Source organism: Trichosurus vulpecula, chromosome 1, assembly GCF_011100635.1.
Source record: "Trichosurus vulpecula isolate mTriVul1 chromosome 1, mTriVul1.pri, whole genome shotgun sequence".
Lineage (NCBI taxonomy): Eukaryota > Metazoa > Chordata > Mammalia > Diprotodontia > Phalangeridae > Trichosurus > Trichosurus vulpecula.
The window spans coordinates 301,009,971-301,147,852 of NC_050573.1; the positions used below are offsets into that span (position 1 = coordinate 301,009,971).

General features: G+C 38.3%; 3 protein-coding genes across 4 annotated transcripts in view; 1 reads left to right on the forward strand and 2 right to left on the reverse strand.

Moving 5' to 3' along the window:
• Positions 1 to 487, reverse strand: part of SLC10A5 (solute carrier family 10 member 5) — a 1,414-nt gene extending 927 nt beyond the window's left edge. Inside the window, exon 1 of the mRNA XM_036734886.1 lies at positions 1 to 487. This exon is cut by the window's left edge and continues 927 nt beyond it. Within this exon, the coding sequence (XP_036590781.1) occupies positions 1 to 415 (415 nt within the window). The 5' untranslated portion in view covers positions 416 to 487.
• A 10,643-nt stretch (positions 488 to 11,130) lies between these two features.
• ZFAND1 (zinc finger AN1-type containing 1) lies at positions 11,131 to 30,747 on the reverse strand. The gene is made up of 8 exons (XM_036742014.1): positions 30,535 to 30,747; positions 23,684 to 23,726; positions 22,059 to 22,098; positions 19,387 to 19,514; positions 19,204 to 19,295; positions 16,857 to 16,978; positions 15,468 to 15,623; positions 11,131 to 15,369 (listed from the first exon to the last, which is right to left on the reverse strand). The coding sequence occupies exons 1-8, from the start codon at positions 30,587 to 30,589 to the stop codon at positions 15,199 to 15,201; spliced, it is 807 nt and encodes a 268-aa protein (XP_036597909.1). The 5' UTR covers positions 30,590 to 30,747; the 3' UTR covers positions 11,131 to 15,198.
• Positions 30,748 to 48,528: 17,781 nt separating this feature from the next.
• On the forward strand, positions 48,529 to 99,768 carry CHMP4C (charged multivesicular body protein 4C). 2 transcript variants are annotated; one of them, XM_036739889.1, is made up of 5 exons: positions 48,529 to 48,839; positions 91,913 to 92,090; positions 94,049 to 94,163; positions 98,450 to 98,603; positions 98,919 to 99,768. In XM_036739889.1, the coding sequence occupies exons 1-5, from the start codon at positions 48,650 to 48,652 to the stop codon at positions 98,978 to 98,980; spliced, it is 699 nt and encodes a 232-aa protein (XP_036595784.1). In that variant the 5' UTR covers positions 48,529 to 48,649; the 3' UTR covers positions 98,981 to 99,768. The 2 variants fall into 2 exon arrangements, with proteins under 2 accessions (XP_036595784.1, XP_036595793.1); XM_036739898.1 differs by having other exon boundaries at positions 98,450 to 98,562; positions 98,929 to 99,768.
• Positions 99,769 to 137,882: the final 38,114 nt, after the last annotated feature.

Below are 137,882 nucleotides of genomic sequence, written 5' to 3' on the forward strand. Positions count from 1 at the left end.
CCTGTAGGAGAGTCTCAGTTTTCTTTTTGAAGATCACCTTGGTTCGAATATCTTTTATCTCTTCAATGAGTTTATCTTGCCCATGTACAGAATCCCATAGCTGAATGGTTAAACTTGTCTCACCTGCTTTCTTTGTCAGTAGGTTTATTTTAAAGTTTGTAACCCCCGAGGACATCTTGGTCACGTTTACGACTTGTGCCACTTCCAGGTCTTTTGAATATACAGAAAGATAGCTCCTGTTTGGCTCATTGCTCTTGTAGCTTGATCTCACAATTAATTCTTCTTCTGTCTTCGCGTAAAGCAGGACTTCCGTCTTGTCTAGATTCAGAAAACGAACAAATGGTTTCTGTACTTCACCCAACGATATACTCAAGATTTGTAAAACTAAAAGTTCTATAATCATTTTAGAAAACATAATCTCTGTAGCTTTCCGATGAAGAAAAGTGGCTCAGATTTTAGAAAGGATTTAGTCTTTTCCAGTATTCCAGTTCCTGGTTGCTTTAAGTTGAGGTAAATAATTAATTGTTTTTGCTAGACCAAAGTTCAGCACATGGGAGGATAATAAGCTCCTGGGCTCTTTAAGTAAACATAAAGATATCTAGTGACATAACCTGTTCAACCTGAAGTCATTCGTTAAAAGAAGCAGTGTTTTAGCAATTCTTGTTTTTTTTACGTAACATAATTTTAGTAAATATAACTACCTTAAAAACCTTACAGATAAAACAGAAATATTGAACATATTTTATTGACCACAACAAAATAAAAATTATATTCAATAAGTGACTATTGAAGAAAGGATTAAAATTTAATTAGAAACGAAAAAATTTAATCCTAAAGATTTTGTGGGTCAAAGAACAAACCACAGAAACAATAGAAAATTTAACCTACGAAAATTACAACAGAAAAATAATATACCAAAACTTTTTGAGGTACATACCAATGCATATCCTTAGAGGAAAATGTAGACCTCTAAATATGTTCATCAACAAAAGAGAGGAGGAATAGATAAAAAAAATTAGGCATGCAACTAAAAAACTAGAAAACCAGCATTATTGGCTAATTTTAGCAATTTTTCATTAAGACATATGCTTCACCCCTGGTGAGAATCCTGATCAGGTCCATCGCAACAGAAAGCATTTCAAACATAGGCAGGCAGTCCTGACCAGGCACACACATACCTTAGAATTGCCTCTTAAAAATTTAGCCAGGTATTCATATAAATGGCTACCCCTGCTTAGGATTTATATTCAAAAATGACACATGAAATGGCCATAGGATGCCCTCTTGCCTTCTCACTATTACTTCCAGTAGGAATCACCTTCTCTGTTCACTCACCATTGCTAACGTGTATTATTGAAAACTTCATCATCATCTTTCACACAATGACCCTGTCTTGCCACTTTCTCCTATGCCATCCCAGTACTAAAGAATCACAATTACCTCCTCCACCTTTCATTCTCTCTCCTAAGCTATCCTTTATCCTACAGCAAGTGCATCCCCTGCTGTGCTAGAGTCCTTGCCCTTGTCAGGAGAGAAATCATCAATAACTTCAAGGCTCCTACCTTCAAGACTTAGAGTTGGAAGACATTTTAGAGGTCATTTAGTTTAACCTCCTGATTTGTAAAAAATTGTAAGGAAACTGAGGCCTAGAAAGATAAAGTGGTTAGGTCAGGTTGGGGTCAGACAGAGAGTAGTAAGTAGCAAAGTCAAAATTTGAACCCAGGCCTTATGATTCTAGATTCAGCAAGCACTGTGCCTTTTCCAGAAAGGACCCTTTTCTCTTCTAGGAAAAAAAGGGGGGGGGGACCCTTTTTTAGCAGTGGCTTAGATAAAGATATATATTAAATTCACAACTGACACATTGTAGTTCTCCAGACTATGTCACTATGCCTTGTCACTTTTAGGGAAGGGACCTTATTCTGGAGCTATAGCTAAACTTTCATTTAAAGATTTCCCCAGAGTCCTCCAGACAAAAGGCAAGTCAGAAAGTGAAAAAAGTACATTCATTCCCCTGGACCTCAAGTCTTACCTACCAATTTGGGATGAATCTGAATCCATGAAGGCCCAAAGACCCTTCCTCTATAAGCAGGGTCCCCTAGGCCTCACTCAGACTGTATTTTCTTTTTTTCATTTTATTTTATTTTTAATTTATGGAATAAAACAAGCATTTCCCTAACAGAGTAAAATTAAAAAAAAAAAGATGATTGCACATGAAACTGCTGTAATATTAATTAAGTTGGAACTTTTTTTTTTTTTTTTTACTGTTTTCCATTTTGGAACACTGAAATAATCAAGTGTCTTTGTTTCTTTGACTAAATCCAGGAGTTTTTGAAGACCTGCTTAAGAAACAAGAAAGCCTAACTCACATAGGTTTGAGTTGCATGATTGTGAAGCCCTTTGACCTTGAACGGGATATATAAATTCAGAGGTTAGTGTTTTGTTTGGCGCTATCACTCACTGGGAGAGTGCTGGTGTGGAGACTCTGGGTTGCTGTTGTTAAGAGCCCCCTGGCTTTGGAAAACCCAGATGTTGGTGCTTCTCTTTTTGGTAACTATGTATGTGATGTCTTGATCAGACAAAGCCTGTCTGTTGAATTATGTTATTTGTTCTGCTTATATTTTCTCTGTGTGTGATTCCTTTAAAATATATAGTAAAGTTAACATGTAAATTTCTTTTTTCCCTTCCCCACCACCCTAGAGATGGCTATTAGAAACAAATATGTGTATATATGCATCTTCCTTCATATGTCCTTTGTCATTAATTTGGGTATTTATAAGAGTCAAAATTATTTATTCACTCAAAGTTGGTCTTAAAACAGTATTGCTTTTACTATAAACAATGTTCTTCTGGTTCTGCTCATTTCACTCCTCATTGTTTCATTCAAGTCTATCCATTTTTTTCTAAGATCATCAAGCTCATTATTTCTTACAGCACACTTGTATTCCATCACAATCATACACCACAACTTGTTCAGCTATTCCCCAATTGATGGGCATCCCTGAAATTTCCTGTTCCTAGCTACCACAAAGAGAGCTGTTATACGTATTTTAGAACAGATAGATTTTGTTTCCTTTTTCACTAATCACTTTTGAATATAGACATAGTAGTGATATCACCAGGTCAAAGGGTATAGGCAGTTTAATAACTCTTTGGGCGTAATTCCAGATTGCTCTCCAAAATAATTGGATCAGTTCACAATTCCACCAACAATGAACATTTTCCACCTCCCCCCCAACATTTGTTGCTTTCCCCTTCAATTATTTTAGCCAATCTGATAGACGTAAAGTGATATCTCAAAGTTGTTTTAACTTGCATTTCTCCAATCAATGATGGTTTAGAGCAGGGCTGTCCAACCTTAGGTTATCTTAGGGCCGCATTAAAATAAAACAATTATTCAAGGGCTTCACTCAGAATAAAAAATACAGTTCACTACTATAAAGTAGGAGAACGCACATCATCAATACGACAGGGGAAGGCACAAAGCATGAAAGCAAACACAAAACAAAAAAGCGACAACACAACAGGATAAAGGTAGGTGCATACTGACTAGTCTGCATCCTGCAGACAGAACACATCCCACAGATTGATTGAAAATTCTGTGTGATATGTTCTATCTGTAATACTGCTTAAAAACACCACAGAAAATTTACATCAACAAAATTATTTATTAGTGATAGAAATTAAAAAAATCTAATACTCATTCCATGCAAATTATTATTTTATTTTTTCACTTGTGAAAATTAAAACCCACAGGCAGGCCGCATAAAATCACACTGTGGGCTGCTTGTGGCCTGTAGGCCATATTTTGGACAGCCCTGGTTTAGAGTATGAAGTAATTTTTTCTCTTAATTTTCCCATTTGAAAAAGTGCCTTGAAGTTTAAGAGAAAAAATAAGACATATAATTAGAAGAATAAAGTACATTTGAGGCTTTGCCTCATTCTTATTCCTGATCAGCATCTAGCACAGTGCCTGGCACATAGTTTGAGCTATATAAATGTTTGCTATTATTGTTAATATTGGTATTAGTATTAGCTTTTCCTCTCACATTGTGGTACTTGGATTAGACTGGCAATACTTCATTACATGAAACTTGAATCTTCTCATTAAGTTGCGTCTTTGTCTTAACAGGTAGCATGGTGATAATGGTAGGAAGGCCCATTTTAGATGCCTTTTTTATTTTTGTAAAGCTCTTGCTATAGAGTATCAGGGGCAGAGCCAAGGTGGTGGCTGGAAAGCAGGGATGTGCCTAAAGCTCTCCCCCAGGTCTCTCCAAGCACCTATAAAAAATGACTCTGAACAAATTCTAGAACTGCAGAACCCACAAAATAGCAGAGGGAAGCAGGGCTCCAGCCCAGGACAGCCTGGATGGTCGCAGGGTAAGGTCTATCCCACAGAGCTGGGAGCAGAGCGTAGCAGAGCCCAGTGTGGGCTGCGCCTGGACCAACCAGACTGGGAGCCAGGCGGAACAGGCCCTAGCGCCCTGAAGCATTGAGCTGTGGCAGTTACCAGACTTCTCAATCCACAAACACCAAAGACAACAGAGAAGGTTAGTGGAAAAAAAACTGCGGGGACAGAGTGAAAGGGGTTTGCTGTTCGGCCACCACCCCAGGGGCAGCAGAGGTGGTGCAGCTACAGAACTAGAGCTGCAGTTGCTTCTGGCCCCAGGCGCACCTGGTGGGAGGAATTAAGTGGCAGATCAGAGCAGGAGTGCAGAGCCTGCTGAAGATTTGCATCAGGTCCGGGTTGGTGGTGCTTGAGGAAGGAGGAGTGCTGGTGTGGCAGAGCTGGCTGTATAGAAATAGCTCTGAAATCAACGGTGCATCCCCTCAAGCTTGGAACAAAGTACTCTTTGCTCTACAAGCAGTCATTCTCCGACGAAAAACTCAAGGATCAAGTAAGTTGGCTGGGAACATGGCCAGGCAGTGAAAACATGCCCAGATTCAGTCTCAGACTTTGGAATCCTTCTTTGGTGAAAAAGAAGACCAAAATGTACAGCCAGAAGAAGTCAACAAAGTGCAAGAGCCTGCACCAAAAGCCTCCAAGAAAAACATGAACTGGTCTCAGGCCATGGAAGAGCTCAAAAAAGATTTGAAAAAGCAAGTTAGAGAAGTAGAGGAAAAATTGGGAAGAGAAATGAGAATGATGCAAGAAAACCATGAAAAACAAGTCAATGACCTGCTAAAGGAGACCCCAAAAAATACTGAAAAAAATATTAAAGAAAACAACACTTTAAAAAATAGACTAACTCAAATGGCAAAAGAGCTCCAAAAAGCCAATGAGGAGAAGAATGCCTTGAAAAGCAGAATTAGTCAAATGGAAAAGGAGGTCCAAAAGACCACTGAAGAAAATACTACCTTAAAAATGAGATTGGAGCAAGTAGAAGCTAGTGACTTTATGAGAAATCAAGATATAATAAAACAGAACCAAAGGAATGAAAAAATGGAAGACAATGTCAAATATCTCATTGGAAAAACCACTGACCTGGAAAATAGATCCAGGAGAGATAATTTAAACATTATTGGACTACCTGAAAGCCACGATCAAAAAAAGAGCCTAGATATCATCTTTCAAGAAATTATCAAGGAGAACTGCCCTGATATTCTAGAGCTAGAGGGTAAAATAGAAATTGAAAGAATCCACAGATTGCCTCCTCAAATAGATCCCAAAAAAAAAACTCCTAGGAACATTGTCGCCAAATTCCAGAGCTCCCAGGTCAAGGAGAAAATACTGCAAGCATCCAGAAAGAAACAATTTGAATACTGTGGAAAAACAATCAGGATAACACAGGATCTGGCAGCTTCCATATTAAGGGACCGAAGGGCTTGGAATACGATATTCCAGAGGTCAATGGAGCTAGGATTTAAGCCAAGAATCACCTACCCAGCAAAACTGAGTTTTATGCTCCAAGGTAAAATATGGACTTTCAATAAAATAGAGGACTTTCAAGCTTTCTCAGTGAAAAGACCAGAGCTGAATAGAAAATTTGACTTTCAAACACAACAATCAAGAGAAGCATGAAAAGGTAAACAAGAAAGAGAAATCATAAGGGACTTACTAAAGTTGAACTGTTTTGTTTACATTCCTATATAGAAAGATGATGTGTATGATTCATGAGACCTCAATATCATAGTAGCTGAAAGGAATATTCATATACATATACACACACACACACACACACACAGACACATATATATGTATATAAATACATATGTATATATATACATATATGTGTGTGTGTAAACATATATACACATATGTGTGTGTCTATGTGTGTATATATGTAGGTATATATACATATATATGTATATATGTGTGTATATATATGTATATATACATATGTATATATATGTATATATACGTATGTATATATATATACATATATATATACACACACACACACACAAAGGGCACAGGGTGAGTTGAATATAAAGGGATGATATCTAAAAAAATAAAATCAATTTAAGGGATAAGAGAGGAATATATTGAGAGAGGGAGAAAAGGAGAGATAGAATGGGGTAAATTATCTCACCTAAAAGTTGCAAGAAAAAGTGGTTCTGTAGGAAGGGAAGAGGGGGCAGGTGAGGGGGAAAGAGTAAATCTTGCTCTCATCAGATTTGACCTGAGGATGGAATACCATATATACTCAATTGGGTATCTTACCCCACAGGAAAGAAGGAGAAAGAAGATAAAAAAGGGGGGATGATAGAAGGGAGGGCAGACAGGGGGAGGAGGTAATAAAAAACAAACATTTTCGAAAAGGGACAGGGTCAAGGGAGAAAATTCAATAAAGGGGGATAGGTTAGGAAGGAGCAAAACATAGTTAATCTTTCACAACATGAGTATTGTGGTAGGGTTTTACAGAATGATATGCATGTGGCCTATGTTGAATTGCTTGCCTTCTTAGGGAGGGTGGGTGGGGAGGGAAGAGGGGAGAGAATTTGGAACTCAAAGTTTTAAAAACAGACATTCAAAAACAACAACAACAAAAAGTTTTTGGGTGCAACTAGGAAATAAGATACACAGGCAATGGGTCATAGAAATTTATCTTGTCCTACAAGAGAAGAAGGGAAAAGGGGATGGGAGGGGAGTGGGGTGACAGATGGGAGGGCAGACTGGGGAATGGGGCAACCAGAATATATGCCATCTTGGAGTGGGGGGAGGGTAGAAATGGAGAGAAATTTGCAATTCAAACTCTTGTGAAAATCAATGCTGAAAACTAAAAATATTAAATAAATACATAAAAAAGAGAGTATCAGTAGTCTTCACACTGACTCATTTTGATCTTTCAGCTTATAGTCTCATTCATTATTTTAATTTGTAATAGCTTCAGAGACTAATTGACTGTATTACCCGTGATGAAACAGGGCACACCTTTATAGCTACTTGTCATCTCTGATCTTTTCCCATCAATCTCATTTCTTTGACCATTTTCTTTTGGGGTCTTTTCTCTGCCCACTCTCTGAAGGTAGTATCGGCTCCTTTACCGGATATTCCCTGCCTCCAGGAAACCGTCCTATAAGATTGAAGACTCATTACTGTAAGAATGGACATGGTATCTTGGAGAGCAATCCGGAGTTATGCCCAAAGAGTTATTAAACTGCCTAAACTCTGACCTGTCAACTTGAAATAAAGAATGCTACCAAAGCCTCCCTCAAGGAGAGAAAATAGTCCTTAAAAAAGATGGTGAACAACATCCCCAGGACTAAAAGGGAGCCAACTTTAAGAAGGTCCACCAAGGGGGAAATCAGCAAAGGTTTTTAACTATGAGAGTCACCATGATGGGAATAGTGTGAGGGGAAAAGGAAAAGAGAATAACTGAAGCATTGACAAGAGCCACTGGAGTGCCTCCTTTAGCGAGCATCCTCACAAAGAACAATGATGCATGGGGAGGAGGGGAAGGGTAACTCACTCCTACTATCCATTTCATCAGCTCATCATATCTTAGGGCCCAAACGTCTCCTGTAGCTGTCTGGTTTCTGAGAACATCTACTGCAGTCATCTGGAGCTTGAAATCACCAGTGAAGGGTTGGGCTATCCACTCATGAGTTGGGGCCCTCTTTAGATGAGACAGTGGTAAAGTTTATTGTAATGCCAATTGGAGAGGGCAGGATTCCTAGCGAACCTGCTCAAACTGTATTTTTAACTGTTCAATGTCTGTAAGAATTTGATCTCAGCACAAATTTTAATGGATATCTAGAACATATTTCAAAGACCTATGATTTCACCAATGTGGAGACTTCTCTCCATAAACACAGATGTTGTTGTTCAGTCACTTCAACTGTGTCCAACTCTTCACGACCTCATTAGGGTTTTCTTGGCCAATATAGTGCAGTGGTTTGCCATTTCCTTCTTAAACTCATTTTATGTATGAGAAAACTAAGGCAAACAGGGTTAAATGACTTAACCAGGGTCAGACAGCAAGTAATTTGAACTCAGGTCTTCCTGACTCCAGGCCTGGTGCTCTATCCACTGTACCACCTAGCTGCCCATGAACACAGACAGAAACCTCTTTAAACCTTAGTAGCTGGTTTTCATTTAATTGCTGTGGCCAAAAAAATCCCCATCACTATGTATTCAACTGTTTGGAAATGAGCCCATTCAAACTTAGCTGGGCTAGTCCTTAGTCATCAGACATCATCTGTCCAATCCTTTCCAGCTTGATAGTACCTGTTGAAGCATATACTCGGCTGTCACTGGCCCTTCTCAGCAGTAGCTCAGATGAAGGCATACGTGGCATGGTTATTAAGTTCACAATCAACACCCTGCAGTACTCCAGACTATACCACTGTGCCTCCGCTGCTTCTTGACTTTGTTCCTACAGGTCACTTCTCCCATTTTTTAGTTCTTCCCTGAACTTCCATTTTGCGGGAAGGGCCCAGACCAGCTATCCCTCATTCTCCATACTTGGCTACCATGTCCCTGCCCCAGGTATATTCTTCCCACCTGTAAGGGCAACCATACTGGCATACCCAGGATGGCTGCTAGTACAGGTTATTTTATTTGCTTTACTAAGGAAGGATAGCTGTTTCAGGGATCAATAATCTTTCTTTTTTAATTATAAAAAATACAAACACAGGAAATACATAGAAGAGAAATAGAGACCAACAGACAGGGCTCTACTGCCTGAACCAAAGCTTTACATCCACCACTGAATCGAGAGAGAGCTTTTACCTCTGAGACACTGGGAAGCTCTGAACATATGGCCACTCAGAGTCTCCACCAGGGAAGCACATCTTTCTCATACACGAGCCTCCAAAGCAAAAGCTCATCTCTCACAATATATATTCTTTCAGCTAATAGGCTCAGAGCTAGAAGGCATCACAACCTGACTCATTGACTTATTAGCTTATTAACAAAAGGTTTGCAAGCCTTCATTCCAAGCAAGCAAGCTTTCCTTAATGGGCTCCACATGAGCCCTATTAATGGGTGGGGAAGATCTTACATCCCTGCCCCCTCCAATTAACATTATACCACCTACCCTGCTTCCCTTCTCACCTCCCCTTTTATGTGTTGTCTTCCCCTATTAGAATATAAGGCCCTCAAAGAAAGGGATTGTCTTTCTTATTATATTTTTTACTCCTAGCATTTAACACAGTGCCTGGCACACATAAGAATAAATGCTTGCTGGCTTAACACAAGTAGACATGAATCTAGGAAACACATATGATTACAGCAAAGATCCAAAAAGATCTAGGTAGGAATGATGGTCTGTTTTAACGATTTGGCTAGCAGCTTCTGTGGGGGTATAAGATCCACCCACAGCCAGCACCCAGAAAGCTGCCAACAGCACAGGTTCTTCTGATCTGCTTGATTAAGGAATGTAAGGTGAAGGGGTTGACAAGCTTACTTTTAATTCAGCATTCAAATATCATTCAGTTAGTTCAGGGGAAAAATCCAGCACCCTGAACTTCCAAACAAAATGCAAACAAATTACAAACATCAACAGACAAACTTTGTCTGATTCAAATCCCAACACATAGTTACCAGAGTTCAACAAAGTCTCAGCATCCGGATTTACAAGCTGGAGGGCTCCTTAGCTACAGCTGCCCAGAGTCTGCTCATCAACACCATCTCCAGAGCCCCACACAAATGGCTCTGTCCTCCCTTCTTATAGGGCTTCAGACATCATCAAACATCATCTGAATCACCAGAGCTCAGGCTCTGGTGATTGGTTCTTGAGTTGGCCCCTCCCCTTAGGACCCTAGGAGGTTCACATCCACATGGATTATGTTAACACCTAATGGGGTTTGGGCCTGGGGCTTAGCACCTAGTAAAGCTCACTGGGATAAATTGAGTCACTCAAAGAAAACAAAGGCCATTCTGGTTACATGGTCCAAATTTACTATGGCAAAATATAAGAAGAACAAATGTAAAGACCTATCCTTGGGTTAGAAAAAATGAAATTTCACCAGTACGAGATGTAACACAAATATTTTAGTGTACTGAAAACTTAATGTAAGTCAACAGTGTGACATGACTGCCAGAAAAGCTAATGGGATCTAAAAAGCAATGTGGTGTGAAGGAAAGGTCACTGGACTCAAGAAAGACTTGGGTTAGAGTTCCACCACCAACCTTTGCTGGCTGTGTGAATAGGAGCAAGGCACATACCCTTTCTAAGTCTTATCTGTAAACAGGGGATAATAATACTTTTAGAACCCACCTCCTAAGTTTGTTGTGAGGATCACAAATTATCTTTAACCCCAAGAAAGTGCCACGAGTTTGGAAGACTGAACAGGTAACCTGGGTATGCTAGGAGAAGTTGTGCTCATCTAGGAGACTGGGAAGCTTGCTTGATGTTCTCATAATTGACTGCTTTCTCTTTTTAGAGACTATCTCAACCATAGGGTATTAATATGTGGAAAGAAATAGCTGGATAATCAGAGTAAGGGCGGGTCACTTGGTTCTCTATCAACCCTAACTACTTTCGCATTGTTTTTTTGGGTGTTCTCAACCCTAAGGCAGTAGTATAGGTCTAAAGCATTGTTTAAGTCCTCGGGGAAAGTAGAGGCCCAATTGAGGATAGATAGTTGTTTTGACCATTTATTCAATATTCAGTTGTTAGGCTGAATGGTCACTTGGGATCATAGGACCATAGATTTAGAGCTAAAAGAGATGCAAAGTCAATCAGTCAATTATCTAGCATTTAATAAGCACCTACAATGTGCCAGACACTGTTTTGAGCACTGGAGATGCAAATAGAAAAGTCAGATAGTTCTGCTCTCAAGGAGCTCACAGTCTAACAAAGAGATAACATGCAAACAATTATGTACAAACAAGATAGGTGCAGGATAGATCAAAAGGAAGATATTAAGATCTGGGAAAGGCTTCTTGCAGAAGATGGGACTTTAACTGGGTATTGAAGGAAGCCAGGAGGTAGAGTAGGGAGAGCACGAGGGACATCAAGTCCAACTCATTTTATTGGTGAGGAAACTGAGGCACAGGGTCACATAGATGGTGTCTGTAACAAGATTTGAATTCAGGTCTTCCTGATTCCAAGTCTGGTGCACTATCCACTGTATCAGTTAGGAAGCTGGAAGCTGCCAGCCTTTCTTGTTTGTTGTAGAAGTCTAGATGCAAGCCAGGGGAAACTCTGGATAGAGGCAAAACGAGCAAAATTTTATCTCAGACCACCAGTGGTTCTGAGATTCTGCGTTAAGAAGTGATTCTCAAGGAATAAGCTGATTTCAGACACTGATCTAAAGCCTGCTTCTTTCTAAAGTCTAATGCTGAATATTCTGAAAACTCCAGTGGGTCCTACACTTTCTTCCAGTAGGCCCTTCCTGCTCACCTTCAAAATAAATTTTTTTTTAAAGGCATATGCAGCAAATCTTATTTACAAATTTCTGGAATGAAGCTCCCCCAAATTTATGTACATTTTCCACACAATGACAGCAGCAGAATCATGAAATTTTTGAGTATAAGGTTTTAAAGGTCATTTAGCCCAATCTCATTTTCTAGATGAGAAAACAGAAGCTTAAGAGTTGTGATTTGCCCCAAATCGATTTGCTAGTTTATGACAGAGACAAAAGCCACAAATTGCAGTCTTAGAACATGTGGGAAGGAGGAACAAGCATTTACATAGTGCCTACTCCGTGCCGAGCACTCTAAGTGCTTTCCAAATATTATCTCATATGATCCTCACAGTCCTGGGAGGTAGGTGCTATTATCATCATCCCCATTTGATAATTGAGGAAACTGAGGCAACAGAGGTTAAATAACTTACTCAGGGTTAGACAGCTATTAAGTATCTAAGGTTGGATCTGAACTCAAGTCTTCCTGCTGCCAGCTCTCTGGGTCCCTCTGACTCATAAGGAAGCTGCCCAGCAACTCCTCCCCAAGGTCAACTTCACTGAGACAGTAGCTTAGCTCTCAAATGAGGCACAGATATCAGGGGCTCTGAAGTTTTATACTCAAGTAGATAAAGGGCAATGGTGCTTCCTACAAATGTACCAGACTGGAATTAGCAGATAGAGCTAAATGAAGGAGATGGGAGACCTCCTTTAGAGGCGCTATCAATTACCTATGAATTCTCCCTCATCTTCTCGAGTGAAGGGATCATTTAACTTCTGAATGTTATCTCCCCTACTTTGCACCCTCTAAGCTGATCCCCTCACTTACAAATACCATACACTCAATCCTGGCTCTATACTTTCGTTCATAGTTCCTCTGACCTTGATTCCTTTCAGGGACCAGCTGAAGTCCCCTATCCTACATAAAGACTTCCCAACAACTTCAGGTTCCATTGGTTTTCCTCTCTGAACTCCTATAACATTCATAGCCTATACCTCTAAATTTATGATAGTCTTCATAAGCTAGCTAACCCTTTCCCAAATAAACTGAGTTCTTTGGGAGAAAGGACATACTGCATTTCACCACATAATCATTACACCCTGTGGTTTAAATCCAAAAAATTGGTTTATATCTTTCATCACATAATTGACATGCTATTTGTCGGGTTGCTTAAAAGGTAGACAAAGCAGCAGTGTATTTACCAGTGGCATATGGATGTGCATTTATCTCTCGTGCATTGCAAGCCTAGAATTCTCAGTGCATCCACGTTGTCAGTATATTTTCTAGGAAGCTTTGTTGTCTGATGTTGCAGATTGGGCACTGCTACAACCTGGCTTTGTGGTCTTGGGCGAAGCTGTCTGGTTCAAACTCTACTGAACGCGTTAATTCCATCTGCTTTTGACAAGTGGACATTCAACCTACATTTGAATACTATTACTGACAGGTAACTCAATAGTTAATATACATTTATTAAGTGACTGCTGTATGTGCTAAGCACCATCCTAAGCACTGGGTATACTAATAAGATAGTCCCTGAACTTGAGGAGCTTATAATCTAATAGAGGAAAACAATACACAAAAAGCAGCTCAAAAGGAAGGGAGAGGAAGGGGTCCACAAGCAGGTACCTGGTGCTGGGATATGAGGTCCATTGAGTTAAAATCAAACTAAGAGCAGCTGGTAGAAAAGGATGCTACATGGAAAAGTCTGAGTCCATTATAAAGCAAGGTCTTGGGAACTCACTGCTCTATCCTCTAGTCACCAGGGGAGAAGCAACTGAAGGTGCTGAGGAAGAAGTAAGCATCAAAGCTCAGTCAATGACCACTGTAAAAACCCTCTGATGCTTTATTTGATTTTCAAAAAAACCTGCCTTCTAAGATCCTTAAAAGGACTTGAACTGTTTTATTTTTGTATTTGTTGCCGCAGCACTAAGCACTATTCCTGGCACAATGTTTGCTGAATTGAACCGATATTGTAGAAAGGATTTCTATTGGAGTATGAACTGCATGAGATAAACTGAGGTCCCTTCGAGATTGTGTTTGACTGTTGTCCCTGAACGTACACATCTCATTAAATCCTTCAGGATGACTTGGTTGCAAAGAGTTTGGGAAATAAAATGAATAATCTTCCTCTTCCCCAACAAGATGACCTCATAACCACCTGGGGCATTGTACTAAAGCTGCCATAGATAGTGCTAATGTTGCCTTTAAAGTGCTAGAGCTGGAAACAGGGCTAAGGGATCATTTGGTTCAATCTCCTCATTCTAAAAATTAGTAAAGTAAGACCTACAAGTAAATAATCCTCTAAGACCACATGGCTTGGTAGTGAGGCATCTGTGCTTCCTGAATCCAAGCCTGGCTCACCATCCCCTGTACCATGTAGCCTCAGCTTATGCAACATTCTGTGTTAAAAATAACTCTTTCTACTATTTCACTGGATCCTTAAAATGGTACGGGGCAGAGGGCAATCCCATTTTATAGATGAGAAAAATGAATCTCATGACTGAATAATTTGCCCAAGGTTGCAGAGATAGCAATTACTCGAGTGCTGAAGTGGACACATTTTCATACCAGTGTTCTTTTGACTAAATGCCTAGCTTTTTGGAAACAGGTAGGTACATCAAGGAATGTGCATGTAAAAGCAGATTTTTGATAAATCAATCTTTTTACATTGAATTTAATAAAAACTATTAAGCTCTTGTCACAAATTTCTTCTGAAACCCAACCTCTGTCTTAGCACAGATTTAAATATTGGAAGGTTCTCTTCCTCTATACCTTTCCCTTCTGTTCCCTCTCCTCTTGGAATACTAAATTGTAATTCCTACCTCTTCTCTTCCCAGCCTTTAACCTTATCCCACAACCCCCTTCCCTCCTTCAAGACTATTGTCATTCAGTTTCTGGCACATTGAAATTTAATATTTAGTGATGATTTCGTACAGGAACATCTTCCCTACCCCCAATATTTGGCATTCCTACCACCCCCAGCCTGACCCAACAGGGCTATAATAAGGCTCAAATGAAGTAATATATCTTAAAGCACTTTGCAAACTTTCAAACAGTTATTACTATTATTCCTATGTCTTTTATTATCACTTCTTGTGATGAAGTTTTAGACAAAGAACTACTATCCACCACAGAACGTGACCTATGTGCTATCTCTGTGTACATGTATACAGTGATGCTTAAAACCTGAATTTGGTGATACTTGGTTTTCAGCCCAAATTTACTTTCATCATAATTTTCAGCATAATTAAAAAAGTTTATATAAAAACTCATTAAACAATGTATCATTGTGACAGTGGAACTAAGTTTAAAAGCACCTTTCTTTGAAGAGTATATAGTGTTAATATTTAATAAATTAATTTCAAAATGTATTGTTTTCCTAATGATTGTGGGTTGTCCTTGCATGGCTACTTTAAGTAAGAATCAGCATTTTCCAAAAATTGATCTTCATTATTAAGATATTCTAAGATAATATTTCCACCATTATATAAAGGGCAATCTTCTTTAGTAATCCATATGTCCAAAGACTGATCTGAAGGTAAGGCTTCTCCTGTTGCAATATTACACAATCTTAATTTCTGTAAAAAGACAACAGGACTGCAATTAGTTATTGCACTTTGAAGAAAGTAATCTACCAATTTTCACACGACAATTACTACAAATTAGTTAATACTACCTTGGCCGTTGCTTTGTTGTTCTCATTTTTAAGGTTGGCCAACGAAGCTGCAAAATCCACCACCTTGCCAATACTCCATTTACAACAAAAGAACATGGGCTTGCTTTTCTCCTTGCTCCCCTTAGGTAAGAATACCTGAAAGTAAATTCTTTCTGTCTGCAAAAATAAAATTAAAAAAAAAATACACATTATGCATTTCTCTTGGCCAAGAGAATCCTTCTTTTTAAGTAAGAGGCAATAGTGGTCTAGAGCCAAGAAGAGGGGGAAAAAAGAGACAGTATAAAAACTTGGTGAACACCAATACAAATGATAAGGGGAAGGTGATAATTAACCTATGATGGGTTTTTGTTAGTGATTATCAACTGTTGAACAGAGAAATAATGGTAATCAAGGTGCCTTTCCTCTAGACTTTTAATGACTTATTAAAGTTACTCTGAAAAAAAAGGTGACATCTCTCTTTCCAGAGCAAGAGCAAAAAAGAAAATCTAAGCCAACAACTTTCATTTCATTCAATGAATAATGATTTATGTTAGAACTCATCTTTGATTCTATAAAGGATATCAGAGCATAAGTAGGGTTCGCTTTATAAAAATTCATTTTGTAACTAGCTCTGTGGGAATGTACCTACACCTAAGGGAAAGAACAGAGAGCCATAGAATATTAGTGCTGAAAAGAACCTTAGAAGTCAAAATACAGCCCCTACTTTTTTTAGTGGGGTAAATGAAGTCTAGAGAAGTTTCATGATCTGCCCAAATATAGAGAGAATTAAGAGCAAAACTCAGATTCAAACTTTTTTTCTTTTTTTTTTTTTTGAGGAGGGAAGGCAAAACAATTGAGGTTAAGTGATTTGCCCAAGGTCACACAGTGTGTCAAGCGTCTGAAGCTACATTTGAACTCTGGTCCTCCTGACTCCAGGGCCAGTGCTTTACTCACTGCACCACCTAGCTGCCCCTCAGACTCAAACTCTTGATTCCCAGGCCACCTATACACCCCTGCTGGCTCCTTCATCTACAGTAGGTATTACAAATGGAACCCAGGTCTCATGACTTCTAATCATACTGCTAGATAATTCAACTTAGATTAAAAAGAAAACAACTTTACATTAAAGAAACGTCTATATATATAATTAATTACTGCTACAACAAAAATCCATTTAACAAAGAAGTTCCAAGTCCTAGAAATGGGACCATTTAGTTTAAACAACAGATAAATTAAAATTCCAATGTGGTTAAATATGAACACCTTCTCCCTTCATTGCCCACACACATATGTACACACACACACACACACACACACACACACATACACACACACAGCATTGAAGTTTAATAAGATTAAAAGATTTGCTATAACGGAGTAACACGCATTTTTAAAACACCTAAGCCCAACCTGTGGCAAAGATTTATCTCCATCAGCATGCATTTTTAATTTCATCAGTGCAACTTTTGCTGCAGTTTCGCTGTTCTTTGCACCTCTGCGACCTTTGCTCACTGCTGTTCCTTTCTTAGAATCTGAAAAACAGGAAAATTGGCCCCTGATGAAATTATCATAGGCTACATTTTCTAGTTTCATTACAAGTGCTTAATGATAAATTAAAAAACTAAGAACCATCCACAAATACAGTCCATAATACCTTTTTAAAGAATAAAGATTCTGCACTTACTGGGCAAGGTGGTGAGGCCATTAACCCAACACTGAAGAAAATTTCTACTGAAGTCTTCTCTCTCTTGCCCAAGAATAACTGGAGAGTTTGTAAAAAGCAGAGACTTTGCATTTCTGCATAATCTCCTATAGTGGCAAGTCCAATGGATTTGGAGCCTTAGGAACGGGGTTCAAACTCTGACTTGACTAATTTACTGCCCATCTGCTTTTGGGAAAATTACTTGATCTCTTTGAGTCTCAGTTTCCTTACTCATAAAATGAGGGGGCTGAACGAACCCTAATGTGTCTTTTTTCATTTCTAAAAAGTATGATCCATTTTCAGCAAAATGAGAAATATAAAAAAAATACATACTTTACTTAATGAACAAAGAAAATATATACTATGCCTTTGCAGTATATATAAAGTTCTAGACCTGGAGTCAGGAAGACCCGAGTTCAAATATGGCCTCAGACACTTATTAGCTGTGTGACCTTGGGTCCATCACTTAACCTCACTTTGTCTCAGTTTCCTCACCTGAAAAATGGACATAATAATAGCACTTACCTCCCAGGATTATTGTGAAGGTAAAATGAAATAATATTTTTAAAGTGTTTTGCAAACTTTAAAGCACAATGTAAATGCTAACTATTATGATGATTATCATCATCATTATCCTCAAGGACAGGTTACATTGACTCATCCATACTTCTCACCTACTTCCATTTCTGAGCAATAGATTCTAGAAGGCATCTGGTGAGTCAGGGTTCTATGGTCTTCAGAATGGCATCCCAAAATATAGATGACATGATTATATGTTTAGAACTGGGACAAACCTCAAAGGTCATCTATTCTAACCCTCTCATTTCAGCAATGAAGAAATGAGGCTCTTGGAGGCTAAATGACTTACCCAAGGTCACACAGGACCTAAATGGCAGAGCTGGGATTTGAAGCCTGGTTTTCTGATTCTAAATCCGGTCTTTTTCCACAATACCATCTCTAAGCCCCATTTAACATGACTTGAGAGCTGTAAGGAACTTCAGCAGCCATCTAATACACTGAGATCCTGCCAACTCTCAAATTCTGTGACTGTGAAATTTTAACCAGACTTAGCGGCTCATGAAGGGTAACAGAAGTCCCACTTCTAGGAAGCACCCATAAATCAACAAGCATTTAATTAAGCACCCACTAAGTGCCAGGTATTTCACTAGATGATGGGGATACAAAAAAGACAGCTTAACAGGAAGCTCCCATTATAGCTGGAGTCATGCACATATATAGGTATATATAAAAACGATACAAGCAACCTCAAAGGAAAGGTACTAGCAAATGAAATGACCAGGAAAGGGCTCAGGCAGGTGGCATTTGAGCCAAATCTCTCATATATACCCCCTTCTCTCCTATGACACAGCTGTTACCCTTGTGTAGTAAGCTCTTACCACTTCCCACTTGGATTACTAAAATAGCAGGCTGGTTGGTCCCCCTGCCTCCTGTCTCTGCACTCTAGTTCATCCTCCATTCAGATGCCAGTTATCCTCATAAAGCACACGTGTGCATCACCTATTCAGTAAACTCTAGAAGCTCCCTAGTACCTCTAGGATCAGATACAAACACCTCTGGCTTGTAAAGCCTTCCATGACCTAGTCCCTTCCCACTTTCTAGTCTTCCTACACCCTCCCCCCCATCTCCTTGCTGTTCCTTAAACAAGACACTTCATTTCCCAACTCAGTACATTTTCACTGGGTTCCCCTATGCCTAGAGCTCTCTCCCTCTTCATCTCTGCCTCCTGGCTTCCTTTGTACAAGACTTGGCTCAAATTCCACCTTCGGCAGCAGGCCTTCCCCAGTCCCTCTCCTCCTGAAATCATCTTCCACTTATAATGTATATCCTGTTTATACCTAATTTATTTTCATGCTGTTTTCCACACTAGAATGTTAGCTCCATGACAGTATGAACCATGTTTCTGCTTTTCTGCCAGTGCTTAACAAAAGTTTTTTGACTAACTGTGAGCAGGTTCAGGAAGCAGGCAAGAGCTTTGGAACTAGCAGAGTGTACAAAGTAAATGAAATTGGCATAACCAAATACTTTAGACCTTACCTATGATATCTTTAACAAGCTGCTGTGTGGCAGCCATCCGAGCCTGAGGAACTTCCAGTTTTTCACATTCATGGTCTGACTGGTGCCGGTGTCTACACAGAACAGAAGAGTAGACACTGGTTGGTTCACAAACTTGCACAGAATCTAAAAATACCTACAATCTTTGAATGGTCCAATCATCACCTCAGGCAAAAATTCTTCTCACAGAAGGGACATAACACTGGCACAAGCTCTCTTTCATTGCAGTCCTTGTACGAACATGGGTAAGATGAATGGTCATCGGTCTTTAATTTCTCACTTTTTATGTTCACCTAGAAATACAGAGAGGGAAAAATGTCCTTGTAATTCACAATGATAGGAAATTAGACTTTAAATCTATTTTGAAGAAATAATTTTAATACTGCATTAATTAGAGCAATGGCTTTATTATTTTCATAAATGTCTTTTTGTCAGCATTATACCTGTATGCTTATTTCACATTTTAGATTTCAGTTCTTGGAAGGCAGATACTATATCTTTTTAGATCTAATAAGCTAAATTACTGCACACCCAACAGATGCTTAATAAACTTCTACTAAATCGAAGCAACCAGGAGAATGTTTTTGAAGAGACACTCCATACATGTTTGTGTAATGAATGACTAACTAGCTTGGTACACCAAACTTTTTCAAGTTCTCTCAACAAAAACTAAAATAAGTATATGATAACCAGCTACTGTATATGTATATATACAATAATGAAGCTAAACAAAATATTCAGTTCAATTTTATATTACCTTCTCTTTTGTTTTGTGATATACTCACTCATTGGGAGCTACTCCCAAGGGATTCAAAGATTATGGTCAGATGATATCCCTTCAGTCTCAAAAATAGGAACACCAAATAAGAAATTAGCTATACTGGTTTGTTCTCCTCCACCCAGATTAAACCTAGTGTCTATTTTTTTTAATTACATAATTTTTTAAAGATTACATAATTATATGAAACATAAAAAATTAAAAGACCACTATAAAACTCTACTACATTGTATAATGAACTTAATATAACATCCTATATATTAGGCTATCCCGTCATAGAAATACAAGGGGTTATAAGACACAAGAAGCACCCTCCTGCCCTGGCTCAAAACTAGGCAACTGGTCAGGTCTCTAAAACGAATTCAGGAAAACACTGGCTGAAAAAGTGAATAACCAAAGAGCCTTTTTCCATCTCAATGCTTCCACCTTGTGCTCTGGACTTCTTAACATTCTTCCATGGTGGTTCTACCAACATATATGCTGCTTTCATTACTGAATATTTGGATTCACAGAGTCTATAGTTATAGATATTAAGTTATGTGAGGGAAAACAGATCAACATGGAATGATTTATAAGCTGCTTAGGAAATATATATGAATTGTATTCTTCCCACATTGAATACTCTTAAATGTATTTAATAAAGTGATGTTTTATTTTTATTTTTAAAATGTTTTAAAATTCTAAATGAATATCATTCCTGTGAAAACTTCGTGACTGCAGTAAATGAGCTAATGCTTATATTCCATAGAAAGAGCTACCCCTAAACTTTTAAGGGTCAAATTTTGACCTATCTATCCTTTATTTTATATAAATGAAGTCCATATGTGATACATATTGTTGCACCTTTACTGTCTAAATAATGCTACACATTCAAAGAAAAACACTTATTCATATAGGATTTTGCTGGCTATACCATTCACTTAGCATTTGTGAAAGTGTTTTGTCTTCTTACAGTTTTTTTTGGTATGTACATAATACATACTAACTCAGTCACCTTGTTCTGGACATCCTGTTCTGCTTTTCCTCCAGTGGACCTGAAAGAATCCTGTGTCAGGTCCTTGAGTCTGTGGGATCCCTCATCTGCCTACACTGTTGCTGTTTCCTCTTATGAAAAAGAACTTGTCTTTTCTTCTCCACTAGACTATAAGTTTCTTGCAGGTAAGAACTAAAACCTTAGACTTTTTGGTACTGCCCAGAACATCTAGCATGCTGTTTTGTACATAGAAGGCCTCAATATATATCTGTTGAGAGACAGATTATACAGTGAAAACCTCAATCAAATATATGGATGTTTCTAAAATCTGTACTCATGTGGTATTATATACACACAGAATATCCAGATCAAAAATTTTATTTGTCATTGTTTATCTGTTTTCATATTGTGCTATACAAAGACTAAATCAGTTTCTAAAAATTTACTTATGTGTACTTTCTCACAGTATCCTGCTGTTGGGCTCCAGTGAAAAAAAATAAATCTGTATAGATCAGGGTCAATAAAAAGCCATTTGCTTCACTGTGGACCTTGTCAAAGGTAAACAGAGGGCCCAAATCTTTAAGTAGACATGCAGCATGGTCCTGAAGAAAGTCTGATGACCTGGGTTCTGATCAACTCTGCCACTATGTGACCTTGGCTAAGTCAAGTCACCTAAGCCTCAGTTTCCTCATCTGAAAATGATGGGTTTCACTAGATGGTATCTAAGGTTCTTTCCAACTTTGATCCTATAATTTCAAGGTTTGACTCCTTAATTTGTACATGCATAAAAAGCACAACCACAAAAAAAAAAAACTATGTACATGCCAACATATGAACGATTAACTTTTCTTAAAATGAACCTCAGTGCAAAAAAAAATAAATGGGTGAGAAAATCAGTTTTTCACATATTTCTTTATCTGGCCAAATTTTATCTGGTGTTAGGGAAAAAAAGAAACTACAATTCCTAATTTCTATTACTCAGCCTCTTTATAAAAGAGAAAGACAGTGATAATCATACCTTAAATAGAAACACAAAAGAATGTTTTTAAATGATTATGGGAAAAGAGTTAACATACTTATTCATACCTCAGAACAGCCATGAGACTCCCTGCTTCTGTGCTCAAGACTTAAAACAAAAACAAAACAAAATCAGAAAATGAAACAAAATTTTAACCATTTAATACAATATTATTTTTAGATATTTTGCATTTTGCTCTTTTATCATGTAAAGTAGTGTCAAACTCAAATAGAAACAATTCCTTACATCTGCATAATGACTTAGAAAACCACAAATGAACATTATTTATGTTGTATTTTTATTTATTTTGTTAAACATTTATCAATTATATTTTAATCTGGTTTGGCCCCATTTTGGATTTTTGCTGGTGCAAGTTTGCTACCTCTGATGTATAGTATTCTCGGGGCTATGATGATTATATAATTCATATTGCATAATTTATAATAACTTTCTAAATGAAATATATTCTCTATTATATAATTAAATGTCAGTTAATAGAGGTCCAATTCTCCTGATTTGTCTATATTTTTAAATTGAGAACAATACTACCTTAACAGGGCTGGGGACTGGACCTATGACTTTACTAAGAAACAGAACACCCTCTGACTAATGCAGACCAGTACCTTCCTTGCAACTTCTAGTCTTTTAGAATTATTGAGAGCATTAAGAGGTTAAGTGGTTTGCCCAGGGTCACAAAGCCAGTACATGTTAGAGGCAGGATTTGACCTCAGATGCTCCAGGCTTCAAAGTCAGCACCATGCCTCTCAATATTAACAGCAAAAACTGACCACTGAATGTCACTTTTTAGCTTTATGCCTTACAGTATTTTACTTTGGGAGTCTGAACTTTGTAAATATCCTCTTGTATTGGTTCCACTAGCACATACTCTGCTTTACATTTTAATACTTTGATCCAAAAATCTAAAATATAATCACAGAGAGAAAGTTGCATGGGGGTAAAAGAACATTCATACCACTCAATAGGTAAGAATGGTTTACAGTTATCAGAAAGCTTCTAACTCCTGTCATTCTGCAAAGAGCACTGATAGAAGAATATCAAACTCACTAGTTACTAAAGCATTTGCCAAGGTATGCTACTTATATACTGATGCCAATCTCAGATTAAGGAAATTTCATCAGTAAACAGTTTGTCCACCAAATTGGTTTTTGCTTTCTAATAATCCTTTCTGAATTTCCTGAAAACTAAGTTCTTTCAAGGTCTTACTCAGTATTATTAAATGCTACATAATGTGACAACGTAACTGGAAAATATTTTCCAAAATATTCAGTCAATTTGTACCCCAAAATATGTTCTTGATACCACTTGAGAGATTAGATACTCCAGGTTTTGTTTTGATCTTAATAAGCAATCATCACAAACTGCCCATCTTTGGCTATCTGTCCTGTACAATGTAAGGACTATTAATTATCACTGACTCTGTGTGTGACTGCAATTCACACATTTAACCAGTGTTTTAACCTCGTATGTGGAGGACAAGGAATTTTAATGTGTTGTACACATCCATGAGTAAGTTTTATTCCAGTGAATAGTCTAATAAATATTAAATAATAGCCACAGAGTATAACTAGTGTATAAAACAAGAATCGTCTCCATTTTCTCCATAAGAAATAGCCTGGTAGAGACCTTGATACTAATACTCCATTTTATATACAATATTGCTAATATGCCTTACCAGAATATTCCTGAACAGCCATCACACACAAACGGAAGAAAATCTAAAATTAAAACAAAAGATATTTACTTCTCAGAATGTGATTTTACTTTTTCTTAAGAAAACTTTTTTAAAAGTACTATTTCTTTGCAGGTACACCATGCCACATATAACACAATCATATGAAACTGTGAGAGGAGGATAATGGAATTGGAACTATTAGGAATTAAGTGTCTTTTGTGCTAAGAAGGATGAATGAGAAGTCAGATGTTCTAAGTTTTATTTCCTGATCTGCTTTTCTTTATATTCAATAAAATACTACAAGCCTCAATTATAAAATGGAAATAATAATTATGGATCTCTTACACACTTCACAGAGACACTGTTATGATAAACTAAGATGTAGAGGGAGAAAAAATCTGAAAAAGTTAAAGCAAGGGCAGGTAAGAGACAGAACACAAAAGCATGGCCTAGTCCATGGGGAATGGCACTAGGAATGCTGAAGCTCAGTATGAGTGGCAGATGAGGAGAATTGCTAAGGATAATAAAAAGCTTTTTTGTTTTGTTTTGAGCTACATTAGGGAAAAGAGAGCTAGTGAAGGGCTAGGACTGCTGTTTTGTAGGCTGAGATGATTAGCACACTAGAGACAAGGATGAACTACTTGACTCTTCTTTTTTCTCTGCCAAGGGAAATAGCCTTTGGACTGAAAACAAACAGTAACCTTTCCAAGATTAGAAGAGAAAAAGTGATGAGCACAGAGTCTGCAAGTTATAGGTCAGGATTCTTAACTTTTATTCTTGGCAAAATTACAAAAAGTATCATCAAACATATTTTATCAAGTAGCACAACACTAAGAAACAAGAGGCCAAGAGTTTAGAGACTACTTGGAAGTCTCTCCCTCATCTCCCTCTCCTGGCTTCCTAGAAACCTCAGCTAAAGTCCTATTTTCTGTAAGAAGCCTTTCCCAGTCATCCATATCCTTAGGGCCTTTCCTCTGAAATTATCTTCAACTTATTTTTATATGCCATGTTTGGACATAGTTATTTTCATGTTGTCTCCCACATGAGACCGTGAGCTTTTTGAACGTAGGGACTTTTTTTTACTTTCCCTGTATCCCTATCACCTAGTACAATGCCTACAATATAGTAGGTGATTAATAAATGCTAACTGATTTGTTTCATGAATACCTTCATGAAAGGAATAGGTACCACATAACATCACAAAAAGAAAAATGGATTTTTTCTTAGGGAACTGATTTCTAAGATTGGTAGTAATTTCTTAATGAGCTATCAGGTAGAGAAACAGTATCAACTTGCTGCAGCAAAGGTCAAAACTACAAACGTATAATCATAAAAAATTATAAAAATGGAAATGAAAAGATATGGCATGCAATTTAAACAAAGAGAAAAATCTGAAGGCCTCTAGATGACAATTAAATTGATAATACCATTGAGAGAGATGAAGTAAACCTCAAATGAAATGTTGCTAAATGATGGCGGTAGGAAACAGTCTAGAAATGGCAATGAGGAACAGGGAGTATATCTATTTCAGGTTCAGTGTGGGGGGAAAAGGAAAACATATATATATATATATTCAGCACTGGAAAGGATAGGTCAGGAATGCAGTGCCCTCTAGAGGGAGCCAGTTTTCCATGAGTGCAAGCAGATGGAAAGAATGTGAAAAGAGGTGGTTAGGATACAGGAAATATTTTAACTGATAGATGTTCCAAAGGGTACAATGTAAGGAGAGTGAAGAATATTAAAGGCAGATCTGGAGATGAAAGAGTGGAGTGGCAGAGGAAGAGTAGGGCTTGCCTTGGCTGATAGATGAGGAAGAAGTAAAAATTTGCTAGTCATAGGACAGGGGCAGTGCCAGTTGACTGGGGCTTCCATATCCATGAAATCCATGATGTCTGAGGCTGCCATCTATCTGCTCTCTCCTTATAAAGAGTGAAGAAGGAACTATAGTGACCATGGGACCTGGATAAGGACAAGAGATGCCCCTGGCTTGCCTCGTGAGGGTGGAATCAGCCTGTAAACCAGGCAGTAGATTAAAGGGCAAATAAGCCTCCAAATACAGTTCATCAGGTTGAGTGCAGAAGCCTCACCATCTCAGCAAGTACAGCGATGGAGAGTCCAGAGAGAAGCAGGTAAAGGACAAGAACACCGGAGTCAACAAAGGCCCACACCTGCCTGAGCTAGGAGTTGTAATACAAGGCTCTGATACTGCTGTGGTGGCTAAAGTTAGTTGGTATAGCTGCTGGGTGACGTTGTTGGTTCCAGGACAGAAGATTCTAAGCAAGAAGGGCTTCAGATTCTGTCCCTCAATAGGGCAGAGGCTGGGATAATCACTCTTACAAGCAAAAACAATGAAAACTTTGATCCCACTTTGGCTCCTAGTAAGGAGAATGGCAGGGCCCCGAAGCAGCCATGCTTCTCTGCCTATTGTCAGACGATGATATGTAGCTGGATGGGCAGTCTATAGAGCTGATTCTTAGACATATATTTTAGACACATATTACACCTTTTCTTGACACTGAGAACTACTTCATGATCTGAGATATGAGGTGAAGTTTTGTAATTCCATACAAGTGTCTATTCCGAGATTATGCAATGGACAATTAATGATGTAATTCCTTTAAATACTTTTCCTGTGCCTCATATTTAATTAGGATTATGACAAATAATTTCGGATATATTCACAAAAGGAATGTACTTCTGTACTTCATTTGAGAAGCAGAATAAGTTACAACTTATTTGAAAGGACTTCATCCAGGTAGGCAGGGCCAATATAGTAAAAATGACAATTTTACAAAATTAATCTATAAATTTAATGTCATCCTAATTAAATTACCAAAAAAAATTATTCAACGGAGCTAGAAAAAATAACAAAATTCATCTAGAACATCAAAAGGTCAAGAATATCAAAGGAACTAATGAAAAAAATGTAAAGGAAGAAGGTTTAGCAGTACCAGATCTTAAACTAAATTATAAGGCAGTAATTATCAAAACTATCTGGTACTAGGAAACAGAAAGGTAGCTCAGTGAAACACAGTAGACATATGATCTAAAGCAGCAAATGGATATAGTTAGCCAGTGTTTGACAAGTGTAAAGACTTAAGCTTTTGGGATAGGAACTCATTAACTGAAATAAATTGTTGGGAAAGTTGGAAAGCAGTATGGCAGAAATTGGGCACAGACCAACATCTTACACCATTTACCAAGAAAAGGTCATAATGGATACATGACCCAGATATAAAAAGAGATATTACAAGAAAATTTGAAGAACATGGAGCATATTACTTATCAGACTAATGGATAGGTGAACAATTTATGAACAAACAAGAGATAGAGTGTTGAGAGATGTAAAATGGATAATTTTGATTATATTAAATTAAAAGCTTTTGTACAAATAAAACCAATGTAGCCAAGATCAGGAGGAAAGCAGAAAACTGGGAAAAAATATTTATAGACAGTTCCTCAGATAAAGGTCTCATATCTCAAATACATAAAGAACTTTGATAAATCTATAAAAATGTGAGTCATTCCCCGAATGATAAATGGTGAAAGGATATGAACAGGCAGTTTTCCAATGAAGAAATCAAAATAATTTATAGTCATATGAAAAAATGGTCTAAATCATTACTGATTAGAGAAATGCAAATTAAAACAACTTTGAGATATCATATTATACCTATCAGACTAACCAAAATGATAGAAGGGGAAAGTGACAAATGTTGGAAAGGATGTAGAAAAACTGGCACCTTAACTCACTGTTGTTGAATCTGTGAGCTGATCCAACTATTTGGAGAGAGAGTTGGAATTATGCTCAAAGAGTTATTAAACTGCCGATACCCTCTCACCCAGCCATACCACCATCAGGTTTGTTTCCCAAGAGGATCAGGGAAAATGGAAAAGAATCTACATACTCAAAAATATTTATAGCAGCTGTTTGTGTTGGCAAAGAACTGGAAATTATGAGGATCCTGTCAATTAATGGCTAAACAAATTGTGGTATAGGTTCATGCCATAAGAAATGATGAGCTCAATGATTTTAGAAAAGCATGGAGGGACATTTACAAAATAATGAATAGCAAGACGAGCAGAATGAAGATAACACTGTATACAGTAAAGCAGTATTGTTTTAAAAAGAACTTTGAGTAACCAAGTCATTATTATTATAATAATATTGACTATTATAAATACCTAAATTAATCTCAAAAATCCTATGAATGAAGATAATATTTGAATCCAGAAAGGAATATTGCTGTAGTGTAGGAAATGATGAGCTGGTTGATTTAGAAAAACATGAAAAGACTTAGACTCATGAAGGAAGATGCTATCCACCTTCAGAGAAATAGATGATAGGAGGAAATAAGCATAGTATGGTCTTACATATATGTGTATGAATGTATATGTGCCTATGTGTTAATAGATATTTATGTGTGTGTGTACACACACACACACACACCTCCACGCTTAATTGTAGCCTTCTTTAGGGTGGGGGGAGAAGGGAAGGGAAAAAAATAAAGTAAAAAGTGCACAGTAGAGAACAAAAGAAAACTGACAAGGAAGCAAAGAAAAGCTGGGCAAGTTTGAAAACAATGTGTAATATTTATTATATGGGTTTCTTAAAATGGAAATTTATTGTTTTATACTAAATCTTCTCTTATGGTCTGCTGTGTATATGGCAATGGTCTTTTTTCTCATTTTGTATGTAACTGTGAAATAAAGAAATTTACCCAAAAAAGGACCTCATCCTACAGTGTAGTCAACAGATTAAAAAGTAGAGTACTGATTACCACGTGGTCAAAAAATCAATGAACAGAAATCAATATTCACATATTTAGCCAAATTAGTCTTTTTCAAGGAACTGTCCCATAAAGAGAACAAAATCAAAACTTAGGTGAAATAGTTTTTATGTAAAATGGAAATGGGAACAGGAGTAGATTGGATTTAAATGCTATTGTTGCCTGTAGTTGTAGGCTAATAGTTATCATTATGTCAAATAGGGAGAAGTGATATAAAGGTCCTATGCTACCGTGGAAAGAGCAGTAAATTCCAAAGATCTGGATTTATAGTCCCAGCTCTCCCACTTACTAGCTGTACCTTAGGTACTTCACTTCTCCAGGCTTCAGATTCCTCACCTGGAAAATGAGGGGGTTGGGCCACATGATCTCTAAGGTCCCTTCCATTTTTAACATCCTGTGATTCTTTGAAGAATCTCCTAGGAAAGACAGGAAAAGGTATACTCAAAAACAGTGTTACTTTAAGATTAATCTATAGATTAGATTTTAGATTAACCTATGGAATAAATAAGAGACATAGACATGCCTACAACCAGGGAAAAAAACCTGGGACCTAGTTCTTCATAAATGTGATTTCCCCAAAGATCAAAGGAGGGTTGTAGCTTGCAAAAATATCATGTAGCTCTTTGTAACTTTGATGCTCCCATCATTTGAGATCAATACAAGTTCTAATTCCTAGAACAAAACTTTTCATTATGCCACTTCACTTAGCCCTCTTCATTATAATGCAATGGGAAGACTTCAGCATTAGTCAGTTGTGTATCTTCTCCTAAATCTATCCCTCAGCAGGCAGTGTTGTGATGATGAAATTTTAATATGTAACATATTTAGGTCACTAGCTCTTCTAGACCAAAAGCTGCTTGAGCTACGGTAATTTTAAAGGGATAAAGCTATGTAACCCTGGACAAGTCACCTAACCTTGTCTGCCTCAATTTCCTCATCTGTAAAATGGGGATAATTAGCACCTACCTCTCAGGGTTGCTGTGAAGATAAAATGAAATTGTATTTTCAAAGTGCTTTTTAAAACTTTAAAGCAGTAACTACAGAAACACTAGATATTATTAAAATAGATAAATATACTACAACAATGTATCTGTTATTCAAATTGCTCATCACATGCTGTGAACCATGGTCTCATAAAGCTAGCGCTACTACTTCCAAGTACTAAAGCTCTACAAATGTCCAGCAGGTCCCATGCACAGACACAAAGAATGTGACTTAGAAGAACCCTAGAGATCATCTAGCCCAGGACTCTTAACCTAAGGTATGGAATTTTTAAAATATGCATATTTTGATAAAAGTATTTCAATATAAATGGTTTCCTTTGTAATGTTACGTATTTTGTTCTATGCACTTAAATCATGATTCTGAGAAGTCCATATGCTCCACCAGGCTGTTGAAGGGGTCCCTCACACAAATAGGGTTAAGGACCCTCACCAGGCCAACCTTCAACTTTACACATGTGGAAACTGAAGCCCAGAGAGGGGAGGAAGTGACTTATCCAAGCTCAAACAACTAGTCTGTGTCACAACTGGCGTCCTAACCCAAAAATGGTAACTTGCTGGCCACTGTTCTTTTCGCTACACCACGGTGCCCATGTCGGCCGGACTGAAGAAAAGATAGGAACAACGTAACGTAACCCAGCAGTCAGCTTACACAGAGAAACGCCTACTGGTAAGGACAAGGGCAGTTTGCTTTGACACGCCTCCAAGAAGCCTGCAGCCTTCTTCGAAGTACGGAGCCCTACGATATTAGCTTTGGGGGACCACCTCCACAGGCTTCGCGGAGTCTCAAGAGCCCAGGCGGAGCGTCGCGTCGCGTCCCGTCCCCTCCCCTCCAGCCCCGCCCATAAGGCAGCTTAGCCCCACACCTCCGGCACGGTCCCGCCCACAAGGCTGTTTAGCCCCTCCCCTCCGGCCAGGCCCCACCCTCTCCAGAGGCCCTGCCCCATCCGCCCAGCTCGGCCTTCCTAGCTCTCCGACCGCCTCCCTTCTCTTCCCTTCCAACTACTTTGGGTCCCCAAGAGGCGGCGTCCGCTGCTTCCTAAAACCCCTTCCGGATCACCTTTCTGCCGGCAGTGCTCCACCTGGCAGTGCTTTCCAATGTCCAACTCGGCCATCGTTGTGCTCTAGGCTGCCTGCTAAGCTCAACGGACTGAGAGGAAGGCCGGAAGTGCTGAGGCGCGCGGTGCTCTCTGGGATTGTGACATTTTCCGGCGGTCGTAGCTGGAAGAACTTGAGAGATTGTTGTGGGAGGTGGGTAGGGAATGGGTGAAGGGAGGGCGGGCTTCCGGGGTTGGAAGTAGAAGGGAGTGGCTCCTTAATCTAGGCGATGCGCATGTGCGGGACGGCCTGGCGCTGTCGGAGGACGCCCCCTTCCGGCGGACGTTGGGGTTGTGGAAGCCTGGGTTTGCACCCGCCTTTAATCTGACGTCATACCATGAAGGGACTCTTATTGCGTGTCACCCATCCTGCCTGAAACCTACGGACCTTGCCCTCCTTCACTACAAACAAATGGGGTGGGGACCATCACCTGCGGTACAGAGGAAAAAGAGCACTGGCTTTAGAGTCAGATCGACCCAGGACCTGGGTTCTAATGCCACCTCATCCTTAAAACGAACGACACAGACTAGGTAGCTTTGCGTGGTCCTGTCCAGCTGTAAATCTGTGATCAGCCATTTAAGCTACTTCCCCTGCTCCAGCTGTGCATACATAGACTCCGACCTTAAAAGGTTTGCAGTCCTGTCTAGGAAGCAGACAAATGGAATTCCAGAGTTGGAAGGAATAGGGTTAGGATTGTTTTACAATCCTTGACCTCAAGGAGCTTATAATCTAATGGGGGGAGACAACACACAAAAGGAAGCTGAAAGGAGGGAGAGGGAGGAGACAGGCAGATACTCGAGGCGTGGTGGAGAAGTTAGGGAAGTCCTAAAGTAAAGCAGCCAGGTTCGAACAGAGCTTCCTCCTTAAGGGTTTGGAGTATATGGCCCCAGGGACCTCTAGTCGGGTGTAGGGATGAGTTGGGGCTACCAAGGCTGATGGGATCTTGCAGGATGGTGAGCTAATGAGGAGCAAAGAATGGAGTAACTACGGTAGTGGTCCAGGAATATTTGAGGAGAGAGACAGACCCTTCAGAAGCAGACAGGAACCCCAGGAAGAAGGCACCAACCTTCTTGATGATTCACATTTTCTGTCAGCTGTTTCTCCTGCAACCAGAATTACAGTTTTAACCAAAACCTCAAATAACCATCAAACCTCAAATAATAGTAATGTGAATAGGATGAAAGGTGAGGACCAGAGACAGGGGAACTCAAGCTATTCTGTACATCAAAGGGGAAGAATTAAAGGGTGTTCAAATTTGAGGTCCCTTATGGTGTTTCAGGAAAATGATCATGATTTCTTCTGATTCTAATTCATTTAAGCCTTAAGTCTTGTGTTTAGTCTTTAAGGCTAAACATCTTCAGTTCTTTCAAATGGCTTTTGGAACCCTCATCATAATCCTCTTCCTCTTTATATCATCTCTGACACATATTGGCTGTTCGACTTCAGGCTAGTCATGTAAGCTTTTAGTGCAGGAAACAATTCTAAGTTACAGGGAAGGTGTTGACCTGTACTGGTAAAGGGAATTTCCTCATTTGGAAGTTCCCTTGAAATAACAGTTTCAGTCCCTATCCTTACCTCTCTGTATGGTATGTCAATATCCTTCCTAAAATGTGGGCACCTTAATCTAAACACAAAACCCAAGGCAGATGTGTTCTTACCAGGGCAGAGTACAGCAGGACTATGATCTCTCATTACGGACATTAGATATTACTGCAGAACCCTAAGATGGTCATTTTGGGGCTACCAAATGAATTCACAGAATTGATTCTTATGAGCTTTCAGTACATTAAACCCCCTAGTCCTCACATGACTACTGTCTAGCTACATCTCAATTCTGTAGTTGTGTAGTTGATTTTTTGAGCCTAAGTGTGGGCCTTTGCATTTATACCCATAACTTTTCATCCATTTAGAGTTGTCTTAATTCAAGTCTGCTTTGGATGCTGATTTTGTAATTTAAGCTAAATAATCAGTAAAATAAATCAGTAATAAATCAGTAAAATAAATAAATCCGTAAATATGTTTAAATGTGATCCTTTTTTGGGGGGGCAAAATGACATAGATAAGTAGGAAATATGAGATTGTTTCTTGATTTGTGCCTTTCACTGTATTTCACTGTCCAGTTCAATTAGATGAAAGGTATAAAGAAACCCTAGGTGGTACAGTGGATACAGCACTGGGCCTAGAGTCAGAAAGACCAGAGTTCAAATATGACTTCAGACACTTTCTTGCTGTGTGACCCTGGGCAAGTCACTTAATCTCTTCCTACATAAAACTGGAGAAGGAAATGGGAAACCACTTGGGTATCTTTGCCAAGAAAACTCTATGGACGGTTGGTCCACAAGGTCACAAAGAACTGGATGTGATTGAATGAACAACAACAACATAAAGAAACCAAGCTGGGTATTTTAGAGGATGTTTAATAAATGTAACTACAGCCAGTGCCAAGTTTTTCAACCAAGTGAAATTATCGAAAATCACCATTTGTTGGTCACAGAATATGTGTTGATTGACAGATTGATTTGATCTAACCCAGAACGACAACAACAAAAAACCCCCACTATAGCAGACCCAGCCGGTGGTCGTCCAGTCTTTGAAGACCACCAGTGAGAGGGAAACAACTACATCCTAAGTTCTATTTTTGGATGGCTCTCATTGTTAGGAAATTTTTTCATACATTAAACCTAAATTTACTTCTTTCCAATTTCTTCTAATTGCTTCTAGGTCTGCTCTCTGAGGCCAAACAGATCAAATCTAGTATCTCACATGACCTGCTTTCAAGAGAGTGTTATTTCCCTCCTTCACTTCAGGTCTCTCTTCTCTAGGTTCCTTTACAACCTAAAATTCTCATATGGCATGGAGCTAAGGGTCTTTATCATCCTCATTGTCCTCCTCTAGACACTCTACAGTTTATCAATGTTCTTTCTAAAGTGTGATGCCCAGAGCTGAAAATAATTAGCCAGATGTGGTCTGACCAAGGCCAAGGACAACAAGACTATCATCTGCTTATTCCCTTAGTGCCTGAGTAGTTAGTCTTTGTGACATTCTTTTAACCAGTCAATCAATAAACATTTATTAAGTGCCATCTATGTCCTAAGCAATGTGCTATGTGATGGAGATACAAAAGAGGCAAAAGAGTTCCTGCCCTCAAGGAGCTTAGAATCTAATGGGGAAGAGAAAATGCAAACAAATATATACAAAGCAAGCTACATCTAGGATAAATAGGAAATAATTAAAAAGGAAGGCCGTAGAAGTAAGAAAGGTTGGGGAAGTCTTCCAGGTAAAAGATAAGATTTTAGTTGGGACTTAAAGAAAGACAGAGAGGTCAGTAGTCAGGAGAGAGAGCATTCCAAGCATGGAGGACAGCCGGAGAAAATGCCAGGAGCTAAGACATATAGTGTTTTGTTCATGGAACAACAAGGAAGCCTCTTGTCACTGAAGTGTAAATAGACTAAAAAGGCAGGGGGGGTTAGGTTGTGAAGAGCCAAATCGAGCATATTGGTTTTGATGCTGGAGGCAATAGGAAGCCATTGGAGTATTGAGTAGAGAATTAACATGATCAGATCTGTGCTTTAGGTAAAAAAACAAACAAAAAATCACATGGTGACCTACTTTTTGGAGATGAGCCTCTCAGAACTTAATTAGGCGGATCCACACATAAAAGATCCCCAGTCTATCACCAAGACTTTGGAGTCTTTTAAAGACTGTGCTTCTTTGACAAAATCTCCAAGTTGTTCTGAAGTTTTCCTTTATGTAATTATTCGTAGTTTGCAAAATCTTCTGGATATTAGTGTTCAATAAATGTTGCTAAATCCATGAGCATCTTCCAGTTAGCCATTTAATATGGGAATATTCTATCTTCTGATCATGATTATTTGATTGTAATTTTTTTTCCAAAGTCAAGCATAAAAATATCTTAACCTGTTTTGGTACGTTTCATAGTAATGTTAATGCATAACATCATAATTGTGATTTTTAGATTCTAAATTGGTTCAGCAACACCAATTATAGAAATTTCAGTGAAATTGAGATAATGGCAGGTATTATATGCAGTACATTTACAGACTTTACATCTCTCTGATTTCAAAATTGGTGCTAAATGAAGTGTTGGGAAATATAGATAAAACAAGAAATACCAATTGTGTAGCTGAATCTATTTACTATTCTATCTCATGAGATTCAGGTTTTTTTTAATAGAAGAGCAAGATAAATTAATAAACATTTATAGAACATATTTTTTAAAAAGACAGAGAATGCTCTAATTCATAAGATAATTAGTGCAAATCACTCGTCTCTTAAGGTGAAAATACTGTTTTTCTGATTAAATTATCTAAAACTTTAAAATTCATACCATGACTTGAATTGCAATGTAGGAGGCTACATTTGTAGCCATTTAATGGTTTCTAATGGCCTCCAAAGTTTTGAGGTTATTCAAAAAGATTTAAAAGAGGGTATTAGGGTGTCTAGGGTGTGGAAGAAACAGATTCAGGTTACTCTAGGTGATTTCAGCTGCCTGATCCAATTAAATAACTCTCTCTTGGCATTCAAGTTCACATACAGTTACTATTGGAAACTGAACAGAATAGTTAAATCCTCAAACTATGCAGCTGGCCCCACCAACTAAAGACAGCAGCATCTATACAATTAGGCTTTGCTAAGGGACAAGTAATGTAAACTGTATAAAAGACTCCTGTGCCAAGCTCCTAGTACTTCCCAAGCCTTGATGTAACCTCATCTTAGGTAAGCAACTCTGTTGGGGTCCAAGATGCATGTATCTCTGTGGAGCCAAAGGCGCTCTGAAGTTGCATCTCAACAAGACTCTGAGAAGCTGCTAGGAGTACCTCTATACAAAAAGCATCTTTGAGTTAATTATGTATCTTTGTTTGAATAAACTGCAGCTCTAGAAAGAAAAAGTGTCAAGTGTAATTCATTATTTTGTATTCTAAAAAGAGCACAACACACTGGTTGATGGATGAAAAGATAGTATTATATAACAAAGAGATCCATCCCAAGACTTCATGAATACATGTCAGTAGTTTAGTTGCAGTCCATAGGGACACTATGTTGATAATTCTTATTACTAGAGACATTGTTTTCATTTCTAAGCTCTGTGTTCTAGGCAAGAAAGAGTAGAGGATCTATCCTTTTGATGGGAACTTAATTCCCATACTAGTCTGGGTGGAAGTCATTCATGTAGAGAAAGAATGGAGAGCAACTTAAGTTCTCTCTTTACCTTGAGCCTCTGAATAATTCAAGTAATTCAGGTCAATATGGCTCTTTCTCATAGAGTTCCCTGTGTGACTTGGGGCACATCCCTTAAGCACTCTGGGCTTCAGTTTCTTCAGTCATAAAATGGAGCTAATCTACATGACCCTTCAGGTCCCTTCCAAGTTAAACATTCCATAGATGAGGCCACTTGAGCCCTGCGCAGCCAATAAAGTCTAGTCCTCTGCACAAGAGGCAAATAAAAAGAGTCATTTTTTTGGATAAGCTTATACTTGAGAAAGCTGAGGGAAGCAATCAGATACTTAGAATATGGGTGTCTCTTGATCAGAAACATTTTTTTCCTTCATCCTGCTTCCATTTTCAGCTCTCATCCCACATCTTTCCTTCCCTTTTGAAGTGAAAGATTTTGCTGGAATTGAAGTCAGACAACCTTGCTAAAATTCACACTCTGCCATTTTTTAGCTTTGTGACATTGGGCAAGTTACATAGTCTGTCTGGGCCCCAGTTTCTTCATTTATAAAAAGAGTTGTAATATATGATCTGTAATATCCTTTCCAGCTCTAAATCTATCCAAAAATTTATAGTAGTCTAGACTCTGCTTCTATTTCCTCACCATTCACTCATTCCTCAATCTCCTGTAACTTGACTTCTATTCCTATCACTACTAAACTACTATGTTCAAGGTCACTAATGACTTTCATTTTCAAATCTGATAGGTTCTCCTGAACTCCTCTTCTCCTTGACCTTTCTGCAGCACCATTTGTCACCATTCCTTAAATCTGTGACATTCCTTTACCTTTACCTCTCCAAATTATCTGTCATAATCTTCTTCAACATTTCCTATTCTGCTGGTGTGCATGGTCTTTTTTCTTTTTTCTCCCTGTCCCGTGGCACCCTTAACCATTCTCTTTGCTTAAAGTATGATTTTATGAAGAAGACTTCCAAATCTTTATCCTTTGCACCAACCTCTGCTCTGATCTCTAGTTCCAAATTTCCAACTGCCTGATGGACACTTTTACCTATATGTCCTGTTGATACCTCAAACTCAACATTACCACACATTCTACTTGGGATTTTAGGTTTAAAGCTAGAAGGGTCCTTAGAATCTGTCTAGCTCAACCCCTTCATTTTATAGACAAGTAAACTAAGGTATAAAGAGAGTCAGTGGCTTGTTCAAGTAGTAGAGCTGGCATTTGAATTCAGACCCTCTGATTTCTAAGACACAGCTAAGTGGCAAAGATAGATCACTGAACTTGGAGTCAGGAAAACCTGAATTCAAATCTGGCCTCAAACCCTTACTAGCTGTGTGACCTTGGGCAAGTCACTTGATGTCTGCTTGCCTCAGTTTCCTCAGCTATAAAATGGGAATAATTATAGCGCCTATCTCAAAGGATTGTTGTAAGGATCAATTAAATGAGATATTTGTAAAGTGCTTAGCATAGTACCTGACATATAGTAGGCGCTATATAAATGTTCATTTCCTTCCTTTTCTTCCCTTCTAATACTTGGCTCTTTCCCTTGTTGTACTTCCTGGCTCTTCTAGTTTCCCTGTTTCTGATGTTGACACCACTATCTTCCCAGTCACTCAGGCTCAAAAGAGCAAAGTCATCATTATTCTTTCTTTCTAAATCTGTTTCCAGAACGTCTCTCCTATCTTTCTCCTCCTTTCCATTCTGATTGCCGTTACTGTAGTTCAGAACCTCATCACTTTTCACCTAGATACTTGGAATAGCCGGTCAGACCTCATCAGAAACATTACATTCAGTAAGGTACCATTTTTAGAGGAGGAATATTGCAAAGTTTAGTCTAGAAAAGATTTAGGAAGGGATCATAGACTTAGAATGGGTACAGATTATATAGCTAATCTAATCCAACTCCCCTCAAATCACATGTGAGGAAATTGAGGCCTGGATATGTTAAATGACTTTTCCAAGAGTATAAGGGGCAATGCTGAGATTCGAATATGGGTCTGCTAATTCAAAATACAGTACTTTTTCACTGCACCAATCGATTAAACAATCAACAAGCATTTATTAAGTATCTACTATGTGCTAGATTGGAGGCAGCTAGGTGGCTCAGTGGATAGAGCACTGGAATAGGGACGATCTGAGTTCAAAGTTGGCCTCAGACACTTACTAGCTGTGTGACCCTAGGCAAGTCACTTAACCTCTGTTTGACTTAATACACTGGAGAAGGAAATGGAAAACCATTCTAGTATCTTTGCCAACAAAATCCCATGGATGCTATTGGAGTGCATGGGGTCACAAAGAGTCAAATACAACTGAACAGCAACATATGCCAAATACTATGCTAAGCCTTGCTTTTGTGTCACATGAAAATCAAATAATGAACAGAGGTTATTTAGCCTGGAACTGAGAATACTTAGAATGGACAGGATAACTACATACAAGTATTTGAAGGACTCTCACATGGAAGAATTTGATTTTTTTTGTTTAGTCCCAGAGACCAGTGTAAAGAAATTGCTGTTATGGTTTCTTTTGCTGTAAGGAAAAGCTTTCTAACAATTAGGGTTATCCAAATATAGAATGTAGGCAGTAAAGTAGTTCAATGGATAGAGTGCCAGGCTTGGAGTTAGGAGGACATCTTCATGATTTCAAATCTGGACTCAAACAGTTAATAGATATGTGACCCTGGGCAAGTCACTTAACCCTAGAATTTCCTCAGTTCCACATTGAGAAAATGAACTGGAGAAGGAAAAGGCAAACCACTCCAGTATCTTTGCCAAGAAAACCTCAAATGGGGTCACAAAGAGTCGAACAGGACTGAAAAACAACGAAGTGACAGAGACAAGTACTTAGTATTATTTTCACTGATAGTAGATTCTTTGACTTTTTAAGCTTACATGAAAAAACATGATGGACACTCGGATGTATGTTAAATATTTCTTCATTATGGGTCAAAGTGATGGATGCTATTTTTTCAATTTGAAAAATAATTTTAATCTGTCATACTTGGTTGCTATAAAGTTATTTTTTTCCAAAATTGTTGCTTCTTCCCTCATTATGGTGATCAATTATGTGAATGCCATGGAGGTTTGGTTTAGACTGAAAAATGCGTGCCTGAAGAATGTGCCCATACATGTTTAGCTGCTTGATAAATCACTATTAGATGACAATCCTGTGGCATGCTTAAAGAATGATTCTTCTTCACTTGGTTAGAGTTCATTTGACATTCTAAAAATGGATGCAATTTCAAAGGGCAGCATAAATGTATCAATTAGTCTGACTTTTGTTGTCTCTTATTAGATCTATAATTTTCCAATTTCCCTGCCATCTTAACTATGCTAAATCAAACCAAGAATGATCATTCTTCTAAACAATAGCCTCCTTATTAGCTGAGATCAATTGAGATTAGAAATTGAAAAATATACTGGTTGCTGAGAACTCTTTATGAAACCACATTTGTGGTTTATACTATTCAATGAAGATTAATGGGACATTTTCAGTCTGTAAATCACTTGATTTAAAAAAAAAAGTTTATTTTCTACACCTCCATTACTGGAATAGCAATGAAATATATTTCATTTGTTTGCTGACTTCCAAGTATGGTCTTTTGTCTGTTGATGCTTATGTGTGAGAAGGCTGGGGTTGAATTTTTTTCACTCATTTTAATTTCATAGACCTTTTAAATATTCATTTACAATTGTTCTTCAAGTGGCAAACTTTTAATGCTTTAACTTTTATTTACTCTGGCCCTGCTCTGTCTCCCATAATGATCTATACAGATATACTTGAATTACTAATACAGTTCCTTTTAAAATCTAACCTGTCCGTGAATCCATGATTTTTTTTTTAATGGCCCTAGCAAGGTTATCTCATAACCACTCCTGAAATACTCAATCCAACAAGTATCAAGTGCCTCCTTTGTGTCTAGTGAGGCAGCAGTTTGGGACAAGGATAGAGAAATATAGAAGTAAATGACAGTCTCTGCTCTCAAGGAGCTTACAATCTAGTTGAGAAGACAAGATATAAGAAACAAATTTTTTTTACAAATTATTTATTTTTAGTTTTCAACATTCACTTTTATAAAATTTTGAGTTATAATTCCCCCCCCTTTATTCCTCTCTCCTCAAGACAGCATGCAATCTGATATAGGCTATACATGTATGATCATATTAAATATATTTCCACATTAGTCATGTTGTGAAAGAAGAATCAAAACAAAAGGGAAAAACCATGAGAAAGAAAAAACAAAACAGCAACAAAAAAAGAGAAAATAGTATGTTTCTAACTACATTCAGACTCCATAGTTCTTTCTCTGGATGTGGATAGCATTTTCCATCATGAGTCTTTTGGGATTGTCTTAAATCATTGCATTGCTCAGAAGAGCTAAATCTAACAAAGTCCATTGTTGCACAGTGTTTCTGTTACTGTGTACACTCTTCTCCTGGTTCTGCTCACTTTATTCCGCATCAGTTCATGCAAGTCTTTCCAAGTTTTTCTGAAGTCCACCTGCTCACTATTTCTTATGGAACAGTAGTATTCCATTACATTCATATTGCATTGGTAACTAAGGTGGGACTGTCTTACTGTTTTAGAATGATAAATTAATTAAGTCTCTTTGATTGAGTCTTACTAGGTACTAAACCCCAGACCCATACCCTTTTACTACTAGGTACAAAGTCCCAGGCCCAAACCCCTAATTACTAGGTGCTAAGCCTATGTGGGCATGAAGCCCTCAGGGTTCTAAGGGGAATTGCTAAGACCAGAGCCAATAGTAGGTGCCCAAGTTCTGGTCGCTCAGATGATGTTTGATGATGTCCAAAGACTATGAAAGAAAGAACAGAGCTATTTGCTTGGAGGCTCTCACTCTTGGAGTGTTGATGTGGAGACTCTGGGCAGCTGTAGTTAATAGCCCTCCAGCTTGTGAATCCAGATGTTGATGGATTCTTGGTAACTATGAATTGTATTTGGTCTGTTTATAATGTATGTTTGTAATTTGTTTGTATTTGTTCTGAAGTTCAGGGTGCTGGCTTTTTCACCTGAACTAAGTGAATGATATTTGTATGTTGGATTGAAATAAGATTGTCAACCCCTTAATGTTACTTTCTTTAGTAAAGAAGATAAAAAGAACCTGTGCTGGCAGCATTCTTGTTCTTGGGCTATCAAGTTGGTCTTTCACCTCCAAAACAGGTGCTAGCCAAATTGTTGCAACACATATACCACAACTTGTTTAGCCATTTCCCAATCGATGGGCATCCTCTCAATTTCAAATTCTTTGTCATCACAAAAAGACAGCTATAAATATTTTTGTATATGTGGGTCCTTTTCCTTTTTTTATGATCTCTTTGGGATACAGACCTAGAAGTGGTATTACTGGGCCAAAGGGTATGCACAGTTTTATAGCCCTTTGGGCATAGTTCCAAATTGTTTTCCATTGTGGTTGGATCGGTTCACAACTCCACCAACAATGCATTAGTGTTCCAATTTTCCCATATCTTCTCCCACATTTATCATTTTCCTGTTATGTTAGCCAATCTGATAGGTGTGTTGTGGTATCTCAGAGTTGTTTTAATTTGCATTTCTCTAATCAATAATGATTTAGAGTATTTTTTCATATGACTACAAACAGCTTTAATTTCTTCATCTGAAAACTGCCTATTCATATCCTTGGACCAAAAAGTATAAATTTTTTAGAAAATAATACAAGGCAGTATACTCAAATTCTAAATTAAATTCTCTAGGTGGTCAAGAAGAACTGAATTCAATTCAATATGCTTTTATTTCAATGTCTTGTATGTGTCAGTCACTCTACTAGGAATTGGGGCTACAAAGACTATTTGTATTTGAGGCTATCCATACCCACATTGTCATATAGATGAAAAAGAACCGGATTTGGAGTCAGAGGGTCTGGATTCAAAGCAATGACCTAGTATTTACTACATATGTGACCTTGGGAATGTGACAACTTCCATGGGCCTCAGTTTCCTCATCTCTAAAATTAAGGGTTTGGATGAGATGCTTGCCATGTTTCCTTATGATTCTAACCCCTGTGGTTCAATGTTTAAAAATGCATAAATCTGTAGAGGGCCAGCTCTGAGAAAGTCCATTCTGGGATATAGATACAGTCAAGGTTTTCCCTGAGGCCTGTTCTTGCCCTTGGGCTGATAACTCGGCAGGTGGACTCTCCAAACCCCACCTAGGCATACACATGCTGTTTAGGATGAAGGCTCTCCAAGCCTCCTCGATATACACGTGCTCCCTCCAAGGCTCCCATGGTACCATGTGCTAAACACCGCCTGTGGGCTATTAAGACAATATTGTTTATGGCAAAAGGGGAACAAAAGCACAAGGAAATCATGCAAAGGGGAACTAAGCATGAGGAAGTCATGCATTATAACAAATACCTTGCATGCGGACTTGTTGATTCTGCTTGCCTAAAAGGTATATAAGCCCTTTCCCTCTGCATAATAAATGGAGCTGTTCTTTACTCTTCCACCTGGCCATGTTTTCCTTTCACTGTCCGCAGCCATCTCCGGCCATTTCAGCACCACAGCCACTGGCGGCGTAAATCCAACAATTTATTTAATTGTAAAAGCATTTATGCAGTGCCTAGCCTATACAAAGCACCATGCTAGACAATGGTATTCAAGATAGATATTCCTCCAAAATCCTTATCCCAAGGGGCCTCCAATTCAAATGGGATAAAGTCTTATAAATAAATAACTGTGACATAAGGGAGAATAGTATAAGTGCAAAAAGAGTGATCCAGGGTAAATATTCTGAAAATTTTAAGAAGAGATATTAATGGAAGAGGGAAAAGCAGAAAAGGTAATGGAGTAAAGACCAATTTGACTGAAATGTAGAAAGCCTTAAATGCCAGGATCTAGAGATTATACTTTTTCTGATTAATCCTATTGCTTAGCAATGAGAAATCAATTAAAGTTTTTGCTTAGTGGAATGATATGATCAGAAAAATGTGTTGGTGAGATTACTTAAACGTCAATGTGGAGGACATAGAAGATAGAATGGAGTGAGAAAGAATACTTAGTAGGCTATTACAGTAGACTAGGTAAGAAGAGATAAGGGCCTAACATTGCTGTATTAGGAGTGGAGAGAAGAACATAAATGCAAGAAATATTGAAGAGGTTAAATCAACAGAATTTAGAATCTGATTAACTACATGTATGGCTCACAGAAGTTCTAAGGCAGCAGAGTGCTTAGCACTAAATATTTGTTGGTCTGACTTGTTGACTTATCTCACTCTAAATCCTTTTGATTAGTCAAGTCCCCAGAGCTTGGCTATATCTCCCACCTGGGGTTCTAGGCATACCCTCTGAAGGGAAATGGGGTGACTTTCTCTATTGCCACTGGCTTGAGCCCTTTCTGGTGTCTCCCCTCCAATATTATGAACCAAGAATCATTTTAACTAACCAGTTTTAATTAGCATTTTCAGCATTGATTTTCATAAGAGTTTGAATTACCAATTTTTTCCCCATTTCTACCCTCCCCCCCACTCCAAGATGGCGTATATTCTGGTTGCCCTGTTCCCCAGTCAGCCCTCCCTTCTGTCACCCCACTCCCCTCCCATCACCTCTTCCCTTCCTTTCTTGTAGGGCAAGATAAATTCCTACACCCCATTGTCTGTGTATCATATTTTCTAGTTGCATGCAAAAACATTTTTGTTTGTTTTTGAACATCTGTTTTTAAAACTTTGAGTTCCAAATTCTCTCCCCTCTTCCCTTCTCACCCACCCTCCCTAAGAAGTCAAGCAATTCAACATAGGCCACATGTGCATCATTATATATAATCCTTCCAAAATACTCATGTTGTGAAAGACTAACTATATTTTGCTCCTTCCCAACCCATCCCCCTTTATTGAATTTTCTCCCTTGACCCTGTCCCCTTTCGATAGTGTTTGTTTTTGACGACCTCCACACCCATCAGCCCTCCCCTCCATCATCCCCCCCATTTTTTTTTCTTCTTCCCTCTTCTTTCCTGTGGGGTAAGATTCCCAATTGGGTATGTATGGTATTCCCTCCTTAGGCCAAATCTGATGAGAGCAATGTTCACTCATTCCCCCGTCATCTGCCCTCTCCCCTCCTGCCACAGAACTGCTTCCTCTTGCCACCCTTATTCGAGATAATCCACCCCATTCTATCTCTCCTTATCTCCCTCTCTCAGTATGTTCCTCTCTCATCCCTTAATTTGATTTTATTTCTTTTAGATATCTTCCCTTCATCTTCAACTCACCCTGTGTCCTCTCTCTCTCTCTCTCTCTCTCTCTCTCTCTCTCTCTGTCTCTCTCTCTCTCTCTCTCTCTCTCTCTCTCTCTCTCTCTCTCTCTCTCTATATATATATATATATACACACACACACACATAGATATATACATACATACACATTCACCCATATATAGACATAAACATTTATGTATGCATATTCCCTTCAGCTACCCTAATACTGAGGTCTCATGAATCATACACATCATCTTTCCATGTAGGAATGTCAACAAAACAGTTCACCTTTAGTAAGTCCCTTGCAATTTCTTTTTCTTGTTCTCTTTCTTGTTTACCTTTACATGCTTCTCTTGATTCTTGTGTTTGAAAGTCAAATTTTCTATTCAGTTCTGGTTTTTTCACTGAGAAAGCTTGAAAGTCCTCTATTTTATTGAAAATCCATATTTTGCCTTGGAGCATGATACTCAGTTTGGCTGGGTAGGTGATTCTAGGTTTTAATCCTAGCTCCATTGACCTCCGGAATATCATATTCCAAGCCCTTCGATCTCTTAATGTAGAGGCTGCCAGATCTTGGGTTATTCTGACTGGGTTTCCACAATACTCAAATTGTTTCTTTCTGGCTGCTTGCAGTATTTTCTCCTTGATCTGGGAGCTCTGGAATTTGGCAACAATATTCCTGGGAGATTTCTTTTTGGGATCTATTTGAGGAGGTGATTGATGGATTCTTTCAATTTCTATTTTGCCCTGTGGCTCTAGAATATCAGGGCAGTTCTCCTTGATAATTTCTTGAAAGATGATATCTAGGCTCTTTTTTTGATCATGGCTTTCAGGTATTCCAATAATTTTAAAATTGTCTCTCCTGGATCTATTTTCCAGGTCAGTGGTTTTTCCAAGGAGATATTTCACATTGTCTTCCATTTTTTCATTCCTTTGGTTCTGTTTTATAATATCTTGATTTCTCATCAAGTCACTAGCTTCCACTTGCTTCAATCTCATTTTTAAAGTAGTATTTTCTTCAGTGGTCTTTTGGACCTCCTTTTCCATTTGGCTAATTCTGCCTTTCAAGGCATTCTTCTCCTCATTGGCTTTTTGGAGCTCTTTTGCCATTTGAGTTAGTCTGTTTTTTAAGGTGTTGTTTTCTTCAGTGTATTTTTCAGTATTTTTTTGGGTCTCCTTTAGCAAGTCATTGACTTGTTTTTCATGGTTTTCTCGCATCCTTCTCATTTCTCTTCCCAATTTTTCCTCTACTTCTCTAACTTGCTTTTCCAAATCCTTTTTGAGCTCTTCCATGGCCTGGGACCAGTTCATGTTTTTCTTGGAGGCTTTTGATGTAGGCTCTTGCACTTTATTGACTTCTTTAGGCTGTATGTTTTGGTCTTCTTTGTCAGCAAAGAAAGAATGCAAAGTCTGAGACTGAATCTCGGTGCGTTTTCGCTGCCTGGCCATATTCCCAGCCAACTAACTTGACCTTTGAGTTTTTCAGTGGGGTATGACTGCTTGTAGACTAAAGAGTTCTATGTTCCATGTTTGGGGGGGAGGTGCCGGCTCTGCCACACCAGCACTGCTCCTTCCCCAACCCCCAACCCGGACTGGGCTTAGATCTTCAGCAGGCTGTGCACTCCTGCTCTGATCCGCCACTTAATTCCTCTCACCAGGTGGGCCTGGAGCCGGAAGCAGCAACAGCTGTAGCTGCCCCACCTCCGCTGCCCCCGGGGCTGGAAGCCGAACTGAGAAATCCTTCTACTCCCGCAGCTTTTCCCACTAACCTTCTCAGCAGTGTTTGGTGTTTGTGAGTTAAGAAGTCTCGTAACTGCCGCAGCTCACTGATTCAAGGCGCTAGGGCATGCTCTGCCCGGTTGCTGGTCTTGTTGGTCCACGCTGCTCAGGCTGGGCTCTGCTCCACTCTGTTCCCAGCTCCCAGCTCCATGTGGGATATACCTCACCCAGAGACCATCTAGGCTGTCCTGGGCTGGAGCCCTGCTTCCCTCTGCTGTTTTGTGGGTTCTGCCGTTCTAGAATTGGTTCAGAGCCATTTTTTATAGGTTTTCGGAGGGACTCGGTACGGAGCTCATGCTAGCCCCTGCTTACCAGCCGCCATCTTGGCTCCGCCCCCCTTTAATTAGCATTTAAGGAGGGGTATTTACCAAGGTTGTATAGTAATAACAGTTAATACAAAATATCCTTCCCCCCCCAAAAAAAAAATGAGTTACAAACTCTTCCATAAATACTTTCAGAGTCCAGGGCAAAGTGGGCTTAAGCTTAGCGTGTATGATGGGGTAACTCATAGCCCCTGGTTGCTGTAACTTCTTCTCTCTCATTTGTGGGGTGTTCAAGAAGTTCCCCTCAAATATGATGAATCTGTATCTATCTGCCCTTGGTCCCTAATGTAGACATTGCCCCTAGTTGATCTGGGATTCTGCTAGGCCACCAATGAAAAAATAGGAAGTCCCAAAACTTTCAGACCTTTTAAGGCTTACAAGGTACCACTTGGTCCAAAGTGGGTGAAATGGGAAGGAGACCTGGTCAAGGAAGCCACATGCTCCAGTTTCTGGAAATCTACTAGACAGATAATCTGTAGATGATCCCTGGGATATGGCCAAATTTTCTTGGTCTCTCTGAACATGTTTGCTTCCATTTTTGTTTGAAGGTCTTTTTTGTTTTTAGCATGTAGTTTAAGGCCTATGTCATTGATTGAGACATGTTCTCCCCTATTTAAAATATCGAGGCTAAAATGGGAAGAGTGATTTCGACTCTACTCTCACACATATAGTGAGGTATAGTGAAGAGTCAAAAATGGCCCTGAGGACATGAGCCCAGGTGACTGGGAACACGGGTGTTCTCAACAGAAATGGAAATGCTGGTCAAAGAACTGGCGGAGGATGAGCAGGGGAAGAGGTGATGAGTTCAGTTTTGGAAATGTTGCACGTGAAGTTCTTGCAGGACATTGATTCCTGACAGCTGTGATTGTTTCATAGTCAACATAGTATACTGGATAAAGAGAAGACTTGGGTTTGAGGAGGCAGCAGGAAGAAGAATGCAGTGGCTAGCGCACTTACTCGAGAGTCAGACAGAGGATTTGGGTCCAAATCCCACGTCTCACATTTACTGTCTAGGTGACCTTGGGCAAATCACTTAACCTCCCAGGGCCTCAGTTTCCTTATCTTAAAAATGAAGAAGTTGTAGTAAATGGTCTCTCAGGATCCTTTTTGTGCTACGCCTACGATTCTATGAATCTCAGATCATATACTGCTTAGTTCTGTGACAATGGGCAAGTCACTTAACTTTTCTGAGACACTTCCTTGTCTGTAAATAATATCAATTTGCCTTTCATGTTACCAAACATTGCTTGTGGCTCTGATGATGGGAATCAGATAGTAAGAGCAAAATAATATTTCTCTCTTCCTAGGATTTTCTATCCCTTCTTAATACTTGCATGTATATAATAGATGGAAAATAGACCCAACTTCAGCTAGCAAGAAAATTGCAGCCTTTTTAAGATAGGATGACATAGAAAGTTTAAGAATTCTTATGAACTCGACTAGACATTTCCCAAAGTTCTGCCACCAGGAAAAACAGCTTGCCATACAATTCTAAATCCATATTGGTAAGAGTTTTCTTACAGACCCATTCATGCTTCTGAGGCAAGGCAGAACATCACAATACATACAGAGAGAGTAAGCCACTTACACACACACACACACACACACACACACACACACACACATGCCCTTGAGCTTTCATAAATATACAGAAACTCCTGCATCTGCATACATAGGTGGGATCATAGATATGGAATTAGAAGCACCTCAGAAGACATCTAGCCAAACTCCCTCATTTTGTAGTTAAGGGAAACTGAGATCTAGAAAGGTTAAATGAGTTGCCCCAGGTCACAACACAATGGTCAGAGATATATTTTGAAACCAGATCCTCTGACTCCTAATTCAGTGATCTTTGCAATTTGAAGTCAGGAAGGGGTCACAGTCAGTCAGTCAACAAGCACCTATTGTTTACTATTTGCAAAACAGTGAGGATACAAAGAAAGAGGGGTGGGAGCTCTTAGGGAGCAAACAGTCTAATGAGGAGACAACATACAGCTTGTGTATACGTAAGTCATTCATAGTGTAAATAAGAGGTCATCTTAGAAAGAAGGTACAACTATACATATACGCCCAAGCATCGATGGTGTATATCTGCACTACTCTTTCGATGCCTTCTTAATTCATTCCCAGTTCCTGGGATGTGCCTCTAAGGGAGGGATCTCAGGGTTCCCAGTGTGAGGCTTCCCTACCTCCCCCCCCCCACCCCCCGGCGCCTTTCGGGGCTTTTCAACACCTGTTTTCCTTCGGAGGAGCAAACGGAAGAGCCAGCGCTGGCTTCCCAAACTCTCCTCCCTCGCCCTTCCCACTCCCTAAACCCGGCACAGGTAGCCTGCACCGCAGGACTGCCGGGGCGGGGCTCGGGACCCGATGGTCAGGAAGTGCCCGAGAGTGTGTGTCACTCCTTGTCCTGACACCTTGTTGATTTCTAGGAGCTTAGACTGCACCGAGTGCCCGAGAGAGAACTTATCTTACTCACCTGTCCTCCAGGTGTGGCTCGGGGAGCTGCCGGGTCTCCCCGCCTCCTTCGGTGCCTTGGGGTCCCCAAAGACGCCACCATGAGCAAGTTGGGCAAGTTTTTCAAAGGGGGAAACTCCTCCAAGGCCAAGGCCTCTCCCAGCCCCCAGGAGGCCTTGGCCCGGCTCCGGGAGACGGAGGAAATGCTGGGCAAGAAACAAGAGTACTTGGAAGCCAGGATCCAGAGGGAACTCTCCCTGGCCAAGAAGCACGGGACGCACAATAAGCGAGGTAGGGCTCGGTTCCCATCCCTCCGTGGCAGCTACCTGCCCTCATTTCTGACCAGCTCTTTACCCCTGGATTTCAAGCCCCAAGGGCCGGGGGGCCGGAGCTCAGGATCCGAGGGCAGAGCAAGCCACAACTTCATTTAAACCCTCTCTCTAGGTACTTTTGACTACCCTAATAATAAAAACAATTTTCTGCTAAGGAGAATGTATAATATATGCAATTGTGTACATGCTTGTATGTCTGTTGTACCATAGATGGAATTGTATACAAACACGTAAAGCATGTGGCATATATTTTAGTGAGATCTGTATGTGCCGCTTTCATCCACCTTTCATCTTTGAGCCCTTTAGCCAACTTTTCTGTAGTTGAGATCTTATCAAGAAGTGGTGGATTTCAAATGGCTATGCCTGCTTGGCCTTTATAATTTGTAGGGAATTCTGAATCTATAAAGTCCTAGGATGCCTATCACATTCTGAGTTCTTTGTGTTTTGCAAACCTCCATTGGACTGTTTCACTTCTTTCCTGGTATTCCAAGTACCTAGCAAGTGCCTGGCACAGAGTAGGTGCTTAACAAATGCTTTGTGATAAAGAAGTCTAAACCACGCCCATAGAACATTGGTATACCCTAGGAATAAGTAAAAGATTCACAGAGAGGTGCAAGTGATTTTTGCCTTTTCTCTGCAAGTGGTATGTTCATGATTTCTACACAAAGATGTTTTCCATTCCTATTGCACATTTTTTAAAATGCATGATTTTATGTGACTGACTCATAATTATGCTATGACTTTTACAAAAATACATGTTCTTTAATATAATTTTGTATCTAACACTGTAGCAAAGCACATAAATTAAACTGTTTATAAGGGGCAGGGACAGTGGATTTTATGAGTCTTTATGTAAATACTGGTTTTTAAAACTTCTTTTTTTATTCTTCTTAAGATGTGGCAAACTAGCACAGAAAAAAATAAATTACTTGACCCATATACTAACCTAACTTTATATATTGAGACAGCTAGAACTACTAGATTCCTGTTCTTTGGCACTGGCAGGCCTGGAAACCGAGCTGGTGATACATAATTCTGTTCTATTAATGTTTGCATCCCCATGCTTACATCCCTTAGTCATATACAAGTGTTGTTGTTGGGGGAAGGGCTGGGGGATAACAAGTCTTTCCCCATAGGACCAGACCTGAAAACACTGCACCTTCTCATTGGAATGTGCTAATCACACCAGAAGTTTCTGTGTAACTATTACCCAGTCCTGTACAGCAATAAGAACTGGAACGTGCACTAAGGTCAAACTTCATTTCTTCTATGATATGCTATTTTCACTCTCCCATGCTGTCACAATATTATGGTGCATATTTAGCACTTGTAACATTGGCTTCTATTTTATTTTTGTGTGTGACAATATTTACTGAAAGGCATTAAAGCAGTAAATTCAAAAGGAAGAGTTCCATTTTAGCTTACTGGGAAAAAAAACTTAATAAATCAGTATTAACTGATGATGACTATATCAAGGATTATTGCTTTACTCTGCATTCTCTTGGTTCTGACATGCTATTTGTATATATTACTATCTTAATATTAATAATTAATAACTATATTAATATGTTATTCAGTCCTGTCTTATTTTTTTGTGACCCCATTTGGCATTTCTTTGGCAAAGATACTGGAGTAGTTTGCCATTTCCTTCTCTAACTCATTTTACAGATAAGGAAACTGAGGCAAACAGGGTTGAGTGACTTGCCCAGGGTCGCACAGCTAGTAAGTGTCTGAAGGCCAGATTTGAACCCAGGAAGATGAGTCTTTCTGACTCCAGGTCTGGCACTCTATCCACTGTGCCATCTAGCAGCCCTGTATTAATACAAATACTGCTTTTATGTGTTCTTAAAATTCCCCAGTGTCCCCTATCCCTTATGCATACACACAGTTGTCTGTCTCTTTACAGATCTCTGACCACTTAAATTATTGAAAAGATCTTTATGTTGAAGAGGCAAGGGATCTCTCTTGGATTGTAGGGCCTTCAAAAGCAAATACTGTGGGTTTTGAGACCACTTCTAGTGCTTACTGTATAGTAGGCGCTCTTCTCTTTTTCAAATACCCCAAATTCTTTCAACTAATCTTCATAAGACATAAATTCCTGAGCTGTCACCATCTTGGCCATTTTTCCTGGACATATTCTCTCTTAAAGCATTACTCTCAGAAGTATACAGAATATTCATATGTGATATGACAAATGCAAAGTATGGCGAGATTATATATATGTATTTATATACGTGCGTGTATATATTCACATATCCTAAAATTATTATTCTTTTTTGATATTTATCAAAATTTTCTTTTGCTTCTTCAAGTAGTAAGTTGCAGGCTTACGTTTTAAAGCCAAAAATTAGAGAAAACTCATCCTAGTCTTCTCCAGTTGTTGTAGGATCATAGCTCTAGAGCTGAAAGAGACCTTAGAGGCCATCTAGTTCACCCCTCATTTTATGGAGGAGAAAACAGGGTCTGGGAGATTAAATGATTTGAGTAAGGTCATACAGACAATAAGTATCAGAGGTAGAATTTGAATCCAGGTCCTCTAATCCAGAGACAGCACTCTTTTCATTGTACCACACTGCCTCCAATGCCCCATATCTATGCCCCACATCCAATGCCCCATATCCATGCAAAGGATCTTCACAGCAGCATCCTCAAATCAGGGGAGCTTTAACTCCATGTGTTACTATGACTAGCAGGTGAGTGACTTTGCAAGACCGTCTACTAGAAGAAGATGGTAAGGGAAGAAATGGATCATTGGGAATAGCTAAAATGCATTCTTTATTACAGAAGCTGAAACCTGAGGAGGCACTTGAATTCAGAGTCTGTTGAAATAAAGAAAGGTCTGGCTTGGAGTGAGCTTATTACCAGGCCAAAATATGGAAATGATTGTTGTTCATGACTGATTTTTTTTGTCAGCAATAAATGCTCATATATAAAGCAACAATTGTGATCATCAGCATCATTAAAAGGGCAATAACATGTAATTTTCATTTAATCAGCTAGCTGCCTTGTGCTATACTCTTGCATTCAAAGAATTGCCCTATGTGAAAAAGGATAAGTTGGAATAAGATTTATTAATCTTTTCAAGAATTTCAGGTAGTCAGAGATTCCCTTAATGTTGCTTTCTGAGATGATACTGAAAAAAAGACTTTTCTTGCCTTTCATTGAGTACAGATTTGTGGCAATGGCAAACTTCCCATATTAAATAATCTACTTCCTCTGGACACTGTCATTTGAATTATCAATGACAGCAGCGTGTGCTATGTTATCTTTTGTACAGTGGGTCTGGACATGCTCCCTTATGAGTCGTATCTTTGATTACTTAGAAATAGATTTGGAAAGGCAGATTCTTCAAAGTCACACAGCAATGTCTGACTTCCCAAAACAGCAATCCCCTTGACCACACAATGCCTTCCTAAACATCTCTAGTAATGGGGTACATTCCATTGTTGGACATCTCTGTCAGGCATTTCTATATGATGAATAGCTAAAATTTGCCTCTCTCTAGCATCCACCCATTATTGAATCTAGTTTTGCCCCCTGGGACGGAGCAGACTAATTCCTCTAGACATAATAGCTTTTCAAGTATTTAGTATTCCTAGGATCATAGAGCTAGAGTGGGAAGGAATTTCAGAGGCTATTCAACCCCCTCATTTTGTAGATGAGGAAACTGCAACCCAGTGATGTTAAATGACTTGCCCATGGACATACAGGTAGTAATTCAGTCAGTCAGAAAGCATTTATTAAGAGCTTACTATGTGCCAGGCATTGTGGTAAGTACTGGGAAGATAAAGAAAGGCAGAAAAGGCAACTTGAGAGGGGGGATTTGTACCCAGGTCCCCTAATTTCAGAGGGAGTGCTGTTTTGTGGCAATAATAATATTTTTTTTAAATTTAATTTAATATACTTAGTTTTCAACATTGATTTTCACAAGAGTTTGAATTACAAATTTTCTCCCCATTTCTACCCTCCCCCCACTCCAAGTTGGCGTATATTCTGGTTGCCCTGTTCCCCAGTCAGCCCTCCCTTCTGTCACCCCGCTCCCCTCCCATCCCCTTTTCCCTTCCTTTCTTGTAGGGCAAGATAAATTTCTACGTCCCATTGCCTGTGTATCTTATTTTCTAGTTGCATGCAAAAACTTTTTTTTGTTGTTTTTGAACATCTGTTTTTAAAACTTTGAGTTCCAAATTCTCTCCCCTGTTCCCTTCCCACCCACCCTTCCTAAGAAGTGAAGCAATTCAACATAGGCCACATGCGTATCATCATGTATAACCCTTCCACAATACTCATGTTGTGAAAGACTCACTATATTTTGCTCTTTCCTAACCTATCCCTCTTTATCCAGTTTTCTCCCTTGACCCTGTCCCTTTTCAAAAGTGTTTGTTTTTGATTACCTCCACCCCCATCTGCCCTCCCTTCTATCATCCCTCCTTTTTTATCTTCTTTTTCCTTCTTTCCTGTGGGGTAAGATACCCAATTGAGTGTGTATGGTATTCCCTCCTCAGGTCAAATCTGATGAGAGCAAGATTCACTCATTCCCCTTCACCTACCTTCTCTTCTCTTCCTACAGAGCTGCTTTTTCTTGCCACTTTTGTGTGAGATAATTTACCCCATTCTATCTCTCCCTTTCTCCCTCTCTCAATATATTCCTCTCTCATCCCTTAATTTGATTTTATTTATTTAGATATCATCCCTTCCTATTCAACTCACCCTGTGCCCTCTCTCTCTCTATATATACACATACATATATACATACATACACACACATACACACACACACACACACACACACACACACACACATATATATATATATATATATATATATATATATATATATATATATATATATATGTATGCATATTCCCTTCAGGTACCCTAATACTGAGGTCTCATGAATCATACACATCATCTTTCCATGTAGGAATGCAAGCAAAACAGTTCAACTTTAGTAAATCCCTTGTGATTTCTTTTTCTTGTTCTTTTTCTTGATTACCTTTTCATGCTTCTCTTGATTCTTGTGTTTGAAAGTCAAATTTTCTATTCAGCTCTGGTCTTTTCACTGAGAAAGCTTGAAAGTCCTCTATTCTATTGAAAATCCATATTTTGCCTTGGAGCATGATACTCAGTTTTGCTGGGTAGGTGATTCTTGCTTTTAATCCTAGCTCCATTGACCTCCGGAATATCGTATTCCAAGCTCTTCAATCTCTTAATGTAGAAGGTGCTAGATCTTGGATTATTCTGATTGTGTTTCCACAGTACTCAAATTGTTTCTTTCTGGCTGCTTGCAGTATTTTCTCCTTGATCTGGGAGCTCTGAAATTTGGTGACAATATTCCTAGGAGATTTCTTTTTGGGATCTATTTGAGGAGGTGATTGGTGGATTCTTTCAATATCTATTTTGCCCTGTGGCTCTAGAATATCAGGGCAGTTCTCCTTGATAATTTCTTGAAAGATGATATCTAGGCTCTTTTTTTGATCATGGTTTTCAGGTATTCCAATAATTTTTAAATTATCTCTCCTGGATCTATTTTCCAGGTCAGTCGTTTTTCTAATGAGATATTTGACATCATCTTCTACTTTTTCATTCCTATGGTTCTGTTTTATAATATCTTGATTTCTCATGAAGTCACTGGCTTCCACTTGCTTCAATCTCATTTTTAAGGTAGTATTTTCTTCAGTGGTCTTTTGGACTTCCTTTTCCATTTGGGTAATTCTGCCTTTCAAGGCATTCTTCTCCTTACTGGCTTTTTGGAGCTCTTTTGCCATTTGAGTAACTCTATTTTTTAAGGTGTTGTTTTCTTCAGTGTATTTTTCAGTATTTCTTTGGGTCTCCTTTAGCAAGTCATTGACTTGTTTTTCATGGTTTTCTTGCATCCTTCTCATTTCTCTTCCCAATTTTTTCCTCTACTTCTTTAACTTGCTTTTCCCAATCCTTTTTGAGCTCTTCCATGGCCTGAGACCAGTTCATGTTTTTCTTGGAGGCTTTTGTTGTAGGCTCTTTGACTTTGTTGACTTCTTCTGGCTGTATGTTTTGGTCTTCTTTGTCACCAAAGAAAGATTCCAAAGTCAGACTGAATCTGAGAGCATTTTCACTGCCTGGCCATGTTCCCAGCCAACTTACTTGACCCTTGAGTTTTTCAGCAGGGTATGACTGCTTGTAGAGTAAAGAGTACTTTGTTCCAAGCTTGAGGGGATGCACTGTTGATTTCAGAGCTATTACAGCCAGCTCTGCCACACCAGCACTCCTCGTTCCCCAAGAACCCCCAACCCGGACTGGACTCAGATCTTCAGCAGGCTCTGCACTCCTGCTCTGATCTGCCACTTAATTCCTCCCACCAGGTGGGCCTGGGGCCAGAAGCAACTGCAGCTGTAGTTCTGTAGCTGCAACACCTCCTCTGTCCCCATGCGGTGGCCGAACCACAAACTCTATCACCCTGTTCCCAGCAGCTTTTCCCACTGACCTTCTCTGTTGTCTTTGGTGGTTGTGGGTTGAGAAGTCTGGTAACTGCTGCAGCTCACTGATTCAGGGCGCTAGGGCCCGCTTCGTCCGGCTCCTGGTCTGGTTGGTCTGCGCGGCCCAAGCTGGGCTCTGCTCACCTCCACTCCCCTCCGCCCCCAGCTCTGTGCGCGATAGACCTCACCCAGAGACCATCCAGGCTGTCCTGGGCTGGAGCCCTGCTTCCCTCTGCTATTTTGTGGGTTCTGCAGTTCTAAAATTTGTTCAGAGCCATTTTTTATGGGATTTGGAGGGACTTTGCGGGGAGCTCATTCTAGTCCCTGCTTTCTAGCTGCCATCTTGGCTCCACCCAGTGGCAATAATAATATTAATAGTAGTGAGAGTATTTGAAACCAGGCAACTGAACTTGGAGTCAGGAAGAGCTGAATTCAGATGTGATCTTGGACACTTAGTAGCTATATGACCCTGAGCAAGTTATTTAACCTTTCTTTGCTTCAGTTTCCTCATATGATAATAATAGCTCCTACATCTCAGGATTGTTGTGAGAATCAAATGAGATAATAATTGTAAAACACTTAACACAGTGCCTATACATAAATACTATGTAAACGTTATCTAGTATTCTTATAGTAACTATATAGTGCTTTCATTGTCCCACTTGTGAGATAGCTACTATATGTTATGATATTCTCCAAATCTCTTGATTTGAGTCTAGTATGCTTTCCATCACACGGCGAGTAGTTTCTCGTAATTTGCCTAAATCTCTTTTTCCAAATATCCTTCCTCCTGAAAAAAGTTTTTTCAACTGGTCTCCATAGGAAAGCCCCATAACTTTCTCTCTTCTGGCCATTTTTGTGTTGTCATTCTCCTTCTTAAAGCATGAATCCCAGAACTGGCCAGAATATTCCATAGATTGTCTGAAAAGTACAAAGTACAATGGATTATTCCCCTTGATATGGACATGGTGTTTATATTTAAGTATTCCAAAATTAATTTTTTTGGCTGTTATGTAATAGTATTTCCTCTATGAAAATTCTGCTATAATGCATCATCAGGCATGGAGGTGACCCTGGCTTCTTGAAAGTTATGCCAAAAGAACATGCTCTCACAAATTCTTTCCAAGTTGCAAGGTTTTGAATACAAGTCTACTGATATAATAAGCCTAGAGAGATTCATCATCAGAAGCCGATGATTTTTTTTTGGCTAAAACAATCCATAAAATTGACAGAAAAGCATAAAACTATTCCCAATCCTGTGCAAACTTCTTTTGTTTCCATAGTGAAGCTGGTGTGATATCAGAAAAGGGAATAAGACCAAATACTTCTTAGGTCATTTGTGAACATTAATTTAACTGTTGCTAATCTTAATATGTTATCTTTGTGCAATGATCAGCGAGTTGCCTCACAGCTGGAGGAACCAAACATCTTTATTAACTTTCTCACTGTAAATGTAACAGTAAGACATAAAAAGCTTACTTGTTTTCATCATATGTACAAAGGCAACAAGAAACAGAGTCATAGACTATTAGAGCAGAAAGGCACTTTAGGGATGATCTAGTCCAACCTCTTCATTTTGTAGATGAGAAAATTGAGATTCATGGAAGTTAAGAGATTTGTCACAAGTCACACAGGTAGCCAGGAGTCAAACCAGATCTTCTGTGTCCATATCTAGTGTTGTATTATACTATGCTATTCCATTTCATGGAGATTTCTTTGTCGTTTCACTGCTCCCAACTGTAAGCATTCAGATCAACATGAAAATAATAGTATCTTATGTATGACCATCTCCTGAATGGTATCAAGATGTAGGGGAATTCTATGAGAAAACTGACAAATTCTCCAAACTAATTTAACAAAGACCTAGATACTTAGTGGTTCCAATGCAAATAGGCCCAGGGAAGAGTAGTGAAATCCACATTGGGAAATATCATTTGGAAGTAAGAAGTGAAAAAGGATAAAGGTAAAAACTACTCAGAAACCTCACATCCTTCTATCATAAATACTTTCTACTAGAAGAGAGACAGAAGGTTCTGTACACAATAACAAAAAAATCGGTTAATTTTAACAGAGAACATATGACGGGTTATAGAGATGAAGTGGTTATTTCTGAATCAGTTGTCTATATATTCAGTTCATTAACTAGTTAGAACAAAGGACAAATTACATACAGACTAGAAAAAAGGGTAAAGATAAGAAGACATTTGTTTAAACTGTCAATTCTAAGAAATTGAAGATGGCCATTTTTTAGAGATACTAAACCTATGCAAAATAGTTGCTACAAGGAGGCCTGATAGAGCACAGAAAGTGCCTTGGCTAGTAAATATTTAATCTAATTTATTAATTCATTTAACGAACATTTATAAGGCTTGCTATGTGGAGAATCCAGTACTAGGCACTGGAGAAGGTACAAATTTAGATGAAATGAGATCTTTGCCTTCTTTGGGGAAGAGATAGTAGTGGTGGTGATAAGATAGATATATAGAATTACGTGACAAATTCATCAGAGAGTTCTGAAATAAAATTTATATGAATCTAAGAGGACAGGTTGTTAAGACTGTGGGCATCATGGAGGAATTGGCATTTGAATTAGGTTTTAAAGGATGGATAGGAATTCAGCAAAATAAACAGGAAAGGTGAGTTTTTCAAGAAGGAAGGACAGAATGAGCAAAGGCCCAGAAGCAGGAAAACACAGTGAATTTGGGAGGCAGCAGAGAGTAGTCCATTGTGTTTGATGAAAAGAGGGTGTGGAAGGAGTAATATGAGGTTAAACTGCAATGGAAGACTCCTGCCAGATGTCAGGCAAAGGAATTTTTATTCTTAGGCAATGGGTTGATAGACAAAAGCAGTACCAGTTTAGAATACAGGCCCATTTGTAAAAAATTAAGTTGGTCAATGATTGAAGAATGCAAATAGTTATTTCTTTACAAACCAGAAAATTAGTTGAAAAAATCAGCCTACAGAGAACTTTGCACAATATCCAGCAAAGTCAGATCATAACAAGAATATTCGTAAATGAAGCCCAAATGTGGACAGCATTTTGCAGTATGGAACAGATCTGCCAGCATTTTTATAGTGATCTATTTTCATGGGTAGCTATTGTGGTAGCACCATTTTGGCACTTTTACCTCAGTAATTGATGTGCTTTTTCAGGATGTCCCAAAAGTTCTATTTAAAACTATTAATGCTTAATAATAATCCATATAAATGTTTACAGAAAAGAAATCTGTGTAAATACAGATCTTTGACTAGTTAGAACAAAGGGCATATTAAATATTAGTTTAGAAGAAAGAATAAAGTTGAGAATGTACTATATTTGTTTAAAAAAGTATCAACTGAAAAATGGAAGGTAGATATTTTTAAAATGGTGACTCAATCATCACCACTTCTTAGCGATATTAAACTTACATAAAATAGTTGCCACAATAAAGAGGACCCAATGAGATGACACTTTTAAAGGTACTAAAGAATTCTCAAAGAAGGAGAGATCCAAAAGAATTGTAAAAATCCTGGGCAATGTTCTTACCCCCTTCTCATGCAGTTTGAAGAGATAGCAACTGTTCTAAGGATCCATGATTTTGTTGGTGTGGGCATTTCCTCTAGCAACGTAGTTTGCAAACTTTCTTTGTCTTAAGAGATAGTTCTTTTGAGTTGCTGTAACTGAAAAAAATCATTACTTAGTAATAAACCTTTCAGTTTATAAGCTCCGAATTCGGCTGGGACTCAAATGACAAATATAGAGACATATTCAAAGCCTTTCCAGATTGGTAGGAGCTGCCAGAGCTTGTATTAAATTAAACTAATATAGCTTTCAGCAATCCAGGATCATCTCCAGACTAAGATAAAGCATCTGAGTATATAAGTTTATCGGAAGATTTATTAAATGCCTTCTTAAAATTAAGCTACAGTATGTCTATGATATTCTCCCAACCTTCCAGGCTATTGTCAGAAAAGGAAATGAAGTTAGTTTGGTTTAACTTCTTATTGAATTCATGCTGGCTCTTAGTGATCACCTATTTATTTTTTAAGTTTTCATAAAATTGAACATACAGTAATATTCTGGAATTTCCTTCTTTCCTGCCTATCTTTTAAGTGTTACTTTTGATAGGTCAGTGTGTTAGTCTTGTTTTTAGAAACAATTTCTGTGGCTTCTTTCCCTTACTGTTCTTTCTGATTTTGAATAGTGGTAAGTGTTCCTTCATAGATTTGGGTTAGTGCTATACATTTTATAGTAATCAGGATTAATACTATGGAGGCAGTTAGGTGGCACTTTGGATGGGGTGCTGGGCCTGGAGTCAGGAAGACCTCAGATCGAAGCCAGCTTACTGTAGGCATTTACTAGCTGTGTGGCCCTAGGAAAGTCACTTAACCTTTGTTTACCTCAGTTTACTCTTCTGTACATATCATAATAGCACCTACCTCCCAGAGTTATTGTGAGAATTAAATGAGATAATATTTTTAAAGCTCTCAGCACAGTGCCATAGTAAGTGCTATAAATGTCAGCTATCATCATCATCATCATCATCATTTATATTGTTTGTTATTTAAACGAGAGTAGTATGTAACAGATTGTGTTTCCTCAGGCTTTTCTATACATCTTCATAGTTGTAGAAAGTTTAGATGACTTTTCTATTGAGTGTCTATATATGTAAGTGTAAATTTCATTTCAGGTGAACTGGACAGCTGACATGCTTTGCCTTTGCATTTCAAATAAAATATCCTTTCTGCAGGCAGGACAGTAATGTCAGTATGTCCCCAGTGGTGTGTGTGTGTGTGTGTGTGTGTGTGTGTGTGTGTATTTGTATATGTATATATGTATTATTGCCCCCTCCCCCATTTGAACATAAACTCTTTGAATCTTGGGGCTATTCTTGATTTTTCTTTGTTTCTACAGTGCTTAGCTCAGGAGCTTAGCTCATTTATTAGCAATGTAGTAAATGCTTAATAAATGCTTGTTAATCGATTGATTGATGTAATATTGCTAGTGCTTTTCAAAAAAAAACTTCATGGCTTTATGTTTAATTATTTGTAAAGGACCAACTTGTACTTTCATAGATCATTTGCAAGATGTATAGTAACAGAAGAATAAAGAAAAGTATTTGACTAGCCATGAAAAAGACTGGCAAGGGAGCAAAGAGAGTTGTCATTTCTTAGTTATCACAGTTCTGTGGCAGGGGCAGAAGCTGCATTCTGAATTGTGTCTCATTCATATTTGTGCTTCAGAATCTCAAGGATAGTTGTTTTCATTAATGTGGGTATGTCCTCTACTGATATAAATCACAACCTCTCTCTATGCCTATAATCTTCATCAGTTTCTGTAACTGAAAAATTAATCACCTTATGGCCAACCTTATCATGATCTGTATCTATATCCGTGCCTATGACATGCACGAGCCTGAGCTTGATTAACCACAGCAGTGGGAGGATGAAATTATCATGGATAATTGAAGTAAACAGACAAGTCTAAAAAGACCCTCAATCATAGATCGTTTCAGACATCTGCCTCAGCAAATCTTTTTAGCAAATAGCAGTGATTTAAATTTTATCTGCTTTTCCCAACAATCTTCTGTTGGAGGTGTTAACAAGCAGTGAAATGACTCAAAAGCAGAGCTGTAACGAGGAATTCCAACACCTCTGGCAAGTTCAATGGAATCGTGTATGTATTTCCTATGTACTTATATATGTATATGTGTGTGCCAATAAGCTCCTTAAGGGGAGAGACTGATTTGTTTGTCTTTGTATTCCCTGTGCTTATCACAATGCCTGCCACTTGGTAGGTGTTTTAAATGCTTGGTGATTAATTAATTTATTGAATGTAGCTAACCTAGGTCAGGTGTAATCATGCTGAACTAAGGGTAAGCCTGTCCCCTTGAAAGTCTATCCTTGAAAACCCATGGCAAAATTGATAACTTATCACCAATGAACTCCCTTCCCCACCCCTAAAAACCTTGGGAGGAGGCTTACGTAAGACAACCAACATGGAGAAGAATGTGACAATGGTGTGAGGTAAGGCATTCCCTGGAACAAGTGATGGGATTCTGGGAATGGCAGTCTAGGGCTGAGGTGAGGAATGTAGAGGTGGTCACTTCCATATGGAGTGTGGACAGTGGAGGGATGCAAGGTAAAGGGTCTGTGTGTAGAAGTGGATGTATTAGTATTCTGAGGAAAAGACCTCACCAGAATTACTGCTCTGCCAAAAGAAAGCAAAAGTAAAGAGGAGGTAAAATAAGGTTGATTCACTCATAAAATATTTACTGACTAAAGTTCTCTTGAATAAGTTCTATCTAACAATATAGAACTTTCATCTCAAATGAGTGGCAAAATATCAGGTGCAAATTTTAGAATCTCAACTTAGTATCTTAATGCTTTAGAATAGTGTTTCCCAAATGAATTTAGCCATAGAACTCTTTGGGCTTGAAATATGTTGTTGGTCTGGGGATAATGAAAGTATGTAATACTCATAGAATAAAACAAGAAACAGGAGGAAGAGGAAGGATATCTAGAAGAAAGGAGAAAAGCTAAGGAAGGAAGAAAAGAGAAGGAAGTGGACAAGAGAGGAAAAGAAAAGGAAAAATGGGAGGAGAAGGAGAAGAAGAAGGAAGGGGGGAAGAAGGAAAGGAGAGAAGAAGAGAAGGAAGGAAGCTAGGAAGAAAGAAGGAAGGAAGCAAGGAAGGAAGGAAAGAAGGAAGGAAGGAAGGAAAGAAAGTAGGGAGGAAGGAAGGAAGGAAAGAAGCAGCAGCAGTTCTGGAGAAGAATGGAGACCTCTGCTTTTAAAGTTAATGGCTTAATGTAAAATGCGAAATTCAGCGTCACCTTCTCATTTCAACTGAAGTAAGATTTATACTTCCAGTTAGGTTTTCAATATAAAATTAGAGCTGTGAAATGATACAATTAAACCACTGGCAGGCACTTTGGAAAATGTATAGTCCAGTAAAACTTGAATTACTACGAAGACTCAGCTAATCCTTTTTTTTCCTTCAAATTTCCAAATGGACCTTTAAAATCATTTTAATTGTCTTCAAATGTGTACTTTGTCCTGCCCAATCCAAGTGGGTGTTTTCTTTTTAGTATGGCAGAGTTCTTCCACAGGCGTTTCTCAGAGGGCTGGGATATTTGCACTATTGTTCAACGCTTTGTACAATTTAATACATGAGCAATATAAGTCAATATACCTTTGAGTTCTGTCAAAGGACATTTATTCAACATAAATCTTGCCCTTGTGTTAGCAGCAACAAGCAGGTTTTGCCATACGTGTCCATGCAAAGTTTCCAACTTTTTTTATATTATAAACATTTTTTTTTTAGCATGTAGGCCATCCAGACTTTTCCTTTTTGATTTTTTTAGTTCACATTCTGGATCCCGGATTAGGTATAATTCTGCAGGCTTTTTCAGTTAAAATTATTTTTTAAGAAGTGCAAATCCTTTTAAAATTGGTTGGAGGAAAGGACTCCATGTTGCCATGGTCATCTGACCATAGTGCTTTGCTTGATTGGTTATAATCATTGAATTTTAGAGTTTTTAGGAGATCTTAGAAACCATTTAGTATAGTGGTGTCAAACTCAAGTAGAAATGAAGGCCATTAAACCCCCATAAGGATCCTTGAAGGCACATATTAGAAAAACACATATTTTCATTATTTATGTTTTGTTGTATTTTTATTTTGTTAAGTATTTCCCAATTACATTTTAATCTGGTTCAAGTTGTTCTAGGAAATGTTGTGGGCTTCATGTGGCATATTTGACATCTCTGATTTAGTAAATCTCTCACTTTATGTAAAGGTGAAGAACTTGAGTTCTAGAAAGGTTAGGTGACTTGGAAAGGATCATTCAGCAATTTTTTTTTGCCAGAATCAGCACAAGAACCCAGAACTTCAGCTTCTAATTCAATGTTCTTCCCCCTACAGAACTCAATATATAGTTTTATGATGATGATATAGAGAAAGAAAAGTATTTTAAATGTGAAGATGTTTGAAGATGAAGATGAATCATTAATATTTTGTTGGTGTATTTGCAGGAACACCAGTGTGTTTCTTTGCTTCTCATGGAAGAGAAACAGATTCATTCATTGATTTCTTGTAGGCCATGATAATCAGTCAGTCAACCTATAAGTATTTATTAAGTATCCACTACACATTGGTCACTATGCTATATACCAGTTGCTGTGCTAAGCATTGGGGATACAAATACAGGCAGAAGGTGGTCCCTGCTGTAGAGGAGCTCACATTCTAATGGGAGCGACAACAGGCAAACAAATATATACAAGAATGCAGGACAAATAGGAAATAATTAATGGAGAAGGCAGCAGAATTAAGAGGGATTGGGAAAAGCTTCCTGTAAAAGGTGGAATTTTAGTTGGGACTTGGAGGAAGCTTTGGCAATAAGGAATAAGGAGGCAATAAGGAAGAAGAGCATTACGGTAAGACAGCCAGCCAGGGAAAATGCCTGGAGCTGAGAGATGAAGTGTCTTGTTCATGGAACAGATGGGAAACCATTGTCACTGGATCTAAGAGTAAGTGTGATTGGGAGGAAGGGTGAAGGTGTAAGAAGACTGGAAGCGAAGTAGAGACAAGTTATGAAGGGCTTTGAATGCTAAACAGAGGATTTTGTATTTAATCCTGAAAGTGATAGATAGCCATTCGAGTTTATGTAGCCATATTAATGGGCCAACTGTGCAGAGGAGCCAGTGAACTAGTTTGTTGAATAGTGAAAAATTCAGCAAACTACTGATCATTTTACATGATGCCAAATAACTGATTTCACTTTTTTTTAAAAAAATGGAACTGATTAAATTAATACTAATAATTCTTACTAGACCCTTCAGAACCTTGAGGAATTTACTCTGTTGACTGAGCACAAACAGTTTAGAAGGAAAATTCACTATGTTTACCTAATAAAACCAAAACCATTAATCATCTTGTAGTGAATTTGGATGATGGAAGAATGGAAGAAAAGTCAAGCACTTTGGATCATGATTTAACTATGTCATCTCTTGTCTTTCAATGAGCTTGTAAATTCTTTGATGTCAAGGACCCTGAATAATAGCTAGTATTTATATATCACTTTAAGATTTGTGAGGCACTTAATAAAACTTAACTCCTTTTGCCCTCAAAACAACCCTAGGAGGTAGATAATATTGTTGCCCTCATATTACAGCTGAGGAAACTGAGGCAGACAGAGGTTTTTTTTTAAGTGACTTGCCCAGGGTCACACAGCTAGTAAGTGTCTGAGGCTGGATTTGAACTTTGGTCTTCCTGATTCCAGGTCCACTGTGCCACCAGATGCTGTCTGGTACTTCCTTATACTTTCAGTATATGAGGCACATTGCTAAGCTTCTTCTATAATAGGAGCTCATTATATACTTGTTGAATGACTTGAACAAATGAAGAAAGTTTTTTAAAACTCAAGAATGTCATGGAAATGTAGATTTGCAAAGGGATGCTACTGTCAAGAATGCTACAGCATTCAACGTCACTGAAATTATATATATATATATATATATGAAAAATCATGGGGACAAATGTATTTTTTATAATTTAAGAAATGAAAACTATTTAGTAAGTTAACTGAGATTAACTATAATAAACTGCTACTATAAACTGGTTAATTTTTTTTTGATCCATACTTGTGAGTTGATCAAGTGCAAAGAAGTCCCAGTATGGAAACTCTGTCTACTGATGAGATGAAATTGATAAAGCCTTTGCAGTTATTATTTGAGAGGGTTGGCTGAGGGCATTGAGAGATTAAGTGACTTTCCTATGCTGTAACGACAATGCTGCTTGTTACTACTGTGGCTATATAAGACCAATAACACCAGCACACAGCAGGGCTAGCATAGGTTCTTCGATCTGCTTTTCTAAGGAAAGTAACTTTAAGGGGTTTACGATCTCACTTTAATTAAACATACATATATTATTCACTTAGTTCAAGGGAAAAAGTCAGCACCCTGAACTTCAGAGAAAACACAAACAGAAATTACAAGCAGGAATCATAGAAACAGAGCAAAAAAACCACAAATCAGCAGAGAGGCTTCTAGCTGTCTGTCCAAGACATTACACACATAGTTACCAGACAGAGAAGCACCAACATCTGGGTTTTTCAAAGCTGGGGGGAGGGGGGCTCCTTAATGGCTACCCAGAGTCTTGTCTGGTCATATCACACAACATTCTTCCAGTGAATGAGCCCCAAGAAAAATGCTAACCTCAGAATATATATATACTTCTTCAGGGTCAGAGGGTGTCACAACCATGCAACTCAAACCCTAGGACTTCCTGTGACTTAAGTGGGTCATCAAAGACTCCTGATTCAATCAAAGACTCTTAATTGAAACAAGGCAAGACTCAAAGGCACTTGATTGCCTTAGTGCTGAGGAGCACTCCAAAACAAAAGACTACAAAAGTCCCACCTTACTTGCCATTACATATGCTCAAATAGCTTGTATTTGTTATAAGCAAGACTTTAATCCAATTTTGACTGGCTTAAAGCCCTACCTTCTATATGGCCCCCTATATCCACTATGCCATGTTGTCATTTAATTCAGGAGATAGATGTATGAATCTGGGTAAGAAAAAAAAGATGGCAGACATGATGCTTGATAAGAAAAAAGGATGGAAAGCAGGATGACATGAGTCTCTGTCATTTGAAGATTGGTTGAAGGAAATGGAGAAATTTAGAAAGAGAAGTCTTAGGAGGAACATGATAGCCACATTCAGGTATTTGAAGGCTTGTCACATTGAGGAACAGTTGTACATATTTTCTTTGGCCTTGAAAGGGTGGGACCAGGACAATAAGTTGAAGTTAGAAGAGGCAAATTTAGACTTGATGTCAAGAAAAACTTAGTAATGAGCGCTATCCAAAAATTGAGTAAGTTAACATGGGAAGAAGTGGGTTCTCTCCCATTGAAGGCCTTAAAGCCAATGCTGGATGACAACTCGTTGGTCATGTTATAGCAGGGATTCCTTTTCAGGTATGGGTTGGATTAAATGGTCATTAAGGTCCCTTCCAACTCTGAAATTCTGTAAAAGTTTGCATTAAAGATCTTCAAATGAAACATCATAGCCATGATAAGATCTTTTTGAAAAATAAAGTGATATAGATAATGATCTTAATTGTTGTCCTATTATATAGACTTTACATGAAGCCCACAACATACACTCATTTTTTGACATTTTATCTAATCACAGACTTTAGATAATAGTAATAATAATAACAAGCATTTATAGAACACTTTGGAGTCTATAAAGTGCTTTATAAATATTATCTCATTTGTTCCTCACCATAGCTGATCCTCACTTTACAGAAAGGGAAACTGACTTGTCTAAGGTCATACAGCTAGTGTCTCTTTCAGGATTTGAACTCAGGACTTCCTGACTCCAATCCCAATTATCCATTGTGCCACTTAGCTGCCTCAGAGAGAGCTCAGACGGACCATTTTACAGTTAATGACACCAAAGTTCATAGAGGTTCCAAGGTCACAGAGCTAATTTGTGGCAGATTTGGGACTTAGTGCCTCTTCCTTTATAGATGATTCAATTTTCACAGTCAAAGGTAAGTAATGATATGTTGCATTTCTCAATTCATAAACAGCTTTGTTTCTGCTTCTGCTATATGATAGTTCCCAGTATATTCTTCTTATGAGAAAACTAATGGATTTAATATTTATAACATTCATATTATCACAAATGCAAAATAAACTGAGTTCCAGGAGAAGCAGATCTTGTTATATGAGCAAAGGAACCTGAACCAATCTCAGGCTTCTTCAATAAACTCTTTGCTACAGACCTTGGTTTGTGTTTATTGTAGCCCACTATCATGATAGAACAACATCGTACTAAAAGCATTTTAAGCCTCACCACTCTAACAGCCCTTAGTGCACATACGGTATATTTATATAGCATTCTTTTAATTGTTGCTAAAATGTTGTTTTGTAGCTTAAGTTACAGCCATGGTCTGCAGTGAATCACTATGAAGAGTCATTTGTTTCTTGTGGCACCAGTACATAAAGGACATTGTTCTCTCTACTATTATCAGAGGTTGAAAAAACACACTCACACACCTCTGCTGTTACATGGTGAGACAAGGAGTCTAGACTTCCCTGCACTCTTGCTAAGACAGTAGGCCCTTTGTTTAAACAAGTAATCCCATGTCTCTGACCAATAATACTCTAGAAAATATCTTGGACAGGAGACTGGAAGATTGCAGTACGCCAAGCAGACAGCTTGAATTACAAACCCTTTTGAAATTTCCTTCTTCGTCACGTCAAGAGAGGTGCATAATTAGGTGGTTGGATGTCTCTGATGAATATAGCTCCAGGAAGGCTTTTAAAGTTGATTTCTCATTACTGCTGGAAAAACAATTCAAAGTATGTGTCATACTGCTGATGTGTCAGTAATATCAGCTTCATACATGAAAGACAGCACACCATCCTCATATGCTCACTCAGTCATTCATTTTTATTCATTCACAAGCAATTATTCACTGAAATGTGGCTTTCCCCTGAAGATATCTCATTCACTTTAACAATTCAATTAAATGAACATTCTTTGCCACCAGCTCAGCTCCACTTTGTCTCGTCTCCCCACCTCAACTTACAGGGGCAGTGAGTCAGTATTTTTCTTGTTTCCCTTCCAGATCCTTGCTCTGCCACCATGACTTAGCAGCTTTTACTCTTTTCAAGTTCATGTCATCCAATTATATTATTTTGTTTATATCCCTATCTTGGACATCTGCTGATCTTTCCATCTTTGTTAATGATTTCAGCCTCTGGCTCACAGTATTGCTTTCCTCTTACCCTTGTCCTTATCTTTGATGCTTTCAGTCCTTTTATCAATAAGTCTTTTGATACCCTGAACTCCTAAGTTGATCAACTTCCTCAACTCCACCAGCTGTCATCATTACTGCTCCTTAACCATCCATAGACATAACCATTGCCTGAAACCTCCAAGACACAGCACTTTGAAGTAACTCGAGAATTTACTTCTCTGTTCTTCTCTTTGTTTTTTACTTCACTCCTCCTGAACCTTTTCATGCCCCTCTTTGCAAACATCAGTCCCTTTATCCCACACTAATCTCAATCCACCACCCATTTTCCAGCTTCACTTCCCTCCCTTCATAGACTTGACTCTATAGATAGCTACTGCCACGAAAAAGTTAATCTATCAATAAACATTTCTTAAACCTCTATTATGTACCAGGTGAGAGGCAGCATGGCATGAGGGAGAGAGAGCTGGCTTTGGAATCAGTAAGGGCTGGTTTCAAGTCCTGCCTTTAACACAGGCTTACTAATCCTGAGCAAGTCTCTAATCCACTCAGTCCACCAGGCCAGTAGTGTCAAACTCAAACAGAAATGGGGGCCACATGACTATCCATAAGGATCCTTGTGGGCCTCATATTTCCTTAGAAAACCATATATTCATGTTTTTGTTCAGTTGTTTTTAATTGCATCCAATTCTTTGTGACCCCATTTGGGGTTTTCTTTGGCAGATATACTGGAGTGGTTTGTCATTACCTTCTCCAGCTCATTTTACAGATAAGGAAACTCAGGCAAACAGGGTTAGGTGACTTGTCCAGGCTTACATAGCTAGTAAATGTCTGAGGCCAGATTTGAACTCAGGTCTTACTGACTCTTTTCTATATTATATAGTATTCTATGTTATATAGTATTCTATCTATTGGACCACCTAGGTCCTCACTATTAACATTATGTTTCACTATGATTTATTCATTTTGTTAAATATTTCCCAATTACGTTTTAATCTCACTCCAGAGATACCTAGGACTGTCGTGGGTTGTGTGTTTTACACCTCTACATCAGGTAACTTGCTGAGCTATACATTGCAGAGAAGGTACCAGTCTGCACTGGGAGAAGAAGCTCTTCAGAGGATTCCCTGTATTGACAAAATCATGTGTCTTGTAAAAAAAAATTGCTGAGGTCTTTAAGATACAAAGACAAAAATGAAACAGTTCTTGCCTTAAGGAATCTTTCCTTTTATTGGACTGCCTTCTATATCTTTGAATCCCATGCCCCCTCATCCTTTTACTCTTCTCATCCTATGAATCGGCAACCTGAGGTCACTCTGACCATTGTCCCTGTGCTTCTAGTCCTGAACCTTCAAATATGGGGGAACCATAAAATCTTCATCTTAAGTGTGCTATAAATTCCTGCTATCTAAACTCAACTGGACTCTCACTGCTATCCACTGATCTTTCCTTCATCTGAGACAGTCTTCTTTTTTATTAAGCCTTCATGCCCACTACCAATCCCCTCTCAGTATATAATTCCTTTTCTTTCTTTCTTTTTTTACTGAGAGGATTAAGACCATCTATTATGAGTTCCCTCATCTTCCATACTTCAAAGCATCTAAATTCTCACTTATTCTCTCTTCCTTTGCTATAATTTCAGAAAATGAATGGATCTTCCTCCTTGAGTTGGCAAACCCTTCATTTGTGTCCTTGATACCATTTTTACCCATTTCCTCCAAAAACTTGCTCCACCAAACATTCTTTCTATATATATCATCTTTATTCTCTCATTTGGCTCCTTACTTGCTGCTTATAAACATGGTCAGATCTCTCAAATCCTAAAAAACAAAATAAATAAACCTTCCCTTCATCTTACATCCTCCTAAAGATTTTTATCTAATATCTATTCTTTTTAATTAATCAATAAAGATTTATTAAATGCTGTTTCAGTAAGGCAAGATTCATGACCTCGAGGATGAACATGCCTGTATGGTTCAGAATTGCAAACTATGAAAAACTCTCTAGGTAGAAGGCAGAGGAAGTATAACATTTATTTAGACAGCAGAGGATCAAAACCCAAAGACCAGTAACTCCAATTCAATACAGCAGTAATTATATTCCAAAACCAGTAAGCCCACCTCAACACAGCAACAAGGAAATTATAACACAGTATTATAGCAAGGAACCAAGTCATTAACCTTCCCTGCTTCGGGGACCTCCCCGTAAACACTCATGAATCCTAACTACCTGCTTGCCTTTTTTTCCCCTCTCACTTCTCTGGTCTCCATAGCTCCCTGGTTTCCACTCTCCGCTCTGCATTCTTTCTGCAGCTCTGTCATCTCGGAGTTCTTACTTTTCCTCTTGGGCTGGATTCTGAATTCTAGCTTCTGATTTCTGACTTCTCAGTTCTCAATGGCTACCTTCTGGGTGTATATACTCTTTTTAGGGCCCAAGGGCTTCATGCCCAACCAGAAAAAGGGTGTGGGCCTGAGGCTTAGCATCTACTTAGCAAAAGGGTGTGGGAAAGATCTTTAATCACTGATTTGCATTACAAACTGCCTTTAATCAGGCCTTCTTTAACTGGCTCTACCTGAGGCCTATTGAATGGGAAAGATCTTTAATCACATTATCACCACAAGTGCCTACCCACAGGGTCAGACATTGTACCAAGTAGTAGAGATATAAAAAGAGGCAAAAAATAGTCCCTTCCTTCAAAGAATTTACAATCTAATGAATTTTTACAGCTAAACTTCTAAAAAGAGTAGTTTCTGCTCAAAAAATGCACTTCCTCAGTAGTCATTTATTTACCCTTGCTGTCTTGTTTCTTACTCCACTGTTCTACTGAAACCTCTCTCTTAAAGGTCACCAATGATCCTAAATAACAGGCTCACCAATTAATTATTAAATAATAGAGCAACCAGATAAGAGCTTGAAGGGATCTTAGCGTTCATCTTATTTAATGTTTTGATTTTATAGATGAGAAAACCTGAGACCTTGCACTATTAAGTGGTGACTTGCTTAAGGTTACATAGGTAGTAAATAGTAGGATTTGAACCCAGGTCTCCCATTTTTTAAATACCAGTTAACACTGTTAATTACCCACTTCTACTTCATACTCTCTCGTGCCTTGACTTCGATGATACCATTCCCTTCTAGTCCTTCTTTCTGTTTGACTGCCCCCAATCAGGTTCACTGATTCATTGTCAACTTCCCACTCCCCAGGTATGGATTTCCTATGCCTTTTTCCCCTTTATAATTTCTCACTGGATCACTTCATCCACTCCCATGGATTCCATATGACCTTTAGATAAACAGATCCCTAATCAATGCATTCAGTCCCATTAGCTCCAGTCTTCCTATTGAATATTTCCAGTGCCCTGATAGACATCTCTAATTGTATGTCCCACCAACACCTCAAACTCAGCATGTCCAAAACCTATCTCACCATCTCACTTCCTAACCTTGCTTCTCCCAAGTCTCCTTTTTTTCTTGATAATACTACTGTTGTTCTCCCAGTCACACAAACTTTGATAGTCATCTTTGATATTTGTTAAACTGCTACATCCAAATTAGTTGCTGAGTCCTTTAAATTTTACCTCCACAATATTACTCATGTCCACTTACACTTTTACCATCTTAATTCAAGTCCTTATAATTTATCACCTGTTTTATTTATTTGTTTTTGGTTGTAGTTTCCTAACTGGTCTTTCTGTGTCTAGTCTCCAGTTTATCTATCACACAACTTCCAGAATAAGCCTTACATAATGCACATATTTGATAATTTTATTCCCGTCTTAAAAAAAACAAAACAAAACAACAAACTTCAATGGCTCTCTATTTCCTAAAAGATAAAGTACAAATTCCAAAAGCCCATCTTTGAAAATTTTATGCAATTTGTCTTAAGCCTACCTTTCCATTCTTATCATATATGATTCTCATTTGTTTTATAGTCCAGCCAAATTGGACTAGTAGGTGCTCCCTTTAGGTAGTTCCCTGAGCTGCTACTAGAAGGCCTGCCTTTATCACTTTTACTCAGGCTGCCCACCTAGTTGCACTCCCTCTACATTTCCACCTGTTGGCATGTTTTCTCTTTCTTCTTGGCAAAGCTCAGATGGAACTTCTTGCATAAAAATCTTCCTTGATTCCCCAAATTTCTCAAGTGTTTCTGGACTACTGTTTCTGGATCTCCTTTTTGTTCTCATCATACCCCACCTTGTACTATAATTATCTGTTTATATGCTGCACCCACCTCATTATAATGTAAACACATTGAGAACAGTGTTTTTTTATCTTTGTATTCATAGCACCTGGCAGAGGGGTCTACAGGAACAATAGCAAGCACTTTGTAAATGTTTGTCGGATGAACTGAATTGTATGTTCAAGATACTGTCCAGGCTAGATACTGGGGAAAATTAAAAGATGAGTAAGGAAAAACCCCATTGTTTGTCATTGTTTTTTAGCAGGAAACCAGGTCCTAAGGTCCCAAATCCCTCTCTAGGTGTGAACAGGTGCAGCAAATGTTTCCAGTACCTAGGTGTAAGTTGTAGCCTAGCAGCAATTATTCCAATATATCCCTGACTTCACTCTCCAAGGAAACCTAGCTGTTGAGGAACAAATGGCTTTTTCCAGACCAAAGGGCACATTGTGCTTAGACAAAATTGTAGAGCTGTTCTTTATAGTATCCCCTACCTACCACCTACCAGAGTGGCCAGAAGGAGATCGCCTCTACAGAAAGCCTGTTCTGTGCATGTACGTTCAGTAGCGTATAGAGAATGATATTCACTGCCCTAATTCCATTACTTTCCCTTCAGAGAGAGATTGGTCCATAAACATTTCAAATTGGAAGTACTACAGGCATCTCAAACTCAGCCTTTTGAAAACAGAACTCAGTATCTTTTCCATATGGAGCAGTGAGGAAATGAAGTAGATAGAGCACTGGGCTTACAATTAGGAAGACTTACCTTCGTGAGTTCACATCTGGCTTCAGACACTAGCTGTGTGCCTTAACCCTGTTTGCCTCAGTTTCTTCATCTGTAAAATGAGCTGGAGAAGGAAATGGCCAACCACTCCAGTGTCTTTGCCAGGAAAATCCCTTAATGGGATCATGAAGAGTTGGACACAACTGAAACAGCTAAACAACAACAATCTTTCTCCTAAAACTTACCCGTCTTTCTCAAACTTCCCTATTGCCATAGAGGGCATACTCCCAGTCGCTCGGGCTTGTGACCTCGGTGTTATCCTCTACTCATTCTCACTCACTCCACAAAGACAATCGGTCGCCATATCTGCGGTATTCCTTCTTGACATCCAAACAGCCCTGTTGTTAGGTCAGGCTCTCAATCCTTCCTCATCTTGGACTATTGTAATAGTCTCCTGTTGGTTCTTCCTGACTTCAGTCTATGCCCATTTCAATCCATCCTTCCCAGAGATACCAAAGTCATTTTCCTATTCTGACCATCGTTACCCTAATCATTGTTACTCAATACAATCCAGTGGCACCTTATTACTTCTAAATGTAAACAACACTTTTTGAAATTTGAAGCTCTTTACAATTTGGGCCTCTAGCTCTACAGGCCCACCTGGCATGCCTCACACACATTACTCCATTTCTCTTCATGCCTTTGTACTAGTTGTGCCCCATATTTGTAGTACTCTCTCTTTCCTCAACTCTTCCTCATGGAAACCTTGGTTTCCTTCAAGACGTAGCTAAAATTCCACCTTATTCCACTTTCTAGTCCACCCAGCTGCTAGTGCCTTCCCCTCCAAGATTAATATGTTTTATTTATGTGTCATGTATATTTCTTTATACAAGTAGGTTGTCTTCGCTAAAGTAAGCAAGCGTTTTGAGGGCAGGGACTACTTTGCTTTTGTCTCTGTAACCCTAGCACTTAGTACAGAGCCTGACACATAGTGGGAACTTAATGGTTATTGGTTGGCTGATTGATTGAATTTATTATAACATTTAAACTAGCATTGGTTCAGATAAAGAGAAGTGTTCATATTCTACTTTTAACTTCTAAGCAACTCTATTTTTCATTTTCATTTTCCCAAGCCAGCCTATATATGTCTATCAGTGTCATTAATTGTTGTTGCCCACAAGAATATCTTCCCCATCTTCCATTCTCATCATCCTGGCCTTTGTGTCCAGGTGGCACTATATTTCTTACCTCATTTATGGGACATATTTTATTCTCTTTCCCTTTTAATGACAGTGTCATTTGTTGGTTCGGTGATCTATTAAGTGTCCATTATGTACAGAGCACACTAGTGTCAGCTCAGGGTTAAATCTCAGAAAAGCGTCTCTGCTTATTCTGGTGTTATACTGTCCTTAGGCCAGATCTCTATATTACCAATCAGGTATGTAGGATGGTTTACCTGTATCTCAGTGTTTGTTAGGAAATAGCCTTGGCTTCTCAGTTGTTTTAAGTGATGTGTACATAATTTGTTTTTTTGCCAGAAATGTGATGTAAGCTGGAACTATACTTAAGTAATATTTTTTCATCTTTTCCTCTCATGGTTTAAATTTTAGGATGTACGTTGTCTATTAATTCACACGTTGAAATGTGACGTAGTTTGTGAAGTACTTAGAATTAAGGTTCAGAAAGTAATTTTAGTTCCCTTCACCGCATGCTTTTGAAAACAGTGTTGAATACAATTCAGAAAAACAATAAAATTTTTTCAGTTGTGCTCAGAACTTCCGTAGGCACTTAACCAGCTTGACAAGACTGGGAGGAGCTAGGATTTGGACATTCCACTTGATTGTATTTTTGGGTGGTGACAGGTACTTATAATTGTCTTGTACTACATTTAAGAATGTTATTCAACTAGAGAACTAAAATCTGAAGAGAATGCTTAGATTATTTGATTCCTGTTTTTATATTATTATGTTTGCATTATAATAGATACATTATAATGTTCAATTCCTGTTCCATCTCAAGCCATACTTTGCTGACTTATCATAATGTGTGGGTACCCTGGATTCTTGAAGGCTATGGCAGCAGAGTGGAAGCCCTAGAAGATTCTACTATGCTGGGAAGATTGGATTGTTTACTTTCTGAGAGGCAGCCTAGCTAAGTACTGAGAGGTTCTTTGCCAGTAGGTTGGCCTCTTGATGATGAATTCTTTGGCTATGGCTATCCATGAAACAAAGAAATACAAAGTAGCTTTCAGTCCTTTTGGCTGTCTTCCAATTCTGCAGCGGGTTGTAAATTAATGGAAAGGGAGTGGTGAGGAGGGAAGGTGCTAAGAATCAATTTTTAGGCTATCTGGAAGCATTAACTTGTACTCTAATTGTACTTTAAATTGAGGTCCTTGTCTAGTGGCAGAGTAGGCATTTCTCTATTGGAGAAATTAAAATGATATCAATCTTGACATTCTTGTTATAAATGAAGCCAGAATGCAAAAGAAAAAGACAAGAACAGCTGTACATGGAAGGGTACACAGAATAATAGGTCCTTGCGGGAGGTGACACAATTTTAAAGGACTTGAAGTATCAGTTTTCAAAGTCTCTGAAAGAGGAAAAGTTACTAAATGTTCAGAAAATGTCATGGATGTTATTATTAACCAAAAAAGCTGACTGAGAAAGCACCAATAACTACTGACCCATCTGCCTACATTCCTATCCCTATAAAATCTTTATGAGAACGATCTAAACATGTTTTGAGAGATTTTTTTTTATGAAAGGAACAGATTGGCTTTCACCAATTATGCTCTACAACAGACTATATTTTTATAGTTGCTTGGACTGAAAACTACAGAAAATGGAGGATTCTACTGGTCCTATTGTTTGTTGTTATTCTGTTGTTTTTTGATTAAAAATGATTCACTGGAGCATAATGTCATAGTAGATGGTCTTCTTTAACAGAGTGTCTCCTATACAAATCATGCAGGATTCATTGGAATATGTATATATGTGACAACAGAAAGAATTTTGATGATCCCTGGTTATTGATATTGGGGGAAGCATAAAGCAAAGAGTTTGTACTCACCAGAGGTTTTTGCTGCTGTCGTGGAGGCTGGCCAATTGTAGTACAAGTGGAAACACATCCTCTAGTGCTTCTGTTTGTAGATAACACTGTGTTAACGGCATCAAGTCCAGGGATATTGTGGGTTCTACTGAATTCAAATTCAATTCATTTCAAAGGAGTTCAGTCTAACAGTGTACACAAAAGGGGCAGCTAGGTGGTCCAATGGATAGAGCACTGGGCGTGGAGTCAAGAAGACTCGTCTTCCTGAGGTTAAATCTGGCCTCAAACACTTACTAGCTGTGTGACCCTTGGCGCATTGCTTAACCCTGTTTGCCTCAGTTTTTTCACCTGTAAAATGAGTTAGAGAAGGAAATGGCAAAACACTCTAGTATCTTTGCCAAGAAGTCTCCAAATGGGGCCATGAAGAATTGGATTGACTAAACAACATCTACACAGAAAAAATCAAATGGATTAAGAATGTCTTTTGTCCAAATAATTATATGCACCTAGATGGATTCTGCACTTGTCCATCAGTATATATATTTACATATTTATTGCACACATATACATCCTTACATATATGCTTGGAAAAACACTGAAGATGGACAACGAACTAGACATGGAATGGAATGCAATCACAAGATCGTAAATGTAGAGATGGAAAGGACCTTAGAGGTAAACCTGTTAACCCTCTTATTTTACACATAGGGAAATTGAGTCCTAGAGACTATAAATGACTTGCTCAAAGTTAGGGAATAAGTTGCAGAATGTGGATTTGAAATTAAGTCTTCCGACTATAAGTCCAGTAGTCTTTCCACTATGCCACTGAGTAATTGCCTAATGTTTTGAATGGTATCAAAGTGCTCCCTAAAACAAGTGTTCCTATTTTTAATGTGGGGGTGCATGTAGAATTTTGGGTAGAACTTCAAAGGAGGATGTATGAGAGTACATAGACAAGAGCTGCACAAGATGAGAAGGTATAGAGAAATGGCGGTCTGCACCGATGGAGGAAGTGCCCATGTTGTTAACATATCCTTTGATGTATCGAAGTGAAATCCCATTATGGTATCACATAAGAAGTGAATAGGTAATACATGAAGTGTTAGACATTAAAATACAACTATGCATTTATCTCCGTAAAGCAAACTATGTCAGGATTTTTTGGGGGGGGGAGGGAGAAGTGTTCACTTGAATAAAGAAACTGAGTATCATCCAGACAAATGATTTATTTAGTAGTTCATGCAGTTTTCAAAACAGACTGGGTTCAAGGCCAAGATTGTGGAACTTTTGTCTTTACCCAGTTAACACATAGTTTTCAGGGAATGAAAAACAGGATGAAAAGGCACCTGGTTTCTTATTGGAGGAGGAGATTGGGAGATAATGAGGTAAAGATGAAGGTTAGCTGGAGGGGATTGGGAGATAATCAAGAGACAGTGAGGAGTGAGAGAAATTAATATTATGCTATCATATTAATAACTAAGTATTAATTTGTGATCCACTATTTTCCCTCTTATTTCTCTTAAAATCCAACTCCTGAAAAGGTCAGTCCTCTTGAGATTTGCTTCTAGCCCTCAAGGCGCATGCTCTGTAGTTGGGCTGGACCCTACACAATTAGGAGACCTAATTTCTGTTTAGAGTATAAACAGAATCCAGTCTGGGTGAGCCTTTACCTGGAGGGGTAAATCTCTTATTCTTGGTCCCCTCCATTAGAGTTTAGGGCAGCTCAGCTCAGGGAGGAGAAAACTAGCTGGAGAGATCCAGATGGAGTGGAGGGCTTCCCCTTGGCCAGATGCCTTGAACCTGCTGAGTGTCATAACCAAGCCATGTTCTTAGCAGGAGGAGTTGCAGACTTTTAGTCCACTCCCTCATTAAATGTCCACCAATCAGGGTTGATTTTTCACTTCTCAGGGGAGTCCCCTTTCAGAATTTAAGGCATTTCAGGGTCTCCCTTGGAATCGTTGGTTACTGAAACCACTCACCATCAATTCATCAATTGCCAGCCAGCCTGATTAATAAATGGATTATTAATTATCTGGAAACTGTCTCTTGGGGGTTTTATTCACCTCAGGAGAGATGGAAAAAAGGCCTGTTTTGTGACCTTAAGTTGGGTGACTCTTGGGAGGGGGTAGTAATTTTGTGATTTCTCCAATCTCAGGTGACTTTGAGATTTAATTTCACAAAATGGTGGATAAAGGCAAAGTGGAGTCACTAATGCCATTTCAGTATTACAAAAGGACTGACAAAACCAAACCTACTATCTTTGCATCCAGACAAACTGCTCTTCCTAGCCAAATCTGATGCATCTATTTCTAAAATATCCTTCAAAGTTATGTTCCCTCTTCCCACATAGCCCTCACTGTAGGTCAGGCCCTCATCATTTCTCACCTGAACTATTAGAGCAGCCTCTTATTTAGTCTCCCTGCCTCAAATCTATCCCCACTCCAGTTTATTTTCTACAGAACCACTAAAGTGATATTCCTAACTGGTAGGTCTGGCTATGTCACCTTCTTACTCAAGTGGCTCTCTGTCACTTTTAGGATCAAATGCAGATTATTCTGTTAAAGCTCTTTGCAACCTGGACCCACTCCACAATTTTTAGTATTGTTACCTATTACTGTCTTATATATTCTCTCTAGTCCATTTCTTCTTTCTTGTAAACAACATATTGTTGGATTCTGACTTTTAACCCATTCTGTAATCCGTCCCGTTTTATGGCTGAGTTTATCCCACTTACATTCAAAGTTATAACTACCAGTTGTGTATTTCTCTATATCCTATTTTTCCTCTTTATTATCCTTCTCACCCTCTCTTTTTACCCTATCCCTCTTCATGCATTTGATTTACTTCTAACCACTGCCTCCCTAATCTGCATCCTTTTAAAGAATTCTTCCCTTATCCTCTCTCGTTACCCTCCAATTCCTTAATCTACACACCCCTTTAAGAACCTTTCCCTTATCCTCACCCTCTACTCTCCTACGTTTTTTATCTACACACCCTTCTAGAAGTCCCTCCCTTATCTTGTCCCCTTGTCCTCCTATATCTTTATAAATTTAGAAGACTTATATCCTTCTAGATGTGTATATAATTTCCTCTTCAACCCAGTTCTGATGTGAATAAGATTCTAGCATTACCAGCCCTCAACCCCCATGTGCTTCAAGTTCTTTTGTTAATACCTCATTTGTATGAGATAATTGCTCCATTTTACCTCTCCTTAGTCAATTTTATTTTTTAGAATCATCTTGTCATACTCAACTCAATCCCAAGCCTTCTATGCTCTTTTAAACTATCCAAGTAATGATAATATTCTTAAGAGTACAGATAACTTTTTCCCATATAAGAAGTAAACAGTTTGATCCTATTGAGTCCATTATAATGGATCTTTAGTGTTTACCTTAGGTTTCTCCTGGATCTTATATGTCAAATTTTCCATTGAGTTCTGATGTTTTTGTCATAAATACCCAAAAGTCTTCCAATTTGTTAAATGTCCATTCTCCCCCACCCCCATTCAGGATTATACTCAGCTTTGCTGGGTAAATCATTCTTAATTGAAAACTTAGCTCCTTTGCTCTTCAAATGTTCCAAGCCCTTTGCTCTTTTACTGTAGAAGCTATTAGATCTTGTGTTATCCTGACTGTAGTTCTGCAGTATTTAAATTTGTTTTCTTGTTGCTTGTAGTATTTTCTCCTTAACCTGGGAGCTTTGAAACTTGGCTATGATGTTCCCATGAATTTTCATCTTGGAATCTTTTTCAGGTGGTGTTAGATGGATGTTTTTTGGGTTTTTTCCCCTTTTTTCCTATTAATTTATTTATTTCTAATTTTCAACATTCTGTGTATATATGTATATGTATACATATTCAACATATGTGTATATATGTATGTATATATATTTCCTTCAACTACCCTAATACTGAGAAAGGTCTCATGAGTTACAAATATCATCTTTCCATGTAGGAATGTAAACAGTTCAACTTTAGTAAGTCCCTTATGATTTCTCCTTCCTGTTTACTTTTTCATGCTTCTCTTGGTTCTTGTGTTTGGAAGTCAAATTTTCTATTCTGCTCTGGCCTTTTCATTGAGAATGCTTGAAAGTCCTCTATTTCATTGAAAATAATTATTTTGCCCTGAAGTATTATACTCAGTTTTTCTGGATAGGTGATTCTTGGTTTTAATCCTAGCTCCTTTAACCTCTGGAATATCATATTCCAAGCCCTTTGATTCCTTAATATAGAAGCTGCTAGATCTTGTGTTATCCTGATTGTGTTTCCACAATACTCAAATTTTCTCTTTCTGGCTGCTTGCAATATTTCCTCCTTGACCTGGGAGCTCTAGAATTTAGCTATAATATTCCTAGGAGTTTTCTTTATGGGATCCTTTTCAAGAGGTGATTGGTGGATTCCTTCAATTTCTATTTTACCCTCTGGTTCTAGAATGTCAGGACAGTTTTCCTTGATAATTTCTTTCTTTTTTTTTTTTTTTTTTACTTTTTTTTCCATTTATTTTTTTTTAATTTAATATATTTAGTTTTCAGAATTGATTTTCACAAGAGTTTGAATTACAAATTTTCTCCCCATTTCCACCCTCCCCTCTACTCCAAGATGGTGTATATTCTGATTGCCCTGTTCCCCAGTCAGCCGTCTCTTCTGTCACCCCACTCCCCTCCCATCCCCTTTTCCCTTCCTTTCTTGTAGGGCAAGATAAATTTCTATGTCCCATTGACTGTGTATCTTATTTTCTAGTTGCACCCAAAAACTTTTTTTTTGTTTTTGAACATCCGTTTTTAAAACTTTGAGTTCCAAATTCTCTCCCCTCTTCCCTTCCCACCCACCCTCCCTAAGAAGTCAAGCAATTCAACATAGTCCACATGCGTATCATTATGTATAACCCTTCCACAATACTCATGTTGTGAAAGACTAACTATATTTTGCTCCTTCCTAACCTATCCCCCTTTATTGAATTTTTTCCCTTGACCCTGTCCCCTTTCGAAAGTGTTTGTTTTTGATTACCTCCACCCCCATCTGCCCTCCCTTCTATCAGCACCCCCTTTTTTATTTTCTTCCTTCTTTCCTGTGGGGTAAGATACCCAATTGAGTATGTATGGTATTCCCTCCTCAGGTCAAATCTGATGAGAGCAAGATTCACTCATTCCCCCTCACCTGGCTTCTCTTCTCTTCCTACAGAGCTGCTTTTTCTTGCCACTTTTATGCGAGATAATTTACCCCATTCTATCTCTCTCTATCTCCCTCTCTCAATATATTCCTCTCTCATCCCTTAATTTGATTTTATTTCTTTTAGGTATCTTCCCTTCATCTTCAACTCACCCTGTGCCCGTTCTTTCTCTCTCTCTATCTGTATATACACATACATATATACATACATACACATTCACTTATACGTATATATACATAAACATATATACATATATGCATATTTCCTTCAGCTACCCTAATACTGAGGTGTCATGAATTATACACATCATCTTTCCATGTAGGAATGTAAACAAAACAGTTCAACTTTAGTAAGTCCCTTGCAATTTCTTTTTCTTGTTCTTTTTCTTGTTTACCTTTTCATGTTTCTCTTGATTCTTGTGTTTGAAAGTCAAATTTTCTATTCAGTTCTGGTCTTTTCACTGAGGAAGCTTGAAAGTCCTCTATTTTATTGAAAGCCCATATTTTGCCTTGGAGCATGATACTTAGTTTTGCTGGGTAGGTGATTCTTGGTTTTAATCCTAGCTCCATTGACCTCTGGAATATCGTATTCCAAGCCCTTCGATCTCTTAATGTAGAAGCTTCCAGATCTTGGATTATTCTTATTATGTTTCCACAATACTCAAATTGTTTCTTTCTGGCTGCTTGTAATATTTTCTCCTTGATCTGGGAGCTTTGGAGTTTGGTGACAATATTCCTAGGAGATTTCTTTTTGGGATCTATTTGAGGAGGCAATCTGTGGATTCTTTCAATTTCTATTTTACCCTCTGGCTCTAGAATATCAGGGCAATTTTCCTTGACAATTTCTTGAAGGATGATGTCTAGGCTCTTTTTTTGATCATGGCTTTCAGGTATTCCAATAATTTTAAAATTATCTCTCCTGGATCTTTTTTCCAGGTCTGTTATTTTTTCAGTGAAATATTTCACACTGTCTTCTATTTTTCATTCTTTTGGTTTTGTTTTGTAATTTCTTGATTTCTCATAAAGTCATTAGCTTCCTTTTGCCCCATTCTAATTTTTAAGGTGGTATTTTCTTCAGTGAGCTTTTGGACCTCCTTTTCCATTCGGCCAATTCTGCTTTTTACGGCATTCTTCTCCTCATTGGCTTTTTGGACCTCTTTTGCCATGTGGGTTAGTCTATTTTTTAAGGTGTTATTTTCTTCAGCATTTTTTTGGGTCTCCTTTAGCAAGCTGTTGACTTGTTTTTCATGATTTTCTTGCATCACTCTCATTTCTCTTTCCAATTTTTCCTCTACTTCTCTTACTTGATTTTCCAAATCCTTTTCGAGCTCTTTCATGGCCTGAGACCAATTCATATTTTTCTTGGAGGCTGTGGATATAGGATCTTTGACTTTGTTGTCTTCTTCTGGTTGTATGTTTTGTTCTTCCTTGTCACCAGAGTAAGAGTCTGTAGTTTCAGTTTTTTTATGCTGCCTGCTCATTTTCCTAGCCAATTACTTGGCTTTTTAGCTCTTTGTCAAGGTAGGACTCTGTTTCCAGTAGGAGTGGTCATGGTGGTATACTGTCCCAAGCTTCTGGGTTTTTTTGCAGCTGTTTTCAGAGATACTTCTAGGGACCTGTAAATTTTCAGCTCTTCCAAGGTGGTATGATCAAAGGAGAGGTGTTTACTCTTCTCCTGGCCTGTGCTCTGGTCTGTGAGTGACCTCAAGCACTCTTTTCTGCCTTGGAACTGTGAGGAAGATTCCCTCTCCACAGTCACCACAAGCTCCACCAAGCTAGGACTGCCACCCAGGACTGCTACCCAGATCCTAGCAGGGCAAAGCAAGAGAATCTTGCCTCAGTGCCAGCAACAAGATCGTTGTAATCCCCTTATGCTCAGCAGCTTGGTCCCCCAACCATCTGTGCGCCAGGAGCTCCAGAAGCAGCCACTGCCTCTGCCTCCATTGCAGCCACCCTGGGGCCAGACCACTTTCCTCACTCACACAGGTCTGACAGACTCTTCTCACTTAACTTCTAAGTTCTTTGGTGTTGAGAAGTTGTCTTTTGGGTTTGAGAAGTCTGGAAACTGCTGCAGTTGCCAGTGATTCAGTCTCCTGCGGCTTGCTCTTGCCCCAGTGTGGCCCAAGCTAGACCACGCTCCTCTCCCAGGCCCGTGCAACAGACCTTTCCTGTAGACCTTCCAGGTTGTCTTGGGTTGGAAATTTGTTTCACTGTCATTTTGTAGGTTCTGCTGCTCTAGAAGTTATTTAGAGTGCTTTTTACAGGTATTTGGAGGGGCTTAGGGGAGAGCTCAAGCAAGTCCCTGCTTTTACTCCATCTTGGCTCCGCCAATGGATGTTTTTCTGCTTCTATTTGACCATCTCATTCTAGAAGAGGCCCGCATGACCTGCTATTTGCCAAAGGATTTTTGGGGGGGCCCATGAAAAATGTAGAGGAAAACATCTACATTTTTCACAGTCCGTCCAAAATCCTTTGGTGGGCTGCAGGTTGTGCAGGCCTGTTCTAGAACTTCATAGGAATTTTCCTTAGTGATTTCTTATGGCTCTAATTTTTTCTTTTTTGGAGGGGGGAAGGGCAATTGGGTTTAAGTGACTTGCCCAAGGTCACACAGCTAGTAAGTGTCAATCGTCTGAGGCCGGATTTGAACTCAGGTCTTCCTGACTCCAGGGCCGGTGCTCTATTCACTGCACCACCTAGCTGCCCCCTTAGTGATTTCTTATAACATTGTATCTAGACTTTTTTTTTTTAATCATAACTTTCAGGTAGTGCAACAATTTTTGTATTCTTTCTCCTTGATTTGTTCTCTGGATCAATTGTCTTTCTAATGAGATGTTTCATATTCTCTTCTTTTTTAAAAAATTCTTTTGATTTTGTTTTATTGTTTCTTGGTGTCTTATGATGACATGAGCTTCCCCTTGTCCAATTCTAGTTTTTAGGGAGTTATTCTCTTCCTTAATTTTTTGGATCTCTTTTTCGAATTGGTTGACTTCTCATAATTTTCTTGATTCTCTTGGATTGCTCTTATTTTTTTTCCTAATTTTTTTTCTCAACTTCTCTTATTTGATTTTTAAAGTCCTTTTAAAGCTCTTCCAAGAGTTCTTTTTGGGCTTGTGACCATTTCACATTTCTCTTTGAAGTAGGAGAGACTTCTAGAATTTCACTCTCTTCTTCTGAGTATGAATCCAGATCTTCTTTACCCTGATAGTAGCTATCTATAGTTAGGTTCTTTCTCCTTTGCTTACCCACTATTAATTATTATTTTTAGTGGCTTATTATTATAGTCAGGTTCTAGGCCTGAGGCGTGTGGGGGTCATGCCTCAGGCTTCAAGTTTTTATACTGCTGTTTTCTAAACACTGTCTAAGGGCTTGACCTCAGGCACTCCTCCCTGCCTCTGGGCCATGGCTAGGGCCCCCAGCCATGCCCTCACTGCAAACACTTTTGCTCCCTGTGGTTTCTCTTGCAAATGCAAACTTCAGCTCTCCCCTCTGCCCTGGAATTGAAACCAGGGACTCTGCTCATCCACAAGTGCCTACAGCCTGCAGGGTCCCCACCCTTCTGCTACTGCACTCACTGGGTGTGTGCTTGCTTCTTCTCACCCACAGCTCTGGACTGCATCTGGTCAGCCCAAATGGGCTTGGCATCCCACAACAACAGAGGGTCTTTCAATCTACCCCTACTCAGCTGCTCAACCCCCACACCCTATGACGTGAAAGTTCCTAAAATTGGGTCTGCCTCCTGATCCAGCTGCGCGTGCCACCCCCCCCCCCCCCCCCCCCCCCCCCCCGCCCCGTCCAACCCCACCCTCAGACTTGTTTTTAGATTTAACAGAGTCTCCTGGAAATGCTTGCACTTCAGTTGGGCCAAACCTCTGCCCAGGGTGGTCAGACCTTTTCTAAAGTGCTCCCAAGTTGTCTTAGGAGGACAACTGTTTTGCTATGACTTTTAATTATTTCTGCTGCTTAAAATTTACTTTGAGTTGATATTTTATCTTGTTTGTTGGAGAAATTTGGAGAGCCCAGTATTTCCTGTCTTATCTCCCCGTCTTCCAAGAATCCTCTCCATTTTTTCTCTTTCATGTTTTTGTACTGGTTGGGATCCATCCTTCTAAGGCTCTCTTCCTCCTCATCTGGGCCTCTTGGAATCTCTAGTTTCCTCCTGTCACCCTTGAGATTTCTGACTTCTTTGTCATGAAGGACAGGGGTGTCAAGATCCTCTTGCTGAAACTTTAGGTTTGGGACTGTGGGTCGTCACAAACTCATGGAGAGCACCACCTGGTGGGTGACACAGAGATTGCATTCCTAGATAATTGCTACACTGACGTGCTGCCTTTCTGTAGGCTTAAGGAAAGAAGCTTATAGATTGGACTTATTTACCCTACAGCACCATCACTGTGGAGCACCAAGGGTCACATGATACAAAATATCACAGGTACAAATATGGAAATTTAATTAACAATCAAAAGATTCTTTGGTAAATGTTTATGAAAAAAGGAAAATGAAAAGGTTTTAAGCTCTTTCAAGCTCTCATAGTTTCTGATAAGAGTATATCTTTGCAGTAAATCAGGATATTGGTGTCATTCAAATACATTCTTTCTCTCTTTGCTAGAGAGTGTTGAATGCAGACTGACATGCATCTTACACAATCCAGTTCTCTTTTTTCTAGATTCTTTCATGACTATCAGTCACTCGTGTTTACAGATTATCCCTTTGTAGATTATTACAATTTCTGAAGTTACAATTTATTTTATGTTACTGGCTTTCTGTGGTAGATCGACAGATTCTTTGTGCCATACAAGGAAATTTCAAAGTCGCGAAGTTTCCACATTACATTTTGCTATAGGTTAGATCAGCAACAGTTTCTTGTTTATGGGAATGCTTGTCTAGCTAGGGCTTTCTTGATGCGTAAGTAGACAGCTGCTTGTATAATATGATGTGAAGAATTCTGGGATAGGCTCCCTTATCTCAGAATATTTCTCCTACTAGCTTTCTTCCTTTGCTTAAAATCTTTGAATCACTAATTTGATTACTTTTAGTTAAAATACTATAGCCTATTTTAAAAATGTAAGTATTAAATAATAGCTAACATTTATATAATATATTACATACATGTAATGAGTCTTGCAGCAGATCTCTGAGGTGGATAGTGCATTATTACAGATGAAGAAACTGAGATTGAGAAGTTAAATAACTTGACCAAAGTTAAACAGATTGTATGTAGTAGAGGTAGGATTGAAAGTCAGGTCTCTGACTCTAGACCAAAGGCTTGTTCCACCATATAATACTCCCTTCCTAATTGGTTATTTGAGGGGTTTAATGTATCAGACCACCTTGAACTATTAGTATCTTATTAATTGACCAGATAATCCCTAGCAGAAACAAGGTCTGGAGGGAATGGAATGCAATACAGCTAAATTTTGAAAGGACAAAGGGGGACCAAAAAGGGTCCCAGGCATGAGACATTCAATATTGGGGAGGGCAGATCTTAAGAGAGTGGAACAGTGGGAGCCTTTGAAGAACCAGGGCTCAGCATTAGGGCTTCAAGGAAGTGGGAAGAAGAAAGGGTGATGATCATCTGTCAGATATTGTAGAGGAAATTCTTGCATGGGGTGGAAGGTTAGACTAGATAAATAGAAGACTTCTAAGGTCCTTTATAATGCTAAGCTCTTGTGATTCTATGTATCAATTTTCTGATTTTTATTTATATGTATATAAATATGCTTCATATTTATGCAAATATATTTATTTAGATTTTATTCATTTTAATGTCTAGTCTAGAATCTTGGCTCAATGTATCATTGTATAAATGTATAGAAGATCTTTGAGTCTGGATTTTGTCTGAATGGAATCCAGAACACATCCTAGAAAGATTTTTTGGGGGAGGGGTGCATCTTTTCCTTTTGTTTTTAATGCAATATTGATATTTCTTACCCAGCTCCATGTAGCAATGTTAAAAATCTCTGATTTTGGTGGCCTAACTTTTCTTGCAACAAGCTGTCTCTGCTTTAGAAACATCCCTTTCTCTTTCCTGGCACCTTCTCAATTTGCTGGAAACTTCTTTGCCTGGAACTGTCTATGTTGGCAACTTTAATCTTCCAACCAATCCCTCTTAATTGGAGCCTTGTGCCTGATATCAGAGGCAGAGGAACAATCATCCCTGAGTGAGACCCCACAAATCCCTACAAAGTACTCGGGTCCCTTCAGCATGCCCTAATTGCTCTGTTGTCTGGGATAATCATTTGGGAGGGATAGTAAGAACTTCACCTCTTGCAGGACCGTTGACCAGCCCTAGTTGTAGCTCTTTTCTGTCCCAATTTGTGGATCAGGTGCTGCCCTAGTGTCCTTCTTGTGATAGCACCTAGGTGGCACAGTGGATAGAGTAGTGGATTTGGAGTCAGGAAGACTTGAATTCAAAGTCAGCCTCAGATCCTCACTAACTCTATGACCCTGGGCAAGTCACTTAACTTCTGCCTGCCTCAGTTTTCTCACCTATAAAATGGGGATAATGATAGCACCTCTCTCCCAGGGTTGTTGTAAGAATAAAATGAGATGTTATTTGTAAAGTACTTTATAAACCTTAAATAAGTGCTATATAAATGGTATTATTATTATTGTATTACATGCTTTTATTAGTATATATGCTGTCATTATTATAGTATGAGGAAGGAGATAGGACATTGCATTTGGAGTCCAAAATACTAGACTCAAATTTGGCCCAAGACAGTGTGACCTGGACAAGTCATAAGATTAAGGGCACTTGGGCTTAATGTGCCTCAATCCTCTTGTGCGTAAAATGAAGGAGTTGGACTTCACGGCCACTAAGTTCCCTTCTGGCTCTAAATCTATGATTCTTTGATCCTTCTTCATGCTCCTAGCCTTGGATATATCCAGTTAAACCACATAGCCTTCCTTTAAAAAAAAATTCAAGACTTATGTCCTTGGTTTAGGTAAGTCCTAAGTGAAGAAAATCCTCCCAACAAAGATGATTGCTGTTCAGCAAGTTTTCATCTTAAAGAGTTGCCTGGGGCCCCTGAGAAGCAGGCTCATACTGCTATTATGTGTCACAGGCATTCTGTGATGAAAACAAAAGGCTTTTCTTTGACATATTTAAGGAAAGTCTAAGAGAGGTAACATGGTATTAGAGGACAGACCTCAGAAAGAACTTGGCAGGTCTAATTCTTTTTTTTTTTTTTTTTGCTTTAAATAAGTAGTATTTTATTTTTTCCCCAATTACATATCAAGAAAATTTTTAGCATTCGTTTTTACAAGATTTTGAGTTCCAAACTTTTCACCCTCCTTCTCTCCCTCCCCTTTCCTCTTCTAAAAATGGTAGGAAGTTTGATACATATGCTATCATGTAAAACATATTTCCATATTCATCACAGTTGTGGAAGAGGAAATGGATCGAAAGAAAAAAACACAAGAAAGAATAAAGTAAGTGAAACATATGCTTCGATCTTCCTTCAGAATCCATCAGTTCTTTATCTGAATATAGATAGCATTTTCCTTTGTAAGTCCTTTGTACTTGTCTTAGATCATTGTGTTGCTGAGAAAAGGAGTCATTTATAGTTGATCATCACACCATGGTGCTGATACTATGTACGATGTTTTCCTTGTTCTGATCATTTCACTTTGCATCAGTTTGTACAAGTTTTTCCAGATTTTTCTGAAATGCGTCTGTTCATCATTTCTTATAACACAATAGAATTACATTACATTTATATCTCACAGCTTGTTCAGCCATTCCCCAATTGATGGACAAAATATCAATTTCCAATATTTTGCCACCATGAATAGGGCTGCTAAAAATATTTTTGCACATGTAGATCCTTTTCCTTTTTTTATGATTTCTTCGGGATACAGACCTAATAGTGGGATTGCTAGATCAAAGGGTGTGCACAGTTTGGTTGCCTTTGGGGCATAGTTCCAAATTGCTCTCCAGAGTAGTTGGATCAGTTCTCAACTCCACTAGCAATGCATTAGTGTCCCAGTTTCCCCATATCCTCTCCATCATTTATCACTTTTGTTTTTTGTCATATTAGCCAATCCGATTGGTGTGAGGTGGTATTTCAAAGTTGTTTTAATTTGTATTTCTCTAATCAAAAGTGATTTAGAGTACTTTTTCATATGCCTATAGATATCTTTGATTGCTTCATCTGAAATCTGTTTGTTCATATTTTTTGTGGCAGGTCTAATTCTTCTGTGAAGTCTCATTAGATCTAGATGGATTACAATAGCCATCTGTTTCTTGATTGGCTATAATATATCTCTTTCCTCTGACTTCCTTCAAGACTCACCTGAAGTCCTGTCTTCTGCAAGAAACCTATCTCCTCTTCCCAGCTCCTTCATCTAAAATCTTACCTCTGGAAATTACTTCACATTTTATGTTATCTATATTTTGCATGTATATAGTTGTTTACATCTCTCTCCTCCAATAGAATGGTAGCTCCTTGAGGGCAGGATCTATATTTTGTCCTTTTTGTCTCCAGTGCCTTATACAAAGTAAACATGTAATAATGCTTATTGATTGACTAATCTGGAAAGAATAAAATCTTGTGGTAATTTTTATTCTTTTCCCCCCAACATATATTTCATTACATTTCCAGTTCTGGCCACATTTTCTTCAAATTCTCTCCAGGTCCCTAGATATGAATTGTGTGCTTGAAAAGCCTAAAAAGATCTAAGGGTTTAAAAAAATCAATTAATTGGATACAGAAGGGAAATTATTCTTGTCATTTAGCATACAAACACACACACACACACACGCATGCGCGCGCACACTGTTTACACTCTGTCTTTATTTTTGTTCTTCCAATTCTCATTCATTTATTTATCATCTTTCTCCAGCAGTCAGTTGAAAATCTGTCTACTAGAATCATTTTACAGGGCTGTCAGTGAAATCACACAATTTAACATCTTCAAGTCTTTTATGGGGTCCATGACAGTCTTTGGTATTCAGTTTCTAGTTGTTTTCACGCATATTCTTCCACAATCCATTCTCTGAATAGCTCCAACTATTCTAAGAAAGGGCAACACTAAGAAACATTTCAGTATAAAATCAACCTTCATGAAATCTGCCCTTAGATGCCTTATCTTAATGTAGAGGTGATCGTGGGTTCTCAAAAGATCTGCCAACAGAGCTCAAGTTCTAGAAGGGCTCCCCTGCTGAAAAGCTCTTATCTATAGGCTTGGTGATAGGTACCAAGTCTATAATCATGTCTGATGTCTAAGTACTAGCCTAGCCAATTTCAGAGAAGCTGAATGTTGGCCATCAGGTGATAACATGTTTTGGTTACAACTCAAGAAAGATGGCCTACTAAGGCAAAGAATGGTTGTCATGTTCATTAGTGTTGGTTTTTTTTTTTCTTGCATGAATGAGTAAAGTGTAATACAATCAGCGTCCAGGATGTTAGCAGCATAAAAGAGGATTCCGTTCTTGGATTAGAACATAATGCTGTGAAAAAGGAGTTAACCTCCCCTCAATTGACCTGAATAATATTATCGTTGCGGTTTTGAATAAACTGATTCACTTACCATGTCTCAGGTTGCTTTAGGCTGTTTTTCAGTAATAGAATTAGATTGAAAAGAGTTACATTTCTTGAATCCCTCTGCTCCTTACCTTGGGTGAATGTTGTCACTTTGGTTGCAATACCTGAGCAGCACACTTAGTTAGCAGCCTTGTCCCAGCTTTTAGTTCCTTGTGTCATAACTTTAAATGCTTTGGATGCCATTCAGCTTTATTTTTTCAGACAGTGTTATTGCTACCACCATGCTGCTTTGCCCTCTTTAGAAGCTGCTACGGACTAATCGCAACTTGAAGTTGAGTAATGTAAAACAAGCACAATTTTGCTCATTTTTCAGACACTGTTGACACCTACCAGTGAAAACAAGAAGATAGAATCATAAAACTTTTTGGTCTGCCCATATTTGTCAGATCATAAGAGCACTAATGAAATAAAACACTGAGTTAAAAACACATTGATGGAACCATGATAATGTCTATGAGCTATGCTGTCTCCTTTCTATTGTGTCTTTTATGGGAAAAGAGACTTGCTTTCTTGTCTTCTTTTTTTTCTTTGCTAGTTCTTTGCAAGAATAATATGATTGAAGGCAGGGGAAAAAGATGAAGCATGGTATGGTGCAGGGAGTGCTGGATTTGAAATCACAGGACATGAGTTTGAACCTCAGCAATACCAGTTACTACCTGTGTGACCTGGGGCAAGTCACTTAACCTCTCTGGGCCTTAGTTTTCTCATCTGTAAAATTATTGAGTTGGACTAGACCGCCAAGGCCCTTTCTAACTTTAAATCTACGATCCTATGAAATGGAGGGATTCTATGAAAGGCACAGTAGATAGACGGCCAGTCTCAGAATCAGAAAGACATGACTCAAGTCCTGCCAATTGGCTGTGTGACCCTGGGCAGGTCACATCACTTTTACACTTCCAGGTAACTCTAGGTTGGAGAGTCCAGACCTGCATTGGTAGTGAATTTCCTCATCTGAGCATCCCTTATACCAATGAAATCAAAGGTTCTAGCCCATATCCCTTTGAAATGGGAGATATAGTAGAAAAGATAAGTTTTATTTTCGAATGTCTTCATACTCTGGTTGCTGAGTCCACCATGCTGAACACTGGGTAAGCACTTAGTACATAGTTGTTGAATGGATGAATTGGCCTCTGGCTTTCTAAACTTGACTTCTTATTTACCCAGCGGCATTACAGGCACTAAAGAGGAAGAAGAGGTTTGAGAAACAGTTAACTCAGATTGATGGCACACTTTCCACCATTGAGTTCCAGAGAGAAGCCCTGGAAAATTCCCATACCAACACAGAGGTGTTAAGGAACATGGGCTTTGCTGCAAAAGCTATGAAAGCAGTTCATGAAAATATGTGAGTGGTTTTGGTTTTCTTCCCAGACAACAATTCCTCCTCTGGAAATTATTCTTCGGAAGGAACAAGTGGCTAACTTTAAACAGAATAGGTTTCATCTGTGCTGAGGTGATCTGGCATATTCTCCAATAAACCCAGTGCAGTATAACCTGAATTGAATACTCCATTAAGAGGGGAAAAGAAAACAAACCCAGCTTTCAGTGCTCCCATTATACCTAGATGGATTAAAAAGTTGCCTATTGTGTGGTATGATTTCAGAGGCCATAAACATTCTACTCTCTGCCTCTCCTCCACCTTTTTGCTGAAAGAAATGACTTTGACCAATGTGTGTGTGTGGGGGCAAATGTTTTATAATTATAGATAAGCTTTAAAATCTAAATATTGAAAGAAGTAGCACATACATTTAAGTTCATACTAGGATATGAGTGATAGCCTTAATTTTTTCAGAGCATATTTTGATGGAGACGAGGGCTAGAGAGAGTTCAGAGCATGGGCTACCCGAGAGAAGGTACTTTAGGTACCACAAAGTAGGGGAAGAGCAGAGAAAAGGGAAGGCTGGGATCTGCCCATAGTTAGACATCATAACTTCCTTAAGAATCCTTTTGACTTGCCATTTTGACAACCCACACAGAGAACATTCTACTTGTGTGTCAAAGTCAGAATCCCCTAATGACACTGGTGTATCCTGTATTCTAAAATAGATCCTATAATTAGAAGCTAAATATTGCAATTACAGACGACAACTGGCTTCCACTCCTTCCCTGACAATGTCCAAACTTAGCATTGCCCCAGATTGCCCTCTGTGTTTTAATTCATCTCCTGAGTCAAACATTATCCCTTTCCTGTTTCCACCTCCCATATTCTCTCCATGGTTATTCCCAAACATTTTATAACATCCCCAGAAACTGGGACTACTGAATTGATTTGTTATATTAGGATTTTGGGGTATTATCTGTTGACATATCCCAACAGAACAGTACTCATATGTGTGTGCTTACTAAGAACTTTTAGATGAGAAGAATAATCATTTCCCTTCCATATACAGTTAGTTGATTTAAAAAAAAAATCCTTAGACCTGCTCAGATTTGCCAAGTACATGATTCACATCTAGAGTCATGTAGAATTAATTTGAAATCCATAGCATTTAGATAATTGTCAGGCTTCAGGTTGCCAAGTTCCTTGTATGGGAGCCTAGGGACTGGAAAGCCCTTACCATATTATGTGTTCTGATCTACTATACATACACCCTAGCACTGTGGACATTTGAATGCTTGTATTATGAGTGCTGAGATCATTCAGAGATCATTAGATCTAAAGTTGGCCTCTGTAGCATCCATTAACTTGCCAGTGGCATTAGTGACGACTGAGAGGCGTACGCAATTAACCAAGGTCCCTGAGCAATCAGTATCTATAAAAGACATTCTTGCATTGTCCTATATGTTTATATTAATGGCTGCCTTCTGGTAATGACTGCCAAGAACTGCCATTTATGATGTCACCTGAGTGGAATGGTACCTGGTAACCTATAGCAACAATCCAATAAAAAGCTGGATTTCCCAAATGAGGTCTTGTCTCAATTTAATGACTCAATTTAAATTTCTCCCCCTTTTCTCCCCAACCAAACTAATAAAAGATGTCTTGACTTGTATTAACTACAAAATGAGTTGATTTTTACCATAAGAAGTTTTCTTTTTAAAATCCCTATATTGACCTCATTCCCCAAATGCAAAAGCCATTTGGGCAGTATTTATTCCTCTTCAGGCAAGGTTTTTCTCTTATAATGCAAATATTTAAAAAGTTGATTTTATAAAGATTAACACTATTTATATGCTCTGACTACAGGAGATTGGTGAAATATCAAAGACTTTAAATAGGTTCATTTTTCATGTGGAGCTATGTTTAAATTCATAATTTTAAACTGAAAACTCAAAATATATCAATAAAAATTATTTCCCCAGGGACATCAACAAAATAGATGATCTGATGCAAGAGATTACAGAACAGCAAGACATCGCCCAGGAAATCTCGGAAGCATTTTCTCAGCGAGTTGGATTTGCTGATGACTTTGATGAGGTTAGTAACACAACAAAATGGAAATAAGAGCTGAGTCCATTGTAAATGTCAGTGCCTTCAGAAGTTCCATCATCTGAAAACTTCTCACCCTTCAAGAGAATGCAAATGATTTCTAATTTAAAGTATTTATTGATTCAACATACTTTTAATTTTCTTTTTTGGACTAGACTTGGGATTTTATTGATATAAAGAATTCTGAGTAGGAAAACTCTCTCTACCAATGTAGATTAGTATTTACTTTTCAACTTATAGTCTTAGAGAGTTTCCTAAAGCACTATGAGATTAAGTGGCTTGCTTGCCTGTGGTCAGCGATATTAAGTGATGTGGCTTGCCCACACAGCCAGTATATGTCAGAGGCACATGTGGAACCCAGATCTAATTGACTCTGAGTTGAAATCTTTGTCTTTTATGCCATACTATGTTCAACCAACATATTTGTTATAGATTTATTTTTGCAAGTAAGAAAAAAAAGAGTCTGGGGAGTATTTTATTTAAAGAAAAGTACATTTTGGCAAACAGCCTGCCAATTAAGCTTTTGGCTCTTAAAATCAGGACAAATCAGGATGTGATTATGTAAATAAGTTAAGGACTTTTTGTGATTGAAACCTAAATAGCTCCATTAAGAGGAAAAGAGTACTTTCACATCTGGGCAACAGATAATGCAGATTGGGTCACTCTGCAAGGAAGAGATTTAAGAGCTAAAGAGCACTGGGAATTAGAGGGTTAAGCTGACAGTTTATTTCTTAGAATAAGAAACAAAATGCATGTGGAGTGGCATTATTAACAAACATGTCCCATTAAAACTAATCAGTCCAATAACACGGACTGTAATTATAAATGATAGTGTCTCTGCATTGTGAAATTTCAGTTATTCTGTTCCAAATACACACACACACACACACACACACACACACACACACACATATCACAATATATGTACAAGATTTTTAAAAAAATCTGATTGTGAGAGTGCAACAAAAAAAATCTGTAACCAGGTGATTATTAGTGAAAATAATATTTCATATCCAAAAAGAACAATCCAGATCCATAGAAACCTGGAGAATAAGAAATGGGGACTAATGACTTTAATAAACTATGTAGACATCTAATGACTGTCAGTGTGGCTGGATGGACAGAAAAGGGAAATGGGAGTCAGGATATCTGGGTTCAAGATCCGGTTCTGCCACTAGTTAGCTATGTGACTTCAAACAAATCACTTAACCTTTCTGGGTTTCTGTTTGCTTATCTATAAAATGAAGTGTTGAGCTACATGATTTCCGTTTTCCCTTTTAACTCAAAAATTCTGTAATAGTTGATTTGCAAAGCATTAGACTGACAGCTACTATGATTTTTTTCTATTGTGTTTTTAATTCTTCTCCAATACTTCAAAGATATGTGATTTCATTGATCTGGTTATTCCCTCTACTGATGTATACAGCGTGTCCTCCAAATTTTAGGAGACAAGCTTTATTACGTTGATGAACCTCCATATCCAACCCTTATATTTAACATCTCAGGTTCAACCTTCTGCATGGAACTAGGTTGGTCTTCAGACAACAAATATATAGTTCATCACTGGGTCCATAGTTGAAGCCTTTCCAACTTTGTTGGACCTCTAAGAGCTTAGGTTTCTTAGCATTGTTTTTAAGAACCCAGTATCACTGTGCCATGATGAGACACCAGGATAGGATTTTAAAGGTGATATTTAATAGCATGGTAATAACTTCTTTTGTTTACTATGATAAATAATCAGGCATTATATGCAGCTATGGGAACTCATACAGCCTGAGACCGTATGTTCTCTTGTTGCTTTATTTATTCCTAAGAGTTTTATCAAACAAGAATCAAGTGAAAGAACCAGGCAGGCATATTTATTTTAGAGAAGAGAAGACCCAGGAGGATGGGATAGTTGTCTTCAAAAAACTGAAAGGCTCTCATGTGAAAGAAGGATTAGGTTTCCTTATTTTTTCAGAGCGAAGAACAAGGAGAAACTTCCTAGCAATTCAAGGGGTCCAATAATGGAATGAGTTGCTTGTATGTTGCTTATTTGTGTATAGCGTGTGTGTGTGTGTGTGTGTGTGTGTGTATGTTCTTTCAGTCTCAGTCATGTCTGACTTTTGTGACCCCATTTGGGGTTTTCTTAGCAAAGATACTGGAGTGTTTTGCCATTTCCCTCTACAGCTCATTTTACAGATAAGGAAACTGAGGCAAACAGGATTAAGTGACTTGGCCAGGGTCACAGAGCTAGTAAATGTCTGAGGCTGGATTTGAACTCAGAAAGAGGAGTCTTTCTGACTCCAGGTCCTGCACTCTATTCACTAGCTGCCGTGTGTATGTGTGTGTGTGTATGTATGTGTGTTGTTATGTGGATATATATACACACACACTCATATGTATACTTCAATGCCATATGTGTTTGTATATATGTACATGTATATATGTATATGTCTGTATATATGCATATATCTGTTTGTGTGTGTGTGTGTGTGTGTGTGTGTGTGTGTGTGTGTGTATGTATTATAGTGTCCTGAAAGTCAAGGATAAATTGAAAGCAAAGGATTCTTGTTGAAGGCAGGACTTTAGCTGAGACTTGAAGGAAGCCTAAGAAGCCGAGAAGTGGCGATGAGAAGGGAGAGAAGACCATAGAAAGAGGAATGGAGAGATTTTAGAGTCTGTATTAGGAAGGGGTAGTGTGTTCACACTGTCAAAATCCCAGATCATTAAGGAATTAAAGTAAGTTTTGATGGAAGGAATAGGGACTCTTCTGCTTTTTTCTTACCTGTCTTGTCTGTCATTCATCCATATGGCATTTGTAGTCAGCTTCATGACTTCCTTAACACTAACCATCAAAACACATAGGCTCCAGTAGGATATTTCACCAATGTCTACACCATTTTATATCTTATTCCTTTTTAAACAAAACACTTTCCTTTGCAAACAATCGTTCAAATAGATATGTTTGAAATTTGGGCTGAAATCAGTGTATTTCAGAAGAAACTACTTCATCAGGCCAAATGGACTAGATCTGGGACATCTTGCACCCTGAAGATACTGAAATTCCTTGATGACATAGTTGGATCAGGCTTATAATCTCATTGTAGGGCAGAGTTTTTAACCTGGAGTCCATGAAATTGCTTTAAAAAATATTTTTATAACTGTATTTCAATACAGTTGATTTCCTTTGTAATTCCATGCATTTTATTTTATACATTTGAAAACATGATTCTGAAAGGGGGTCCATAGATTTCACCAGACTGCTAAAGGTGTCCATTTAAGTCTGACAGTCCCTAGGCCTTCTGAAGCCTTCAATAGAGGGACACACACCTAAGAGTTAACTCTGTCTCTCAGAGTACATTAGGATTACTTTTTATCATCTTGGAAACAAACTCTGGACAGTATTGAGCTGAAGTCCATGGCTAGAACTACATTAACTTTGGAGATACAGCTAGTTGGACAACATTTTTTCCTAGAAATATAATACTTTGTATTATTATCCCTTTGCTCAAGTTGCTGTAGTTTAAATCAATAGATTTACCCAGAATAAAAATATTGTGCTGCATACATTGTGATGAGGATAGCTATTTCATTTATTTCAGAAGATAATAGGTAACATTCATAGAGCTCATACGTAATCCTTACAGCAACCTTATGAGATGGGCAGGGAAGGCATTATTAGCTTGATTTTTCAGGTAAAGAAACTGAGGCTGAGAGAGAAGTAACTTTGTCATGCTCCTGTGTCAGGGATAAGATTTGAACCCACGTCTTATGATTTTAAATTGTGAGCCTCCTTGAGAACAGAGACTATCTTTTTCCTTTCTTTATATCCCTAGTACTTAGCACACCTGCTGGCACATAGTAGGTGTTTAATAAATTCTTGTGAATTTGACTTGACTTTTCCATTCTGCCATAGCAGGTCTCTAAGACTGCTCTTGCTAGAATTGTTTCTTCTAAATAGGAGGATAGAAGTGGTCCATTGAACAAATTAACTGGCAGGTGCAAACTCTTTCCAGAAACTAGTGAGGTTATGTGTTCCCTTAGCATGAATGATTTGAATGGCTGTTTACTGAAGTATTGTAAGATTAACCACATCAAATTTGCAAAACCCCAAAATATTCATTTTTCATTATTGCTCAATGTTGTAAGAAGAGTTTAGTTTTAAAATAAAAATTCCATCTCATTGAATTTTCACATATCAATTTAGAAAGCAGATGTTCCTGTTATTGTGTATGAGCCAACCCACGTCTTGAGACATTAAATCTGCCATTCTTTGTTTCACTTGTGCTCAGGATGAATTGATGGCAGAACTTGAAGAATTGGAGCAGGAGGAATTAAATAAGAAGATGAAAAATGTCAGACTTCCAAATGTACCCTCTTCCTCATTGCCAGCCCACCCTGGGAGGCTTCCAAGTGTACCAGCCTCCTCACATCGATCCCGAGCAGGTGAGCTTCTAGCTAAGCTCTTGGGAATTAATTGGTTCCCTAAGAAATACCCAACTTTCCCATATCTTACCTATACTAATATAATAAATATATTATTTTTATTATTTTATATTTATATATAATTTATTATACTAGTATTAGTAAATAATAAACATATTCCAATTTAAAGGACTTGGAGATTACCTAAATGATGACAAGTACCTAAATGTCTAATAAGCTTTTTTTTTGAACATATGTGATTTTTGATTCTTGCAGCAGCTCATCAATCACTGATTCACATCCTTTTTTTGTTTGTTTGTTTTTTTTAAACTATAGCATCTTCCAGGAGGAGAGAAGATGAAGATGACATAAAACACCTGGCAGCTTGGGCGTCTTAAGGCCAAACTACAATTATTATAAGCCTAAAACTATGGGACGTGTATGGAATGTTTTGAGTAGAGTTCATTAATATAAAAAAAACTTACTGAGGGCCCGTTTGGGAAATAAAAAATTAGGTAGATTGCCTTTCATTGTTTTAGGCCATACTTGATTAAAATTCTGTTCAAGAACCTCTGACATGCAGTAATCCACATACTTCAATCGAGGAGTGGAAATATTATAAGTCATTTAAGAGTTTGCAAATGCTTTAAGAGTAGTGGGGTCAGGACTGCCAGGTAAATTATTGCATTTCCCACTATTCTGTTTGTGTATAGACATGGGCATAGGTGTGTGACACCTGTCAGCACACACATATGTATGTATTTGAGGAGTCTGCTAAAAGAGGTCTGGAGCGTGGTAATCATTAAAAGCATTAGTGTGTACATCCTAGATGTGATTCCAATACAGTCTGTACATACACTAATTGTGCTTGAGTTTTTCAGTTTAGAAACTTGAAAGACTCTTTAAATTTTAATATCATTTCAGTTTGAAATTAGGCAACAGATACATTTGCAGTGGTTGAGATCATTAATAGTGAATGCTACTAGGCCAGGTTCTCGTGGGTGTGATTTAGGTACTTGGGGAGCTGCATTAATGTTGGCCATCCATTTGGGCACCATTAATGTTTCAGTGTACTCAGTTTAGTGATTCTCATTCTCTCCTATTTGATACATGCTTGTAAATTTGTTTCAGGTTTACTCAATAGTCCTTGTAAATATGTGAAAGGAAAAATCTATAGAAATAAAAATGACTTGTGAAAAGAATATATTAGACTATGTTTTTTATTTGTAAAAACTAGCAATGTGTTATAGACAACATAGTAAGTGATGAATGTCATTCTAAATGTGGCTATATCATTAATAGAATTTGTCTAGTAGTATTCCCTCATATTTGTGTAACACCAATGAGATAATTTGTACTTACAAACATTTAAAGATTGAAAAGATGAAAGCTACATCCCCTCTTCTCCTCCCTTTTAACCCCTTTAACACATAAGCAGATATTTTGCAGACTAAATCATATCCTCACAAAAAATTCACAATACACAAAGATCTTTTTGGCATACTAATTAGAAATCTTCAACTATGCTTCATTTTAAAAAAGTATTTAGTAAACACTTATTGTATACAGAACACTGTGTTAGGAGCTGGGGATGTACAAAATTTAAATAAAATGTGGCCCCTGATCTCATGTAATTTTTTGTCTAGTAAGCAGAAATGAGGGGGCTAAGTGGTGCAGTGGATAGAGTACCAGGCCTGAAGTCAAGAAGACTCATCTTCCTGAGTTCAAATCCAGCCTCAGACACATCCTAGCTATGTGACTGTGGGCATATCACTTAACCCTGTTTGCCTCAGTTTCCTCATCTATAAAATGAACTGGAGAAGGAAATGGCAAATTACTCCAGTATCTTTGCCAAGAAAACCCCACCTGATAGTCAGACCCAACTGAGACGACTGAACAACAACAAAGTGGAGATGACACAGAGAAGAATAGCTATGGTCCAGAATACTCCATGATTAAATGCATTTGAAACATACAGAGGTATCAAAGCAAAGTCCTAAGTCCTGAAAGAGGAGAAGGTTGCTGACTGACCAGAGGGATCAAGGAAATCTCCATGGAGAAAGTGGACCTCTGTACGTTGCTGTTGCTGGCTTGTTGCTCATGGAGCAGGCAAATGTACCCCATGAGAGACAGGCCCAGGCAAGGAAGCCTATTGCTTTTCCTCTTCAAGTATCTCACTGTTCTTGAGACCTTCAGTTCTCATTTTTGGGAAATATAGCTAAGAGGTTGGGTAAGTCTAAGGTACTTTCAGTCCAACTGCTCTTGTGGCTCTGTAGTTATGGCAAAGATGAAGTAGGGGCATTAGAGACTATTTTGAAAATAAAAGGAAATACTTGCAAATATTTTTCACTTAAAAGTAAAAGTTAGGAAAAAGTAATATTGTGGAATGCAAACATGGGGATATAAACTAACTGGTTAAGATGTATATGTATGTGTGTATATCTCCATCTATCTATCTATCTATCTATCTCTTGAATCAAGCAACCTTGATCAACTGGTATAGAGCCACCTAGAAATAAAGACTTCTCAGCTGCTGAAACAGCTTTCATGAGGCTATTTAGTTGTACGAGAATCCCTCAAGCATTTACTCAGCATTTTTTTATTCTTACTTAATACACATTTCTAACAAGTCTGGTAATGTGTCTTTCCACTTCATGGAATATTATTTTAATAGAGGGGCCATTGGTCAAAGCACACTGACAGTAATATAAAATGGTATCTAATAACAAAGAAGGTGACAGAAGAAGAAAATCACGACAATAAAATCTTCCCTCAAAGAACGAAAATTTCCTATTAGTGAGGAAATTCAGAAACTGTCACAGGTTTTGATGGAAATTCTAATATCCTGATAGATTTATCCTTGTGCACTTTTGGAGTGGTGGTATATTCTATTTTTGAGGTGATGAGGACTAAGTATTATGTGATAGAAAGTTTTTGCTCCTTTTCTTTGAGATGGAGGGACAAAGACGTATTTTAGTTATCTGAGCAATAATATGAGTGGTGCCCCATGCATCAAGAGCGTTACTTTTTGGTGGAGAGTGAATCTGGATTTGTAGAAAGAGTAAATGAGGCAGGAAAACCTGAAATTAAAGGGACATTTTGAGGTAGAAGATGAAGCCATATTTTGAAGCCATAAGAAAATCACACCTCATCATGGCTATAGGGGATCATAGATGAAGCGAGATCCAGAAAGCAGCAGTAAGTAATTAGAATAGGCAAGAAGTTAAGTACAATCTAGTCTGGGCTTGAGTAGTTTTTTTTTATACTTCTAATTATCATAATGTATTATTTCTGAATTTGCATATTCTCATTTCCGTCATTCATAGAGTCTCTAGAAACTGAAAAAAGGTGTCAACAGGATTTTACTGAGCCAGTCTCTAACCTGAGAATGACGAAACAGCAGGCTAGAAACAAAGAGCCAGTAATCAAGTAGCTGTTTAATTAATAAGCTTCATTATGAGGAACAGATTTGCAAATCGGGAATTCTTCTCATCAGAATTCTATTTTGCTGAAGTGAAGACAGAGATTATATACATAAATCACAAGTGGGAAGGGAGCAGGGAAAAGGTGGATTACAAACAACAGTTCCCAGAGCCAGAGTGGTTTCCCATGACAAACCCACGACTGGAAGACAATACAATTCTGGAGTCCTGTGGGAGCAATACTGCTCAGGTCCTTGGGGGTCATTACTTAGTGGGTCATAGGACCAGAGTTCTGTGACGGGAACAGATTCTACAGTCTTTGATTCACTTCACTTCAGGTATACATGCAGGAGGATGCCAGTGATTGTGAGCCTTGTCAAGGTTTGATTGATCAGTTTGAGCTGCATTGTGAGTCTGACTCGCAAGCTGGAAAAGGCAGTTCTGCAAAATCTAATCTATTAGTATATTCATTACACATATATTGATTATTATAAAAATCAGAATTCCCTCCACAAAAGTTTAACTAAATTTTAACCCAAGTGATTCCATTTTGGTTTTAAGAAATTACAAGATTAGAATCTGTTTGATAAGTTTGATAAGAAAGCAAAAAATATATGTATAATAGTATATAAAAAAACTAAACCAAAAAACTTCTGTATATCATATATCCTTTTTGAATTGTACTTTGTGTTGGCCAGATGGGTTATGTGTATGTCCACACAGGTTTGTCTAACTGGGACTTGCAAAGATGTGTGAAGAGATATCCCACCCCAAGGAAGTCTTTGACTTCTGACTAGAGGGTAGCAGGAGACTGGGGCCAAAATGCTGCTCCTTAGAGAGGAGATAGGAAGCTAGAGCTAGAATTATATATAACTGTTCCATGAAATATTTCTAGTCCAGGAGAAAGGATGTTTAGGTCACTTTCTTGGTTACTGTCATTTAACAGAGCAGATCTGAAGGCTTGATGCCTTTTTCACCAACTGCCATTTACAAGACATTCAAGAGTAGTTAATAGGGAATATGCCCATATATACAAAGCAGTAGCAAACAGAAATCAGAAAAGTTATATGGATTAGAAAATACCAGATAATTCACAGAGTAAATGAGGTCTCCCTTTGGAGCAAGATTTATCTCAGCTCAAACTGAGAGAGTTCCTGACCTCATCCAATGGGAAATTCCCCAAAGTTCTCTAGGGAGGCAAGCTAGAATCAGGACATATTGAAGCATTGAAAGCATGTTGGCTTTCTCCCAAAGCCTTTCTTTCCCTCCAGGGGACTCTTTCTGAAGAGAGCCTGGAACCAAGTAAGTTCTCTCTTAAAGTTAGAAGAAAAAAGACCTTTCTTCTCTCAGGTTCTCACCAACTCTGCCTGCACTAATGCAGCATAGAGTAATTATTCTCTTCGCCAATGAGGAGAGCCTTAGGCAAATGTACCAGGCTTACCTGACTACAGAACAAATGTTTTCTTTTATGGTTAATTGCCTATACTATATATAATCTATATCCTGTTCAAATTGTGAATGCCATATATCACCTCTTTCTTTTAAAACAGATGTTTCTTAACTGTGAATTTGTTTTTATGTATTCTTGCACACCTTGTTAGTGTAGCCAATCAGAACACAGCATTTCTATTGATTCTGCGGCTTTTCTGTATAAAAGTGCTCTAGGAAAATCAAGTTGACTGAACACTCAGAGAAACCATCTCTCTGTGAGTTCCTTTGTACTGCAAGTAAAAAAATCTGTTGACTAGTGACTGTGGCTTGTAATTTTTCTTTCATGTACTACAACAAAACACACTCTCGTGTAGACACTTAAATGAAAAATGAGAGAAAAAAAGAAAGATCCACTGAATTAGCTCAGTGGCCAGTAAGGAGATTGTTTCATCATCCCTAAATTGCTAGAGTCCTTCAGTATTGACTGGGAGCAGCTCTGTAAATGCTCCATAGCTTTTCTAACTCCCCCATCTAAATCTTTTCTGTTCTCATCAAGTCAGTTTGGGTAAATTTAGCACATTTGTCCCTCTCCCCAATGCTAGAAAGTTCTCTGGGGTCATGAGAGGGACTCAATCATCCCTTTTGTGCGTTTCCTCCATTAGATTTTAGGCTCCTTGAGGGCAGGGATTGTCTTTTTTCATATTCATATCTCCAATATTTAGCAGTTTTCCTGGCTCATAGAAGGTGCTTAATAAATGTTTATTGATTGATTAAATAAAGACTAGTAGTCTAGATAATGTGTGGAAGGGAATAGAAGGGAAAAAAAGAGAGCAGATGTCAGGATTGGTCATCCAGTTTTGGGAATAGCAACAGTGGCAGGCAAAGGGAAAAGGCAATTAGGAATTGAGTGGGGGTAGATATCTGACTCCAAGATACTAAGAGGACTTGAGGACCCTTAATGCTCAGAGGCTTGGTGCCTTGAGTAAAGTTTAATGATAAAGGAAGTTTCAAAATTAATGTGAAGAGTGAAAGGCAAAGTTCCTAGGCTGGTCCCAAAGAGAAACTGATCCACTGGGAAGCTGACCCAAAAAAGCGAACTGACTGTGTGACTCTGGGCAAGCTGCTTAACCTCAAGGACTCAGTTTCTTCATTTGTAAAATGGGTTTGGACTTGATGGCTTTTCAGTTTCCTTAGAGGTCTGGGTCTATGATACTATTTTCCTAAGATTCAGCACCAGAACCTTCACAAGGAATTCTGAAAATACTTTGAGCAAAGGCAGCATCACTGGAATAAGTGTATATACTCAGAAGGAGAAAAAAAAATTCATTTTAGATATAGATCTTGATATTTTCATTTTAAAAAATGATGATATAATTACCTTAAAGTTACATTTCATAGATGAAAAATTCTTTCCTACATGACATTAGATAAAAGAAGTCTGTGGTTTGTCCATCAGTTTATTTTAAAATAGGTGCTTTCCAATGTGACATGCTGGCTGGTGACAGTCAGGGTGACATTCAGACACAAGTTCTCTAATCCTGATAAGAGCTGGAGCTGAGACAGTTTGGCTCTTAATTATGGGAAATTAAAGTGGCAAATGTTTTAGACTGGACAAGGGTATGTGCTCCATTAAAACAAATTGGATGAATGTGTTAGAGTTAGCCGTCCTTGCAAGAAGGCTGCCATTTAAAAAATAGCCCATAGAAAGCTATGCTTAATCAGGCTCCCATCATTTCAGTACATCATAGCCCTGGGGAAGAAATTGATTCAGTGTCTGATGAAGTGTCAGTATTTCCTCTCCTGACATCACCCTCCCTCCCTTTATTTAGCACAGAGAGCAACTTTGTTTTATGGAGCAATGCTTTTGAAAATGGTGTCAATCCTTCAACTTTGCACTCACTTATCCATCATTTGATTCTGCCTTGGGAACAGTTTTCTTTCTTCCTTTTTTTTTCTTTTTTGCATATCTAAATGAGATTTTATTTTATTTTAATTTTAAGGGCTTATAAATTGAATTTATTTAGTTTTAGTTTTCAACATTCACTTCCATAAGATTTTGAGTTCCAAATTTTCTCCCTATCTCTCCCTTCTCCCCACACCAAGACAGCATGTAATTTGATAAAGGTTTTACATACACATTCATATTAAACCTATTTTCACATTAGTCATGTTGTAAAGAAGAATTAGAACCAATGGGAAAAACCATGAGAAAGAAGAAACTAAACTAAACTAAATGAGAGAGAACAAATAATATGCCTCCATCTCCATTCAGACTCCAGAGTTCTTTTTCTGGATGTGGATGGCATTTTCCATCATGAGTCTTTTGGAGTTGTCTTAGAACCTTACATTGCTGAGAAGAGCCAAGTCTATCAAAGTTAGTCATCACACAATGTGGCTGTTACTGTGTACAATGTTCTCCTGGTTCTGCTCACTTCATTCAGCATCATTTCATGTAAGTCTTTCTAGGTTTTTCTGAAATCTGCCTGCTCATCATTTCTTATAGCACAATAGTATTCCATTACATTCATGTACCACAACTTGTTCAGCCATTCCCCAATTGATGGGCATCCCCTTGATTTCCAAGTCTTTGCCACCACAAAAAGAGCTGTTATAAATATTTTTGTATATGTGGATCCTTTTTCCATTTGTATGATCTCTTTGGGATACAGCCCTAGAAGTAGTATTCCTGGGTCAAAGGAGGAACAGTTTTCTAATGCTGTACAGCAATCCTTTTGGGACTCTCTATTCAGAAGAAAAGGACTGAGTTCACACCAATTAGATGATCAGTCAACAAACTTTCATTAAGCTCCTATTATAGACCAGGTGCTAGATATGTATACAAAGATCAAAATGAGAGTCTCTTCCCTGAAGCAGCTTCCATTCTGTGGAGGAAGTCCATTGGTAGAGTAATAGAGCTGTTATTTGGAAGAGGGCTTTACAGATGTTTTGTAGGGAACAAGTACCTGCTTATGAGTGATACCCTTAAACTCTTCTCAACCAAGCACTTACAGCCTACTAAAAGACTTTGTATGTACCCTGCAATGTTTTGTGCCACCAAGAGAATATTAATTCCCTTTTTATTTTGGAGGGGGGAAGGCAGGGCAACTGGGGTTAAGTGACTTGCCTAAGGTCACACAGCTAGTAAGTGTGTCAAGTATCTGAGGCCGGATTTGAACTCAGGTCCTCTTGACTCCAGGGCCAAGTGCTCTACTCACTGTGCCACCTAGCTGCCCTGAGAATATTAATTCCTTATAAAAGTCAGGGGGATTTTCTTTATCTCTATGCCAGCATGCCAGACATGACTTTTAAGGTATGAAACATAAAAGCCACCTGTTCTACCATGTATTATTTGTGCATTCATAGGATGAAGTACTGAATGACATTTTTTTAATGACCGTGGATTTTGAGGGCCATTATCCATTGCTCTATAGATTCTTCTAAATCTCTTTTTCTCTGCTTAAAGTAACAATTAATCTGTTATTTGCATACATATACAGATCTGCACACATACACACATACGTATGTATTTATGAAGTAGCTAGGTGGTGCAGTGGATAGAGCTTTGGGCCTGGAGTCAGGAAGACCTGGGCTGAAATTTGGGCTTGGACAAGTGCTACCTGTGTGACCTTGGGCAAGTCACTTAACCTTTGTTTTTCTCAGTTCCTGTATCTATAAATTGGGAGCAATAATTGTACCTACCTCCCAGAGTTGTTGTGAGACTCGAATGAGATAATATTTGTAAAATATTATATAGTAAGCACATAGTAAACACAATTTAAATGTTAGTTATTATTGCTGTTATTTATTATCCACCAGAATGGGTCTTCCAGAAGAAAAATTTCTCCTTTTGAAATTGAAGAAAATAAACCTCTATGGCAAACACAAGATTTAACCACATGATAATTCAACATTTGATAAATAGTATGCTTCCTAAAAGGTAAGCACTTATATAGTTAAGTTATTAATACGAACTAAAAATCTAATGGCTGTTGATTACTGTTTCATACCCAGATTTAATGAGATGGGGATATACCTCCCAGTTTTGGAGGTTATTATGCTTTAGTTCTTGCTATACTTTTTAAGAAAATATTTTGTTGTAAAAGCTAATTTATATTAATTGGAAATCAATAATATTGGGGGAATAGTAACTGGCAATAGATATTGGGGTAATACATTGGAAGGGGTGCTTATGAGAAATTGTACTAGGAAAAAACCCTTAACTTCTCTATGTTACCCCTAGAACTCTGAGGAAGAAGCAAAGCCTTGCTCTGGAGACCCTAATTACTAGTCCAAATGTGGGTTGGAAAAGTGAGTCCAGTAGTTATGAACTACAGAAACTTATTTATAAAATCTTATGGAGAAAAACATTTGATGGAAAACATGAGCAGTGTTGCTTAATAAATAGGTATTGGAGAGTAAAGTCATTTTATAGAAAGCTTGGTCAGAGACCCAATTAATCCAAAACATCTTGAGGGAATTTAAGGATGAAAATTGAAGAAAGCAAACAGAAGGATAATTGAAGACATGTGCAAAGATTTTTACAATTCTTTTTCACCTTCAAGGACAGTAGAGTCACCACACTGCTTGACATGTGTTTATAGAAGCAGGAAAAATGGCACTAAGAAAAATAAAGATGGGGAAAAAAGACTGAATTAGGCAAAGTCTACATAGAAGATATCTCTGTGGGACCAATTCAAAAGGTATCTGAAAGATGGGAACCTACCAAAAATATAGGAAAAAAATCTTGGACCATGTTAATTCTAAAAAAGTTTACTTCTTTTAAAGAATATTGGAAACTACAAAATATATGCCTGCTTTCCCATTTATATGACATTTTAATGAGAGTAATCTATACATTTATCTTTGATTAAGATGCTAATATAGAATCAGTAGGCTTTTTGCAAGTGATATAACATAGTGAACCATTTCACTATTGAGTAAAGATATAAAACAGAGATGTCAAACATGTTGCCATAAACACAGCCCCTTGAATGACTCAGGAACTAGATTAAGATGTAAATGGGAAATATTTAACCTAATAAGTAAAAATGCAATAGAACAAAGCTAATGTTTATATATGGTTTTTTAAGTCAATAGACAGCCAACAAGGATACTTATGCACCTGTTTCTATTTGAGTTTGTTACTGCTGATGTAGAGAATACACAGTACTACTATACTCATTGTTTGTTGATTATTTTTTTAAAGTATTTTATTTGAGAGAGAAAATGCAACATTGCAACATGGTGCTTCCCATCCATATGTCAAAAACATTTAAGATTCCTTGAAAGATTTATCCACAGAGAGAAATTTATTTGTCAACCTCATGATCTTAAATATGAGGTGGAGGGGGAGGAAATAGGGAGGGTCTGTTGGAGCAGCTCTTGGTGAATGAAAAGCCAGAAAGCCTTATTAGCCCCAGTTGTTTTTTAGCTGTGTCCAACTCTTCATGAGCCCATTTGGTGTTTTCTTGGCAAAGATACTACAGTAGTTTGCCATTTCCTTCTCTATCTCATTTTACAGAGGCAAACAGGGTTAAGTGACTTCACCAGGGTCATGCAGCTAGTAAGTGTCTGAGGCTGGATTTGAACTCAGGAAAATTAGTCATCCTGACTTCAGGCCCAGCACTCTATCTACTTCACTGCCTATTAGCCTCACCCCATGAAAATTATTACATGATATGGAAAACCATCTCATCTTTTACAACTTTAAATAACCTTCCTCTTTTTATTGTCAAATAACCCTTTAAACTTCTTACTCTAGACCAGAGGTTCTTAACTGAGGGTCTTTGAACTTATTTTAAACTTATTTGGGTATTTAAACTTATTAGGGTCTGTAAACTTATTTTAAAAATATTTTCATAACTATTTAAAAATAATTTCTTTAAAAAGGATTTAAAAACATTATTCTAAGAGGGCATCGCTAGGCTTCACCAGATTTTCAAAGGGGTCCATGACATAAAAAAAATTAAGAACCCTGGCTCTAGACCCATTTTTCTCAAGAAAATTGTCTTGCCAATTTGGAACTATGCCCAAAGGGCTATAAAACTGTGTGTACCCTTTGACCCAGCAATAACATTTCTAGGTCTGTATCCCAAAGAGATCATAAAAAAGGGAAAAGGACCCACGTGTACAAAAATATTTATAACAGCACTTTTTGTGGTGGCCAAGAAATGGAAATTGAGAGGATGCTCATCAGTTGGGGAATGGCTGAACAAGTTGTGGTATATGAATGTAATGGAATACTATTGGGCTATAAGAATATGATGTACAGGCAGATTTCAGAAAAACCTGGAAAGAATTACACGAACTGATGCTGAGTGAAGTGAGCAGAAGCAGGAGAACATTGTACACAGTAACAGCAACATTGTGTGGTGACTAATTTTGATAGACTTAGCTCTTCTCAACAATGCAAGCATCTAGGATAACTCCAGAAGACTCATGTGGAAAATGCTATCCACATCCAGAAAAAAGAACTATGGAGTCTGAATGTAGATGGAAGCATATTATTTACTCTCTCTCTTTGTGTTTTGTTTTGTTTCTTCTTTCTTGTGGTTTCTCCCATTGGTTCTAATTCTTCTTTACAACATGATTAATATGAAAATATGTTTAATGTGAGTGTATATGTAGAGCCTATATCAGATTGCACACTGTCTTGGGGAGGGGGGATGGAAAGGAAGGATGAAAAATTTGGAACTCAAAATCTTATGGAAGTGAATGTTGAAAACTAAAAATAAATAAAATTTTTAAAAAGAAAAAGAAAATTATCTTCCTATGGAATCATAGAGCAGGAAGAGACCTTAAATTTTATCTAGTTCAAATCTGTTTATTTTAATGTAATGAGGGGACTGACCAATGAAAGCATTCATAAGGAGTCTCCCCACTTCGGGGTATATAGCAATTATGGACTCCTCACTTGAATGTAGCCAGGCAGGAAAGAGGGCTTGCTATGACTGGACAGTACTCTTTTGAGTTAAATGTGCACCACATTCCAGCTCAGCTACATGCTCCAAAGTCTCTGGGGGGGGGATTACATCAAACTAGGCACACTGTCCATGCTCATAAAGTCTGGGCTTCCACTGATGGTTCCCTCAATTTACACAAAAGATGAATAGAGTGTAGGTAGAGAGGTAAAAAGTAAAAAGCAATTCAAACCACAATTGTGTAGTAACAGACAGAAAAGCTTACAAAATTTTAAATTTAGACTAGTAGTACTTATGTCCAGAAGATACTATATAGTCCAACTTCCTCAATTTACAGAGCAGAAAACTGAAGCCTAGAAATATTAAATGACTTTCTTAAGATTAAAAAAAACCCTAATAACTAGCAATACTACTGAGATTTGCACTTTATAACTAGCTCCTTTCCCCTGTGTCAAGTTGCCTCTCTTTTGAATAGTTAAATCAAAGTATTCAAGAGTTAAAAGACATGGGCTCCAACCAGTTTTGCCACTTATTACCTGTGTGGCCTTGGGCAAGTCACTTAATCTCTCTGGGCCTCAGTTCCCTCATTTTTAAAATAAATGAGTTGCATGAAACAATTGCTAAGGTTCCTTCTTACTCTAAAATCCCATGATTCTTTTGACTCCCAAGTGATTCGAGCTACTATACTTGCTCAATATGACAAAAACTTATTTCCTGTTCCATCCCTAAAGATGCAAAGAGAATAAATTCTCAAAGATAGCCTTGAGTAACTGGGGGGAACCATTTAAGAAATATTCATTTGGGAGATAAATAGTATAGAGAAACACATGGATCCATCTCACTTCAGGGAGCAAATATTCTGCAGTGAAATAGCTCTTTAAGATAAGCCTCCTTGGAATAAAGTCAACTTAGGTCAGCCAAACCTATAAAATATAAATGATAACAGTTCAGGTTTGGAGACCTTGAGTTTGTTACATCTGACATCTCTGGGTATTTTTCTCAACATTTTTTAGAAAGAAGTCTGCTATGTAGCAAGTGTAAAGGGACCTAATTGTCCTCTAGGTGGGGCTCTGAACTCACTATATAGAGAGTATATAAAAAAGGAGAGCAAAAGCTGACTAAAATCTGTGTTGTAAACTGCACTTTTTAAAGAGAAATTGATAGCAGTTGGAGTCTCATTAATTGAAAACCTTAGTATTGAAAATGGTATTTTATCAAGGAACACAAACTGGGGGAACAAGACAGACTGCCAGGCCTAAGTGAGCCTGAAACAGTCCAGGATTTGGAAGGCTGGCTTTTACCTGGAAAGCCTTACTCATGCACCATGGCACTAGCAAGTCAGGTTGCAAGGATGCAGAAATGTATTTAAATGAGATCCTGGGGACTCGCTCACCCTTGATACCAACCTGATAGAATGCTAATGGTATGAGACTTCAGTAAGCTGGGGTACGCCTAGCATATTCCCCCCAGCTTAAGGCTCATTTGGGTGAATGCAGTGTTTCAAGTTTTCCTTGAAGAAGCATGACTAGCTAATCAGTTATTCAGCCGTGGACAAGACAAATGGTGAGCATTTGTACGCCTGCCTGGTTGTTATGTACTATTTCTCTAACTAACTTCAACATAAGAAGGCATCCCTGGCGTATGTTATGTCAGTTCTTACTAAGCTGGGGATGAATGAGTGGGACTGACTGGCAAGGAGAGCCAGAACTGGCATGGCAGGGCAGGGCACCTTTGCTCTAGGCACCACTCCGGGGAAGGGGAGTACCTTTTCTGTCATGGGAGAAGGTGGGGTGCGGTGTATGGGGGATGATACTCTCTTAATCCTACCATAGTAAACTCAGTCCTAGCTCTGGCCCTCTTCTGTTGTTAACAAACTGCCCTTTATCCTATATCTCTCATCACATTCTTTACCTCTTCTGGTGCCCATTGACACCTGGCTTTCTCCTGAAGACACTTTACCATCCCCAAAGCTGCCTGCTCCTTCTGTCACATCCTGTGAAGCCCAGGACCTGCCAGCAGGGGTAGGTGCTGCCTCCTTACTACCCACTGCCATGTTCTACGATCTTTCAACAACTACAACTCTCTCTTCCTTTAATGTTCAATCCATTTTGCCGAAATTCTTGTTGCTATTAACTATGAACCTTCAGGCCACTTGCCTTTCTCACCAATAAATTCACTACTGACTCACAGTGTTCTCCACCCCAGTCCTTATTCTCTTTTAACATCCTAGGCTCTTTGACCTTCAGACTTCTTAACTCCCATGGCCTCTCTCTCCAGTCTATCTCGACTGTGCACAGGAGTGGTTACATATATACTCTCCCCCTTCACCCTGTCCTTTCCTGCTCAATAAAGTTTGCCCCAGGTGCTGTGATTCCTATATATAGTCACATTTATATAGCACTTTAAAGTTTGAAGGTATGAGGTTATATAGCACATTATATACATCATTTCATTTAATCTTCCCAGCAATCCTGTAAGATAGGTACTATCTGAATTTTACAGAAGAGGAAACAGGCACAGAGAGGTTATGATTTGCTGAGGGTCACACAGCTAGTAAGTGTTTGAGGTGTTATTTGAACCCATGTTTTCCTGACTCCCATCCTACACGCTATCCATTGGCAAGGAAAGTACATTCTATTTCAGATTGTTATTACCATCCTTTGGTAATGGGTAATGGGAAGCTCATACATATATGTTGGAGGTCACTTTGCCTATAAAGTAACTGCCGTGATACCTGCTAGATTGCAAACTCCAAGAATGCAGGTACTAACTTTTATTCATCTCTGTATTCCCATGGCCAAGAACATAGCTTGGCATACAGTAGATGAACAACACATTTTTTTTTAATTGAAACAAATTGTGTAGCATTTGAGGTTCACACGAACAGGGGAAGAATGAAGTAGGGCAGTCTTTCTGAACATCTGATAACAACCAGGAGAGCAACTTCTAGACATCTAATTAAGTTTCTTTAAGCTGAAAATAGCTTCCGCCAATTTTAAACATGACATTCAGTATGAGTCCATATTTAGCCTCTCTCATCTCGAGATCAAAAATGAAAGAAAAAATTCTCAGAAATTAATACTCCCTATATGAAATACCTCATTCATGCTACAATATCCCTCTATTTATCCCAAATGTTACAGGTCCAGCTGTCATAGAAGCTGGAGGAAAAGTTCTGCACGGTAATAAAGGAGTGAGAAAAGTTATCTCCCCTGTTCCATAAAGTTATGTATTAATGTCAAGAACTGGTTAATTAAAACCAGTTACTTTTCTTAGTCCTCTGAGTATCTATGTGCCTTCCTTATCCTCATCACAGTGTCTGAGACCCATAGCTTCTATAGGATAGGGAATGGGTTGGCTACCTCTCTCATAGGGGCAGGAAAAGAAAGTGCTAGGAAAATAGTTATCTTAGTCCCTCTGCCGCTTTGTATGGTTTTCTCCTGAGGGTCAGGACCATATATTCCTTATGTATGTAAGCCTCTGTAAGCCTCAAGTGTATTTACAAGGAGGAAAAGGTGAAAGGAATGGAAGACCCGATGTTGGGGGGGCAGGACACAAGATTCTTTGGGAAGTGAGCTTCAAGGCTTACTTTATTATTTAGCTTCCTCTCTAGTCCGACCAGGGGTCTATCCCTATGTGACCCTTTCTCTGGTCTTCCCCAACTCCTTCCCCCTTTCCCCACCCACAGACTGGAAGAAGCAGGGCTTGTTCTAATGCAGGGTTGGGGAACCTGTGATCTCAAGGCTACGTGTGGCCTTCTAGGTCCTTGGGTGCAGCCTTTTGACTGGGTCCAACTTTTACGGAAGAAATCCTTTTATGAAGAGGATTTGTTTTGTGATGTTTGGATTCCAAGGGCTGCACTTGAGGACCTAATGGGTCATATGTGGTCTTGAGGCCAGAGATTCCTCACCCCTGTTCTAATGGGATTATGAAAAATTCCTCTACAGGGTCCTTGGCTGAATTCCAAAGACAACGAAGAACAGTACATGATGTTGAGTCAGGCTATGCCAGAGAAGCAGTATGGTCACCATTTCCTTGAAGATTGTTCTTAAAGACATCAATCAGTTAATTAACAAGCATTTATTATGAATTTTATTTGTAATTCTTTTAAATTTTCAAGTACTTAGTTTTTTACTTCCTCATATCTCCCCCACTGTTGGGGGAGAGAAAAACAAAAAAACTCTTACAAAAAGAAAAACAAAACCCTTACAACAAATAATTATAGTCAAGCAAAAAAAATTCCCATATTGTCCATGTTCACAACTGTGTGTCTCATTCTACACATGTCAGGAGGAGGGGAGATATCATTCTTCCTTGTAGGTCTTCTGGAATCACAGATGATTATTTTTCAGCAAGCATTTATTAAGATCTACTGTGTCAATCAAACAAGCATTTATTAAATGCCTACTATATTAGTCAGCCAAGTATTCATACATTAAGAGCGTATTATGTCATTCAACAATCATATATTAAGCACATAAATGCTAGTCGGTCAGTCAACAAGTATTTACTAAGTGCTTATTATGTGCCAAGCCCTGTGTTAGGAGATGGGAATTTACATACTTATAATGAAACAATCTCTACTCTCAAGGAGTTTACATTCTAGGGGACACAGGTCAGTTACAATCAAACCCATGTGCAATGCCTGCCTGTCAGAGATTGCAAGACCATAGTCTATTAGACTAAATCTGAATCTCCAAGTCACTCCATGGGGTTGTTAAACATTTGTCAGCACACTGCTGCTTCAGGCCCTAATTAGCTTTCACTACCTTCTAAGTGGTCTCTCCATCTCGACTCTCACTACTCCAGTACATCCTCATGTTGCTGCCAAAGCAATTTTCCTCACACATAGATCTGATCATGTGACTCCCCTATTTAATCAACTACAGTGGCTTCCTGTTGCCTCAAATATAAATTCTTCTATTTCACTTTTAAGCCCTCCACAGCCTGGCCCTAACCTATTTTTCCAGTCCAGGGGGACATTACTCCACCTCCCTCATTCTGAGATCCGTATAAACTGGTACCCTTTCTCTTTGCCATACATTGCACTCCATCTCCTGACTTGGTCAGTCAGTCTGTCACTCACCATCCCACATACCCGGAACATACTCCTTTCTTACCTCTATCTCATGGAGGCCCTTTCTTCTTTTAAGATACAGCTCAAACACCATCTTCTAAATGAAGCCTTTCTTGCTTTCCACAATGACTATTGCTTTCATACTAAACTATAATGTAATTATTTTATATATGCTTGCATTTATTTCCTTTATTTTATACAATATACATATTTACATATACATATATATTTGTTTTCTTCCTCTATTAGAACATAAGCTCCTTATGAGTAGGTCCTGTTTCATTCCTTGTACTTGTATTGCACTCTTAGCACAGTATTTAACACACACTAGGCTCTTAAAATACTTATTGGTTGGTTATCAATTGATTGATAACCTGATCTCTTGACCTCTGGAACTTGAAAGACTGCTTCCAAGGTTGGGCATACTCTTCTTGGTATTGCTCTTCAGTTGCCCATGGTCAGGCAAAAAAAAAAAATCAGAAGATAGCCAGAGGTCAAGTTTAAGTTTGTCAAGCTGAGCCCCTGCTTTTGCTGCCACATGTAAGTATTTGCTAAGCTGTCTGGGTGAAGACCATTCCTCTCTCTTTCACCAGATGTCCCAGAATTAGGTCACGTTGTTTTCTGGAGGGCAGATGGGAGAGAGAGACAGAAGGCAAAGTCACTCCCTTGGGGGAGTAAGGGACCGTCCAGGGTTTGTTTCATGTCCCAAAATGACAAGTCCTTCACAGGTGAACACATGTTTTCATGAAAATGGCCAGGCCAACTCAGTGCACACTCTATGAGATGGCTCCTGCAGGCCCATCCCGATATATATTCCATGAGGTTCAATCCATGCTGCAAAAGGAATTATATAAAAATATGACATAACCATTTTTTCTTTCCTATTCACAGTGTAAGATGAAACTTTTTCTACAAAAGGAACAGATGTGAGTGAAAACAGCTATACAAGTACAGAGCTATTCTTACTTGTGGCAATGCTGCAAAATTGAATTCTATTCATTTGGTGGTTGTTACTGGTGGTGGTGGTAGTAGTGATAGAGGAGTATGTGTGCGTATACATATGTAAATAAATCTGGTCTCTATCTTTAACAGCATCGATAAAGAAATAAGCAGACAATAGCTAGTAAACCCTGAAGTTATGAAATTTTCATTCCACACATACTTGAGAACAGAAAAGAGCTGCATCGGTGAGATACTGAATGAATGATAAACCAAAGTGACCATTTTGTATCTTAGAAACACATTCAGGGTGTCAAAGTGCTGACTTCATAGTGGCTTTTTATGTTTTGAGGAGACATTAAATCAATAGTGACAGCTGAAAGTGAGAAAAAGCCAAGAGAAGAAAATCCCCAGGAAAAAATTTAAAGGAATTAAATATTCAGCTGCAAACATTTAAACTTCCTGAAATAACTCCCTCCCTCCCCTTTATTGCTTAATCTTGCATTTTTGAAAGCTCAATTGTAACCATTCATTGTCATTTTTAAAAAAAATGTAACTATGTCTAATGCTAAAAGCTTTGTTGAAAAGACAGTCTAGAAAGAGGAAGTTGGAATTTCCCCCCTTGGATTTGTCCTTTCATTGAACACACCCTTTAAATGCTACCAGGTCAATACTCCTAACTCTATATAATTACTGAATTATCTCAGAGCCATTCGTTTTAGTATGGAGTTATGTTCATATATTTTTACCCCCTTCTTGAAGGGAAAGGAATCTAGTCCACGATTCCTTTATTTAAAGGAAAATGGCAGATTTCTTTACAGAAGAAGAATAGAAAGCCAGAAACGTCTTCCAAAAGAGGACATGTTCTCTTCTCTAACACTTCAGGCCTTAGAGAGACTTGGGCTCAAACTTAAATTGTATACTACAGAGATTTAGCCCACCAAGTTCACATCTGAATGGGCATAGTTGGTCTAGCTAGATCTTTCTGTAAGACACTACATCTCAGCTACCAGGTTGATCCACTAGTGGGCTGGAAAGCAAGTTGTTCCTTGGGCCTACATGTGTGCATCAGACTTAGCTGCTGGCAAACTCTAGCATAGACTGCCATCACTAGTCTTCTGCTGCCGTGACCTTTTAAAGTCTCATAAGGTCATGTACTAAAGGAGAAAAGAAACAAACAAGAGGTGACCCTATCTTCAACAAAGGATTGCCTGGCAGGCTGTACACTCCTGAGCAAGCCTGCTGGAGGCTTGGGGATGAGGGGGAAGAGTGGTCTCCCCCTCCCCCTTCTCTATCCTTCTGGAATTCAGAGCCATCCTTATACCTCATGGCCAAAGGAAGGAAATAGGCAAAGTGTTTCTGTTGGGTATGCATGCTAGGTTCTGCTTCAGCTGTCAACTGAATGTCTTTTCTTCCCTGCTTTAAACGATATTGGGACTCAAATCACTTTACAATGATATGGGGGAGATACTAATTGTATAGTGTATGTAATGTATGTAATTAGAGGAAACATACTTGAATGGGAACTTGAGCTGAAAGCATACAGAAGAAACCTGTTGTCCCTCAGAGGTGGCAGGGATAGTTAATGAAACAGTGATCACAAAGACCAATCCTGCTTCTTCAATAATAGGGCACACCAGATTAACTTTATTCTTTCTTTCTTGTTTTTCTTCTCTCTCCCTCCCTCCCTCTTTCTGTGTCTGTCTGTCTGTCTGTTTGTCTCTCTCTCTCTCTCTGTTTCTCTCCCTCTCTTTCCTTTTTTCAGTTACTATACTCATACATCAAGGGAACTCCATAGATAAAGTCTTCCTAGATTTTTAACAAGCAGTTGACAGTTTCTTGTGCTATTCATGTGGAAAAAAACCCATTCCTTTATTTGGCATTTAAAGCCCTTTATAGTCTGGCCCCAAGTTTATTACACATTATTCTCCATCATTACATTCTACATTCCAATAACACTGATTTACTTGTTGTTTCTTATACATACCATTACATCTCCTGTCTTCATGCCTCAGCACAAACTGTCCTCCAGGCCTAGAATATATTTCTCATCCTCACCTCAGCCTTGCAGTATCATAGCTTCCTTTAAGGTCTCGGCCCAAGTATTCCTTCCTACACAGGGCCTTTCCTGATGCTCCACATGCTAATGTTTACCTCTACCTTGAACTTATCTCCTATTTATTTATCAAATATTCTGTATCTATGTACATGGTATTTTCCCCTGTTAGGATCTAAATTTCTTGAGAGCAGGGACTGTTTAATTTTTATCTCCTCTGTCTAGCATAGTGTCTTGTACGTAGTAAGTACTTCACAAATGCTCATTAAATTGAATTAGATGACATTAAGGATCCAAAAAGATTGCCGGAGCCTAGAATACTTGGATGTTCTAATGAGATGAACTTTATTGCAGACAAATGTAAAATTTTACATTTAGGATTAAGAAATTAACCTCACAAGTGTAAGAGATAAATGGCATTAATCTAAAAAAAAAGAACTAGGAGTGTTAGTAGACTGAAATTCAATGTGATCTATTGGTGTTAGCTGGCATACAAGAAAGCTAATGAGATCTCAGGCTGTATTAAGATAGGTATAATGTCCTGGGTTAGGGAGGCGATCATCCTGCCATCCTTGGTCAGACCACATATAGAGTTTTGTGGTCAGTTCTTGGCACTGCCTTTTAGGAAGGATATTGAAAAGCAGTAAGGCTTCCAGAGGAAGGTGACAAGGTCGACAAAGCATCTCAAAATCATACCATAGCAAGATTGGTTGAAGGAATCATGGATATTAAGATATTTATTTATGTTTATGTAGGATATTTTATTATTTAGGATGTTTAGCTCACATAATAAACTCAGTGGGAAGGTACATAGATGTGTCTTTGAGGATCTGATGGGCTGGCATGGGTTGCAGATCAGAATTTGAGAATTGGAAGGGACCCCAATGGCCACATGATCTAATTCATAAAAATAAGTGGCCTTGCTCTAAACCCAACCAATGGTAATCTAGTCTCTGCTTGAAGATCTTGAAGGAGAGGGAATCCAACACTTCTCAAGGTTGCCCATTCTACTTTTAAACAGTTTTAATTGTTAGGAAGCTTTTTATGAAATCAAACCTAAATGTGCTTCTTTGCAGTAGAACCAACAGAATGGTCAGACAGCAGCCATGCAAAATACTCGAAGACTACTATCGTGGTCCTCATTAGTCTTCTCTGCTCCAGGATAAACATGCTAAGTTCTTTCAATTGATTCTCATATGACTTGGATTCAAGGCCTCTCACCATCCTGATAGCCCTGCTCTGGACAATCCAGCTTTTCAGCACCTTCATCTGTGGTACCCAGAACTAAACACAATGCTATGTATGAGGTCCGGTGAGGGCAGAACATAGCGGCACTATAGTTTCTTTGTTCTTGGACATTGTGTCTCTCTTAATGTAGCTTAAGGCAGATTTGATCTTTTGGTTACCACATCATGATGAGCTTGCAGGCTCCTAAATGCTCCAGTTCATTTTCAGAGCAAGTGTTATTTAACTATGCCTCCTCCATCTTATACTTATGAAGTTGATTTTTTTTTGTACCCAGGTGTAAGACTTTGTATTTATCTCTATTGAATTTCATCTTATTAAAATCAGACCAATGCCCTACTGTATCAAGGTCCTTTTTGATCCTGACTCTATTATCCATTGTGTTACTACTGGTTGCTCCCAAGTTTGTGTCATTCGCAAATTTGATAAACATACCGCCTATGCTTTTATTCTTCATTGATAAAGTTGTTGAAGTTCCAAGCACAGATCCCTGTGGTATTTCACTAGATACTTTCTGACATATTGACATTGAATCATTAACGACTAGTTTGGCCATCCATCCAGTTTTGAATCCTGCCCCGTCCCCCTCCCCCATTATATCATCATCCATTGCACGTTTTTCTAATCAGTCAAGTATTCATTAAACTCCTACTATGTGTCAGGCACTGTTGTGGTAGGTGCTGGGGATACAAATATAATGAATGAATCAATCACTACTTAAAGAACTTACATTCTAACTGGGGAGACGACAAAGACATACGAGCATATGTAGAATAAAAAGAATAAATATAAATTTTTAAAAAGCAGCTAAATACAAGGTATTTTGGGATGCAAGGCAGGTGATAACTTGGAAAAGCTTCATACATAAGATGGTTTTTGAGCTGCATTTTGAAGGAAGAAAGGGATTTTATGAGGTAGAGGTGAGGAAGGAGCATATTTTAGGTATGGCTGTCAACTAGTACAAATGTCTAGTACTAGTTCAACTAGTACTAAGGCAGGGAGAGGAATAGTGGGACGTTGAGTCTGAGCAACAGAGAGAAAGCCAGTTTGCCTGGATTGCAGAGTGTAGATAGAGGAGTAATGTCTGAGACTAGAAAGATAGGTTGAGTTAAGATTGTGAATGGCTTCAGAAGATGAACAGAGAAATTTATATTAGTTTCTAGAGGCAACAGGAAACTACCTGAATCAATTGAGTAGAAGAGCAACATAATCAGATCTATAGTGAAGGAAAATCATTTTGGCAGCTCTGTGGAGGATCGAATGAAACGGAGAGAAACTGGAGGGAAGGAGATCAATTAAGAGGTTGCTGCAATAATTTAGGAGAAGGGTAATGAGGCCCTGGACTAAGGTGTTAGCTGTGAGAGAAAGGGTTGGATGGATGCAAGAGATGTTGTGGAGGTAGAAATGGCAAGATTTGGCAATTGATTGACTCTGTGGTGTGAGAAAGAGTAAGGAATCAAGGGAGTGGGTTTGGGGGAAAAGATAGTGAGTTCAGTTTTGGACATCCTGAATTTGAGATGTACTTTGGGACATTCAGTTTGAAATGTTCAATAGATAATTTGTGAAGCGCTGTTAAAGCTTAAGGGAGAGGTTGGAGTTGGATATTTAGATGTGGGAGTCATGTACATAGAAATGACAGTCAAACCTACAGGAGTTGAAGAGTATACCAAAAGAGAGTATGAAGGGAGAAGAGAAAAGAGCCTAGGAAAGGACCTTGTGGAGCACCTATAGTTATAGGGCCTGATATGGATGATGAACCAAGAAAAAGCACTTAAAAGGGACAGTCTGATAGGTAGAAAGAGAACCAGAAGGGAGAAGACGGTAGGCAGGAGAAAAGAGCCATCAACAGTATCAAAGGCAGTAGATGGGTTGAGAAGGCTGAGGACTAAGATAAGGCCATCATATTTAGCAATTAGATCAATGGTAACTTTGGAGAGAGCAGTTTCAGTTGAGGGATGAGTTTGGAAGACAGATTGCAAAGGACTGAGGAGTGAGAGAGAGGAGGAAAGAGAACTGGTTACTGTAAACAACTTTTTTTTATGAAGTTTGGCTGAGAGCAGAGAGAGTTATGACTGTAACTTGAGGGGATTGTAGGGCATAATGAATTTTTTAAGGATGAGGGAGACTTGGGCATGTTTGAAGGTGATAGGGAAGGAACCAATTATTAGGGAGAAATTGAAGATTTGAGAGATAAGGGGATGATTGTTGGGGCAATGCACTGAACAAGATGGGAGGGGATAGGATTGAGTGCTTATGTAGAGGGATTAACCTTGGCAAGGAAAGGAACCACATCTTTATCAGAGACAGGGAAAAGGAGGAAAGAATGGGAGACAATATTGAGGGGGTTTGAGATGAAGAAAAGGACAAAATAGGGCACTTACATAGAACACTATAAACTTTTTCAATAAAGTAAGAATCAAGATCCTAAGCTGAGGTGGGAAGAAGGGGGAGGGAGGCTTTTGAGGCCGGAGTAGGGAAGTACAGGTTTGAAATAGCTTCTGTTTGTGGAGAAAATCAATCAAAAGAGGAATAAAAGGACTGCCTTGTTTCAGTGAGGGCCCAGTTAAGATCAGATAACATGAGTGTGTAATATACTCAGTAAACACAGTAATGACTTCCTCCAGCTATGTTTAATAGCTTCTGAGTAGGAGTACAGGCTATGAATGGTATCAGTGATCCAGGGATGAAAAACATTGATAGGACAAGGAGGCAAAGGATTTGAGAACAGAGAACACTATAGAGTTTAAATGGCTAACTACTGGATTGAGACTGGAGAAGATGGAAAGTGAAGTCAGAGCTGGTGTAATAGAGAAAGAAGTGAGGCGAAGAGATTTGAGGTCTTTATGAGGGTGAAGAACAGGCTTAGCAGGGGTGAATTATTGGGAGAGATGGAATGATGGGAGGCAATATTCAGGTAGCAGAATGTCAGAGTTTTTAATTAGGGAAATTGAACATTTATGAGAAGTAGCAAGATCTAGTGTATAACCATCTATATGTGTGACTGAAGTGGAGTGAAGAAAGAGGTCGTGGGATTTAAGGTGGCTGAGCAACTGAGAAGTTAAGGAATTTGAGGAAACATCTGTGTGGATATAAGGTTCTAAGATGAGATGGGGAGAAGAGGAAAACTTGGAGGGCTTGAGTAGGGGAGCAAAAAAGTGGAACAGCTTTTGTGGGGAATTACAAAGGGAGGAATAAAAGGATTGCCTTGCTGCAGTTGAGGTTAGATAACATGAATTTGCAATGTACCCAGTCAATATAGTTGTGAGATTTCCTCTAGCTATATTCAATTTGACCTTATTTTCTCATTAAAATAATAGTTGAGATCCTCAGCTGAGAGAGAATGAGAGACCATAGGACCCAAGGATGTAGCTCATCTGGCTAGGTGACTTGAATTCATTAAGGACAATTAGGCACTTTCTTCATATATCCTTACTCATCTTAGGAATCATCTCCATGTTAACCATTTTTGTTCTGTCATTTCCAGGGAGGAATCATTCTCTTTGGCAGAGAAAACAGACAAATTAAGAAATGAGTGGTTTTGCCTTCCTTTTGTCAGTTATCATTGTTCCATCCATCCCAAGCAAATGCCCTATTCCTTCTTTGATCCTTCTTTTTCTTCCAACATAGCTTTAAAAAAACAAAAGAAAAACACCCTCTCCTTTTTGTCTTTAGTTTTCTAACCCAGCCTTAGTTCTTTCTGAGCATTAGCACTTCTGACACTATTTTTAAAGTACCACGACATGCTTTTATATTCATCCTCTGTTGCCTGGCTTTGCTTTTGTCTTCTGTACATTTCTTGTTAAAACTCAAGTTGGGCCAGGCACGGTTTCACACACAATCCATGTTATTAGGGGAAGCTGAGGCTGGTAGATTGCTTGAGTTTAGGAGTTCCGAGCTCCAAAAGGGCTAAAGTTCTATGCACACCCACACTAAGTCTGGCACCAATACAGTGAGTAGGGTACCACCAGGCTACCTCAGGAGGAGTGATAGGTTTGAGACTGAATAGGTCAAAACTGCTGCGCTAATCAGTGGTCAGATTGGGTCTGTGAATGACCATTGTATTTCCAGCCTGGATGAGATAAGGGGTCTGAGTCTCAAAGAAAAGAAAAGAAAACAACCTAAGTTGGCTGGTGAGTTCCCTGTGTAACCAAATTAGTGTCTTCTGATAAATCCCCTTTTTCCTCCTCATTGGGATTGTTCCCCTTTGTGTCTCTAGAATTTCATTTTTGATCACTATCTCCCATCCCTCTTGGGCTAATTTGTATAGAATTTTAAATTCCTCCAAATCTTTTGAACTGTATTTTCTTAAAATCTAGGTTGCGGGTCAAGCTATCCTCAGATTTCCTTTATTCTATCATCGCCTGTCAGGGGGAGTCATTTCTCCCCAGAGTTCCCATCACTTCTCCCCCAACAACACGTTTATGCCTTATAAAAAAATCAAACCCGGAATAGAAATTTTTCTTATTGGCTCCTTCCAACTTTCAAATGATGACATTATCACTAAGGCAAGTTAAAAAGTTATTAGCTCTTCTGTTTTTGGCACCAAGAGCTCTAGCAGCTGTCTGCATAATTAAAGTCTCACATGACTCATACTTGATCATGCTTCTGGGTCAAGCTTGTGATCTTTCTCCCAAATTCCTCATATGTTTTCTCTTTTTGTCTAGGGCCTAGATTTTAGGTGATCTGTAACATACTCTAAAGACAAAAATCTTTTCTGTTTCTTTTTCCACTGACCTTTATCCTAATGTTCTCTACCATACATTCCTCTTTTAGTTTCTGGCATTTCTTCCCATGAATACACCTTCTTATCATACCATGCTATCTCTTCACCCTCTCCCACCCAAAATATACCCCATTCACCTCTTCTATTTGTTTTGAATAAAACAACACTATTCAAACTGTCCAAAGTCATATTCTAGTTATCGTTTCATGTTTAATTAAGAGGAATTAGATTGATTATTTTTGGTCCCATGGGGCAGAACTAGAAGTAGAGAAGTAGATTTAGATTTTTTAAACATTTATTTTATTTTTAATTTATGGAATAAAACAAGTATTTCCATAACATTGTATAATGAAAAAAAGATGATTGCACATGAAACTGCCAATCTGTTATGTACAACTTGCTATTCCTTTTAAATACATATTAAAATTATCATATAAATTTCTTCCCGCCTTTTTTTCCTCTCCCCTTTTTCTTCCCTCCCCCCATGGATTTAGATTTGATGGAAGGAAACTTCCTAATAATTAAAACCATCTAAAAATGTCTCATGAGGCAGTGGTTTCCCTTCATGAGAGCCCATCAAGTAAAGGCCAAAGTATGCCTACTTATTTGTGTGTCACAATAATAGAATTAAAGACTTTAATAATTTAAGGTCTAACCCATACCTGAACAAGAATTCTGTCTACAGCATATCTGCTATTTGGTCTTATAACCTCTGCTTGAAGATCTTAAGTAAGATCCTTATTTCATCCATGATCTTTCAAAGATCATAGCCAATGGCTCAGCATTCATATCTGCCAGCTCCTTCAGGATGGAGTTCACTTAGGCTTGGTGATATAACTCTTCAGGAGGCATTTCAGAATTTTTATTATCATCTTACTTATCTTGAGCATCAGCTCTCTTCATGAGCTATTTTTTATTGTGTCCTTTCAAATCCAAAAATCACTTCCTTTGGTAGAGAAAACAGAAGCAAAATTAGGGTTGAGTTGTTCTTCTCCATTTCTGTTACGTATTGTTACTGTCCCACCTACCCAGAGCCATTCTTCTCCTATCGTTTTTTTAATATTCCTCTTCTCCCAGCTATTGCTTAAACACCCACACATATGTATGTTATTCTTATGTATATATGTTATATATAATAACATGTATATTATACCTATTATATCTAACATATGTATATACGTTATTCTTAGCTTTCTTTACCAGTTTCAGCTCAGCTTGAGATTTCACAATCCTGATGCTATTCTAACAGGATGTGTCATGCTGTTGTATTCAACCTCAGTTTCCTTCCTTTGCTTTCATTTTCTGTATAAATCTTTACAAATTTTAAGTTCATTGCAGAATTTCTTGTGTATTCATATAGTTCACTTCTGGCAACTTCCTTTTTTCTTTTGCATTAGAATAGCCTCTCTTTTTGTCTTCAGAACTTCATTCTCGACAGTTTCCCCTTCCTTTGGGGTCAATATCCCTTCCCAAATTTTAGTTCCTGGAATCCTACCTATCATTTTCCTGAACCCTTTGAAATCTACTCTCCCATAATTTAGGGCACATGTCAGATTAGTTTATGATTTCCTTTTCTTCTTGATTATGGATTCTAAAATGGAATGGTCACTTTTCCAAGGTTCATATTATTTCTACCTTACTATGCATTAGAGGAGATTCTTGTTCAAGTAACTTTAGATGATATGGCCGTTCAGGCCTCTTCTAACTAACTCTGAGATTCTGTGATTCCCTCATAGGTCACAACCCATTTATACTTTTGTATAAAGCCTCCCTACAGTTGCTATGCAACATGCTGAAAATTTATACAATTAAGAACCAATTACCTGAATGAGACACCTGGGCTCATGTATATAGCTCCATGGCACCTGTCACCATAGTACAGTGTTTATGCCATGTACCATTGGGTCTTGCTTTCAATTCTTCAGGAACTGAGAACCATTGACACCTGTGTCTTTGGAAATGTCATTGCAAACACCTTCTCTGCATTTTGATCATGAATCTGCCAAAGTCATCAAGCAATGCAGTGTAGGGAATATGCCTTTTCCACCTGTTGCATGACTTCTGTTTGGTCAGCATTCTCTGTGATGAACTTAAGTTTTTTCTGAGTCTTTTAATATTTGGTGAGTAGCTGTTATTACGGAGGTGCAAGCAGTAGACTGAGTGCCATTCTGGTTTCCCTTGACCTGCACATATCGCTAGTACCTTGGAATAGTTCAGGTCCTTGAACTCATGGTAGAACACCCTATGTGGAAGGCATTGCCACTATTGGGTTGAGTTGGAGCCAAGCTCACTTCCCACTTAATTCTTGTTTTAGAGTGTTTATCTAAACTGAACACAACTCCTCTTTTCTTTGGCCCAATAAAACTGTGATCCTTGGTTCTAACAGAAGTCCTGACTTGTGTTGACCAAGTTCTTGGTGCAGGCCTTTGCATTTTCAAGATTCGGGGACTGTGGGTTCAGAGGCACCCTACGGCTCTGATTCTGCTGCATTATGATCATCTCGTAAGAGTTAACTTCTAACCCCCTTCATTCTTAAATAAAGTCTATATGAGCAAAGCTAGTCATGAGTGCTTTACCTTCGTTAGATCACCGGGATCTTTTGGACCATGTTGTTTGTAACAAGACACCAGTACAACATTTAGGCTGACCATCTGTTATTCTTCTTACTCACATCACTGGCCAAATTCCTTTTCTAGTTGTTTTATGTTACTTTTACATGTAAGTCATCATTAGTAATATGCTACAGCAATATTTAGGGCAGCTAGATGGCTCAGTGGATAGAGTGCTGACCCTGGAATCAGGAGGACTTGAGTTAAAATCCGGCCTCAGACACTAAGCTGTATAACCCTGGGCAAGTCACTTAACCTTGTTTGCCTTGGTTTCCTCATCTGTAAAATGAGCTGGAGAAGGAAATGACAATACTTCATTATCTTTACTAAGAAAACCCCACATGGGGTCATGAAGGGTCAGACATGACTGAAATGACTGAATAACAACAATACAGCTGTATATATAGCAACAATTTTTTATGGTAGCAAAGAATTGTGAAGTAGGTGCCCATTGACTGGGGAGCAGCTAAACAAGGTCTGGTACATGAATATAATGGAATAATTATTGTGCTACATAAAACAATGAACATGATGAATGCAGATGCATGGAAAGACTTCTGTGGACAGATGCAAAGTAAAGTAAGCAGAGCCAGGAAAATAATATGCAATGATTACAGCAATGTAAATGGAAAGAGCAACTACCACAAAATTATAAAAAATGAACATGGCAAAATTAAAAAAAAACACAGCTTGGACTCCAAGAAGAACTATAAGAAGATACTCTCCCCTGCTCCTTTGCAGAGGTAAAGAGGCCACGAGTGTGGATTATTACATATGAAGTAAAATTTTGTTAATATTTTGAATGGTCTTGCTGAAATTTTTCCATTTCTCTTTTTCTTTCCCCTCTTTTAAAAAATTCTTTATTATAAAGGATGGCTCCCTGGAAGGAGGAAGAGGAACAATAGAGGGGGAAATTTAGGTGATAAAAACATAAAGGATATTTTAAAATTTATTTTTAAAAATATGCTATGGCCTACTTATACCCATCACTGACTTTTGGGTCACTAACACATTTATTTTTCTAAGATTGTGCTGATCTATTATTTGAAGTCCACATATCACTACTGGGAAACTATTAATGTTAAAAGATGTGCTTTGGATTCAAGGAGCAGTTTGAGATCATTGAAAAAGCCATATAATATCCCAATGCTACCTAGCCCACACTACTACAATTGGATTCTGGGTCCTGCTTATTCTCCATTTGTGGTTCCAGTTGATGACATATTAACTGATGAAATAATTTAATACATCTCTATGTATGTATTTAAGCAATTATTCTACAGGTTACAAAGAACTGACTTGCAAATGGTCATGCAGATAGACTGCCTGTCCCATGTGGCCTTTATCCCTACCCCAGGCAGCACTTGAACAAGATTGTAGCCTTTTCTTGAAAGATTTTAGTTAATGAAAACAGAGAAATCTCAACAACTTTCTCCTTATGCTTGTCTTTTAACATCATAAAGATTTTTTTTAGCTCCATAAGGTGCTTTGATCATCATGACTTTCCTAACCTCCAGCTTTACCACTCCCTCCATTCCATGCATTCCTGGCTAGCTGCTAATGTGATAACACCAGTGTAGGGTTTAGAATATTAAGTAAGCATTGTTAAATTGAAATAAAAAATAATGAACTTTCCTTGTTTCCTGAAGAGGGAAAAAATAAATAAACACCAAACTTCAGAGATATTTAATTGCTTATAGAATAAAGAGACAATTATGTGCATGGAATACCTGATTTCATCCACATATTTCCATGGCATCTGTCACCACAGTACAGAGATTTTGTTATGCACCTCTGGGTTTCGCTTTAGTTCTTTAGGAAACTGTGTCTTTGGAGAGTTAAGTGCAAATACCTTCTTTGGGTTTTTATGGTGAGTCTGTCAGATCAACAAGCAATGCAGTGTCAATAATTTGTGAGAAGGGCAAATCTACAGCGGTGAAAGCTGAAAGACTCAGAGGGGCTGACTTTTGTTACTCCATTTTTGGGGAATGTAGAGATAGTGAGACCCCAAAAAAGAGATAGCAAGCAAAAGGAAAAGAGTGAAGTGAGACAACTGACTCAACTTTCAGTGGAAAACCATGGGAAATTAAGTTTTATTGTTACATAACTTCCGTTTGGTTAGCATTCTCTCTACATCTAACTTCAGTGTCTCTTCTGCTCAATAGTGAGGTTATCTCATTCCCAAAATATGTGGGCATGTATTAGTATCTCTAGTCTGGAGATAGCCTTTTGTTTTCTCAAACAAAACACCTTGGTATTCTCATAGATCAGAACCTGTAATATTTCTTTGTCTTCCTTGAAATTTCTTATTTTTTAAAGAAGCTCTCTAAACTGTTTGATCTGAGTCCCAGCACTCTGTGCTGTTATCAGCACAAAGTCTTTTAAGGTACATTGCCAGTGTAAACCAAAGGGTCTGTTACACCTGAAAGATGCCTAGTGATTCACATCAAAGGAGAGGAAAAAAGAATAAAATGTTCTCCATCCTGACAGACACCGAAATCAGAAAATGTTCAGGAAAGGACAAGAAATACAACCGCATGGAATGTTCATATATCCACAGGCAGGTTATTTGTCTGCCTGCTAATAGGCTTCCTTGTGTTTCGTATTGATTATAATGTAACCCAGAAGAAAAAAAGGTCGACAAGATAAAGAATCCACAGCTCCTGTCACTTAGCAAAACACTAAATGAGAAATATAAGAAATACGTTTAACCAGTACTTTCCTTCTTATTAAGTGAAAGGATTATCTACTATGGGTAATAGTTCATATGAACTGGAAATTGTTTGCCAAATTATGCAAGTCTATACCTAAAGGATGTAAAGAGAGAGAGGATTCTGGGAAGATAATGGAGTAGGTCAGAAGATTCCAAGCTCTCCAGATTTCCTCCACAAATAAGACAAAATAGGGCCTCAAGGTGAACGTAGAGCAGTAAAAATAAACAAGAGTTGGGGTAGAACAGTGGTCCTCCTGGGACAACTGGAGAGCTGAGATTCAATCCCTGTTAAATGTAAATACCTCCAGCTAGTTGCTGAAACAACAAGAGTTGAGCCCTGGGCTAGCTGCATTGGGAGGTAGCCTCCCTCCCCAGCAACAGGAATTTTCCCTTCCTGGACAATGAGGAGCTGGGCATCTGATCCAAGGGGAGATTGAAGGAACCTCTGCTGATAAGGGATGCCAGGCCCAGCTGTGCTGCCTAGATTCGGCCCTAGGCAAGAAGGAATTAGCACACCTGGTTGGCTTACAGGTGGGCGGAGTTCTTGGTTTCAGTTCCAAGCCAAAGGGGAGAACTGAAGGAGGATCTGATGCCAGAGGCACTATTCCCCATATCCCAGGACTAGAAATGATTGCAATAATAAACTTCTACAAATGACAAAAAAAATGAGCAGGCTAAGGAGAAAGAACCCAACTATAGAAAGTTAATATGGGGATAGAGAAGACTAGGGTTTGTCTTCAGAGGAGGATACTAAAGAAAACAAAGAGTAATGTCAAATGTTCACCTGCCCAAAAAGAATTCATAGAAGAACTTAAAAAAGACTTTAAAAATCAAATGAGAGAGATTGAGGAAAAATTTTTTTTACAAAACAACAATCCAAGACAAATGAGAAGATATGAAAAGAAAGCCAACCAACTAGAAAGGGAGATCTAGAATCTGAAGGAAGAAAACAACTCCTTGAAAATTAGAATTGAGCAAGGGGAAGCCAGTGAAATTATAAGAGACCAAGAAATAACAAAACAAAATATGAAGAAATGAAAAAATAGAAGAGAAAGTGAAACATTTCATAAGAAAAAAACTGATCTGAAGAACAGATCAAGAAGAAAAAACATGAGAATAATTCTTCTACCTGAAAGCTATAATCAAAAAAAAGAATCTTAATACAATAATACAAGTAATAATTAAAGAACATTGTCCTGAAGTATTAGAACAAAAGGGAAAAAGCAGAAACAGACAAAAATCCACTCATCACCAACTGAAAGAGATCCTGTGAGGAAAACCCACAGGAATATCATAGCTAGATTCCAAAACCCCCAGCTCAAGGAGCAAATATTACAAGCAATAAGAAAAAAAACAATTCAAATATGGCAAAGCCATAATTAGAATCACACAAGACCCAGAAGCACCTACACTAAAAGTCAGCAGGTCTTGGAATACTATATATTGAAGAGCAAAAGAACTGGGGCTGCAGCCGAAAATATCATACTCAGCAAACTTAAGCATAATCCTGAATGAAACAAATGGACATTTAATGAGCTGCCAGACTTTCAGGATTTTGTTGCAAAAAGACCTGAAATCAATAGAAAAATTGACATACAAGATCCAAGAGAAATGTAAGGTAAATATCAAAGACTAATCATAAGGGACTCAGTAAGGACAGACTGTTTACTTTCTATACGAGGAAATGTAAATCATATGTCTAAGATTGTTATTAGTAATTGGGTAGTTCAAAAAAAAGATTGGGGTAGAGCTGAATATGATGTGCTATTAAAAAGTAAGCCATCTAGGAAAAAGTAAATACAACAATTATACAAATGAGGTATGAGAGGAAGAACTGATGCAGGAATTAGATGGAGAAGCAGGGCTGGTAGTTCTGGAACTCTACTCTCATGGGGAATGGGTTAAAGAGGGAACAATACAAATATGTCTAGAAGGGTATAAAAGTCCTCTAAATTCAGAAAGAAATAAAAGGTTAAGGGGGTAGGCATGGGGGAGAGAAAAAGGGAGGGATTTTAGCGTGGGGAGAGAAGATAAGGGAAGGAACTTTGGTGGGGGAGTAGGTTAAGTAATAGGATAGCATGGTAGCAGGTAGAAGTAGAGGAGTCAGGAGGAATAGGAAATAGGAGATACAAACATAAAATAAAGATCAGGAGTAGAATTTATTAGGAAAAAAAGCAGGGGTGGTAATTATGATTTCAGACAAAGTTAAGACTAAAATAGATTTAATCAAAAGAAGGGACATTATATGTCAGCCACATTAATCAATATTGTTTTAGACTATTTAAAATAACCATACAGTATAAGGTTGGAATTTTGTTGTGGTATAGGAAACGATGACTTGGTGGACTTAGAAAACATGCAAAGACTTAGACCTATGAAGACATTATCCACCACCTTCAGAGAAAGAGAGGACAAACAAGTATAGTATAGTCTTGCATAGATACATATGAATGTATATGTCTATATATGAGTATGGTTATAGATATCCAAGTATGTATGTGTGCATGTACATATGTGTACATGTATGTATATATGCATGTATGTGTGTCCATGTATAATGTGTGTGTGCGTATAAATACATCCTTGCTTAATTGTAGCCTTCTTGAGGGAGGGAGGGAAGAAGTGGGGAAAAAAAGAACAAAGGAAAAAGTGCACAGCAGAGAAAAGAAAACTTACAAGGAAGTAAAGATGGACAGCTTGGAACACAATGTGTATTTATTATATAGACTTTCTTGAAATGGAAATTTATTTTGAATACTCTCATATTCTGCTGTGCACATGGCAATGCTTTTTTTTCTTACTGTGTATTTGAGTTTAAAATAAATTAATTAAAAAAAGAAAAATAAAGGGGTACAAGGAACTGAAGACGTACATCCCAGCTTCACAAAGGGGTATGGTGATTCATTATCTAGAAGGAGGGCACAGGCCTCTGGGAATCTTCCAATTGAAGGTTCAACACAAGCAGGGAGAAAACCCAACATTTATGTTCCATTGTTGGGTGTCTGTGTCATGGCTCAGACCAAGAAAAACAGGTTAGAAATGGCATCTTGGCAGGGGGGCAGGGTGTATTGGGCTTTTCTGAAAACAAAAAAACAAAAAACCAAAACTCTCTACTTGGATTTAGATGACTATGGCAATTTATCAGAGGCATCTGACACCATCATGATCATCCTGTCAGGACGTCGTATTTCTTCAACTCTTACCTTGTTTCTGAGGGACAGAGAAGACTTTAACAAAATTATAGACATTTAATTAAGGCTTCTTGTCTTTTGTTCAGTTTATTTTTTATTAGAAAATGTCAGGGGCTGCAACTATTAGAGTCCATGATGTCCTTGTAGTTGTCTCTTCCTCAAGTATTCTAAGGAGACAGATTGCTAGAACTGTGCACCTTACATTGGAGTTATAGAGTTATTTTCCTGAAGTGAGGAATAATTTGTATCTTTGAAAAAAGGCTATCAGAGTATAAAGGGCTCTCTTTTTTAAAAAAAGCATTGTAGTACTATGCTTACATTGTGACTATACTATTATTCTCATCTGCTCATTCCACAGGGGCCGTCTTCATGTGGTTGAGTAGACACACACCTAACTCACCGATGGGTTGGAGACCCCTTGGTTACCGTCAACCTGGTTTAGCTCTTTTGTTGAAAGAGTTTACTGGTGTGTGGCTGCAGTGCATGCTATAGCTTCTTGGAGCCACAGGTCAGAGTTAAGTGGAGCAGGCAGACACCAAAGGTGGAAAGCGGCCCTGAAAAGGGCTCAGCAGCCCTTACACCAGAGGTACTAGTCTTCCCTGAACACACCCTACTCTATGCTCCATGAACAAAGCAGAATTGAAGGAACTTAAAAGAAGCACAAGATGTGCAAATTTAGAGAATCCACCCCAAGTGTGCACATGGACTATCTGTGCCCAGCCTGTGCTATAGCATTCTGAGCTCATGTAGGTCTGATTAGCCCCAGCTGGACAAATTGTAACTTGACTCTAACACAGTCATGTCATTTTGGTCCTCTTCGAGAACCAGCAACTAAACTATGTAAACAACAATGAACATTATGTTTAAAACCTGTTTTTCCATAAATTAGGCCTCTATTACTTTAACTGCATTCTAAGTCTTCTCCCCCTACGGAATGTAAGCTCCTTCAGAACAGGGACTGTTCTTCCTTCCCCTCAACCTAATTGTATTATCATCTATTTTATCACTCTCAAAGAGAGCACGAGAAATTTTGTCAAATGTTTTGCTTTAATTTGTGTTATATCTAAAAATGCTCCTGATCCATGAGACCAATAACTGTCAAAAAAAAAAAAGAAAAAAGAAATTAAGTGTAGCATGTTCTTGGTGAACTTGTGCGGGCTCTTTGTTTATCTCTTCTTTTGTAAGTGCTCAGAAACCACTCCTTTAATAATACATTCTAGAATTTTGCCAGGGACTGAAGTCAAGCTTCAATCGTCCTCTTCCCTTTTTTGAAATCTGGACATTTGCTCACCGTCAATCCTGTATCACCTCTTCCACTCCCCATGTTTTTGAGATTTCTTACAGTGACTCAAAAATAACAATTACCCATTCTTTGAGAGCAGCTAGGATCAGGGGTGGGAGCCTATGGCCTTCTAGATCCTCAGGTGTGGCCTTTTGACTGAGTCCAAGTTTTACAGAACAAATCCCTTGGGTTTCAATTTAGTTAGCCATTTATTTAACTCTAGTGTGGTGGTACTAGGAATAAAACACCAGGTCAGGAGTGAGAAAGACCTGAATTCAAATTCAACCTCAGACACTTTTTAGTTATGTGACCATACAAAAATCTCTTAACTTCTGTCTCAGTTTCCTAAGCTCTAAAATGGGGATAATAAAAATAACCTACTTTACTTGCTTGTTGTGAGGATAAAATCAGGTAAAATTTGTAAAGTGCCTGGCACAAAACAGGCAATCAATAGATGATTGTTTTTTTCCTGTTCCTTTTCGTTTAAGTTCAAAGATCATTCTCTTTGGTAGAAACAAAATGAAATTATTTTTCTTTTTTCCAAGATGTCCATTATCATTATCCTATCCACTCTGAGCAGTAGTCCATTGCTTTGATTTCTCCACTGCTCCCAATGTAGGATTAAAATTCCTTTTTTATTGCCCTTAGTTATGAGTTGCATGATCTAATACAAAGTAGATTGAGTGGATTTTGCAAATGAGCATAATTAAGTCAATCAGATTGAAAAATTACTTTGTGAATCACAAGTGATCCATTCTGTAATAACTTTCAACTACTAAAAATCTGTGTCCTGAGGGCATTTTTGATTTAGGGTTATTTGTAGGAATCTAGAGTGGAGTGAATGCCTTAGGGCTGCTTGTGTTTCTAACAACATAAAGCACGACCATATTATTTTTATCTTCTTAAGATTTTTGCCAGATGTATCTAATTTGGCATAACAAGTCAGTTCATTTTCTTAGAGCAAGACTGGCTTCTTCTCCCTCTCATGGTTCTTTGGGGTATAGGTTTAGTAGAGGCGTAGTTGTGTCAAAGAGTAAGCACATTTTAGTAACCGAGTATAGTTTTAAATCGCTTTCCAGAATGGCTGGACCAATTTACAGGTACACCAATAATAGTACACTAGTGTACCTGTTTTGACCAAAGCTCCTCTAACATGACCTTTTCCTCTTTTGTCATCTTTGTCAGTCTAGAAGATTATTAAGTAGAACCAAAAAGTTGCTTCCATTTGCATTTCTCTTATATTGGTGAATTGAGGATTTTTTTCCATGTGGTTAAGCTTGGGTTTCTTCCTTTGATAACTGCCTGTTCATGACATTTGACCATTTATCTATTGGAGAATGGCTCTGTCTTATAAATTTTAATCAGTTCCTTACATATCTTGGAAATATTTCCTTTATTAGACAAACTTACTGCAAAGATTTTTCCTATTTCCCTTTTCAACTACATTAAATGTTTATGCAAAAACTTTTTTACATCCATTTTATCTTGTGATCCTATCATTTGTTTAGTCATAACTTTTTCCCTTATTCATGGATATGAAAGGTAACTTTGTTCTACAGACTTCTTGCTTTATGTAAATCTGCATTATGCAAATTTGACTTTACATAATAAAGAATTCTGAAACCAACCAACCCCACATTCCAAAAAAACCCTAACTTTACTGCACTCTTTCTCCACTCCTGATCCTCAGCTTGGCACTCAAATGCCTCCCACCCCACAAAACAAACAAAAAAAAAAACCTTAAAAAAAAACCGCTAAGTGAAAGCAGAAGATGACCACCTCCACTACTGCTGACTGGCTCTTGGCTTGAGGCCTACAGTGCTGAGACCTTTGTCCTGTTCAGCCAACTAGCCCACCTGTACCATGTGTTTCAGCCCCCACATTCTTCCTCCCGCTCTCCTCTGTTCCAGGGCACCACATATCCCGGAATCCTGTGCCAGGCCCTTCTTTCCACAGGTGCCCCTTTCTTGCTTCCCTTCCTGTCTCCCTTCCCTATGTCCTTGGGCAAATTCACATTAAGTAAAAAAAAAAAAAATCACTTTACATAGAAGTCTGCTGAATACTTCTGTAAAGTGATAACTGTAGTTTGTGATTATGAACCTTTAATATATAGGTCACATACACATATTTAGAGCTTTTCTTGGTATGTAGCCTGAGGTGGTGGCCTAAACCTAATTTCTGCCAAATTGCTATCCTGTGGTAGTAATTTTGTCAAGTTCTTCCCCACTCAGTAACAGGAGTTATTGTGTTTATCAAGCACCATGCTGTATTTGCTCCTTTTTGTTGTGTACTACTCCGCTGATCATCCTCTTTTTAAATCCTCTTTGAGATCTGGTACTGACAGGCCTTCCTACTTTTTTCATTATTACCATTGAAATTCTTGACCTCCTTCCAAATGAATTTCAGAAATGTCTTCTATAAAAATCCTTTTGGGGAGTTTGGTATAGCCCTGAATAAGTTTGTTAGTTTAGGGAGTATGGTCATTTTTACTGTATTGGTTCAATGTCCCCACGAACAATTTTCTTTAGGTCTGTATTTCTGCATCTTAACTGATTGCAAAAACTTTTTAAATTTAGTAATCAAAATAATCCATTTTAACTTTTTTGATATTTCATGAGCCATACTTTCCCTGCCCCCTCCCCCCGAGAATAAGTATTTTTTTTACTGCCTTGGGTTCATAGCAAAATTTCTAATTAAAAAACAGGAAGTTAGTTTCATGGAAAACTACCTATTGAACTTGTTTTAAATTGTGCTAATAACAAACTAGCCACAAAGTTGCTATTTTCACATTAATTACATTCAGTTTTATTAATGTTGGTTGTTACATTTGAAATCTACACCTATGCATGAGGACTCAAAATGATCAGGAACATAGAGTGCAAACTTAAGGAAAAAAAATTTTCCATCTGCTAAGTTGGGCATTTAAATTTCATTCAAATTTACATTAAGGAAGTAGGGGGTGGGGGAGGGAAACACACAAACTAGGCAGAAATAAGTTATTTGTCATCCAAATTACAAAGCTTTCCACTGCAGAGAAGAAAATTCAGCAAATATATATGCTACTGAGGATAAAATTACAAAGTAAAACGAAAATTCTAAATATAAACTAGCTCCTCTAATTAGCAAAAAAATTTCACATTCACAGAAGACTATCATATTTCTAAAGACAGTTAGATATAACATATAAGATATATTCTAATATTTCCAAAATATTTAAAGATAAACATTTTAGGAATTACAACTCTGGCTCATTTTGAAAAAATTACATCATTTTAGCAATTTGGCAAAGATCAATACAGTTTAGATGTTTTTAGTTCAAATATTTTCTAATCCTCATAGAATATCTAGGATATTTAAAAAATAAGTTGAAGAAATTTTTCATTCCCTTTCTAAGTTGAAAAAAATTTCTTGGTGATTTATGAAATATTTCCAGAGAAATAAAATCCTTTTCACTATGTGGAGGTGAACATGGGTTCTTAACTGCTATGCAGGTCTAGTACATACTCTGGCAGATCCTTCCAAGATGGGAAAGCTTTAGTATAAATGTGATGAACTAAATGTCCACAAAGGACAATTAAATTCAGAGAGGCTCAGCAGCAGGAGCAGGTTGGCCACTAGATAATGAAATTTTTTTTAACCACAATAATTCATAAAGAATGTCCACTAAGATGTGGAGAGTTTTCATCAGAGAA

Coding starts and splice junctions, on each gene's coding strand:
- ZFAND1 (XM_036742014.1), bottom strand. CDS start 30,589: ATGGCCGAGTTGGACATTGGAAAGCACTGCCAGGTGGAGCACTGCCGG. Junction 22,099..23,683: donor GGCTGTTCAGGAATATTCTG/GTAAGGCATATT, acceptor TTTTGTTTTAAG/TCTTGAGCACAGAAGCAGGG. Junction 16,979..19,203: donor GCTTGTTAAAGATATCATAG/GTAAGGTCTAAA, acceptor CCTGTTTTTCAG/ATTCTAAGAAAGGAACAGCA.
- CHMP4C (XM_036739889.1), top strand. CDS start 48,650: ATGAGCAAGTTGGGCAAGTTTTTCAAAGGGGGAAACTCCTCCAAGGCC. Junction 92,091..94,048: donor AAAGCAGTTCATGAAAATAT/GTGAGTGGTTTT, acceptor TTATTTCCCCAG/GGACATCAACAAAATAGATG. Junction 98,604..98,918: donor CTCACATCGATCCCGAGCAG/GTGAGCTTCTAG, acceptor TTTAAACTATAG/CATCTTCCAGGAGGAGAGAA.